Consider the following 115,802-nt stretch of genomic DNA (forward strand, 5'->3'; position numbering starts at 1 on the left):
TGTCAAGCCTCAAGACCATGTGAATTTATAAAGCCAGAGACATGAGATGGGGGAGAACATATAGCAAGTAAAGATTGTATCATAAACACATATACTCTGTTGGAAAGGAGGAAAGTTTTCTTTGGAGAAGGGGGATGTCCTATGATGTTGTATGTGCCTGCATGCTATTGTGATGTAAAAGTGCTTGGCAGAGCAAGGATTAACGTGGCACTGAGACTAGCACCACCACAGTATGATGTATAGACTCACATGGCAATAGACTAAGGGAATAGTCGAGGTATAACACCCTGGAAGCAGCCTACCTGCATGGAACAGCACCATGCATGATAGTAACCTGGGATCTGTAAATAGTTAAAGGTTAACAATAAAGGATTCATGTTTAAATATAGAAGCATCAAGATCTCATCATTGAGACATCTAAAGAACCCAAATTACAAGAGTTTGCAGGGGCTGGGGGAGATTACAGAGATAAGGAGGGTTATAGGGACTGGAGGAAGTTACAGAGATAGGATTATAGTGGCTGGAGGAGGTTAAAGAGATAGGGAGCAGTAAGGCCATTGGGAGATTTGCAAGGATGCGTGTTTTAAAATGGAGACATTGCCAGACTGGGAGCCAGTGTAAGTCAGCAAGCACAGGGAGTCTTGAGTGAACAGGACATGGAGCGACTGAAGACAAGGGGCAGTGGACTTTTGCATAAGTTCAATTTTGCATAAGGTGGGAGGCTATAGCAGGAAGCTTTGGTAAATTTGGTCATTTATGGGCTGTCATCAGAAACATCGACCCTGAGAGCTGTCAGATTATCACAAAAATTCAAGAAATGTCCTTCAGGGAGAAAAAACTTGCCACCTCTACCCAGTGTAGCTTACACACGAGATTCTACTCCACATTATGTGCTCAACTTGAGCCTGTTGAACAAACAGCTACAAAACAATTTGGTCCAGCAACACTCAGGCTGACAAATACTGTTGCTCATACCTCAAGACCAAATTTTTGAACAAAAGGCTAAAAAGACCTGAGGGATTTATTAATAAATCCAACACCAGCACCAAAGTTGGAACAGTACAATATTACTTCAAAAGAGAGCAGGCTATACTAGATCTGGTATTGTGCAATGAGATCGGTGTAATTAATGATCTCACAGTGAAAGCACCCCGAGGTAACAGCGACCATAGTATAATTGCATTTTACCTTCAGTTTGAGGGAGAGAGGAGTGGGTCTGAGGCTACGTTTTTAAACTTAAATAGGGGCAGTTATAAGGACATGAAAGCTGAGCTGGCTAAAGAGAATTGGCAAATTAGGTTAAGGGATAGGTCAATAGAGATGCAGTGGCTAATATTTAAGGGGCTATTTCAGAATGCACAGAATAGATACATTCCAATGAGTAAGAAAAGGTGTAAGGGACCGACACACCATCTGTGGTTAACTAGAAAGGTTAAAGATAGTATCACACTTAAAGAAAGAACATGTAATTGTGCAAAGATAGGTGGAAGGCCAGAAGGTTGGACAGAATATAAGGAACAGTGAAGAATGACTAAAAGATTAACAAGGAGAGTAAAATTAGAGTATGAGAGAAAGCTAGCCAGAAGTATAAAAGCAGATAGTAAGAGTTTTTATAAATATTTTAATAAAAGGGTTAACAAAGTGAGTGTTGATCCTAAAGAGACTGAGTCTGGAGAATTGATAATGGAAATCAAGGAGATGGCAGATGAATTGAACAGGTATTTTGCATCAGGATTCACTATAGAGGATACAAGTAACATCCCAGAAGCAGCAATCAACCCGAAAACAGAGGTGGGAAAGGAAACCAGGAAAACTACAGTCACCAGAGAAGTGGTGCTGAGTAAATTGATTGAGCTGCAGACTGACAAGAGCCCAGGTCCTGATGGACTTCATCTTAGGGTATTAAAAGAAGAGTCAAGTGAGGTAGTTGATGCATTAGTTTTAATTTTCCAAAAATTCCTAGATTCGGGGAAGGTCCCATTAGATTGGAAGATAGAAAATGTTACTCCATTATTCAAAAAGGGAGGGAGACAGAAAGCAGGAAACTACAGGCCAGTTAGTTTAACATCTGTGGTAGGGAAAAGGTTAGAAACTATTATTAAAAAAGTTATAGCAGGACACTTGGATAAGCTCAAGATTATCAAGCAGAGTCACAGAGAAATCGTGTTTAAACAACTTATTGGAGTTTGTTGAGGAAGTAACATGCTGTGGATAAAGGGGAACTGGTGGATGTTTTGTACTTAGATTTCCAGAAGGCGTTTGATATAGTGCCACATCAAAGGTTATTGCGGAAAATAAAAGCTCATGGTAAAGGGGGTAACATATTGGCATGGATAGAAGATTGACTGGCTAACAGGAAGCAGAGAGTAGGCATAAATGGGTCTTTTTCAGGTTGGCAAGATGTAACTAGTGGCATGCCACAGAGATCAGTGCTGGGACCTCAACTGTTTACAATTAATATAAATAACTTGGATGAAGGGACGGTTGCCAAATTTGCTGATGACACAAAGATAGGCAGGAAAATAAGTTGTGAAGAGGACATAAGGAGGCTACAAACTGATAAAGATAGGTTAAGTGAGTTGGCAAAGATCTGGCAGATGGTGTTTAATGTGGGAAAAAGTGCCCATTTTGGCAGGAAGAATAAAAGCAAAGCATATTATCTAAATGGTGAGAGATTGCAGAGCTCTGAGGTGCAGAGGGATCTGCGTGTCCTAGTGCATGAATCATGAAAGTCTAGTATACAAGTACAGCAAGTAATTGGGAAAGCTAATAGAATGTTATCATTTATTGCGAGGGGAATTGAACACAAAAGTAGAGAGCTTATGCTTCAGTTGTACAGGGCATTGGTGAGCCCACATTTGGAGTATTGTGTACAGTATTGGTCGCCTTATTTAAAGAAGAGTGTAAATTCGTTGGAAGCAATTCAGAGAAGGTTTACCAGACTAATACCTGGAATAGGTGGGTTGTCTTATTATGAAAGGTTGGACAGACTAGGCTTGTATCTGCTGGAGTTTAGAACAGTAAGAGGCAACTTGATTGAAACATATAAGATCCTGAGAGGCCTTGACAGGCTGGGTGTGGAGAGGATGTTTCCTCTTATGGGAGAATCTAGAACTAGGAATCACTGTCTAAAAATAAGGGGTCACCCGTTTAAAACAGAGATGAGGTGAAATTTTTTCTCTCAGAATGTTGCGAGTCTTTGGAACTCTCTTCCTGAAAAGGTGGTGGAAGTAGAGTCTTTGAACATTTTTGAGGCAGAGGTGGATAGATTCTTGGTAAGCAAGGGTGTGATAGGGTATCAGCAGTAGGTGGGATGCAGATTTCAGATTACTACCAGATCTTATTAAATGGCAGAGCAGGCTCGAGGGGCTGAATGGCCTACTCTTGCTCCTTGTTTGTATGTCACAAAAGATTAATGATTATTTCTGTTCTGGCAAAGATAAGTTATCCAGTCCTGTTTTATCGGGTGACATTTCTTGATTGAGCACTGCAAAGTTTCCCCCTTTCTCTCCATCACCTCTCAGAGAGGTGATCGCCATTCACTGGAGATAAACCCACCAGCTCTTCTTCATCCAGTGTTTAGGTGTTTGAACTCCAGCCAAGCTTTAATGCCATCTACCATCTCAAACACGGCAAACAATGAACTTCAGTGATCTGACGAACTGTGACAAGGTTCTTTAATCATATTCAAATGATCAGTCCCCTACAGAGATCAATGCACACTCTTGACAGCTGGCTTGAAGCCATTTTGCATTGTCAAAGACTGCATGAGGTTATATACACTGTAGCAATCACCAGCATTCTGAGAAAAGCTATGACATTCCTCACTGTCAGTAGGATAATTTTGTGGAATCAGTCAGGAATAGGTGCAACCTTGGATTAAAATCAACAGCACATAACTTTTACCAAACACAACCTATTACTTTGTATGTTAAGTTTTGTCAAAATTAGACTTCATATTTTTTAAAGATATTTTCTTCTCTTCATTGGGTGATCAGAAAAGAGCATTGATATCGGCCTGGACAATATTTAACCCTCAGCCGACACCTTAAACAGATGACCTGGTCCTTTATTGCATAGCTGTGTGTGGGGAGTTCCCTGTGTGCTAATCGACTGCCATGTTTCCTACATTACCACAGTAACCACACTCCGAAAGTATGTTGTTGGATGCGAAATGCTTTGGTATGTCGTCATCAACTGCCCCTCGATTTGTGGATGGTGGCAAGTATCTGCCAGTCATATGACTGAACAGGTCGATTCTGGACCCACAGATCTTTGGGCACATGGGGCAGGACATCTCAGGGGGTATTGGGATCCAGAGTGCAGGACCTGCTTCCTTTTCTTTCCTTCCCTGCCGCCGCTCTGCCTAAGACGTTGTGACTCAAGGCGTGATGCAGCTTGATGATCAAGTTGCCACCATTCTGAACGATTGGTAGCAAGTTCCCCCTGGTCATTGACGCTGCTGTGCTTCAAGGAGAGCTTCAGAGTGACTTTGAAGTGTTTTCCTTGTTCTCACCTGGAATGCTGCCACTTGAGAATTGAGAAAACAGGACGTGGCGGGGGAAACTGTCCAGATGTCTCTGCAGTGCAGGGGTGTGGTGATGACAACTCTTTGCACTAGGACTTTTGTTGACTTTTGGAGGTCTTTATTGTTAAACACTCGCTGCCGTAGTTTGTAGAGCTGACACAGCTGATCCGGCATTGGTGCTCCTTGTCACCTGGTCAGCCAAATATTCCACCTCCCATATATGTTGAAGGAGAGTCTGGAACATGTTGAACACTTTCCGTACTTTGGTATGTCCTGAGATAGTGAAAGGCACTGTAGAAGAAATACTTTTCTTTTTATTCATGGCATATCACAGAATGCAACTTCAGGTTAAGACCATGAAGGTTCAGATAGGAGCAAGACTGGGTAGGCAGGAAATTCAACAGGGACACATGAGGAGCACTGGCCAGAATATCATCAATAAAATAACACCGGCCAGAAAGCTGTCCTGTCAAAACTGCATGAGTTCTATAAATCAGTTGAGGGGGATCTCACAGAGGGTTTTCCAAATTCTGTAAGATTGGGAGACAGTCCACAGTAAAAGACTGTTCCCACTGGTTGAGGAACCAGTAACAAGGAGGCACAGATTGAGGCTGTTCACTGGAGGGACAAACAGGAATGTTAGAAGACGTGGTGTCACACAGAGGGTATTTAGGACAAGGAATGCTTTACCATGGGGACTGGGGAGCGGGTGTTGGGGAGCTACTTTGGCCAGTGACTGGAATATCATTTAAACTGGAAATTGGATAGTGAATTCAAAAGGGAAGAATATGAGGGATATGGGGAAATGACTGGGAGGTGGGATTGTGCAGACAACTGCAGCTAAAGACCTATCTGATTTTGTGCTGTAAAATACATTGAACTTATGACACATTCAGGTCAGTTGGTCTATACTGGAGGTTGTGCTCCAAATAAGTCTCCTCCCACACTTCTCCATCTCATCCTATCAACTTATCCTTATTCCTTCATTTCTCCCTCATAAGTTTATCCAGCTTTCTTTTGTTTATGCTATCGTGAGTTCTACATGCAGTTGTGACTGATTCTAATTCTGTGCTCTTTGGCAGTGAATGCACCATTCCTGTAGAAAATTAATTTGAGGTTGGCTGAGAATTGTACCTTATGGCTCTGGTTCAGAGTCAGTGCTTTAATTGCTATTGTTGGCCATTAACTGGCTTAGAGGTCACAGGGATGAAGCGTTTGGTGAAGGAAAATATTGGGAAGGTGAGGTCAGGTCTCTACCCTGCATCTATGCTGTATCTGGTCTAGAAACATAGGGCAGAATTTTCTGCCTTTCCGACGGGTGGGCCCGACTCAATCTCCGGCAGGCGGGGAGCCGATCCCTGCCAGCGAAGCGGGCCACAATGCCATTTTATGTGGGCGGGCCAATTAAGTTCCACCCAGCATGACGTCCAGCGGGAAGCGCTATGCACTTCCTGTGCAGGCGGGGGGATTCCCTAAAAGCGAGAGTGCACTCTTTCGCACATGCGCATGAAAGAACGCACATCTCCCTGAGGCTAAGTGCAGCCTCAGGGAGATCGCTTCCACTTTGAAAAATATTAAAAATAGAAAAATAAAATTCCCTAACATGTCCCCCTCATGTGACAATGTCACATGAGATGGGACATGTTCATAATTTACAGAATAGCTTTATTAAAATTTTTAAAACCCTGCATGAAACCTCATAAGTGATATGCTGTTCTAATTTTCACAGGGACTTTCCACAACTTGTAAAACCATTTGGCTTCAAAAACCTCCCGTGAAACCAGCAAAGCTTGTCTATTATTCCAGCGCAGCTAAACTGAAATAATAATACTGGTTATGAAAACAGAACATGTGGGATATACTTGGCAGAGCAGTTGTGATAAAAGGACATCGACATGAAACATTGGGCAGAATCTTGTGCCGTTCCACGTGGTGAGCTTGGTTGGGGCTGGGAGGGGCATCAAGTGGGAGGTGCGGTCCCCGCCACTTTTCTGCCTCCAGCCTGATTAATCGATGTCCACTTAATAGCCTCATCTCACCATTGCTGGCATTAACCCAGCAACAGGAAGGGGGCTCGCCATGTCGGGAGTATGACAAGCAAACACTTGCTGACTCCCAGTGGGGCCTTTGTTCAAAGGCACTCTTTTTTTCATTCATTCATGGGATGTGGGCATTGCTGGCTAGGCCAGCCATTATTGCTCTTTCCTAATTGCCCTTGAGAAGGTGGTGATGAGCCGCCTTCTTGAACCACTGCAGCCTGTGTGGTGTAGGTACATCCACAGTGCTGTTAGGGAGGGAGTTCCAGGATTTTGACCCAGCAACAGTAAAGGAACAGCCGATATATTTCCAAGTCAGGATGGTGTGTGGCTTGGAGGAAAGCTCCCAGGTGGTGGTGTTCCTATCCACCTGCTGCCATTGTCCTTCTATGTGGCAGAAGGCACGTATTTGGAAGGCGCTGTCTAAGGAGTCTTGGTGAATTCCTGCAGTGCATCTTATAGATGGTACACACTGCTACTACTGTGCATTGATGGTAGAGGGAGGGAATGTTTGTGGATGGGGTCCCAATCAAGCGGGTCTGCTTTGTTCTGGATAGTGTCGAGCTTCTTGAGTGTTGTTGGAGCTACCCTCATCCAGGCAAGTGGAGAGTATTTCATCACACTCCTGACTTGTGCCTTGTAAATGGTGGACAGGTTTTGGGGAGTCAGAAGGTGAGTTACTCGCCGCAGGATTCCCAGCCCCTTCCCTGCTCTTGCAGCCACAGTATTTATATGGCTAGCCCATTTCAGCTCATGGTCAATGGTAACCCCCAGGATGTCGATTGTGGGGTATTCAGTGATGGTAATGCCATTGAACATCAAGGGGCGATGGTTAGATTCTCCCTTGTTGGAGATGGTCATTGCCTGGCACTTGTGTTACATGAATGTAACTTGCCACTTGTCAGATCAAGCCTGGATGCTGCATTTGGACATGGACTGCTTCAGTATCTGAGGAGTCGTGAATATTGCTGCACATTGTGCAATCATCAGCAAACATCTCCACTTCTAACCTGGGTGATGGAATTGGTACTTGGAAGGGCCTAGTGCCCGAGATGGGAGAAAAGAAAGGCGGCATGATAACTGGAGAGAGGGATGTAAGAGGAGTAAAGGGAAAAGAAAATGAATGTCTGTAGTTCCCTGTATTCTCTCTTCCTCCTTTCTTGAATAGCAGTGTTACATTTGTTACCTTCCAATCCACTAGGACTGTTCCAGAATCTAGAATGTTAAGGAAGATCACAATCAGTGCATCAATTACCTGCATCCTGCAACCTATAAAGAGTATGGAAGCCCTACAATCTATCGCCTCCGGAACCCATGCTCTGAATAAATACTTTGAACAACCACCTGAAGAGGCAGTATGGGTGCCAGTTTAATATCTCACCCTTCAATTATGCAAAACTCTGTCAATACCATGCTGGCGATTGAGCTGAGATGATGTGGTCAATTCCTGAAGGAGCCCTCAAAATGACAACCTTCTAACTAGGAGACGATCTGACACTTGCAATGATCCTGGATTCATGGCCTGTCTGTTGCTGTGGTGCACTGTCATTATATATATGATAGAGATTTACTCTATATCTAACCCTGTGCTGTACCTGCCCTGGGTATGTTTGATGGGGACAGTGTAGAGGGAGCTTTACTCTGTATCTAACCCCGTGCTGTACCAGTCGTGGGAGTGTTTGATGGGGACACTGTAGAGGGAGCTTTACTTTGTATCTAACCCCATGCTGTACCTGCCCTGGGTGTGTTTGATGGGGACAGTGTAGAGGGAGCCTTACTCTGTATGTAAGACCATTAGATTCTGGAGCAGAAATAGGCCATTTGGCCCATCAAGTCTGCTTTGCCATTCATTGAGATCATGGCTGATCAAATAATCCTCAACTCCACTTTCCTGCCTTTTCCCCATAACCCTTGATCCTCTTACTGATTAAAAATTTGTCTGCCTCAGCCTTGAACATACCTAATGACCCAGCCTCTCCAGCCCTCTACGGTAAAGAATTCCACAGATTCACTACCCTCTGAGAGTAGAAATTCCTCCTCATCTCTGTGTTAAATGGGCGACCTCTTACTCTGAGATTATGCCCTCTGGTCCTAGACTCTCCCACAAGGGGAAACAACCTCTCAGCATCTACCCTGTCAAGCCTCCTAAGAATCTTACATGTTTCAATAAGGACGCCTCTTATCCTTCTATTGAGTACAGGCCCAACCTCTCCTCATATGAAAATCCCTCCATATTCGGGATCAACCTAGTGAACCTCCTTTGGACTGCCTCCAATGCCAGTATATCTTTCCTTAGCTAAGGGGACCAAAACTGTTCACAGTATTCTAGGTGTGGTCTAACTAATGCCTTGTATAGTTTTAGCAAGTCTTCCCTATTTTCATACTCCATTCCCATTGAAATAAAGGCCAACATTCCATTTGCCTTAACAAAAACAGAATTACCTGGAAAAACTCAGCAGGTCTGGCAGCATCGGCGGAGAAGAAAAAAGTTGACGTTTCGAGTCCTCATGACCCTTCAACAGAACTGAGTAATATTAGGAGAGGGGTGAAATATAAGCTGGTTTAAGGTGGGGGGGTGGGGTGAGAGAAGTGGGGGGGGGGGGTGTGGGGGGTGTGGTTGTAGGGACAAGCAAGCAGTGATAGGAGCAGATAATCAAAAGAAGTCACAGACAAAAGAACAATGAGGTGTTGAAGGTGGTGATATTATCTAAACAAATGTGCTAATTAAGAATGGATGGCAGGACACACAAGGTACAGCTCTAGTGGGGGTGGGGTGGAAAGACTAACAGGGCATAAAAGGTATAGATTTAAAAATAATGGAAATAGGTGGGAAAAGAAAAATCTATATAAATTATTGGAAAAAACAAAAGGAAGGAGGAAAGGGATTGGGGATGGAGGAGGGAGTTCAAGATCTAAAGTTGTTGAATTCAATATTCAGTCCAGAAGGCTGTAAAGTGCCTAGTCGGAAGATGAGGTGCTGTTCCTCCAGTTTGCGTTGGGCTTCACTGGAACAATGCAGCAAGCCAAGGACAGACATGTGGGCAAGAGAGCAGGGTGGAGTGTTAAAATGGCAAGCGACAGGGAGGTTTGGGTCTTTCTTGCGGACAGACCTCAGGTGTTCTGCAAAGCGATTGCCTTGCCTATTACCTGCTGAACTTGTATGCTAGCTTTGTGTGATTCATTCACAAGCACCCCCAAATCCCTCTGTGCTGCAGCTTTCTGTAGTCTTTCTCCATTTAAACAATATTCAGCTTCTCTGTTCTTCCTGCCAAAGTGCATAACCTCATATTTTCTCACATTATATTCCATTTACCAAGTTTTTGCCCACTCACTTAAACCTGTCTATATTCCTCTGTAGAATCTTTGAGTCATCGTCACCACTTGCCTTTCCGCCTATTTTTGTGTCATTCGTAAACGTGGCAATGGTACATTCATTTCCCTCATCCAAGTCATTAATATATATTGTAACTAATTATGGCCCCAGCACTGATCCCTGTGGCACCCCACTAGTTACAGGTTGCCATTCTGAAAATGTCCCCCTTATCCCAACTCTCTGTCTTCTATTAATTAGCCAATCCTCTATCCAGCACCATGGGCTCTTATCTTATTAAGTAGCCTTATGTGCGGTACCTTATTGAACACCTTTTAGAAATCCAAATAATATCTACTGTTCTCCTTTATCTGTCCTGCTTGTTACCTCCTCAAAGAATTCTAATAAATTTGTCAGGCATGATTTCCCCTTCATGAAGCCAAGCTGACCCTGCTTGATTACATTATGCATTTCTAAATGCTCTACTACTCCATCCTTTATAATAGACTGTAACATTTTCCCAATGACGGATGTTAAGCTAACTTGCCTATAAGTACCTGATTTTTGTCTCCCTCCCTTTTTGAATAAGGGAGTTACAATGGCAGTTTTCCAATCCTTTGGGACTTTTCCAGAACCCAAGGGCAGAGTTTTTAGATCGGTGGGTGCGCCCTCGACCTGACTGAGCGTGAAATGATGTGCGTTGACATCGGCCAAGCATGCCAACATCAATAAGCAGTCGCGTGATAATTCAATTTGCAAGGCTATTCCTTCATGGCCCATATAAATGTTTCCTGTTTCCAAAAGAAAGAATGATCCCACTTGCAGAGCTGCCAATAGTGCATAGTTCTGGTCATGGCCTTCCTTATCATAATATGCCGTACAATGTAACTCATAGTGCCATCCCTGATGGCCCAGGGGGAGGGAGGGGAGGTGCTCGGGACTGAGGGCAATTACGAGCCCAATGTCCTTGTTGTCCGCATTTGTAACAATTGGGATTATCTCTGTTCTGCCTTACTCTATACCTCCCTCTGCCTCTTTGCTGATGCCCACTATGCGGAGCAGGTTCAACCAGACCTGTGTACATAAGCATCTCGTTCGTCTTTTTAAAGGGTTTCTGCTGCTGATGCTGATTCTGGCGTTGGCAATGTTGCAACACACTCTTTACCTCAACCAGGGGTTTGGCTTCCCGTCCAATACAAGTTGTACAAAACATATTCTTCATACTGGGTTGCAAATCGTTTACAATAACATTAACCATTGCAGGTCCTCCTTCACCCTCCTTTAGACCTGAACATTCTGAAAACACTTTTCGTACTCGTTTAGCACAATCACCCATGTCTTCGCCTGGTTTCTGCTGTGTAGCATTAATTCTAAACCAGTCTACAACTTGGAGGTAACAGTCCCTTATGGCTATTAAGATTCGATCCCAGAGGCTAGTGAGCTCGGCCCCTGGGATAGGTCCTACGGCCATTCACTTTTGTCCTTAACCTGTTTCCATTTGTTTGTTCCTAAATAGGTGTCCATCAGCACCTCAATATCGTTTTTAGTGGGCTGGTGGCATTTTCGCAAAATTTCCATCTTTTCCTTAAATCTTCTAAATACCAATTATAATAGGCATCCCACTGGGGTTGTTTTACCTTGCCTCTTTTTGATTCTAGAGCTCCTCTTAAGTGCACTAATTTATCGAGATCCCAACTGCCTTCCAATGGGAATTGCTTCTTGGGGTCATCTCAGGTGATCCAATTCCATTTTTTTTTAGAAATGTACAACTGGGCAGGCCATAATTCTGATGCATATAATTTGCCGGTGTTCCCTTAGTGGGGACGGGACTATCCCTTTTAGCTGCAGCTGCTCCCATACTGATTCCTACGCTGTACCTGTTTCCTTAGTTCATTTGAGAAGCCCGGCGTTCTCTCTCTTTCTCTTATACCTTCAAACACATTCACAAACAAGCAGCAGATCCATACTGATTCCTACGCTGTACCTGTTTCCTTAGTTACCGTGAGATGCCCGGCTTTCTCTATCTTTCCTTTGTACCTTCAAACACATTCACACACAGGCAGTGGATCACTTCTTAGCGCACTCAACCTTTACCTATCAGCTTACCTCTCTTGCTTACTAAGTACCCTGTCCGTATTGCGGACCCTGTCCGTCACAATCCTAGGGACTCGAACCCTAGGTAGGTAGCCATGGGATCAGATCCCACCTTTTTTTTCACAGGATCAGATCCCACCTTTTTCTTTGCTCTCTAACAGTCAGGCTATGGCAGAGGTGTACTGCTCATGTCGAGCACCTGCATGTGTACCGGCAGCGAACAGACTCTGGTAAGTAAAATCTTACCTTATTTATATACTGGTTGAGTTGTCTGTTGCCAGGGCACTAACGTTCGGTCTCGCTTAGGCAGTTACGCTTGCCATCTCGATGGAACATCCAAGAAAGTACTGTCGAATCGCAACACAAATACGAGAACACTGACTTGTTAGAAGCAAAACTATATGTATTCAAGCATGCTTGGAAGTAGGCTGCTCAGGACACCACACGTGGTTCCTAGTCAGTCTACTACCCTGAACAGAGAATGCAGCATCGTTTATACCGCTCATAACAGGAAATTCATACCATATAATGTCCGTACATCAAGAAATCACAGTTATGTCATGGTTAGCATGTTCAAAGGGTGAATGAAGTAGTACAATTACAGGCAGATGGTACATTTCACAATAAGACAGGGGACAGTTTAATTACAACTATGTAGATAAAGATTACATAAATTACCATATCAGCAGATTTAATCAGGAAACCATTGTTTTGTCTAGCACATAACAGGATGCGGTTGTAACCACAAACTTTTCAAAGACACTCCTCGTGTTTAGTTTACACTGCTTGTTTAGTTTACACTGCTCGATTAGTTTACATTATTCCTTACTGCAATATAATCACTTTTAGACCATTTAACCCATTAGACATTTTAGCTGACTAAAGCTCTATTCCACAACATACCCTCTGGTTCTTTATTCTATCTGGGGTATTAACTAAATAGTTGACTTCACTCAGTCTCTTTTCAATCCAGTAATGCCCACTATTCCTTGCCTTTAATGGCTTGCCTGACACTGGCAACAAGACTAACACCTTCTCTCCAGCAACAAAACTACGAGCTTATGCCCTCTTTTCTGAAATTGTCTACATCACTTGCTGTGATATCTTTAAATGTTCGTTGGCTACCTCACATGCTTTTTTCAATCTTTCTCTAAATTTTGTCACATACTCCAGGAGACTAGTTTCCGAACGTTGGCCCATTAGTTTCTCCTGAATCAACTTAACTCCTTACCTCATGACCATAGACTAATTCAAAAGGACTAAACCCTGTTGATTCATTAGGGGCATCCCTAATAGCAAATAACAAGAATGGAATCCCACAAACCCAGCCCTGTGGGTAGTCTTGACTATATTCCCTCATCTTAGTTTTTGAAGTTTGATGCTATCTCTCTAAAGCACCTTGTGATTCAGGGTGATAAGCTGAGGACTTAAATTGCTTTATTCCCAGGCTGTTCATTACTTCCTTAAACAGCTGTGACATGAACTTCAAACCCATATCTTGTAAAGAATTTGGTCAACTCCTCTACAATCCTCTTTGCTATAATATTTCGTAAAGATATTGCTTCCAGAAATCTAGTGGACACATCCATGATTGTCAGCAAGTACTGATTTCCACTTTTGGTCTTAGGGAGGGGTCCTACACAATCAATGTGGACCCTGGTAAATGGTTCCTCAAATGCTGGAATTGGAATTAAAGATGCAGGTTTAATTAGTGCTTGAGGCTTCCCTGTCACCTGACATGTATGACATGTTCAACAGAATTTGACTACATCTTTATGCAGTCTAGGCCAATAGAAATGTTTTTGTATTTTAGCCTGAGTTTTCCTAATTCCTAAATGTCCAACTATTGGAATGTCATGAGCCAATCTTAATATCACATTTCTGTGTCCACATAGTATTACAATTTGATGTAGTACTGCCCACTTTTCATCTTCCTGAACATGAGGATGCCTCCATTTCCTCATTAACATAATATTTTTAAGGTAATAACACTCTGGAATATATTCTGCCTCTGTTTCAGAATAAGCTGTCTGGTATAACTACTTTATTTGGATTTTCCTGCTGTAACTCTACTAATTTCACTGAGCTAAACAGTTTGGCCTCACTCTCTCCAACCTTCTCTTCCTGAACAATCTTTTCAAAGACAGATCCAGCTAACTGGTCGTCAGCATCCTTCCCCTGTCTTTTAGATTCTTCCTCTTCCTGTTTCAACCTGTGTGTTTGTGACCTCATCAGTACACAATTTGGAAACAATCCAGGATGCTCTTTCTGCAACATCTCTGTTGATTGTATCACAGGCTGCTCAAGTAGACATTACCAACATCTGTGATCCAGCTATATCATTTCCTAGGATAAATTAAACCTCTGCAGTGGGTTTTTCCACTACCCCAACAATCACCTCACCTATTTTCAACCTACTTTTTAAATTTACCTTAGACAATGGAATATGTTTAGTATCTCCATGAATTCCACTTGTTTACGCTCTTTCCTGCAATACACTCTCTGGACAACAAATAGCACTATCCCATAACATTAAGGACTGACTAGCCCTTGTGTCCCTTAAAATTTTGATACCTTTGCCTGCTCCACCCTGTACACATGGATAGACTTTCCCTTCACATATAAAATCTTTAAACATTTCTGTAGCCTGCCCTTCAGAACTCCCTTGGGTAAGCTGTGAACATATTCCTACTTCTTTAGCTATCACTGAATCTTCCTGCTCCACCTGTATGCAAACCACTTTTTTTTGCCTCTGGATCTCAGAGTCCACAGTACTCTTATTTCAAGAACTTTTCTGAGTTCCAACTACTGCAATAGATTTTCCCTGTAACCTCCAAAAGGTTGACTTTGTGTGCCCAGCCTTATTACAATGGAAACATTTAAGTCTTTGAGTGTCACTTCTACCCTCAGCACCTTCCTTCCTGGCCTGAGGAGAAATTTCCTGAGAATTTCCAGCTGTCCCTTCTCTTCCCTGATTACCTGCCTTCCTTTCACCTTCCCACTTTCTATCCTTCTCTGATTTAAAAGTGTGACGAAAAAAAGGTTTAATTCTATGGACCAACTCATAATCATCAGCTATCTCTGCTGCTTGCCAAGCCGCTTTAACCCTTTGTTCCTCCACACGAGTTCAGACTACCTACCGAAGGAAGTGGATCTTTAATTCCTTCCAAAATAATTACTTCTCTAAGAGCTGCATATGTTGTCTCTACCTTTAATGCCCATACCCAATGGTCAAAATTACTTTGTTTCACTCTCTCAAACTCAGTATAGGTCTGTCCAGGCTGTTTCCTCACATTCCAAAACTTCTGCCTGTACACCCCAGGAACCAACTCATATGCACTCAGAATAGTATTTTTTACTGAATCATAATCCACAGAAACTTCTTCTGACAGCGATGCATATACCTCATGAGCTCTACTTACCAACCTACTTTTTTAAAAGCAATGTCCAGGTTTCTTGTGGCCATTTCATTTGCTTAGCTATCTTCTCAAATTAAATAAAGAATATTTCTACGTCCCTTTCCTCAAACTTCAGAAGAGCCTGCACAAATTTAAACATCTCCCCACTAGGTTCTGAAGGTGGTCATTTCACCGTCAGAGCCTTCCTCAGCATCTGAGGTCTCTTATTTAAAGCCTAGCCTTTTAAGCTGGTTTTCTCTTTCTCTCTACTTTTCTCTTTCCTTCATTGCTAACTTTTCCATTTCCAATTCCCTTTCCTGTTTCCTTTCTCCCTCCTGCCTTTCTGCTTGCTCCCTTTGAAATGCTCTTTCTTTTTCCTTTTCTTCTCCTTTTGCCTCTAATTCAATTCTTTTCAGTTCCGTTGCTTGTTAAATTCAAGCTTCTTCATTTGTAACTGAAGTCTCACTATCTCCAGTTGTGGCTCACTAGTTTCAGGTATCCCTTCCAATTTCAAGCTGTGCTATTACTTCAATTATGTATGCTTTCCTCGCCCCTGCAGTTAATTCTAACTGCAATTTATCCACCAATTCTGTTACTGAGCCTTGGTTATCTTTTGTAAACCAGTCAAGGTTACATCTTCCACTCAGAAAAGTCTTAGCAATTGCTAAAGCCATGTTCACAGTCTAACCACTTCAAAATCCCTCAACACCAACTCATGAGTTCAATGTTCTTCCTGCCCTTGTAGCCTTCAGATTCACCAACTCCAAGCCAATCAAGGAATTCTTAAAATCCCGCAAAGAGTCCCCAATTTTGTTATGATATGACAGGTGGTAAATGCTGGAGTAACCAAATCCCAAAGGGAAACTTGGCCAAACTATCACAAGATTTGTAGTTTGTATTTTATTACAAGAATGTATCAAAATCAAAAATAAAGATTCCACTACCATATTTGGAGATTTTAATTATTAAAGCAAAGCATTTATTAACAAAAAAAAAAGAAACCGTAAACACACCAGTTTAGTTACACAGTTAAATTTAGTCTTATAATATTTCCCAAAAGATTCCTGCTTAGCTAGACTCACAAATAAACACCTTTTTCCAGGCAACAGTCCCTATAGATTCGTAATCTATAAAAACATCCAGTAATGTTACTGCATGTCAACAACTGCTGCTATAAGGGAAATATTTCACAAGCTTCTCTCTCCCTCTCACTTAATAATGGAAAACCAAGGCTTGTAACAAAACCTTGCTTTCTGGAACAACCAGACACTTCTCTGGGCTATAAGCTGCTTCCTTCACAAAACTGTGCTCGCACAGCACTCTTCAAGATCACATGGCCACACACCCCTCATACAGCTTTCAATCTTTCCTTATAGACATTTTTCCCCCTTTCATCTCTAAACCTATTGTTTTTAACTTTCCTTTGAAAGTTATCTTTCCCAGAATCTAAAATCTTTCATGTTGTCTTTATGGCCACCAGTTTTTGGAAAAATAAACTTAATAACTTTTCTTTCTTTATTTATGATCTTTGCCAGTTGTAAAACTTCCATTTCTCTCTTTGAAATTCAAATGCCAATTCACTCCTTATTTATCTCCTAATGCAAATTCCTATTCAGGTTGTATCTACTTGTATCCCATCTTAGCGCGTTCATTTCCACTTCAAAATGCCTGCTTTTACACCATCCCTTTTGATGATTTAAACCTTGCAGTCTGACTGTCTTCAGCCTAATTAACTTAGTCACACACACAACATACACACAGTCCCCACAAACCTGCTTCACAGTATCCCACAGCAATATTGGAAAAAATGATATTTTCTTTATAGTACAACTTCCCTCGATCTTCCCCTCCAGTAACTGTCCCAGGTGACCTGGACGACCACATGTTCAGGAAATTCTCTCAGCTGCAGAAACTTGAGCTCTGGGTTTCAGAACTCGCATGGCTGCTGGAGTCCGTGTGGCACATCCCCGAGGCTGACAGCTATGCCAATAGCATGTTCAGAGAGGTGGTCACATTGCAAGTTAGGAGCATGGAGGCAGAAAAGGAATGGGTGACCGCCTGGCTGCCCAGTAGAACCAGGAAGGTAGTGCAGAAGTCCCCTGGGGTCCTGCTCACTAATCAGTTTCCCATTTTGGATACTTGTGAGGGTGTTTGTTCCTCAGAAGAGTGCAGTCAGAGTCAAGTTTGTGGCACCACTGTATAGGAGGGGAGGAAGAAGAAAGGAAGAGCATCAGTGATGGGGGTTTGTTAGTTAAGAGAAGAGGCAGGCATTTCTGCAGCCGTAGACATGACTCCAGGATAGTATGCTGCCTCCCTGATACCACGGTCAAAGATGCCATAGAGCGGCTGCAGGGCATTCTTTTGGGGAAGGATGATCAGCCAGAGGCCATGGTCCATGTCAGTGCCAATGACTTAGGTAGGAAAGGGATGTGGTCCTGCAACCAGAATTTAGGGAGCTAGGTATAAAATTAGCAAGCAGGGCCTCAAAAGTGGTAATCTCCAGATTAATCCTTGTACCACATGCAAGTGAGTACAGAAATAGGAGGATAAGGCATTTGAATGTGTGGCTGGAAGGATGGTGCAGGAGAGAGTGCTTTAGATTCCTGGAACACTGGGACTGGCTCTGGGGGAGATGGCACCTGTACAAGCCAGATAGGTTGCACCTGGATACAGCCAGGACTGAATTGCTTGCTAGTGCTGTGTCGGGGGTGCTTTAAACTAACCCTGCAGGAACCAGGAGGGAATATTAGCGAGTAATACCAAGGTGCACAAAATACTGGGAGAGGCAGATAGCACTAAAACAGAGGATAGTAAGTTAATAGACAGTAAGGGAGAAAGTAATGAAACCTAAAATCAGGGTTATGCTGCTTGTATGTGAATGCGTGGAGTATAGTAAATAAGATGGCGATTTAAAGGCGCAGATTGCCATGTGGAATTAAGATGCTGTGGTGGTAACAGATCTGGCTCAAGGAAGCACAGGACTAGGTATTAAATATTCCTGGGTACAAGATGTTCAGGAAAGATAGGGCAGGAAGGAAAGGAAGAGGGGTGGTGGTATTGGCTAAGAAGAGCGTTGCAGTGCTGGAGAAAGAGGATGTCCCAGAGGGTTCAAGGACAGAGTCAATTTGGCTAGAGCTAAGGAACAAAAAGGGTGCAAATATATTGCTCGGTGTAGTCTGTAGGCCACCAACTTGTGGGAAGGATGCAGAGGAATAAACCTGCAGGGAAATTACGGAAAGATGCAAATATCATAGAGTAGTTGTAATGGGGGACTTTAATTACCCAAATGTAGACTGAGATATTGGTGGTATAAAGGGCGGAGAGGGGCAAGAGTTCCTAGAGTGTGTTCAGGAGAATTTTCTACAGCAGTATCATCCAGTCCAACAAGAAAGAAGGCACTGCTAGACCTGGTTCCTGGAAAGAAGCCAAGTAGATCAAGTGTCAGTGGGGGAACATATAGGGGACAGTGATCATTGTATCATAAGGTTTAGAATGATGGTAGAAAAGGACAATGGGCAATCCAGAGTAAGAATAATTAACCTGGGGGGAAGCCAACTTCACTGGAGCAAGGAGCAGATTCGATGGGCTGATGACCTACTTCTGTTCCTAGGTCTTATGGTCTAAGAATGGAGCTGGGCTGGCACCAATGTTTGGCAGCAAAAATTGTAGCTGAACAATGGGCTACCTTCAAAGAAGAAATGGTTCAGGCACGGTCAAGCTATATTCCCTCAAAAGGGAAAGGTAGGGCAAACAAATCCGGAGCTCCCTGAATGAAAAAAGGAGATAGAAATTAAGATAAAGAAGAAAAAGTGTGCATAGGACAGGTGTCAGGTAGAAAATACACTTGAGAACCAAGCTGAATGCAGAAGGTTCAGAGGAGAGATGATAAGCAGATAAGAGAAGCAAAGAGGGATTATGAGAAAAGACTGGCAGCCAAAATAAAGGGAAATCGCAAAGCCTCCTATAGACATGAAAATAGTAAAAGGGTGGTAAAGGGATGAGTAAGGATGATTATGGGAAAAAAGGGGAGTTTAACATGGAGGCAGGGGGCATGGCTGAGATGTTAAATGAATATTTTGCATCTGCCTTTACTTACGAGGCAGATGTTGCCCAGGCCATGGTGACAGAGGAGGAAACTCAGTCATGAGAAGCGTTTAAAATTGATAAGGAGAAGGTATTGGATAAGCTGTCAGTATTTAAAGTTGATAAGGCACTGGAACCAGATCAGATGCACCCAAGGATATTGAAGAAAGTAAGAGTGGAAATTGCAGGGGTACTGGCCATAATCTTTCAGTCTTCTCTAGACTCAGAGGAGGTGATAGAGGACTGGAGAATTGCAAACTTTACACCCTTGTTCAAAAATGGTGGCAAGGATAAACTCAGCAGTTACAGAATAGTCAGTTTAACTTCAGTGGTGGGGAAACTTCTCAAAACAGTTATTCGGGATAGAATTAATAATCAATGGAAAAATGTGTGTTGATTAGGAAGAGCCTGCATGGATTTCTTAAGGGGAAATCATGTTTAACTAGCTTTCTGGAGTCTTTTTAAGAGGTAACAGAGAGGGTTGATGAGGGTAATGCCGTTGATGTGGTGTACATGGACTTCTAAAAAGCATTTGATACAGTGCCGCACAACAGACTTGTGAGAAAAGTTATAGCCCATGGAATAAAAGGGGCAGAAGCAAAGTGGATACAAAATTGGCTGGGTAATAGGAAACAGTGCATTATTTTTTGGGCTGGAGGAAGGTTTGGAGTGGAGTTCCCCAGGGGTCGGTATTGGGACCCTTGCTTTTCCTAATGTATATTAATGATCGAGATCTTGGTGTGCAGGGGACAATTTCAAAGTTTGTGAACGATACAAAACTTGGAAGCATTGTAACTGTGAGGAGGACAGTGTAGAAATTCAAAATAACATTTTGTCAGGCAAGCTGGTGAAGTGAGCAGATAGGTGACAGATGAAGTTCAATGCAGAGAAGTGTGAGGTGATTCATTTTGGTAGGAAGAACATGGAGAGATGATATAAAATAAAGGGTATAACTCTAAAGGGTGTGCAGGAGCAGAGAGAGCTGGATGTAACTATTTAGCATGGAGGAGTCTCGTTCATTATATTGGAATTAAGCAACCTGGGTGTATATGTGCAAAAGTCATTAAAGTAGCAGGACAGGTGGAGAGAGCAGCTTGTTAGGAACTAGGGGTAGTTTTAAGTAAGTTATATTTGTATTTGTGGGTGTTAGGAATACGCTGTAGCTTTAAGTTTAAATTTTAGCTTAAAGTATAAGTTTAGTATCTATTTCTGTATTTGTGCGTTAAGGGAACTAAAGTTTTAGTTTCACTTTAAACTGATACTTGCAACTCTGGAGGCAGAATTTTCTGCTTATCAGGCAGGCGGGCCCGACCCAACCTCCGGCAGCTGGGGAGCCAATCCCTGTCAGAGAAGCAGGCCCCACTGCCATTTTACGTGGGCAGGCCAATTAAGGCCCACCCAGCGTGACATCCAGTGGGAAGCACTATGCGCTCCCTGTGTGGGCAGGTGGGGGGGGGGTGGGATTCTGCAAAAGCGAGAGTGCGCTATTTCGCGCATGCACACGAAAGAGCGCACATCTCCCTGAGGCTAAGTACTGCCTCAGGGACATCACTTCCACTTTTAAAAAGATTAAAAATACAAAAAAAAAATTCCCTAACATGTCCCCCTCATGTGTCAATGCCACATGAGATGGGACATGTTCATAAATTACTGTAAAACTTTATTAAGCTTTATAGAACACTGCATGAAACCTCATCCGCCAGTGGATGAGGTTTCATGTTTTATCTAGTTCGTGCCGGGACTCCTGGCCTGCCGACCAACCTTAAGGTTGGATAGGCAGGTCCTTTAATTGTTTAAACGATCCTGTCAATGGCCTCACTCAGTCATTGACAAGTCGGTGGGCACACAGCTGATTTTGCTGTGCCCCCGCCTTCCTGAAAATTTAAATGGGGCGGGGTGACCTCGGGAGTTCCGCTTGACATCATCCCACCTCATATTACGCATCGGCAAGCAGGCCCCGCCCCCTGCAAAATTCTGCCCTGGGGGTTTTGTTTGTATATCTGCGTTCCAATGAAGTTTCATGACTCTTGAGGTAGAAAAAAACTATGCTGTTGCCTAGCAACAGCATAGAGATGAAATAAGCAGGTTTGAGTTCAGCTGGAAAAAAGTGCCAGAACAGGCAAGACATGAAAAGGGACAGAAAACTGTCCTGGGAGTGTTTGATGGGGACAGTGCAGTGGGAGCTTTACTCTGTATCTAACCCCGTGCTGTACCTGCCCTGGGAGTGTTTGATGGGGATGGTGTAGAGGGAGCTTTACTCTGTATCTAACCCCGTGCTGTACCTGTCCTGGGAGTGTTTGATGGGGACAGTGTAGAGGGAGCTTTACTCTCTATCTAACCCCATGCTGTACCTGTCTTGGGAGTGTTTGATGGGCACAGTGTAGAGGGTGCCCATCAAACACTCCTTAGGACAGAAATTTAAGCTGATTGACAAAAGAACCAATGGTGACATGAAGAGGGACGTTTTACATGCAACAATTGGTTAGGATCTGGAATCACTGTCTCAGAGTGTGGTGGAGGTAGGTTCAGGCGAAGCATTCAGAGGGGGAATTACAAATAAACACCTGAAGAGAAACAGTTTGCAGGGCTACTGGGAAAAGCCCAGGTGTGGGACTGGGTTAGTTGCTCTTGCAGAAAGCTGGGATGGACACAGCAGGCTGAATAGTCTCTCATACCCTAACCAGTGTGTTCAAGCCTTGTGCCTTTTTTTGAATTACTCAGAAGCTTGGGGAGCCGATAGTTCCCTGTTGCTTTATCCTTGGCAATGTCTTGGCCAATCAGAGTCAACTTGCCAACCAACCAACACGCTTTTTTCCTACAGTATAAATTGTTGTGATCGTTTGAAACTTAGCATTCTTGTGTTTGTCCTGATGCGTGTGAGAAGAAAATCTTCGACAGCACGTCTCCCTTTTCAGCGATATTCAAGAACTGGGTGGAGTTTGAGGGAGGAATGTTGGCCAGGAAATTGGGCGAGCTCCACCACACCACCACCCTCCCCCACACCCCAGCTCTAGTACAAATAGTGTCACGGGCTCCTTACTGTCCACCTCAATCTAACATTGCAGCAATCCTGAGCACTGAATCAGTCTGCCTGCCCAGATTAGTTGTTTAAGTCGTGGTATTTGGATATAATGATAACTCGTCCTGATCTGAGTGTGAGACTGCGACCACTGGACTATCAGCCTGGCTCAGTGATAATTCCCCCTGATCTGAGTGTGAGACTTCGACCACTGGGCTATCAGCCTGGCTCGGTGATAAACCCCCTGACCTGAGTGTGAGACTGCGATTACTGGACTGTCATCCTGGCTCGCCATTGGTCCTGTTGCTGCTGAGTGGCAAAGGTTGTGGGTCTGAGCTCCACCACAGGACCTGAACACAGTTTCTCTTCAGTGCAGTATTTAGGGGGTGCGTTGTCGTCCGCTGGATGAGATGTCAGCATGTTCAGGTGCATGTTAAAGCTGCCATGACACCATCGGAGGAAGAGGAGGGAGTTCTCTCCTGAATCCTGACTAACGTTCCTACCTCGTCCAACTTCAGCAGGAACAGATTATTTAATTAATGTTGAGATATCCCCTTGTGTGACAATCAGTGTAAAAAGACAAGTAGAGAGGTTGAATGAGGTGGTAGAGAGGTAGAGAAGGTGCCACCTCTGTCTTTCACCATTAGTTATCTCATCAGGTATCTGATATTGCCCAAGACACCATAAGCATGATACAATTCAGTTTATTGATGATCTTTAGTAGATTTACACAAGAATTGGACAGTTCCTTTATATTGTCTACAATCTCACAACACACCAGGAACAATTGATGAACTTTGATTAATATTTGACATTACATCTTGTTAAACAGAATAATCCAGAAACATCCTGCTCGTGAAGATGGCTCCTCTCTCTTCTCCCAATGATGTCTAATCTAGAGAAAATATGTTAATTGTATCAAATATCTTGATATCAAGACTGCAGTAAAAGCATTTCAAAGATGATCAGTGTTTGTTGATAGTGTTACCTGTTAGAACCTAAAACTCCCATTAGGTACAAAGTAAAGCTCTCTCTGCACTGTCCCCATCAAGCACTCCCAGGACAGGTACAGCACGGGGTTAGATACAGAATAAAGCTCCCTCTACACCGTCTCCATCAAACACCCCCAGGACAGGTACCGCACAGGGTTAGAGACAAAGTAAAGCTCTCTCTGCACTGTCCCCATCAAACACTCCCAGGACAGGTACAGCACGGGGTTAGATACAGAGTAAAGCTCCCTCTACACTGTCTCCATCAAACACTCCCAGGACAGGTACAGCATGGGGTTAGAGACAAAGTAAAGCTCTCTCTGCACTGTCCCCATCAAACACTCCCAGGACAGGTACAGTAAGGGGATAGATACAGAGTTAAGCTCCCTCTATACCATCAAACACTCCCAGAACAGGTACAGTAAGGGGTTAGATACAGAGTTAAGCTCCCTCTGCACTGTCCCCATCAAACACTCCCAGGACAGGGACAGCACAGGACTAGATACAGAGTAAAGCTCCTTCCACACTGTCCCCATCAAACACTCGCAGGACAGGACAGCATGGGGCTAGATACAGAGTAAAGTTCCCTCTACACTGTCCCCATCAAACACTCCCAGGACAGGACAGCACGGGGTTAGATACAGAGTAAAGCTCCCTCTACACTGTCCCCATCAAACACTCCCAGGACAGGTACAGCACGGGGTTAGATGCAGAGTAAAGCTCCCTCTACACTGTCCCCATCAAACACTCCCAGGACAGGACAGCACGGGGTTAGATACAGAGTAAAGCTCCCTCTACACTGTCCCCATCAAACACTCCCAGGACAGGTACAGCACGGGGTTAGATACAGAGTAAAGCTCCCTCCACACTGTCCCCATCAAACACTCGCAGGACAGGAGAGCACGGGGTTAGATACAAAGCAAAGCTCACTTCATTGCTGCCACAACATTAGTGTAAATTATGATAAATCCAGTTCCTACGCCTGGCTATTTTGTGGCCTCTTTCAGTGGAATTGATAAGTTGTGTTGATGTCTCCGCAATGGATCTGAACTTTTCCTCTTTCTGCTTATGGTGTTAATCTCCATCATTTAAATGTGTGTTTTGTGCCTAGGATATGTCTCGATCAAACTATAAATATCTCACTCCCTTCCACTACTCGAGGAACATGTTTACTGTGTATATTTGACAGTTGTTTCTGACTGACAGTAACATATCAGTTAAAATGAATAGATTATCAGTGGAATTAATTAGACCGACCTTTATCAGTGATATTTCCAAGCTCCACCACAAAGTTATTCTTTGCAGAATGGTCTTGAACAAGGCTTTCCTTGTCTGTAAATGAATTTATAAAACATGTTGAAGCAGTTACTTTTGAAATCCCAATAGAAACCAAAGCATTTAGGGAATGTGGGAATCAGTCACAATAAATAGAGGGTCTCACCGATTGTGTATTTTTGTAACCAGGTACAGACCTATCAGCAACCCGAGAACTCCAGCAATAACACCAACAGCACAGACAATGGTCCCAGAGTGTGGCTGTGCAGGAGGCTGATCTGTTTAAAAAAATATCCAGACAGCAAATTGAATCTTTCTTTGCTTAGCCAGTATTTACCAATCATCAGAATTCTCTCTCTCTCTTTGGTAGTCCCTCAAAGCGGGAAGGATACTTGCCATTGAACACATCTCGTCACAAAAGGGAATGGAGTCTTTTAATGGGCCGAGGATGCAGCATTGCAGCTATTGCAAGGTGATCATCGGAATTAGAAAGATTTACGATTGTACAGTGTCTTAGAATGATCTGAGAGTGTTTAATATAGAGTGAATTATTTAAAGTGAAGCGAGTGTCAAAAGCAGCAGCCATTTTGCACTCAGGAAGCAGGGATGGGATAACAACAATTTATACAGCATGCTGATTGGTTGACAAGTGAATTCTGGTTGGTGGAGGCGTTGCCATGGAGAATGCAGCATGGAACAGTTAACTGCCAAGCTTTGTTCAAATTCAAACTGGGCAGGTGGATTCTGATTGGTCAAGGCATTGCCCTGGTGAATGAACCAGGGAATGCCTTTTGTTTAGATGAACAAGGCACAATGTGTGGACATGCTCATTTTCAAACACATTCTTATTCTTGTCAAATGCAGTCCATAGTGACAACATCTAACATACCTAATAAAACAGTAAGCGGTTTATCGAGACTCATATGATCTACTTGGCAGCTGTAGGTGTCTCCATCCTGTGGATCAATCCTGATGTATTTTAAGATGTTAAATGTCCAGTCCGTCTCAACCATTAATTGTGATGAATTGACCGGCCCAGTGAATGACTTCCCATTGATCAAGAGGGTAATGTCAATTTCGAAAGGGTAAAATTTTTCTGCGTAACAGAACAGGGTGTTTGACTCTCGTGGGGTGTAGTTTTCCTTGGTGTAAATGTGTACAACTGGCTTTTCTGTAACAGAAATAGTGAAAAACTGTAGCAACAACATGCATCCCTACTTTCACATAACATGTATTTTAAAAGACCCTGATATAACAGTGGCATTACTACTCATATTTAATCATTTGTTTGAGAAAGATGTAGTGTCAGATGACAGGCTCATGTCATACCGATATTTAAGAAGGGGAACAACATGTCCAGGGAATTATAGACTAGGCATCGGTGGTGCGAAAAGTAATGGTATCATTCCTAAAGGAGAGAATAGAAAAAGCACCTAGAAATGAGAAATATAAAAATGAATAGCATAGATTTCAAAAGGGAAAATCTTGCTTGAATTTTTTTGAGAAGTTAACAGAGAGAGTAGACGATCGTAATGTAGTAGATGTAATTTATCTGGATTTTCAAAAGGCCTTCGATAAGGTGCCCCATAATAGACTGATGAATGAGGTCAGAGAATGTGGATCGGGGGACAAGTGGCAGAATGGATTGCTAAATGGCTTCAAAAGGCAGAGAATGGGAATAAAGGGTAGTTATTCAGAGTGGCAGAAGGCAGGAAGTGGTGTTCCACAAGGATCAGTGCTGGGATCACTGCTGTTCACAATTTATGTTAATGATTTAAACTTTGGAATCAAAAGCACATTAAATTTGCAGATAGCACCAAATTGGGAAGATAGCCAATACAGAGAGGATTGCAACAAATTACAAGAGGACATTAATAAACTTGCAGAAGGGGCAAAAAACAGAAATAAATGTGAGGAGGTACATTTTGGTAGGAAGAATAGGGATGTCACATTACTTGCAAGGTACAAGTCTAGGTGAGGTAGAGGAACCATAAGACCTTAAGACATAGGAGCAGAAATTAGGCCAATCGGTCCATCGAGTCTGCTCCACCATTCAATCATGGCTGATAAGTTTCTCAACCCCATTCTCCCGCCTTCTCCCCATAACCTTTGATCCCCTTACCAATCAAGAACCTATCTATCTCAGTCTTAAATACACTCAACGACCTGGCCTCCACAGCCTTCTGTGGCAATGAATTCCTTGGTTTCACCACTCTCTGGCTAAAGAAGTTTCTCCTCATCTCTGTTCTAAAAGGTCTTCCCTTTACTCTGAGGCTGTGCCCTCGGGTCCTAGTCTCTCCTACTAATGGAAACATCTTCCCCACGTCCACTCTGTCCAGGCCTTTCAGTATTCTGTAAGTTTCAATCAGGAACAAAGGGACCTCAGAGTATCAATACATCCATCATTAAAAAATACAGCAGAGGTTAGCAACACCATAAAAATAAAGCAAAATCAAGCACTGGGTTTTACTTCTAGAAGGATTGAATTGAAAAGTAGAGAATTTATGCTCAATCCTTATCAAACCTTGGAGTGACCATATTTAAGAGGACTGCGTGCGGTTCTAGTTGCCATGACATAGTGGTATTGTAACTGGATAGTATTCCAGAGGCCCAGGGTAATGCTCTAGGGACCTGGATTTAAATCCCACCATGGCAGATGATGGAATTTGAACTCAATAATAATCTGGAATTAAAAGTCAAATGATGACCATGAAACCATTGCCAATTGTGGTTAAAAACCCATCTGGTTCACTAATGGGAAGGAAATCTGTCACCCTTACCTGGCCTGGCCTACATGTGACTCCAGATCCACAGCAATGGGGCTGACTCTTAAATGCCCTCTGAACAAGGGCAATTAGGGATGGGCAATAAATGCTGGCCCAGGCAGTGATGCCCACATCCCATGAATGGATATGAAATAACAAGAGGCAGAAAACACTGATGGGGGCAGTTTAGAAGCCCCCCTATTATTAGCCAAACTGTTGGGTAAAATATTATTCAAACTTGTAACAAAGGTAATGCGATACTCCTGGGGAACTTTAATCCTCATACAAGCTGGACAAATCAAATGAACTAAAGTAGTAGAGAACAAATTCATGGAATTGAGACAATTTCTGGAAAAAAAAATAGACCATGGACCTAACCAGGGAAGCAGCTTTTTAGGTCTTCTTTTGTGTGAAATCAGGTTAATTAACAACCTCAATCTCTGATCCTGTGGAGCAGAGTGACCATAATATGAATTTCACACTGAGTTTGAGAATGGCGTACCTAAGTCGGAAACTGGAGTATTGAACTTAAATAATGTATGAGGGGTGAGATGGCTAAGGTTGATTTGAATAAAAAATGCTCTCTGTCACTGAATGTGAGTGCACTAACTTTAGTGCTCATGCAACGTCGCTGCAAGTAGTTTTGTTTAAACTGTAAATGAGTGACTTACTGTGGATGATGCTTTTAGCATTTGTCAGCTTTATAATTTCTTCAGTGATGGTTTGCAGTCGAGTGTTGAACCCACGAGCTCTCTCTGTGTAATAAGTCACTTCTTCTTGGCCCAGTTCCTTTATCCCATCTGTCACATTCCCATTTAAAACAAACATTTGTGCTCCATAATCATAGAACAAAAAGGGAATGGAATTTATATTGAAGATGTCTACATTTCTTTTTGAATCCGGCGTATAGCTGTAGTACAACCTTGCAGAAACAGATTCAACTTCTAGACAGAGAAAACAGCAGGCAAATCACAAAATGAAATTAGACATTTGCATTTATATCGCACCTTATCATGTCTCTCCAAAGCATGGCTAAAGCCTTCATGCATATGGCAGTGACTGTTTATTGTATAAATATATATGGCAGCCATTTTGTACCCAGTTCGATCCCACAAACAGCAGTAAATAGAATGGCCAATTCATCCATTTTGTGGTCTTGTTGCATGAAGGAGGAATGTTAGCCAGTACATCAGAGGGCCTCCCTGTTCCATTTCCTCTGGTGCCATGGGATCTTTAGTATTGACCTGAACAAGTGGACAGCACCTGAACTTAACATTTGATCTTGTCAGCTCTGACAATGCGGCAACCCCTCAATGTTTGACTGTCAGCCTAAACTATGAACCCCAGTCAGGGTATGAGTCTTAAATCCACAACCTGTGACTGAGTGAAATCATTGTACAATTTACCCTCTGTAGATCTGAGACATCGCTGAGAGACTGAAGCACTCAACATACAGCAAGTCCGATTGTAAGCAAAGAACTATTGTTAAAATGTTAGATTGGAACACTTTTTTGAAATAAATGTTTTAATAAATTCAAGTAAATTAACTCTAAGGTCACAATCATGAGACTCTCACCTGTGGAGACTGAATTCAGCAGCTCATACTCAGTGAGATATAAACAGACAATGGGATAAGGTTACAAAACTAGAATTTTCATTCCCATTTCTTCATCCACCTGTTCCCTTTCAAATTTAAAACAATTTGGAGGATCTCTGAGTGTAGACTTTCCCATGGATCAGGGCTGGCTTGGAACTCAAACCCCACCCACCCCATACTGTGAAAGCAAACTGCACTGATGTAACTTGGATCTTACTTGGTGTAATTTTACTTGGACTCAAGAGCTCAAGAGGGGAGCAGCTCAGAGACTGGACTAGAAAAGTACAAGACCAATTCTGGGATCCAAACACTCCACAGCAAGGGCTCAGGTTCCAAGCCCCCCCTCCCCAGTGTGTACACACAATACACTCACCAATCTCTGCCCATGTTACTGTTGTCAGTGAAGCGATGATTATTAGGGAGCTACAGAGTTCCATGTTGCTGAATGACCGTTTGTATCTCCAGGAGCTCTCAGGCGATGTGAATGGGGACCGAGTGTAACTCAGCACGTTGATTGATGAAGATTCAACTGCGCTGTGATTCAATGATGTAACTCAATCTTACCACCCAAACACATCATTGGAGTCTTATTTCGCAATCCTGTCATCCTAACAGCTTTAATTACTATCTTTGTTCATCTATCATTTGGACTCAGTTCAGTAGTTGAACTAGTTGTTCAGGAAACAGTTTGAATACATTTACCTGCATAACAAACAGCATTCCTAGAAGCATGTTTAGCATTACAAAATTCCTGTGGGGTTTGGAGTGGGAGGAAGTGCATTCGTGGGGTGGGGTTAGAGTGAGAGATGAGTCGGTTATAGGGGGAGGGTATGGCGGATTGGAGTGTCCATCAAGAGAGCATGGAAAGACATAGGATAATGGAAAACAAGGCAAATGAGCTGGGTTTGGGGAAGCTTCTAAAGAGGAATGAAAGACACCAAGATGGAGAGAATTCCAAAGTGTGGGAGCTCGGTGGGTGAGTGAATGGAGAGGCTAGAGAATGAGGAGAGTGGACAGCCAGCCTCTCCAGATGAACGGGATCCCAGGCTGGAACAGATGGGAGAGGTAGAGGGACTTGCAGCAACTGGAGAAATGATTTTCCTACTTTTTTTTATCTAGTTGACCATTGCAGCTACTCAGTCAGACTCCGATGTTTTGAATGTCATATCTTTTGGCACTTTTCAATCTGGAGTTTGCAGCTAAACTGTGCAGCTTCTCATCACAGAACACTGCTGAATTTCTGTTCCATGTCCCCACCAGTCGGGGTATTGGCTTCTGGGGTTGCCTGGAACACATTGGCAAGAATCCCAGTGCCCAGTGATGGTTCTACCCCTCCAGTCCTCATCAATGAGCCTGACTGGTTGAGCAGTCACCATGGCATCCTGGAATAGATACAATGTAGACTTGCCTGGCTCAGATATCAGATTAATAACTCTGCCCCAGAGGGCTGACTCCAATCTTCCATTATGAGACATAGTATCTTGGGAACCAATTAGATAGCAAAGAGACTGCACTTGTCATTCAGTTAGATTTAGCATCAATAAATGCAAATATCAGGTTTGTTTTAATACTTTTTGCTCCCCACCCCACTGTCTTTCCAGTGGAATCCCCGAATGGGATGCGCATACGTGCTGGCCACCTTAACTTCTTCGACAGCACCTTCCAAACCCGTAATCTCTGCCATCTAGAAGGACAAGGGCAGCAGACACATGGGAACACCGCCACCTGGAAGTTCCCCTCCAAATCACACACCATCCTGATTTGGAACTATGTCACTGTTCCTTCACTGTTGCTGGGTCAAAATCCTGGAACACCTTCCCTAACAGCACTGTGGATGCACCTACACCATGTGGACTGCAGCGGCTCAAGAAGGCGGCTCACCACCACCGTCACCTGAAAATATGTCCCAGGATTGACACACACAGCACAACAAAGGGTATCTGCCAGTCAGTATTTATGATGAGGCCATCCCTTTAAGGGAAACCATCCCTTTAATAGAAGTTTTGTAAGGCTAAGATATTTGTCTGTCAAAGTGACATTGCCAAAAAGCTCACAGGTGTAATCAGTGTGTGTTTCTGTGACCGAGGAGCTTTAGTGGGTGGAGCCAGAAACTACAATGAGTTGTTTGTGTCTGAGGAACTCAAAGCAAGTTTTAATGAACTCCTCTCCTTAATCAGTCTCATCTTTACTCCAGCCTTGCTCAGAAATCATTCGCCTTCCTTTCAAGATGCCAGTTTTCTACAGATGGATCTTTGTGGCTGTTACTGCAGCAGTTGTCTCTATTCTGGATGAGGTGGATGGTTCGAGTGGTAAGTGGGTTTATTGACCCTCCCTCACTTTAACGTTCTACCTGAGAGGTTTTGTCAAAGTACATTGGAGAGAAACTATATATAACAGTCATTGGTTCAGTACTGGGAGAGTTGTCAGGAAAGAGTATGCTCCACCAGAAACAGTGATGGAAGCAGAATGCAAAATAGCTTTGAAAAAAGGAAATGAGTTAAATTTGAAGGAGGAAAGAGAAGCTTACAGGAAAAGAATAGGGGAATGGGACTAAGGAAAGAACTCTTCCAGATGTGCTGAGCTGAATGGCCTCCTTCTGTCCTCCAGAATCTGGCCTGAATTTTTCTGTCGGTGAGTTGGGGGTGGGGCCCGCTCGCCAACGTGAAAGTGACACGGGATGACATCAGGCGGAACCCCCGACATCATCCCGCTCCATTTTAATATTCAGGAAGGCGGGCGAACAGCGAAATCAGCTGTCCGCCTGCCGAACTGTCAATGGCCAATTGAGGCCATTGACCGGATAATTAAGACAATTAAAGGTCCTGCCCGTCCAACCTTAAGGCAGGCAGGCAGGCCAGGAGCCCCAGCGGGCTTCTGAAAAAACATGAAACCTCATCCACTGGCGGGATGAGGTTTCACGTCTGTTTTTAAGAAGTTTAATAAAGTTTTAGTCATATTTATTAACATGTCCCATCTTGTGTGACATTGTCACATGAGGGGGACATGTTAATAATTTTTTAATTTTTCTATTTTTGATGTTTATAAAGCTTTCACCGATCTCCCTGAGACAGCACTTAGATGGGACATGTTAATTAAAAGCACAGAAAATTTATTAAACTTTTTAAAAACAGACATGAAACCTCACCCGCCAGTGGATGAGGTTTCATGCTTTTTCAGAAGCCCGCTGGGGCTCCTGGTCTGTCCGCCAACCTTAAGGGCAAGACCCTTAATTGGGTTAACTACCCTGTCAATGGCTCAATTGGCCATTGACAGGTCGGCAGGCGGACAGCTGATTTCGCTGTCCGCCCGCCTTCCTGAATATTTAAATGAAGCGGGATGACGTCACTCCCGCGTCCCCGACGTCATCCCACGTCGGTGAGCAGGCCCCGCCCCCAACTCGCCGACGGAAAAATTCTGGCCTTAGTCTCAGGGAGGTGTGCTCTTTCATGCGCATGCACGAAAGAGCGCACTTTGAGAGTTGGGGAATCCCTCCCCCCCCACACAGGAAGCGCATAGCGCTTCCCATTGGGCAGCCCGCTGGGCGGGCCTTAATTGGCCACCCTCTCAAAATGGCGACAGGGCCCGTTTCGGTGGCGGTGATTGGCTGCCCACCTGCTGCTGAGCCGGTGGGGCCCGCCAACCCATCAAGGGCAAAATTCTGTCCTCTATATCTGATTATTCTATCAGGGCCCTCCAGGCCACTCTACTGCTAAATTGGTATGCTCCATACCCACTTTATGCCCGAGGACTGTCAGAGTGCCTGTTAATTATTATTAATTAATTTTAAGTAGTGATTGAGTATTTAATTGTGTTCAGATGGAGATTCACTGCTGCTCATACTTTTTTTCATCCATTCTTTGGATGTGGGCATCGCTGGCTAGGCCAGCATTTGTTGCCCATCCCTAATTGCCCTTGAGAAGCTGGTGGTGAGTTACCTTCTTGAACCTCTGCAGTCCATGTGTGTGTACATATATATATACATGTGTGCATGTGTGTGTATGTGTATATATATTATATATATACATATATATACACATACATACACACATATATACATATATGTGTGTATGCATATGTATGTGTGCATGTATATGTGTGTGTATATATTTATGTATATCTCTATAAGTATGTGTATATGTATGTATATGTGTGTATATGTACATACACACACATATATATACACATATATACATATGCATATATATGTATGTATGTCTGTGTGTATATATGTATGTATGTGTGTATATATATATATAAGAGGTGCGTGGTTATAGTGTGCATGTCTGTAAATAAAAGCTTATGTAGCATGTAAGGATTAGCAACCGGCCTATTGTTCACCACCTGGCTTTCTGGAATAGAACAAACCTACCAATTTCTATTGCACTAGGATCCTTCTTCTTAAAAAATATTGAACAACACTATGAATATCTCTCTCGCCCTCAGTAGCAATCCTACTGAGAGACACCCTTTGCGCCCATCCCACCCACTGAACCATCTCCCTTCTCTGGAAGGTGTACCACATGTACGGTGCTGAGTGGATGCTTTCACTGTACAGGACAGAAAGTGGGAATGAAATTACAGTCATGACTGCAGTACATGGCATAATGCTACACTTGTATTATCTGATGAGCAATACGTGGCACAGAAGATCCATGCCTCTGATTTAAAAACTACCGAGATCTGACCCTAATACAAGACCAGGGTAGAAGATAGTCGTTTTTTTATATCCATTTCTGTGATCTGTTGTGTTTTTCAGATCTGCATATTTTCCACGTGCAGTGTGAATGCATCTATCATGATAATAAACCAGCCAATTTTTCTTGGCAAGATGGTTATGATGGCATTACGATTTTGTACTACGATTTCACTAATAAAACATTTGTTGCGGTTCAGTCTATTGCACAAACTGAGGTGGATAGGCGGAATTCAAACACGGATTATGTTGCATCAGTTCCACGCCGTATCCACAGTTTCTGTAACAAGATTAAACAAACAGCTATAACAAGCAACCTCACCATGGAAAAAATGGGTAAGATACTTCATAAAACTAGCAGTTTACATTTAAACAAATGTCTCAAAGCACTATGCCCAGAGAGAGGAGCGGAAGTGAGAGAGAGATAGTGAAGATAGAATAGAAAAGTGCTTAAAGAGGTAGGTTTTGGAGAATGACATGGCAGGCCAGAGGGTTTGGGAAGAAAACGCTAGAAAAGTAAGGACATGACAATGGAATGATGAGCCACTAATGGTGGAACAGATGAAAATGAGGGCAAACAATAGTTCAGGCTCGGAGCTCTCAGCAGGACTGTGGGGATGAACCTGAACAAAATTCCTCCATCCCATCAAACACACCCAGGGCAGGTACAGCACAGGGTTAGATACAGAGTAAAGCTCCCTCTACACCGTCCCCATCAAACACTCCCAGGACAGGTACAGCACGGGGTTAGATACAGAGTAAAGCTCCCTCTACTCCGTCCCCATCAAACACTCCCAGGACAGGTACAGCACAGGGTTAGATACAGAGTAAAGCTCCCTCTACACCGTCCCCATCAAACACTCCCAGGACAGGTACAGCATGGGGTTAGATACAGAGTAAAGCTCCCTCTACACCGTCCCCATCAAACACTCCCAGGATAGGTACAGCATGGGGTTAGATACAGAGTAAAGCTCCCTCTACACCGTCCCCATCAAACACTCCCAGGACAGGTACAGCATGGGGTTAGATACAGAGTAAAGCTCCCTCTACACTGTCCCCATCAAACACTCCCAGGACAGGTACAGCATGCAGTTAGATACAGAGTGAAGCTCCCCCTGGATCCTGCTGGATAGGCCAGCCTTATTTGCCTTGTTCAGAGGGCATTTTAAGAGTCAACCACATTGTTGTGGGTCTGGAGTCACATGTAGGCCAGACAAGGTAAGGGCAGCAGATTTTCTGAGTGAACCAGATGGGTTTTTACAACAATTGACAATGGTTTCATGGTCATTATCAGACTTTTAATTCCAGATTTTTATTGAATTCAAATTTCACCATTTGCCGGGTCCCCAGAGCATTACCCTGGGTCTCTGGAATATTAGCCCAGTGATAATACCACTATGCCACCACATCCCTCCTGTCCACAGTAAGTACACAATCCATGTAAACCTATACCACATTCTGAAACCAAGTGACAGATGCCACATCAACCAGATGATATGGATCTCTCCTCAACTCTCCCCAGATGCTTGTCACACTGAGCCAACCAGTCTCACTGCACTCCGCCTTTCACACGAGGGTTTCCAATCTCCATTCTTCAAGGGCTCGCTTTGGAATCTTCTGCCAAATCCACGCTTTCTCTCAGACGCCTTCCACAAAGGTTCACCTCCAGGGTTTTCGAACTCTCTTTCTGATGTTCCTCTCCTCTGGGTTGCCACATGCATCCAAGTTGTCTTCTACACACTCTCTCTCAATGACTCAGTTGTCAACACTACCACTGCTTAACATGCCCATAGCAAAGAGGTACAGATCTTCAGTTGTCTCTTTAGACATTCTTGCCTCTTGCAAGCTGTTCTAACTTTAAACCTACTTTCTGCAGTTTTTGTCTCTATAAATTTGAAGCTTGGAGCCTTTCTGCCCTTCACTCTTAACTTCATTAACAGGAAATTTTCCAGGTTCCTGTCCTTCCTTTGACTTCTTTGGACTTTCCCCTCTTCCACTCCCCTGGATTCTTTGGGTTTTTCTTTGTCATGGGACTTGCTATCTGTTTCTTCTAGGCTCCTCCTGCCTGGCAGCAATCTTCACAACCTGCTGAACTCCAACAGCTTCCAAATCAAAAATTGCTGTTTCTTTAGTTTTTCTCTCTGTGTCTGTGGGAGGGACCTGCCTCTTTGGGCCCCTGTTGCTAGGCAACTGTCCAATTCTTCTACTTCTGTTTGTTTAACTTCTTAAATCGTAAACTCTCATTAGATATGTAAGCAGCAATTCAAAGTGAAACTAAAACTCCATTTGACCTTTCTTAACACACAGCTACAGAAATGCAAATCAAACTTAAACTTTAAAGCTAAAACTCATTCCTAATATCTACAAATACCAATATAACTTACCTGAACTATCTCTACTTCATAACAGTAAGAAATGTGCTCCTTACTGCATTAGAGAGTTCCATTTCCTACAACTGTCATCCTTGTGGTTTCTCTAAGATAGATCATTCGTATCTTCTGGAAGAAGATCTTTTGAGTCTGGACCTACTGCAGCAAATCTCTCCTAAATCCCATTTACTTTTGAGTAAATTGTTGCAACCAACACAGAGGAGAATATTGTTGCTTCATTCCAGAACTATATTTAAACTAGTGTGGCCCTTGTGAAGCATTTCATTGTCACTTCATGAAGAACCAGAGGCTCTGGGAGATTGTTAACAATGCTGATTCTAACCTGCAGTGCATTCCTGTCTGGTTTCACAGCTCCTACATCCAGCAGAGTCTTCCTTCAGGAAAAAGCTGGCCAGAGGGATTTGGTGTGTTTGGTGAAGAACTTTTTCCCGAGGAACATTAAAGTGAGCTGGCTGAGAAATGGAGTGGCCATTGTCAACGGACAAGAGACAACAAATATTGCACCTCAGGATGACAGCACCTTTCAGGCAAGAAGTATCCTCACACTGAATGAAGGTGTGGGTGGTTCATACTTTTGCCAAGTGGAACATGAGGCCCTCACCAGAAAACTCCTAGTACCACTTGGTAATTATATAAGAAACACCAGTCCCCCAAGCCTGTACTGCCTTCACTAAGATCAATCTTCTATCTCAACTCTACTTTCTCACATTATCTCCATCTCCCTAATTCTCACAGCACCCAAAAATCCATATATTTCTTGAATATTTCATGAGATGTGGGTGTCACTGGTAAGGCCAACATTTAATTGCCCATCCCTGATTTCCCCTTGAACTAAGTGTCTTGCTAGGGCCATTTCAGAGGACAGTTAAGAGTCAACCACATTGCTGTGGGTCTGGAGTCACATGTAGGCCAGACCAGGTAAGGATGGCAGATTTCCTTCCTTAAAGGACATTAATGAACCAGATGGGTTTTTACAATTAATCATAGTTTCATGGTCACTATTACTGAAACTAGCTGTATATTCCAGATTTATTAATTGCACTTAAATTCCACCAGCTGCCGTGGTGTGATTTGAACCGGTGTCCCCAGAGCATTAGCCCGGATCTCTGAATCATTAGTCCAGTGACATTATTACTACAGTACCACCTCCCCTATTAACTGAACTCTTGAATATATTCAATGACTAAGCATTCACAATTTTTGTGGGAGAGAATTCCAAATATTCACAGCCCCCTTAAATGAAGAAATTTCTCCTCATCTCAGTCATGCCATCTCCCAGTCAGTAACAGAGAGTGACCAAGCCTTTGCTTCCTTCACTGTCTCTCTCAACCTTCAACCACCTCTTCCAACTCACTGTCACCATTGTCACAGACTATTCACTGGAGAGTGATGTTCACAGGGAGCTCCAGATGTGGGTGTGGGACATGTGGGGGTTGCGGGCTTGTTAAGATTACAAGCACAAAGTAAACTGTCCGCCAACTGTCCTTTCCTCAGAACATGACAGGATCACAAAAAATGAAGCTTTGATCATTGTTGGAGCCGTGCTGGGAATACTGGGAATCAGCTTTGCTGTGATGACTGGAATTCTGTACTGCACCTTATATCGTAAGCGACTATAAATTCTCATTAATCTCACAGATTAAATTGGGAGACGGTACCTACAATATTCTTTACACAGACTTTAGCAAGGGTTCCAAATATTTGGACTTGCTCTGTACATTTGATGCACTTAAACACGCGGGTTTCAATGTGTAAAGAGAACAGAATATCATAGATCTTTGCAGGACTAGGAATGTACTAAACTAAAGGAAATGCTCAGATTTTGTCATAGCCAGGGTTATACCAGAGTCCCTTAAGCAGCCTGTGTTAACGGGAGCATTGGAGAAAATAACAGGAACTGTTGAAGAGAGAAATTCTGAGTGAGCATTTGACATATGACGGTGGGAAATACTTAACCAGCCTGTACAATCATCCTTGTTCACTGAGTGTGTGTTTGTGTAAGAGAGAGAAGGGGAGGGAGAGAGAGGAGCAGAGAAAGCAATAAAAACCCCAGGTGAAAGAAAACAGAAAGTGGGAGGGTCCATTTAGAAATACATCACTCTGAGAGATTGATGATAAGCTTTTAACCTTCTTGTTTCTCATGCAGGTGCTGACCAGTTCAATGTTCACCTGACAGGTGAGTAGGAATAAGGGTAAAATAAAAGCAAGGGTCCATATTCTATTTAGTTAAGACATGTCTGGGATGTTCAGTCCCATGGTTTGTACATCCTGCGCTATGTGGGAAATCCTTGACGCTCCTGGCAGCCTGGATGACCAATTGTGAGGTAGGTGCCTCTGACTGGAGTAAATCAAACTCTGGGTTTTGGAGCTTGAGTGGCAGCTGGGGACACTGCGGTGCATTCACGAGGCTGAGAGGCTCGTGGATAGCACTTTTCAGGACACGACCGCCTCACAGCTTAAAGAGGTGCAAGCAGAGAGAGAATGGGTGACTATCAGATAGGAGAAGGGTACCAGGCAGGTAGTAAGGGAACCTCCCCCCCCACCTCCCAAAGTGCATCTTGCTCACAAACCGTTTTTTGGCCTTGGAAAATGGTGAGAGTGATGATTTCTCTGTGGGGGCTAACCAGAGCCCAGGCCATGGCACTGTGGATGGCCCAGTTGCTCTGTGGGGGAGGAAGAAATGTGGAAGGGCAATAGTGGTTGGGGATTCGTTAGTGAGGGGAGTAGACAGGCACTTCTGCGGCCATAGACGTCACTCCAGGATGGCGTGTTGCCTCCCGAGTGCCAAGGTAAGGATGTCACGGAACAGCTGCAGGGCATTCTGAAGGGGGAGGGTGAACAACCAAAGATCATGGTCCATGTTGGGACCAATGACATAGGAAGAGAAATGAGGTCCTGCAAGCAGACTTTAGGGAGTTAGGTACGAAATTGAAAAGCAGGACTTCAAAGTAGTAATCTCCTGATTACTCCCGATGCCACGCAGCAGTGAGTATAGGAACAGAAGGATAGAGCAGTTGAATACATGGATGGAGAGATGGTGCAGAAGGGAGGGCTTTAGATTCCTGGGGCATTGGGACTGTTTCTGAGCGAGGTGGGACCTGTACAAGTTGGACGGGTTGCATCTGAACAGGAATGGGACCAACATCCTCGCAGGGAGGTTTGCCAATGCTATTTGGGCGAATTTAAACTAAATTGGCAGGGGGGTGGGCAGAGCAAACAAAGGCTAGATAAAAAAGAAATGAGTTTAGCAAGGCTAAATGGAATATATTTTAATTTAAGGAGCCTGAGGGATAAGACAGATGAGCCGAGGGCACAGATAGGGCATGTGGGAGTATGATATCATAGCTATGACCGAGACTTGGCTAAAAGAAGGGCAAGATTGGCGGCTCAAAGTTCCTGGTTAACTGGTATTCAGATGAGATAGAGAGGGGGATGGGAGGGGGGGCCGCAATATTGATCAAAGGATCATTTATAGCAATGAGGAGGGATGATATCTTGGAAGGATCATCAAATGAGGACAAAAACAAAAATTGCTGGAAATACTCAGCAGATCTGACAGCATCTGTGGAGAGAAAGACAGAGTTAACGTTTCAAGTCCGTATGACTCTTCTTCAGAACTAAAAGGGTTCTGAAGGAGAGTCATACGGACTCGAAATGTTCACTCTGTCTTTCTCTCCACAGATGCCGTCAGACCTGCTGATTTTTCCAGCATTTTTTGTTTTTGTTTCAGATTTCTAGCATCAGCAGTATTATGCCTTTATCAAATGAGGACATATGGATAGAAGTAAAAACACGAAAGGGGCAAACACACTGTTGGGTGTGTACTATAGGCCCCCAAACAATCATGGAGAGATAGAGGATCAAATATGCAATCAAATTTTGGAGAAGTGTAAGAATAATAAGAATAATAATAGGGGATTTTAACTACCCAGGATAACTAGGATAGTTATGGAAAAGGCTGGGCCAGGAATAAAAGTTCTAAACTGCGGAAAGGCTAATTTTACTAAGATGAGATACAATTTGGCATAAGTGGACTGGGAGCAGTTACCTGCAGATAAAACTGTGTCAGAGTAGTGGGAGGCATTCAAGGAGAAAATAGTGAGAGTACAAGGCAAATATGTTCCCGTAAAGATAAAGAGGGGCACCAAGTCCGGAGAACCCTGGATGTCAAGGGACATAAAGGTTAGGATAAGAGAAAAAGAGAAGCTTATGACAGATACTGAAGGATCAGTACGGCAGAGTCCCTAGAAGAGTATAAAATGTGAAAGGGGAACTTAGGAAACTACGAAAGCTAAGAGAGTGCATGAGAAAGCACTGGTGGGTAAAATAAAGGAAAACCCAAAGGGGTTTTTTAAATATATAAAGAGCAATAGAATAACTAGGGGAAGAGTAATTAGGGACCATGGAGGTAATCTGTGGCTGGACCCAGAAGATGCGGGTACAGTCCTCAATGAATTCTTTGCATTGGTCTTCACAATGGAAAAGGACGATGCAGGTATAGACATCAGGGTGGAGGAATGTGAAATATTAGAGGAAATTAACTTAGAGAGAGGAGGTACTTGTGGGTTTAGCGGCCTTAAAAGTGGATATATCCACAGGCCCGGATGAGATGTATCCCAGGCTGCTGAGGGAGGCAAGGGAAGAGATATCAGGGGCCCTGGCAGTAATTTTCAAATACTCTCTGGCCACAGGTGAGGTGCCAGAGGATTGGAGGATTGCTAACGTTGTCCCATTATTGAAAAAGGGAGGAAGGGATAGACCAGGAAATTACAGGCCAGCCAGTCTAACCTCAGTGGTGGAGCAGTTACTAGAAAGGATTCTGAGGGACAGAATATATCTTCACTTGGAGTGAGATGGATTAATCAGGGATAGTCAGCATGGATTTGTTGAGGGAAGGTCATGTTTGCCAAATTTGATCTAATTTTTTGAGGAGATAACCAGGAGTATTGATGAGGGTAATGCATTTGATGTGGTCTACATGGACTTTAGCAAGGCTTTTGATAAGGTCCCTCATGGCACACTGGTCAAGAAAGTAAGAGCCCATGGGATCCAAGGCAAAGTGGCATATTGGATCCAAAATCAGCTGAGAGGCAGGAAGCAGAGGGTGAAGGTAGAGGAATGTTTCTGTTACTGGAAGTCTGTTTCCAGTAGGGTTCTGCAGGGCTCGGTGCTGGGGCCCTTGCTGTTTGTGGTGTACATAAATGATTTGGACTTAAATGTAGGGGCTATGATGAAGAAGTTCATGGATGACATGAAAATTGGTAGGGTGGTAAATAGTGAGGAGGATAGCCATAAACTGCAGGAGGATATCAATGGACGGGTCAGGTGGGCAGAGCAGTGACAAATGCATTTCAACCCGGAAAAGTGTGAGCTAATGCACATGGGGAGGGCTAACAAGGCAAGGGATTACACTATGAATGATAGGACTCTGGAAAGTACCGAAGGTCAGAGGGACCTTGGTGTGCATATCCACGGATTCCTGAAGGTAGCAGGGCAGGTTGATAAGGTGGGTAAGAAGGCATATGGGATACTTGCCTTTATTAGCCAAGGCATAGAATAGGAGAGCCAGGAGGTTATGCTGGAACTGTATAAAATGCTGGTCAGGCCACAACTGGAGTACTACGTGCAGTTCTGGCCACCACATTATAGGAAGGATGTGATTACACTGAAGAGGGTGCAGAGGAGATTTACTAGGATGCCGCCTGGGCTGAAGGGTTTGAGCTATGAGGAAAGATTGTATAGGCTGGGGCTGTTTCCCTTGGAGCAACGCTGTTTGAGAGGGGACCTGATAAAGGTGTATAAGAATATGAGGGGCATAGATAGGGGGGATAAGAAAGCACATTTTCCATTAAGAGAGGGGTCAATAACCAGGGGGCATAGATTTAAGGTAAGAGGTAGAAGAGTAAGAGGCGAGCTGAGGAGAAATTTTTTCACCTAGAAGTTGGTGGAAGTCTGGAACTCACTGCTTGAAAGGGTGGTTGAGTCAGAAATGCTTGTAACATTTAAGAAGTATTTAGATATTCACTTGCGTTGCCATAGCCTGCAGGGTCATGGGCCAAGCGCTGGAAAATGGGATTAGTGAAGTCAGATCTTTGTTGACCGGCATGGACACTGTGGGCCGAATGACCTCCTTCTATGCTGTAAAAGTCTATGAGTTTATGGGGGTGAGAGAAATTGCCATTTACTTGGAACATTTTTGGCCGTATAAGAATATTTTGGGGGTTGTGGATATATTTAACCCAGTCGTACAACTTGGTGTTTTTCTGTTTCCAGCAAAGTTCACTAACCGGGCAGGACCATGTCAGATGAATCCGTGCAATTCCAGTATGCGGTCCAGTAGTTCGAACACCTCTAACTCCTCCAACACGAGCTGCTGTTCAGGTAACTGTGGTTCTATATATCTGTCAACCTGTTTTCAGTGATAGGGCAAGATTTTTCCTATGACGGACGGGCTGGGTGGGGGTGGGCACGGAGCCAATTGCCGCCTGTGATATGCTCAGCGCTGCCATTTTACGCAGGTGGGCCAATTAAGGCCCGCCCAGCGTAACACGCGACCAGTAGTGCTCAGCGCTCGCTGTGCGGGCAAGGGAAGGAGAGAGAGTCAGGGCCAGCGCTCCTTCGGGCATGTGTGCGAAAGAGCGCAGCAATCTCCCCGGGGCACGGAGCTGCCTCACGGAGCTTCAATGGATATTAAAACAATTGAATAAATTATTTAAACATTTATTTAAACATGTCCCCTCATGTGATTGACTCACATGAGTTGGGACATGTTTTAAAATTTATGAATATTTATTTAGTTATTTAATAAAAGCTTCAGGAAACCTTATCCTGCTGGTGGATAAGGTTTCCTGAAGATGCGAAGGCTGCTTGGGCTTTTTGCCTGCCCGCCAACCTTAAGGTTGGATGGGTAGCATTCGCAAGTGCTTTAATTAATTTCTTAATGGCCTTAATAGGCCGTTTACATTACGGCGTGCAGCTGATTCTGGCCACACCCGCCAAACAAAATATTGCGATGGCACGCGATGACTCGGGACACAAGCCCAACATCATTGCATGTCATTTTACGCATTGGCATGTCGGGCCTGCCCCCTCACACTGACCGGAAAATTCTGCCCATAGTTTCCTGGTTTGCAACCCAGGACTGACAGAAGCTTTGGATAAATTAACCTGACATCTTTTCTCTCCTTTACAGATGACGATTTGACTAAATCCCGTGCATAAGGTAAAAGGTTCTGTTGAATGTATTCAATGTTACTGCAGTAACTGGGGGATGTCACTGTGCTGACTGTGAGGGATTCACCTGTCACCTGAACAGATAGGACACTGATCATTTCTGGGCAACAAACATTCATTAAATTAAACCTGGGATTGATTTAGTAGAAAACCCTTCCTGTATGTAACAAAGACCGCCATTGTATTGATGCAATAATTCTGTCTAGAGCTATTTGTCTAGGATTTTCTAAAGGAATGCTAATATGCTGTCAGCTCAACTGGTAACATTTCCATCTCCGATTTAAGAAGTTAATTGTTCAGAACTTAAGAAGGTCAACTGGGCTGATGATTTACTGCAGTGTTGAGCGAGTGCTGCACTGTCACAAGTGCTGTCTTTTGGATATGTTAAGCCGAGGCCCTGTCTGTCTGTTCATTTTGGTGCTAAAGATTCCATGCTATTGTTTAAAAGATCATAGAGCCCCTCTGGTGCCCGAGAAAACATTATTTCCTCAATCATATCTCTTAACAAAACAGCTTTGTCCATTAACATGATGTTAATGACAAATTAATTATATTAATAAGATTAAGGATATAAAGGTGGAGGGTATTGAATGATTAAGTACCTTAAGCATATATAAAGAGAGACTTTTGCAACACTGAGCATTGGTTAAGGATCGAGGATGCAGATATACATATGTAATGCTGCATTCTGTAAATAACTCGAATATTAAGTAAAAAGATTGGTGTCTGGTTTCCTGTTTCACCATCTGGCTTTGGAATCAGTTGCCATCTAACTCTTACTGTGAGATTTTGTTAAATACAAAATGGCTTCCACTTGCTTCCACAAGGCCATATTCAACCAAGTCATTATCAAGTGCTTTGGGCTCTTCCTCAGAAAGGTGATCAAAGTGTTATACAAACTCCAGCTTTTCCTCCTTAATCTCATTCTTTTTTCCTTCCTAGAATGCAAAGTCAGATATGAAAGATCCTGGGAAAATTTGAAGAATTTTAATTCCACGTTTCTATCTGTATTCACTGCAGTTTTCTGATCAAACTTTATGTTGTCATTGTCATTCAGTCTCTCAGTGTCCTGTTTGTGTGTGAGCTTTCATTGGGATTTGGCATCCCTGTGTGTGCTGGAAACTGTCAATAGATTTACTGATCACTCTCACCTTTTCCCCAGAACATGTTCAGTAAATAATGGGGTCTGTTTATTTGATGCATTAAAATACATTGGAATGAAAGCTGTCCCATTGTGTTGTGAATGTCTCATCTTACACTGTATTTGTGCTACAACTGGTTAAAATTAAAGTATTCAGGAACTCTGGCATTTTAGCAATAATAGAGAGGTAAAGGAGTTAGATTGCTCCTGAAGAATATGGGTGCCAGGCGATGTGTACAGAGCTAAAGAGAGGCCGGTACCAGGACTATTAGAAATTGGTCCACTGGCCTCCTTTATGTCGGACCAAAACTGGTGGGTTTTGTCACGGCCCCAGAGGCATCTGACCACCTTTGTTGGAAATAGTGATCATAACTGTGCTTAATCTGTACACAGATTAATGAGCCAATCCTCTGCTATGTTGGGTGCCCCTCAATCCCTCAACTGCTGTCTCTCTGTTGTATCTGCAGCTGAAGGTGGGCAGGAGAGAGGGGCTGTGGTGGTTTATGCCTCCACTGAACGCATGCAACGCCATTGGGTCATCTTCAAGATGGCAGTAGAGGCAGTAGTGGCAGTTTTCAATGGATGAGTGGATTGGAGGACTTTCAGTAAATTGGCCCCTTTTCATGTGGCTCACACTGAAGGAGCCGCTCTTTCTCCAAACAGTTGACAGGTCTTTTGTCATTTCTGGTGCCAACTCTGACCAGGAGTCTGCCACCTGCACCCAAAATGTTCATCAGGGTGACTATGCGCCCCTGCTTTCCAGAGGCAGCCCCTGGCTCATGTGCCATGACCCTCACTACCTTGGCTCGACCTCTCATCCTGAAAGGCAGCCTGCAGCATGTACTCACCTCTTGGACTGGGACTTGAATCCATGGCCATCGGACTCAGAGGTGGGAGCGCTACCGCTGTGGGAAAGAGCAGGAATGGGCCCTTGCAGCTTTAACATGGAATACGTTTCGAAGGCATTTTAGAACAACGGCAACGGGAGAAGAATGAAGAGAATCTTTGCCAAGCCCCGGCAGAAGAATTGAAGAGGAATGACTGAACGTTTCGTTAGAGAAATCGGTTTCAGAAGATCTTGAAAGGTGAGTTTTGAGGGAGGGTCCATAGCACACGGGCTGAAGAGGCTGAAGGCAAGGCTGCTAATAGTGGGGGCGAGGGGAGAGGAGATATACAGAAAGTCAAAGTCGGAGGGGGAGTGGGGGGAGGTAAGATTGGAGGATGCTCAGTCGTTTGTTGGCATCATCTGCCTCTGTCTGTCCTTACACGTTCCACATGTGTCATCTGCATCCAGTCAATCGTTTCCCTCATCCATTCTCTCCTCTGGTCCCCTCTGCTGCGATTTCCCTCGATCTTCCCCTCCAGTAACTGTTTCTGTCTATCATCTGCTCTAGCCATGTGACTGAAGTGTCTTATCTTTCTTGCTCTGATGTTCTGTACTAACTTCCTCTATTCTGCCGCCATTTCCAGCGCTTCCTCATTAGCCTTTCTGTGTCGGGATCATGCCGAACATTCTCCCATAAGTCCACATCTCTTACGCAATCAGCTTATCAATCATCTGTGACTGAAACTATGGGGATGACGATCATAAAATAATTCACTGCGCCGGGCCATGGGAGAGGGAATCTGTTCACAGCGAAGCAGGCTTTACCATGGCTCTTTAATTCAGTATCTCGCTTCGTTCTCAGGATGCAGGATCACCATCTCCATTCACCCCAGTGAATCATCGGAATAGCTCTTAGCCACTCAGCCCCTTGAGTCTGCTCCCCCATTCAATAAGGTTGTGGCTGATCTGATTGTGGCCTCGACTCCACTTTCCTGCCTGTCCCTCATAACCCCCGACTCCCTTGTCGATCAAAAATCTGTCTAACTCGGCCTTGAATATATTCAATGAGCCAGCCTCCACTGCTCGCTGGGGGAGAGAATGCCACAGACTGACAACCCTGAGAGAAGAAATTCCTCCTCATCTCCATCTTCAATGGGAGACACCTTATCCTAAAATTGTGTTTGATGAGGGGAAACATCCTCTCAGCATCCACCCTGTCAATCTCCATTTAAGAATCTGACATGTTTCAATAAGATTGCCTCTCATTCTTCTAAACTCCAATGGATTGAGGCCCGACCCGCTCAACCTTCCTTCATAAGACAAACCCCTTCATCCCAGAATGAGACGGGTGAACTTTCTCTGAACTACTTCTAACGCAATTATATCATTTTACAAATAAGGAGACCAAAACTGTATACAGTATTCCAGATGCGCTCTCACCAAGGCCCTGTACGACTGCAGCAAAACTTCCCGACTTTTCTATATTGCATTCCCCTTGCAATAAACACCAAATTGTCACTTGCCTTCCTAATCACTTGCTGCATCTGCATACTAACTTTTTGTGATTCATGCACCAGGACATCCAGATCCCTCTGTACCTCAGAGTTCCACAGTCTCTTCCCATTTAAATAATATGCTGCTTTTCTAATCTTCCTGCCAAAGTGGACAGGTTCACATTTTCCCACATTATATCCGCCTGCCAAATTTTTGCCCACTCGCTTAACCCACTGCCTTTGTAGAATATACCTCAACTTACCCTCCTACCCATCCATTCATCCCACTTAAATGGCTTCCTGTAGCACGGTGCCATGATCAGTTTGCTCATCCATCTTGCAGCCCCCAGAGAATTGAATAGTTACAGCACAGCCAAAGACCATTCAGCCCATCAAGCCTAGGTCAGTTCTCTGCAAAAACAACTCATCTAATCCCACTTCCCTGTAGCCTTGAAATTTTTACTCTTCAGTTGGTTATGCAATTCCCTTATGATAGCCTCAATTGACCCTGCCTGCGCCACTCTCAGGCAGAGCGTTCCGGATCCTAACCACTCGCTATGTGAAAAAGTTTTTCTCCGTGTCTCCGTTGCTTCGTTTGCCAATTGTCTTAAATCTGCAAACCAAATAACTAGGGCTGTAGAGAGGGCTTTAAACTAAATGGGGGAGGGGGGTGCGTTCTGGAGAGGGGATATGTAGGCTTGCAAAGCAAAAGGATATGGCAGCATTGCAGGGCAGCTATTTAGGTAATGACACCCAGAGTGTGACAGGAAGGGACAGAGTATACAAACAAAAAAAACAGCAGCAAATAGGGTTGTGGGGGGGGGTGGTGAAAAATGGTAAAAAGGCAAAATTAATGGATTTTTATTTAAATGCACATAGTATTCGGAACAAAAATAAATGAATTAATGGCACAAATAGAGGTTAATGGGTATGATCTTATAGCCATGATGGACACATGCTTACAAGGAGATCAAAGCTGGGAACTAAATCTCAGAATCATACAGTGCAGAAGAGGCTCATCGAGTCTGCACCGACACGTGAGAAATACCTGACCTACCTACCTACCTAATCCCATTTACCAGCACTTGGCTCCTAGCCTTGAATGTTATGACGTGCCAAGTGCTGATCCAGGTACTTTTTAAAGGATGTGAGGCAACCTGCCTCCACCACCCTCCCAGGCAGTGCATTCTAGACCATCACCACCTTCTGGGTAAAAAGTTTTTCCTCACAACCCCCCTAAACCTCCTGCCCCTCACCTTGAATTTATGTCCCCTCGTGACTGACCCTTCAACTAAGGAGAACAGCTGCTCCCTATCCAGCCTGTCCATGCCCCTCATAATCTTGTACACCTCGATCAGGTTGCCCTTCTCTGCTCCAATGAAAACAACCCAAGTCTATCCAACCCCTCTTCATAACTTAAATGTTTCACCCCAGGCAACATCCTGGTGAATCTCCTCTGCACCTCCTCCAGTGCAATCACATCCTTCCTATAATGTGGCGACCAGAACTGCACACAGTACTCCAGCTGTGGCCTCACCAAGGTTCTATACAACTCCAACATGACCTCCCTACTTTTGTAATCTATGCCTCGATTGATAAAGGCAAGTGTCCTATATGCCTTTTTCACCACCCCACTAACATGCCCCTCCGCCTTCAGAGATCTATGGACACACACGCCAAGGTCCCTTTGTTCCTCAAAACTTCCTAGTGTCATGTTGTTCATTGAATACTTCCTTGTGAATTACTCCTTCCAAAGTGTATCACACCTTTCAGGGTTAAGTTCCATCTGTCACTTATCTGCCCATTTGACCATCCTGTCTATATCTTCCTGTAGCCCAAGACACTCAACCTCACTGTTAACTACCCGGCCAATCTTTGTGTCATCCGCAAACTTACTAACCCTACCACCCACATAGTCATGTCATTTATGTAAATGACAAATAATAGGGAACCCAGCACAGATCCCTGTGGTATGCCACTGGACACTGGCTTCCAGTCACTAAAGCATCCTTCTGTTATCACCCTCTGTCTCCTACAACTAAGCCAATTTTGGATCCACTTTATCAAATTACCCTGTATCCCATGTGCATTTGCCTTCTTTATAAGTCTCCCATGTGGGACCTTGTCCAAAGACTTTGCTGAAATCCATATAAACTACATCAACTGCACTACCCTCATCTACACACCTGGTCATCTCAAAAAGTTTAATCAAATTTGTTAGGCATGACTTCCCTCTGACAAAGCCATGCTGACTATCCCTGATCAAACTTTGCCGCTCCAAGTGGAGATAGATTCTCTCCTTCAGAATTTTCTCCAATAGTTTCCCTACCACTGACGTGAGACTCACTGGCCTGTAGTTCCCTGGCTTATCTCTACAACCCTTCTTAAATAGCGGAACCACATTAGCTGTTCTCCAGTCCTCTGGCACCTCCCCCGTGGCCAGAGAGGAATTAAAAATTTGGGTCAGAGCCCCTGCGATCTCCTCCCTTGCCTCCCTCAGCAGTCTGGGACACAAATTATCCGGACCTGGAGATTTGTCCACTTTTAAGCCTGTCAACACCTCCAATACCTTGTCACTCTCTATATCAATTTGCTTAAGAACCTCGCAGTCTCTCTGCTCGAGTTCAATACCTTCATCCTCATTCTCTTGGGTGAAGATGGATGTGAAGTATTTGTTCAACACTCTACTGATGTCCTCTGGCTCCACCCATAGATTGCCCCCTTGGTCCCTTATGGGCCCTACTCTTTCCCTGGTTATCCTCTTCCCAGTGATATACTTATAGAATATCTTGGGATTTTCCCTACTTTTACCAGCCAGAACTTTCTCATATCCTCTCTTTGCTCTCCTAATTGCTTTCTTAAGCTCCACCCTGCACCTTCTGTACCCCACTAATGCTTCTGCTAATTTGCTTCCCTTGTACCTGCTAAAAGCCTCTCTTTTCCTTCTCATCGTATCCTGAATATCTCTGGTCATCCATGGTTCTCTGGGCTTGTTACTCCTTCCTATCACCCTAGAGGGAACATATTGAGCCTGTACCCTCCCCATTTCCTTTTTGAATGCCCCCCCACTGCTCCTCTGTAGATTTCCCCACTAGTAGCTGTTCCCAGTTTACCTCGGCCAGATCCTGCCTTATTTTGTTAAATATCCACTCTCCCCCAATCCAAAACATTTTTTTGCAACGTCTATTTCTTTGTCCATAACAAACTTAGACTGTACCATGTTGTGGTCGTTATCACTAAAATGCTCCCCCACCACCATCTCAGCCACCTGTCCAGCTTCATTCCCCAGAATTAGGTCCAGCACTGTGCCATCCCTTGTTGGACCCTCTGCATATTGACCTAAAAAGTTCTCCTGTACACATTTCAAGAAATTCACTCCATCCAAGCCCTTAACACTATGTCTATCCCAATTAATAAATATTCAGGAGCATGTGACTTTTCGAAAGGACAGGCAGGAAGGAAAGGGTGGTGGGGTAGCTTTGCTAGTATGAGGTGGAATAAGCACAGTAGCAAGAAATGATCTTGAATTGGAAGATATGGAATCCATATTGGTGGAGGTAAGAAATAACAAGGGGAAGAAGACACTGCTGGGAGTAGTCTATAGGCCCCCTAACAGTAGCTAATCTGTAGGACAGAGAATAAATCGGGAGATAATGAGGGCATGTAAAAAAGGCAGTATATTAATCACAGGTGACTTTTAATCTTAATGTAGATTGGGAAAATCAAATTGGCAGAGGTAGCCACGAGCAAGAATTCAAAGAGTGTATTCGGGACAGTTTCCTTATTCCTGATTCCCTTATTCAAAAAGGGAGGGAAACAAAAAATAGGTAACTATAGGCCAGTTAGTTTAACATCCATCATTGGGAAAATGTTAGAGTCTATTATAAACAATATGTTATGGATATAACAGGGATCAGGCTATTTTGGATCTGGTAATGTGTAATGAGGTATGTTTAATAAATGTTCTCAGAGTAAACGATCCGCTAGGAAACAGTGACCATAACTTTGTAGAATTTAGCATTCAGTTTGAGAGGGAGAAACTTGGGTCAGAAACAACTGTGCTAAACTTAAATAAGGGTAATTACAAAGAAATGAGGGCAGAGTTGGCTGGAGTGGACTGGGAGAAGTGTTTAACAGAAAAGATGGTTGATGAACAATGGCAGACGTTTAAGAAAATAGTTCATGATTCACAACAAACATATACCCCAGTGAGGAAGAAGGATTGTAGGAAGGGTATAAACCAACCATGGTTAACCAAAGAAGTTAAGGATAATATCAAAGTGAAAGAAAAAACATACAATGTGGCAAAGATTAGTGGTAAGCCGGAGGTTTGGGATACTTTTAAAAACCAAAAGAAGATGAACAAAATATAATAAAGAGGGAGAAAATAAACTTTGAAGGTAAGCTAACAAGTAATATAAAAACGGACGGTAAGAGCTTCTTTAAATATATAAAAAGGAAGACAGAAGCCAAAGTCAATATAAGCCCATTAGAGAATGATAATGGGGAACCAGGAAATGGCAGAGGAGTTGAATAATACCTTGCATCAGTCTTTACAGTAGAAGACACCAATAGCATACCAAAAATACTAAAAAATCATGGGGTAAAAGTGGGGGGGGGGGGAGGAAATAAATACAATAACTATCACTAGAGATAAAGTACTAGGGAAACTAATGGAGCTAAAGGTTGATAAGTCACCTGGACCTGATGGGGTGCATCCTAGGATATTAAAGAAAGTAGCTGCAGAGATATTGGATAATTTTCCAAGAATCCTTAGATTCTGGAAAGGTCTCAGAGGATTGGAAAACTGCCAGTGTAATGCCCTTATTCAAAAAGGGAGGGAAACAAAAAAGCAGGTAACTATAGGCCAGTTAGTTTAACATCCATCATTGGGAAAATATTAGAGTTTATTATAAAGGATGTAATAGTAGAGCATTTATAAATGCATAATCTTAATCAAGCAGAGTCAGCATGACTTCATGAAGGGGAAATCATGCCTGACAAATTTATTAGAATTATTTGAGGAGATAACAAGCAGGGGAGATAAAAGGGAACCAGTAGATGTAATATTTGGATTTCCAGAAGGCGTTCGATGAGGTACCGCACGTAAGGCTACTTAATAAGATAAGAGCCCATGGTGTTGGGGGTAGTATATTAGCATATATAGAGGATTGGCTAACTAATAGAAGACAGAGAGTTGGGATAAGGGGGGTATTTTCAGGATGGCTACCTGTAACTAGTGGAGTGCCACAGGGATCAGTGCTGGGGCCACAATTATTTACAATATATATTAATGACTTGGATGAGGGAAATGAATGTAATTTCGCCAAGTTTGCAGATGACACAAAAATAGGTGGGAAGGCAAGTGGTGAGGATGAAACAAGTAGTCTACAGAGGGATATAGAGAGGTTAAGTGAGTGGGCAAAAGCTTGGCAGATGGAATATGTGGGAAAATGTGAGGTTATGCACTTTGGCAGGAAGAATAGAGGAGCTGAATATTATTTAAATGGGGAAAGACTGCAGAAAGCCGCAGCACAGAGGGATGTGGGGGTCTTCGTGCATGAATCCCAAAAAGCTAGCATACAAGTTCAACAGGTAATAGGAAAGGCAAATGGAATGTTGGCCTTTATTTCAAAAGGAATGGAGCATAAAAATAGGGAAGTCTTGCTAAAACTATACAAGACGCTAGTTAGACCGCACCTAGAATACTGTGAACAGTTTTGGTCCCCTTATCTAAGGAAAGATGTACTGGTATTTCAGGCAGTCTAAAGAAGGTTCACGAAGTTGATCTTGGGTATGGAACAATTTTATGAGGAGAGGTTGAGTAGGTTGGGCCTGTACTCATTGGAGTTTAGAAGAATGAGAGGCGACCTTATCGAAACATATAAGATTCTTAGGGGGCTTGACAGGGTATGCTGAGAGGTTGTTTCCCCTTGTGAGAGAGTCTAGGACCAGAGGGCAAAATCTCAGAGTAAGGGGTCGCCCATTTAAGGCAGAGATGAGGAGAAATTTCTTCTCTCAGAGGGTAGTTAGTCTGTGGAATTCTTTGCCTCAGAGGGCTGTAGAGGCTGGGTCGTTAAGTATATTCAAGGCTGAGATAGACAGATTTTTAATCAGTAAGGGAATCAAGGGTTATGGGGAAAAGGGAGGGAATTGGAGTTGAGGTTTAGCAGATTAACCATGATCTCACTGAATGGCAGAGCAGACTCGATGGGCCGAATGGCCTTCTTCTGCTCCTACATCTTTATGGCCTTATGGCCTGTGTCCCTTTGGTTCTCGATCTTTCCACCAATGGGAATGGATTCTCCCCATCTACTCTGTCTCAGAGCCCTCATGATTTTGAACACCTCTATCAAATTTCTTCTCAACCTCCAAGGAGAACAGCCCCAACTTCTCCAGTCTACCTATGGAACTGAAGCTCCTAATCCCTGGAACCATACTCATGAATCTTACCAGACTCTCTCTCTCTCTGAAGCCTTCACATCCTTCCTAAAGTGCGGTACCCAAAACTGGACACAATAGTTAGGGCTGAACTAATGTTTTATACAAGTTTAACATAATCTCCTTGCTCTTGTACTCTATGCCCCTATTAATAAAGCCTAGGATACTGTATGCTTTATTAACCGCGCTCACAACCTGTCCTGCCACCTTCAATGATTTATGCACATCTACACCCAGGTCCCTCCGCTCCTTTACCCCCACTTGAGTTGTAGCCTTTATTTTATATTGTCTTTCCACGTTCTTCCTACAAAAATGAATCACCTCACACTTCTCCACATTGGACTCCATTTGCCATTGCCCACCCATTCCACCAACCTGGCTTATGTCCTCTTGAAGTTTGTCCCCATCCTCTTCATAATTTTTGCGCCACCTGCGAATTTTGAAATTGTGGCACATATACCCAAATCTAGCTGATTAGTGTAGATGAAGAAGTGGTTGGTGCACCTACTGTCGGGCAAACCCCTACGGTTTGCCTTCCTCCAGTCTGAAAATAGAACAACCTTTCACCGCAACCCAATGTTTCCTGTCGCTCCCACTGCCACTGTCCCTTTTATTCCATGGGATTCATTGGGGGGAGCTCATTGGCTCGTTCGGTGTGGACGCGTCACTCAGTTGTATTCAAGATGATGGCTCACCACCACCTTCTTAAAGAACAATCAAGGTACCCGCACCCCATGAATGATGAATAATGAATGGGTGACATCCTTGCCTCAATTATCGTCAGTGATCCTGACCCTGACGCACCTTTGAAAAAGTATGACATGCTTTGCGATGCTTGTTAAGCATTAGTCAAAAGTGAGGCAGTCTCCCTTTAAGACTACAGCACACTTGTGGGTGGGACATGAAATTCAGGCTAGAAGCAGGAATGTTTGGCTGTATCCTCAGGCATTGAAGTGAGTTGTGTATTTTATATATTTGATTTACCTCAGAGAAAGAGACAACACTAGTTTCTAAGTGTGCAACAGGTTTTAACATATGTTTCCAGTCACAAAATATCTGCACTCATGCTTTCAGCTCAGTTCTGAGTCAGCACCAAACCTAACCAATCAAGCACAGTGAGCATAGATCAGTTGCCAGACTCACATAATCCATTTTAGCAGCTAAAATGGAAAAAAAAGCATATTCGCTAAATGGTGAGAAATTGCAGAGCTCTGAAATTCAGAGGGATCTGGGTGTCCCAATGCATGAATTACAAAAGGCTAGTATGCAGGTACAGCAAGTAATTAGGAAGGCTAATAGAATGTTATCATTTATTGCAAGGGCAATTGAATACAAAAGCAGGGAGGTTATGCTTCAGTTGTACAGGGCACTGGTAAGACCATGTCTGGAATACTGTGTACAGTACTTTCCTTATTTAAGGAAAGATGTAAATGCATCAGAAGCAGTTCAGAGAAGGTTGACTGGGCTAATACCAGGAATGGGCAGGTTGCCTTGCGAGGAAAGGTTGCACAGGTTAGGCTTGTTCCCACTGGAGTTTAGAGGGTGAGAGGTGACTTGATTGAAACCTTTAAGATCCTGAAGGGTCTTGACAGGGTGGGTTTGGAGAGGATGTTTCCTCTTGTGGGAGAACCTAGAACGAGGGCCGCTGTTTAAAAATAAGGGGTCGCTCATTTAAGGCAGAGATGAGGAGAGACTTTTTCTCTCAGAGTGTCGATGAGTCTCTGGAACTCTCTTCCTCAAGAGGTGGTGGAAACAGAGTCTTTGAATATTTTTAAGGCTGAGCTAGATAGATTCTTGATTAACAAGGGGATGAAAGCTTATCGAGGGTAGGAAGGAGGTTACAATCAGATAAGCCATCACTGAATGGTGATGCAGGCTTGAAGGGCCGGGTGGCCTACTCCTGCTCCTAGTTCATATGCTCCATATCAAACACAGAACAATTGAACCATTGAACACTATAAGGTGCACTGGCCGATCTCTGCATGGAAAAATGATTGCTTCAGAAAGCTATCAAAATCTGGCCAATGGCGAATTTAGCATCTCAACTTCAGAGACAGATTTATCATACATGGCAAGTGGCTTGTTCATTTGTAATCTTCTACCCCTTGATATTTATTGCTTATTTAGACGGATTTTCTATCACTTTTTTAAAATTCATAAATGGGATGTGGGCTTCGCTGGCTAGGCCAGCATTTATTGCCCATCCCTAGTTGCCCTTGAGAAGATAGTAATGAGCTGCCTTCTTGAACCACTGCAGTGGAGATGGTCATTGCCTGGCACTTGTGTGGCGCAAATGTTACTTGCCACTTGTCAGCCCAAGTCTGGATATTGTCTAGGTCCTGCTGCATTCAGTATCTGGACTGCTTCAGTATCTGAGCAGTCGCGAATGATGCTGAACATTGTGCAATCATCAGCGAATATCCCCACTTCTGACCTTATGGTGGCAGATCCTCCCTGCTGCCTGAGCCGCCACGCCACTTCAGCGACGTCTGTCTTCTGATTTGGATTGTGGGGGTTATTTTGTGCTTCTCATCTCAGACGATTTAGTTGACCGTTTTAATGTGCGACTGTTCTATATGCACACAATACATCGGCAAAACACTTTGCAAGACTTCACTGGGCAGGAAGGTGGGGAGGGTCCGGAGGAAGGTACTTAAGAGCAGGGAGGGACATGGCGCCGCAAGAGAGAGCGAGGTGGCGATGAGAGAATGGGAACAAAGTGACGGAGTGGGCGAGACCAAAATTTTTAAAATAAATGAGCAAGGGAAATTAGGGATGGGCAATAAATGCTGGCCTAGCCAGCGACCCCCACATCCCGTGAATGCATAAAAAAGTGTATACGTTCATGCGCTATGCGCATTTGTTGCCCATCCCTAATTGCCCCTGGCACTGAGTGGCTTGCAAGGGCCATTTCAGAGGGGCAGTTAAAAGTCAACCACATTGCTATGGGGTATGGAGCCACATGTAGGCCAGACTGGGTAAGGACAGCAGATTTCCTTCCCTAAAGGGACATTAGTGAAGCAGATGGGGTTTGGACAACAATCGATGATAGTTTCGTGGTCACCAGTACTGAGACTGGCTTCCAATTCCAGGTTTGTTAATTGAATTTAAATTCCAGTTGATGTGAACCTGTGTCCCTAGAGCGTTAGCCTGGGCTGCTGGATTACTGGACCAGTGACATTACCACTGCACGACCATCTCACCCAAAAGATAAGACGAGTAAACTTTTGCCCAGAGGAGCAGAGGTTGCATTTGGCACTGTATAGGCTCTGATAAACAGGGCAAGAGATTTCAAGGTGAGGACACAGACTTTGGAATCCATAGACTGTGGGGTCAGGACAGAGAGTGACGGCGGAACAAACCTTGTGTCCAATACCCTGGGAGACAGAGAGGGAGAGAGAGAGGTATAGACCGCCAGCCATCACTGCACAAAGTTATAGCTCAATCCATTCATTTATCATGCTGAACTCGAGGACCTCACGCTGGAATTCATTCGGCTGCGCAAACGGTTGCGGTTCACCAAAATGGGCCAGAGACAAAAGCAGATCCCAGTGGCTGTGCCAAGCAATCCTACAATCAGCCCGAGGACTAGCACGGCAAACTGACTTGAATCCAGGGCGGACTCTTCTGAGGGGTTCGGCAGTTCTGGTTCTGTAAACGAGACGCAAGCTTATTCAGTAACTTCTGAATCAGAAATCAGCCCTGAGCCAGTTCTGACAGGTCCTGACTGTACTGTTAGGTTACATTTCTACCATCATCCGTGTTCTTCCTTCTCTCCTGATGGTAACTGACTGGTATAGGGGTAAGGATTCCAAGGATAGTCGCCACGTGCAAGGTCAGACTGTTAATGGCAACAGTCTCGACATCCCTCCCTATCCCTGTAGCCTCCTCCAGCCCCTACAACCCTCCCTATTGTTGTAACCTCCTCCAGTCCCTACAACCTTCCCTATATCTGTAAACTCCTCCAGCCCCTACAACCCTTCCTATCTCTGTGAACTCCTCCAGCCCCGACAACCCTCCCTATCTCTGTAACCTCCTCCAGCCCCTACAACCCTCCCTATCTCTGTAACCTCCTCCAGCCCCTACAACTCTCCCTATCTCTGTAACCTCCTCCAGCCCCTACAATCCTCCCCATCTCTGTGAACTCCTCCAGCCCCTACAATCCTCCCCATCTCTGTAATCTCCTCCAGCCCCTACAACCCTCCCTATCTCTGTAACCTCCTACAACCCTCAGAGATCTCTGCGCTCCTCCAATTCTGGCCTCTTGACCATCCCCCAATTTCCATCGCTCCACCATTGGCGGTGGTCATGCCTTCAGCTGCCTGGGGGCCCTAAGCTCTGGAATTCCCTCCTTAAACCTATCCGCCTCTCTCTATCTTACTCTCTCTCTCCTCCTTTAAGATGCCCCTTAAATACCAACCTCCGTGACTGGGCTTTGAATTCGGAAAATATTCCAGGCATGCTAGTCACAAAGGTGTGCTATGTCTGGAGAAAGTTATGCTAAAAGTGATCCCAGGCACCCCCTGTCAATGGGCTTGGCAAGACAGTACAACCCAATCATTACAATGCAGTAAGTGCCAAATTGTGACAAGCTCAAGAGTTTACCATAATATTTCTGTGATGTTCTGCATGCACCACACCTACATTGTAAAATCACATAAATTTTCTATTGACTGAGTCCCAAAGCCAACCAGACCCACTGAAGCAGTCCGTGTCCTTATGCAGCAAGACTTGGACAATGACCAGGCTTGGGTTGCCAAGTGGCAAGTAGCATTTGCACCACCCAAGTGCCAGGCAATGACCACCTCCAACAAGAGAGAATCCAAACATGTCTCTTTGATCTTCAACAGCATTACCATCTCTGGATTCCCCAGCTATCACCATTCTGGAGGTTACCATTGACCAGAAACTGAACAGGACCAGCCATATAAATACAAGAGAAAGTCAGAGGCTGGGAATCCTGTGGAGAGTGACTCACCCCCTGACTCCCCAAAGCCTGTCCACCATCTACAAGGCACAAGTCAGGAGTGTGATGGAATACTCCTCACTTGCCTGGATGAGTGCAGCTCCCACAACACTCAAGGAGCTCGACACCACCCAGGACAAAGCAGCCCCGCTGGATTCACACTTCATCAACCATGTTAAACATTCACTCTGTCCACCATCGACGCACAGTAGCAGCAGTGTGTGTACCATCTACAAGATGCACTGCAGCAACTCACCAAGGCTCCTTCGACAGCGCCGCCCAAACTCACGACCTCTACCACCTAGAAAGACAAGGGCAGCAGATGCATGGGAACACCACCACCACCTGCAAGTTCCCCTCCAAGACACACACCATCCTGACTTGGAAATATATTGGCCGTTCCTTCACTGTCTGAAACATATAAGATCCTGAGGGGTCTTGACAGGGTGGATGTTTCCTCTTGAGGGAGAATCTAGAGCCAGGGGTCACTGTTTAATAATAAGGGATCATCCATTTAAGACAGAGATGAGGAGAATCTTTTCTCTTGAAGGTTGAGAATCTTTGGAACTCTCTTCCTCAAAAGGCGGTGGAAGCAGAGTCCTTGAATATTTTTAAGGCAGAGATAGATAGATTCTTGATAAGCAAGTGGGTGAAAAGTTATTGGGGGTAGGTGGTCAGATCAGCCGTGATCTTATTGAATGATGGAGCAGGCTTAAGGGGCCAAGTGGCCTACTCCACATCCTAGTTCGCTTGTACTGTCACTGGGTCAAAATCCTGGAACTCCCTCCCTAACAGCACGTTAGATGTACCTACACCACACGGGCTGCAGAAATTCATGAAGGCAGCTCACCACCTCCTTCTCAAGGGGCAATTAGGGGTGGGCAACAAATGCTGGCCCAGCCAGCGATGCCCGGATCCCGTGAAAGAGTTTTTAAAAAGCACAACTGTGCCTGTTGGAGGCCCGATGCAATTTAACCAACCAACAGCTTTGTTTCTCTTACCCCAGTACACGATCTTCTCCTCACGACTGATGGTGTGAAGCGCTTTGCAGGAATACGTGTCCCCAGCCTCAGGCCGGACCTGTGCATAATGGAGCACTTGGAACCGCCAGTCTTCGCCAAATGAGAGCTTCGAGGAGTTAACATGAGCGTCGAGGGGTGCGCCATTCTTCTGCAGGGTGATGTCAATTGTCGGCGGGAACAAGCCACTCACCAAGCAGATCAAGATGCTTTCCTGGCCGTAGACTACATCCTTTTCTGGATACAGGAAGAGCTGAGCAATTTCTGAAACGAACCAATTAAATGTTTCGCAATGAGCTGAGTGACTAAAGTTTTGGGACCGTGCTGCATGCCCCGGCCCGGAGTTGCCTCACCACACGATCTGATGACATCAAAGGAACAGCTGCCAACATGATGGTACAGATACTTATCCCCAAATGAAACTTGGCTGCTGATGAAGTCCATCGAATTGGCGGGGAGGCAGGGGAAGGGAAGGAGGGGGGGGGGGGGGAAATGGGGAGGCGAGGGGGGAGTGGAGTACGGGAGGGGAGTAGGGGAAGGGGAGTAGGGAGAGGGGGAGGAGGGTGGAGGGGAGGGGGGTGTGGGAGGAGTGGAGGAGGGGGTGGGGAGCAGGGGAGGGGAGGGAAGGGTGGGCGAAGGAGAGGGTATATGGGGAGGTGAGGGAAGGCTGGGCGGAGGGGGAGGGGTGAGGAAGGGGGAGGATAGGGGGAGGGGAGGGGAGTGTGGGGAGGGGGGATGGGGGAGGGGAGGGAGAGAGGGAGGGGAGGGTGACCCAATAATAACCTTTAAATTTAGGAAAGGTTGAATGATGAAGTAGAATGTTCTGGGGACAGGTAAAACTAGACCCCGTCGGTGTAAAGGATGGTTCTTCTTGTGGGAGAATCTAGAACCAGGGGTTGCTGTTTAAAAATTAGGGGTTGCCCATTTAAGACAGAGATGAGGAGAATTTTTTCTCTCAGAGGGTCGAGAGTTTTCTGAACTCTCTTCCTCAAAAGGCAGTGGAAGCAGAGTCTTTGACTATTTTTAAGGCAAAGTCAGAAAGATGCTTGATAAAAAGGGGGTGAAAGGTTATCAGGAGTGGGTGGGAATGTTGGGAGTTGAGGTTATAATCAGACCAGCCATTACCTTATTGACTTCCACCCAGGGTCACTAATTATAAAAAAATGCAAGAGCATTTGCAGTAAATTTCAAAACACTAATCACTGACATGATCAGAAATGAAATTATTCGGATGCCACCCCTTGCCCCCGCTCGGCCCTATCGCAGCCAGACCGACGCTTGCTGCTGACGCACCATCCCTCAATGAAATGCAAACCCTGCCAATCCCATCGCAGTCCACCAAAAGTCCCAGCCAATCAGAGCGCCCCCTGGCTTCACCTTCCCCCCCCACACCTGCCCCGCTTAAGGAGATTTAAATTTGATTGGGTGATGCTGTGCTGTGATGTCACCACGTGGCAACGCCTAGAGATGATGGGAGTTCTTTGCCCTTTGCCACTGATACGGGGCTGGCAGGACATCCTGCGTTAACCGGGCACTGCTCCCTAAGAATGCCGATGCCGTCTTTAACCTAACAGCCAAACAGGGCATCAGCCGAGGGACCCAGACCCTCTGCCAATGCAGCACTCGCACTGGCCCCGTGCAGAGTGTCAGTTGCCCAAGAAAGGACAGTTGTGTAGAATCGGTGTCACAGAGTTCACTGCGGACATTGTCAATGCAGGATCCCGCTACCTGAGCCCCTGTGCCCTCTCCCTCTTCCCTCTCTCTCTTTTAACTCAAACCTCTGGCAAAAGTGTGGCAGCGTGGGTGCCAGGTTCTCACCTCCTACCTTCTGCACCGCGGAATGTCCTGCGCAGTATGTGCTGCGGTACCTGTACAAGGGCTGGGGTTACGGCAGTGGTGGCGCGAGACCAGCACAGCAGCCCTGGGGTGCCATGTGACAGCCCGAGGCCTCGGTGAGGGCGCCGAGTGAGGGGGGGTGGGGAGCTGCGGCCCTCCCTGACCCGGACTCACCGTTTGGGGGGCTTGAGTGGTTGGTCACTGCAGCCGTTAGGGCCATCGTCCTCCGCAATGATATCAGGGCCCTGTCACGATCCTGCACGAGTTCCTCAAAAATGCCACGGTAATCCTCGAAGCCACTCACGAGGAACTGGACACTGGGTGTCGTGCTGTCATAGTAAAGTAAGATTCGGTCGTTGGTTGTGAGCTCACATGCCATCTCCAGCAGGCTGGGATTGTCCGTCACAAAGCAAGCGACTGACACCTTCCATCTGTCTGAAAGGGATAAGAACGTGAAGAAAAATGCCCTTTGGATTCGGCCCCTCGAGCCTGCTTCCCTCATTCAATAAGACCATGGCTGTTCTGACTGTGGCCTCAACTCCACTTTCCTGACCACCCCCATAAACCCTCGACTCCCTTGTCAAACAAAAATCTGTCTAACTTGGCCTTGAATATATTCAGTGATCCAGCCTCCACTGCTCTCTGGGGGAGAGAATTCCACAGACTGACGATCCCCTGAGAGAAGAAATTCTTCCTCATTTCACCTTCAATGGGAGACCCCTTATTGTGAAACTGTGCCCCCCACCTCATTCTAGATTCTCCCACGAAGGGGAAACATCCTCTCAGCATCCACCCTGTCAAGCGCCCCCCTCAGAATCTGATATGTTTCAATAAGATCACCTCTCATTCTTCTAAACTCCAATGGGTACAGGCCCAACGTGCTCAACCTCTTCTCATAAGACAAAGCCCCTTCATCCCAGGAATCAGCCAAGTGAAGCTTCCAATGCAAGAACATGCGAACATACAAATTAGGAGCAGGTGAAGGGCACTCAGCCCCTCGAGCTTGCTCCACCATTCAATAAGATCACGGCTAATCTGAATGTAACTCAAACCCCACATTCCCAGCTACCCCGATAACCTTTCACCCTCTTATTAATCAAGAATCTATACACCTCTGCCTTAAAATATTCAAAGACTCTGCTTCCACCACCTATGGAGGAAGAGAGTTCCAAAGACTCACGACTCTCTGAGAGAAAAAATTTCTCTTCATCTCTGTCTTAAATGGGCAACCCCTTATTTTTAAACAGTGACCCCCCCTACTTCTAAATTTTCCCACAAGAGGAAACATCCTCTCCACATCCACCCTGTCAAGTCCCCTCAGAATCTTAAAGTATACCTCACCTTAAGTAAGGAGATCAAAAATGTACATAGTATTCCAGGTGCAGTCTCACCAACGCCCTGTACGGTTGTAACAAGACTTCACGATTGTTACACTCCATCCCTCTTGCAATAAAGGCCAACATTCCCTTTGCCTTCCTAATGACTTGATGTACCTGCAAACTCAACTCCTACAGCCTGTGTTGGTCCAACCTATACTGCTTACTGGGATGAGAGTGCAGCCCAATGAGGAGATCGGAGATTGAGTAGATTGGAACAATATTTTCTTTAATTCATTTACGGGATGTGAACATTGGTTACCCATCCCTAATTGCCCTTTGAGAAGGTGGTGGTGAGCCGCCTTCTTGAAACGCTGCAGCCCGTGTGGTGCGGGTACACCCACAGTGCTGTTAGGGAGGGAGTTCCAGGATTTTGACCCAGCAACAGTGAAGGAATGGCCGATATATTTCCAAGTCAGGATGGTGAGTGGCTCGGAGGGGAACTTCCAGGTGGTGGTGTTCCCACGTATCTGCTGTCCTTGTCATACTAGATGGTAGCAGTCGTGGGTTTGGGTGGCACTGTCAAAGGAGCCTTGGTGAGTTGCTGCAGTGCATCTTGTAGGTGGTACACACACTGCTGCCACTGTGCGTCAGTGGTGGAGGGAGTGAATGTTTGTGGATGTGGTGTCAATCAAGTGGGGCTGCTTTGTCCTGGAAGGTGTCGAGCTTCTTGAGTGTTGTTGGAGTTGCACTCATCCAGGCAAATGGAGAGTATTCCATCACACTCCTGACTTGTGCCTTGTAGATGGTGGACAGACTTTGGGTGATTAGGAGATGAGTTACTTACCTGGTCTTGTAGCTATGGTATTTATGTGGCTAGCCCAGTTCAGTTTCGGTCAGGATGTTGATAGTGGGGCAATTCAGCAATAATAATGCCATTGATTGTCAAGGGGCAATGGTTAGATTCTCCCTTGTTGGAGATAGCTATTGACTGGCACTTAGGTGGCACGAACATTAGTTGCCACTTATCAGCCCATTCTATGGTGTTTAGGAGAATGAGAAGTGATCTCATTGAAACGTATGAAATTCTGGGAGTGTTTGACAGGGTCGATGCTGAAAGGCTGTTCCCCATCTACTCCCCCCCACCCCGGCTGGAGAGTCTAGAACACACAGGGCAGGGGGGGGGGGGTTCACTCCAAGGTTTGTGAATCTTTGGAATTCTCGACCCCAGAGGATTGTCAGTCACATTCGATACGGAGATCGAGAGATTTCCCGGCATTGAGGGAATTAAGGAATACGGGGAGTGGGCAGAGAGTAGAGATAAATTTTTCATTGGGGGATTAAGGGATACGGGGAGTGGGAGAAGGAGCAGAGGTAGATTTTTGATTGGGGGGGTTAAGGGATACGGGGAGTGGGCGGGAAAGTGGAGATAGATTTTTGATTTGGGGATTGAGGGATACGGGGAGTGGGCCGAGGATGGAGATAGATTTTTGATTGAGGGATACGAGGTGCAGGTGGGAAAGTGGAGATAAATTTTTGATTGGGGGGATTAAGGGATACAGGGAGTGGACGGGAGGGTGAAGATAGATTTTTGATTGGGGGACTCAGGAATATGAGGACTGGGCGGAGGGCGGAGATAAATTTTTGATTGGGGGATTAATGGATATGGGGAGCAGGCGGGAAAGTGGAGATAGGTTTTTGGGAATTAAGACATTTCAGGAAAAGACAAGACTGAGAAGAGGTCAACCACGATCACATTGAAGGTTTGAACAGGCTAGGACGAGGGGGTCGAATGGCCTGATACAGTTTTGAACTCCACATTCTAAGTAAGCTATGCAAGAAACCTGTCTCAAGGCAGATATTTGGGAAAATGGTGAAAGGGACAATTGGAATGAACGGCAGAGAAGGAGGCGGGAGGGATGGGATCTCATCAACCCTGGCCGTGACCCCATCCTGCGTTAACGCCTGGAATCTTGCTGTGCAATGCAGTGGGGAAGCTTCAGAAGTGCTTGGAGATTAAAAACAGAAGCAAACTTATTTTCTCTGGTTAAAATTGGAGACTCTACCCGCACCCCTCGCGACCGCTTCCTCTCCCCTCCCCTCCGCTCCGTGCCCCATCCACCCTCCTCCTCTGTTTACTCACCCAGTCCTGAGTTCCCTGTCCCGGGACATGGACAGAGGAGGAGGAAAAAGAGGAAAAAATCTCTGCTCATCACTCCCTCATGATCAGGGCATTTAAAAATGCTTTCGATAGAAGCCAAATGAAACCGTCAAGACCAGAAGGAGGAAGCACTGAATAAAGTGGGCGGCACTTAAGTGACGACGTCTGAACTCGGTCAAAGAGAATGCAAGTGCATTCTCGGAGCGAGGAACTTCCTTGAAGCCCCTCGAAGTTGCTGGAGCTCCTGCGGGAGAGCAGTGAGACCCCTCGGATCCGGATCTAAACACCACCCCTCCCCCCGCCTTTGCAACCCTCCCCTCATCGGGATGATTGGAGTCTTCGTCCTCCTAGTGTCTGTACTCTTCCAGACCTTGGGTAAGGAGAGAGGAGGGTAAGGGGAGGATAAGGGGGAGGGTAAGAGAGGGCAGGAGGGGACAAAGAGAGGAGTAAAGGGGGTGAGGATAAGGAGGGGGCATGAGGGAGTATGGGGGGGAGGATGCTGGCAATGGTGGTCAGAACAGAGAAATGTTAGTAGAGAGGACGGAAGGGGAGGTGGGAGAGTGAAGGGAGGGGTGAAGGTGGTAAGAGGGGAGAGTAAGATGGAGGGGCAGAGGTGGCAGGGAGGTTAAATGGTAGGGAAGAGGCTGAATTGCAGGCGTGGAGGGGTGGAGAAAGAGGGGTAGCAGGGCAGTGAAGGGGGAGCCCAGGAAGAATGGGGGAGTCCTGGGGGTGGGGATAGGGAGGGGTGAGGAGGGGGTGGGAAATGGGGGCGGTGAGGAGGGGGTGGGGTGTGGGGGCAGTGAGGAAGGGACAGGGCATGATGCCAGTGAGCAGGGGGTGGGGGAGTGGGGGCAGAGAGGATGGGAAAGCATGGGGGGGTGAGGAGGGGACTGGGTGAGGAGGGGACAGGTTGGGGGGCCATGAGGAGAGGATGCGGTAAGGGGAGTGAGGAGAAGACGGAGTGGAGGGGAGGAGTGGGGGTGCATTGAGGAGGGGATGGCGTGGGGGAGTTGCAGAGGGGTCAGGGGTGGTGGAGGGGCAGGGGTGAGGGTCCGTGAGGAAGGGACAGGGTATAGGGGCGGAGCAGAGGGGTGGGTGTTGGGGGTGGGGTGCTGAGTAGGGGTGGGAGCTTGTGAGGAGGGGATGGGGTGGTGGGCTGAGGAGGGGTCAGGTGGGGGTGTTGAGGAGAAGGTTAAGGGGGCAGATTTAATCGAAGCATTCAAAATCATGAGGGGGTTTCGATCGAGTAAATAAGGAGCAACTGTTTCCAGTGGCTGGAGGGTCGGTAACCAGAGGGGGACACAGATTGAAGAAAATTAGTAAAAGAACCAGAGGGGAAGGTGAGGAGAATTTTTTTGGCACAGCGAGTTGCCTGAAAGGGCGGTGGGAGCAGATTCAATGGGAACGCTCAAAATGGGGAATTGGATAAATACTCGAAGGGGAAAGATTTGCAGGACTATGGCAGGGATTAATTGGATAGATCTGCCAAAGAGCCAGCACGGACATGACGGGCTGAATGGCCTTCTATGCTATGTAGTTCTATGGTTCGACCTCCTTAATCTGGGGGCACTAAGGCCAATGGAAGTAGTCATGAAACCTGAATAAAACACTTGTTCAGCTTCAACTGGAGTATTGTGTCCAGTTCTGGGCACCGCAGTTTATGAATGATGTGAAGGCTTGAGAGAGAGAGAGAGAGAGAAAGTGTGGAAAAGATTCACAAGAATGGTTCCAGGGATGAAGGACTTCAGTTCCTCGGATAGATTGGAGAAGTTGGGAGTGTTCTCCTTGGAGAAGAGAAGGTTGAGAGGAGATTTGATCGAGGTGTTCAAAATCATGAGGGGGTCTGGGGCAGAGTGGACAGGGAGAAATTGTTCCCATTGGCGGAAGGGTCGAGAACCAGAGGGACACAGATTTAAGGCGATTGGCAAAAGAAGCGACGGAGACACGAGGGGAAACTTTTTCACACAGCAAGTGGTTGGGATCTGAAATGCACTGCCTGAGAGTGTGGGGGAGGCAGGGTCAATTGAGGCTTTTAAAAGGGAATTGGGTCATTATCTGAAGAGGAAGAATGTGCAGGGTTATGGGGAGAAGACTGGGGGAGTGGGGCTGGATGCATTGCTCATTCGGAGAACTGGTACAGACATGACGGGCAGAATGGCCTTCTGTGTTGTGGCCATTCTGTGGTTCTGAGAACTCATAGGCAGTAGTCAGCCATTTCCTGTGTTGCTGTGGATGAGGGGGTGACACTGAGGGAGAGAAGGATAGGGTGAGTGAGGGATGAGTTATTGAACATAGAGAAGGGAAGGAAATTGGTTGGAGAGGGGTGTGGTGTGGTGGTGGTGTGCGGAGGGAGGGTGGTGGAGTGAGGAGGTGTTTACAGAGGGAAGGGTCAACGTGTTCCAGTTTGTTTCGGAATGGACGGTTGTCGGTCTTACGTTAATGCATTAAGTGTCTGCTTTCTCTTCCTTCCAGGGGCACACATGTTGCAGGCACAGTTCTCCATCGAAAAATCTCATCACGCAGCAGTTAGCCTGAGGTTTGCTTATGACGGAACAGAAGTAATCCAGTTCAACTACACCACCAATCAGTTCATGGCCACCGAGCCGCTGGCAAAGTCTTTCGCTGAGCAACTTAACAGCGACCAGAAGAAGGTCAGAAGGTACATTCGCTATGGCTCCTTCGCAAATCTGGTGTCAGATGTGGTTTTACGGGCCGCTCGCCAACTGATCGGTAAGTGCGGAAAAAAGCGAGTAGGGTGGGTGTGGGAGTGAGAAGTGAGGTTAATTGGTTAGAACTTTCAAAGAGCTAGCACGGGCATGGTGGGCAGAATGGCATCATCCTGGGCTGTGGGGTGCGGTCTGTTACCGCATCAAGCATGTACACACATCAGGAGATCCCAACTGACTGAACTCTATTATGAAGTTATTAATGTATACAATATTTTGGAAAATATTTTTCCTTTTGAAATAGAAGTTTAGTCTGCTGGTGTGTCTTAATTGGATTACAGTCAGCTAGTCTGGGTGCTTGGATATGTACTAGTTTGAGATGTAAACAGAGGGGTAGAGTGTATTTGCATTTTTTGAAAAGAGCATTCAAGAAGTGGGGTGAAACCTTGATGCCTTTCTAGCAGATACCAAGCAATATGTTTTTATTGCTAATAAAATTGGTACAATGAATGGGGTTTTATTGTTAAAAGGTAAAGTTCAAAGAGTCTGGTGAGACAATGAGAATTTGAATTCAATCCGTGGCGGTAGGTATAACTTCAGTAGTTTTCGGGTGTGAAAGCAGAGGCAATGTGAGATCAAAAGGCAGCTGCAAGCCTCCAGCTGGCTCCACAGTGAAAGGAGCCTCATCTTGAATTTGTAAGGTGAAAATGCTTTGCCTGGTGTTTGGTTAAATCTATGGGTTGCTGTTGCCCTAATGGAGATTAGTTTGGGAATTTGTTAAAAGATGTGATAGTAGTAATTTGTCACCATGTGTATATATATAAATATATATTCTAAACCTGTGCAAATTAATAAAATGTTTCAATTAGTTTAATGTAAACCCTGAAGAACTGATGGTCTGGTTCCTGAATTTAGAGTCGCATCTCGAACATAACACTTAAAATTATAGGTTATGACAGTTGTTTAAAGTTTCCCTCTGGGATTTTTAAAATAACTCCACGTGGGGGTGGGGTCAGTAATGTTGCTCACAGCTTGAGCTAATCAAGCAACTTTCTGAACCTCTCTGCGTGTCCTTGCGGAGAGTGTCTTTTGCAGTCCACCTCGCTTGAGGTCCTTCCTGTCGAAACTACAACATTTTAACTGTTTGTATATAATGTCTTTAACACAAGAAAAGCATCCCTGAGGCATGACGTGCTAGGATTATGGAGCAACCTTTGACCCTGAGACACGCTAGGAGATATAAGGGACAGGTGACCAAAAGCTTGCTCATAGAGGTCGATTTTTAAGGAGCATCTTAAAGAAGGAAAGGGAGGGAATTTAGGGCCCCAGGCAGCTGAAGGCATGGCCGTGAATGGTGGAGCGATGAGAATTGGGGGATGCTCGAAAGAACAGGGCTGGAGGGATGCAGAGATCTCGAAGGGTTATAGGAGGTTACAGAGATAGGGAGGGTTTTTAAGGCTGGAGGAGGTTACAGAGATAGGGAGGGGTGTAGGAGCTGGAGGAGGTTACAGAGATAGGGAGGGTTGAAGGGGTTGGAGAATATTCCAGAGGTAGAGAGGGTTGTAGGGACTGGAGGAGGTTACGGAGATAAGGAGGGTTGTATGGGCTGGAGAAGGTCACAGAGTTAAGGAGGGTTGTACAGGCTGGAGGAGGTTACAGAGATATGGAGAGTTGAAGGGGCTGGAGGACGTTCCAGAGGTAGAGAGAGTTGTAGGGGCTGGAGGAGGTTACGGAGATAAGGAGAGTTGTAGGGGCTGGAGGAGGTTACGGAGATAAGGAGGGTTGTAGGGCTGGAGGAGGTTTCAGTGAAAGGGTGGATTGTCGGGGTTTACTGAGATAAGGGGGGTTGTGTGGGCTGGAGAAGGTCACAGAGATAGGGAGGGTTCTAGGGGCTGCAGGAGGCTACCATAAGACCAAAAGATGTCGGAGCACAAGTAGGCCATTCGGCCCATCCAGTCTGCTCCGCCATTCAAGGAGATCATGGCTGATCTGATAAACCTCACCTCCACTTCCCTGCCTTTTCCCCATAACCCTTGATTCCCTTACTGATTAATAGTCTGACTTCTCCCTCCATGCTCTCGGACAGTGCACTAGAATTATAGAATTTTGCAGCACCAAGGGAAGCCATTCAGCCCATTGACTCTGTGCTATAAATTTGCTGAGGCCACTGGAATTTTCACCAATCTGGATTCAGGAAATCTGGGTAATTTTATTTGAAATCTTTACTGCTCTGCCGCATTTACTGAGGAGTTTTAAATCCATTGGCCTTCCCTCTTCTGCAGCCAAGCCTTCTGTCAACATAACCGCCCACCGCTTACACAGCGGAAAAGACCCCTTACATCTGATCTGCAACGTGAATGGATTTTATCCAAGAGGCATAAATGCAACCTGGCTGTGCAATGGTGATGCTTTCGAGCAGGAGGTGTTGAGAAGCAGAATTTTACCAAACACGGACGGGACATTCCAGGTTTTGTTCCAGATCAGCATTGCTCCCCGGAGCAGCGACACCTACACCTGCCAAGTGGAGCACAGTAGCAGCCCCGACAAACTAACAGCAATTTGGGGTAAGTCCTCCCTTGCAAAATTTCAAGGCACACATCACCTGGTGCCATACTGATGCAAATGGGCCAGGAAAATTAGCCTCTTTAGATGCTTGTATTGATTTCTTGCTCAGTATAGTTTTCTTATTTGTAAATAAATCTACCCATTAGTTTTAGCCTGAACAGAATGATTTACTTATGGTATCTACAATGTTTAAGGCCAATGGGAGGATTATTTTGGAACTAAAGGGTGATCGTTAATGTACGAGCTTTCAGGGTGTGAGCAAAGGTGTAGGCTTTGACTCACAGGGCGCTCAAACTTCATTTAAATAAAATGTCATTCTGTCTCACAAGAGGCTGTTCAGTGCCTTTGGTCTACAAAGGGAGGATGGTGATTCCTGCCTATTTCAATTCTGCAATTAACGGGTTTTTGCTTAGCAAGTGTAGGTGTACAGGTCAGCCGTGAGCTAACTGAACGGCAGGTGGAACAGGCTCAAGACACAGAATGGCCTGTTCCTGTGCTCTGATCAACATTCATTTACACAACATTGAGCTTGGCAATGGGCCCTCCGCTGTTGAAAACCTTGCTGATGTTCGCATGAGGAGGAGGAGGGTGCCAGAGGGCAACCAGCACCCATGGAACATGAGCCCTCAGGGAGAGAGGTGAGAAGACTTGGCAGAATCTGTTACATTAGCCAGTGTCCATGTTGATCTGACTTGTTAACACAGATCTGTAATAAAAATGCAGCAAAGTCTTTGTGAAGTTCTGGGGAAGAAACAGAGGAAGCATTCAAAAGCAAAACTGCATGTATTATTAAAACATGGATTCATTTCTTTTCATTTCCTTCTAGACTCAATCTAGTGGTACATGTTTGTATGGTAGCCTTGAGCAGACAAAATGCACATTGCAATTTTCAATACACTGCGGTCATGTATATCCAAAGCCACTGATTAATGAGTGGTGTCTATTAACAGTGCATAGCGCCAGAGAGTGCTGGGGCTTTGGCCTGAATATGCACAAGAGCCTCTTGTGAGACAGAATGACATTTTATTTAATGAAGTTGTTCCTCTCATTGGCAAGCTTAGCTGCATCCCTGGGGCAGCAATGTGCAGGGACGGGTGCAGCAGAAACATCACTTGATTGGTTTCTGGCACTTTGTAGAAGCAAGATGCCAGGGATGTAGATGCCTGCCTGACAGCAGCCATGCCTGCCCGCCTGCCCTCCCGTCTGTGTTGTGGCCCATAATCTCAGGGTGCCCAAGGGCCTGGGGAAGGAAACAAAGTTGTTCATACTAGCCCGGCGCTGTGATATCTTCTGACCCTAATTCTACTTGGTTCCCCAGCTCCTAAGATGAAAAGCTGGCCGACTTACGGATACGTGACCGGGATAGTATTCATGATACTTGGAATCATAGCCCTGGTTGGAGGGATCTGCAGGTGGAGAGGTAGGAATATTGATGCATGTTCTAACCAACTCAGAAACTCCACCCGTTTGGCAATGATGAGAGATGGTAGTGTTGTGGTAATGTCACTGGACTAGTAACCCCAGGCTAATGTTCTGGGGACACGGGTTCAAACCCCACCCCAGCTGCTGGTGGAATTTAAACTCAGTTAATAAAATCCAGAATTGGAAGCCAGTCTCAGTGATGGTGACCGTGAAACTACCATCGATTGTCGTAAAAACCCCACCTGGTTCACTAATGTCCTTTAGGGAGGGAAATCTGCCGTCCTTACCCAGTCTGGCCGACACGTGACTGCAGACCCACAGCAATGCGGTTGACTTTTAACTGTCCCTCTGAAATGGCCCTTAGCTAGACACTCAGTTCAGGGGGCAATTACAGATGGGCAACGATTGCTAGCCACGCCCACGTCCCATGGAAGGATAAAGAAAAATGATGTGCCTCCATGAGAGGGTGGCATGACAGATTTGTGTTTATAAGCCCCTGTGTACACAAAACCAGCCAGCCCATGAGTTCAGCCGTCACTTCCATCTTTCCCCCATTAGGTGTTCCTGGATTGCAGAATGTGTTTCACTGGGGGATGGGTTTCACTGATCTCCGAGAGGATAGGGGCTGGCGGTGGGGAAGAGAGTGTCAGCCAAGGATTCGGAGCTAATGTTGATTATTTCTTTCCCAGGGCTCCATGCCTGTGGCTCACAACCTGAACCGAACCAGAGTCAAGTCAACACGCATTCCGATGCGTATTCCTCTAACACGGATTTAGGTAACAGAGTGACACTCGGTCTCTGCACTGTAGCACGCGTGCACAAGCACTTAATTTTCTTTTGTCCTTTCATGGGGATGTGGGCATTGCTGGCTAGCCCAGTATTTGTTGCCCATCCCCAATTGCCCCTTGAACTGAGTGGCTTGCTAGGGCCTTTCAGAGGGGAAGTTAAGAGTCAACCCCCACTGCTGTGGGTCTGGAGTCATGTATAGGCCAGACCAGGTAAGGACGACAGATTTCCTTCCCTAAAGGACATCAGTGAACCAGATGGGGTTTTTATGACAATTGATGCCTAAAGGACAACAGTTTTTAAAACAAAGAAATCAATGCTATGATTAGCTCTTTTTGTATTCCAGATTTATTAATTAAATTTAAATCCCACCAATTGCTGTGTTGGGATTTGAACCTGTGCCCCCAAAGCATTAGCCTGGTCCTCTTAACTGCAAGTCCAGTGACAATACCACAATTCCACTGTCTCCTCAATGGTGCACTGTGTCTATAACCTTGCAGCTAAGTTCTGGATGGGAACTGCACTGTTGCTGAGGTGTGTGAAACTCATCCCCTACATTAGCATGAGCTCTGCCCAACCTGCTTCAACTCTTGAGGTTCTTCAATGTTCCCAAGGACCCTTTCCCCAACTTCCTTCCCGATCCCAGTCCGGTAACTCCTGACGGAAAGCATGCAGGCAGACACAAGGCAAGGACGTTATCGGACCTGGCCAATGCTCACAGTCTGGCCTCCCACACAACGCACAACTCCTCGGGTGAGAAAAAGGGGTCTGTGGACTCTGTGCCCCTGCAAGAGGCAGCGACTGCAGAGAAAGACAGATTGTAGGTAAACACCGAGAGAGAATATAGTGAAAGAGAGACATGCTGCCAAAGCTTTTCATCTTGGACTCCTCAGGACAAACATAAGAATGCCAACTGTCAGGCGATCACAACAGTTTATACTAGGGAGAAAGGTGCCAATTGGTTGGCAGGTCGACTCTGATTGGCCGAGGCGTTACCACGGAGAAAGCAACAGGGAGCCATTGGCTCCCCGAACTGCTGAGTAATTCAGAAAAGACACAAAGCATGAACATGTTTCTTGCTTGCAGAGGATGGGACCCTGTGTACGAATGTATGTCACTTCGAGCAAGCATAAATGAGTCACGTTACGTGCTTGACTGATTATCTTAAATTGGTTGTTAGTGTCACTTGGCGCACTCAGGATTGTTCAGCAAGTGCTGCACTTTGTACTGACAAAAACATTGTTGGCAACACATCCCCTTTTCCAGCCATATTAAGTTCTGTGCTGCCAATTGACTGATTGTGAAATTACAGCAGCATTATAATTATCTTCTAAACTTAACATGCCAGCAACATTCACGTAGCCCTATACAGCTGCTCGGCAGCAATGGAGAATGTAACAGGAATTGGAGCATTACAAACAATACTGAACTATTGTTACCTGTAGATATGTGTCATCCCCTCTTGCACTTTTCTTCCCAGGAGTGTGGACACAGGGGGAGGCTAATCACCTCTATGTGGAAAGTGAACGGACTCCCAGCCCCATACCCAATTGAAACGGACCATCAAACTCGGAACTCCCAACTCTTCCCAGCCCCCGGATATCTGGAGACTAAGAGACGTCGGCTGAATCTGCCTCCACTCACCTTCCGAAAGAGCGTGTCCTGTGGAACCGAGAGTCGGAATTCAGTCCAATCGATCACTTCAGAGACTGACTCAGAGGAGCTGACTCTGCGATACAATCCACCACTGGTTTAGTCTGTTTATTTAACTCTTACTGCTCCAGGCTTTGTTAACCTGCGAGAAAAAAACTCATGGCTACTGTTCCACCCTTATTGAATTGATATCATTCTCACGTGGCTCCTGCTTGTAGTTACTCCGACCAGGAGATCTGCCACCGTCACTTGTTACTTTCTGGATTGTTAAAATACATGAACGAGAATTATAAATGGAAATGAAATATACAAAAACATAGGAACCAAATAAACTTTAATAGAAAATATGGATCCTCACACACAGAAGAATTAGGCTTTTGCTAATTTAGATATAAACCTGATTGAAATTATTGGCTTTAATGTACAGCTCTCCCAACCATCTCCGATGCCACGTTTGGCATCATTTGTTGATGTGATGGAGTTAGCAAAGTGCAGCAGTCAATTCATCATTAATTGCCCCCTTAACGGCCCCAACTGGGGCAAGGGCCGCCTTGCTGGCCTTGGCTTCTAGGCTTCGCCCATCCCACTGTAAAATTTTGGACAGTCTGGGGCGGGCTGGAGGATGAAAGCTCCCCACCAACTAGTCCGACAGTCCAGGAAAATAAAAGCTAAGCTCGCTCATCTGGATTTCCAATCATGGGTGCTCATTCCTCCTTCAATCTTCGACGCTGAATGCTCTTTTCAAACCAAATATTGGAGAAGCTGGGACTGTTCTCCTTGGAGAAAAGGAGGTTGAGAGGAGATTTGATTGAGGTGTTCAAAATCACGAGGAGTCTGGGACAGAGCAGATAGGGAGAAACTGTTCCCATTGGCGGAAGGAATCGAAAACCAGAGGGACACGGATTTAAGGTGATTGGTAAAAGAAGCAAGGTAGATACGAGAAGGAACTTTTTCATGCATCAAGTGGTTAGGGAATGCGCTGCCTGAGAGTGTGGGGGAGGCAGGGTGAATCAGAGCTTTCAAAAGGCAGTTAGGTCATTATTTGGAAAGGAAGAATGTGTAGGGTTACAGGGAGAGGACGGGGGAGTGGCACTGGGTGAATTGCTCATTTGGAGAGCCGGTGCAGATAGGATGGGCTGAAAGGCCTCCTTCTGCGCTGTTACAATGCTGCAATCCTGCGATAGTCTCCTGGCTCACATTCTGCACAAGGAGTACCAGCTTCTGTCTTCAATCGAGGTCCTAAGGATGATAAGTGAGAAATGGACTTTACACAGGAGGCATCTCTCTTGTTGGGGAACAAGGAGCAGGAATCCTGCTTGATTAGAAAATCACTGGCCCCTGGAGTCTGTGATCATCTCTTCCCCATGACTTTAATCCCAATCTGCTGCTTGCTCCCCCGATCTTGTGCCCTCGTTCTAGATTCCCTCACAAGGGGGGAAACAACCTCTCAGCATCTACCCTGTCAAACCCCCCGCTCAGAATCTGTTTCAATAAGAAATCGTTCTTCATAATTGTTCTTCTAAACTCCAATGGTTATAGGCCCAACCTGCTGAACCTTTCCCCATAAGACAAACCCCTTGATCCCAGGAATCAACCAAGTGGAGCTTCTCTGAACGGCTTCCAATGAACATACCCCTCCTTAAATAAGGAGACCAAAACTGTACACAGTACTCCAGGTGCGGTCTCACCAATGCTCTGTACGGTTGTAGCAAGACTTCCCTACTTTTATGCTCTATCCCCCCTCGCAATAAACGCTAACCTGCCATTCGCCTTCCTAATCACTTGCTGCACTTGCGTACTAACTTTTGATTCATGCATTCATCACAGAACCTGCTGATTCAAGTATCTGTCATTACAGTAAAGGGTGGGGGGCATCATATTCAGTGCTAATATTTGAATGTGTCAATGGGAGACATCTGTACACAGTTTCTCGACCCTCCCTTTGTGCATCACGTCTGTCCTGTGACGTTCTTTCCTGAGAAGGGATACATTTTCTGAAGGAAGGAGGCGGAGAGACAGTATAAAATAAAGGGTACAATTCTAGAGTGGGTTCAGGAGCAGAGGGACCGGGGTGTATATATGCATAAATCATTGAAGGTGACAGGACAGATGGAGAGAGCTGTTTACAAAGTATACAGTATCCTGGGCTTTATTAATAGGGGCATAGAGTATAAGAGCAAGGAGGTTATGCTGAACTTATATAAGACACTCGGTTAGACCTCAGCTGGAGTATTGTGTGCAGTTCTGGACGACACATCATAGGAAGGATGTGAACACATTAGAGTGCAGACGAGATCTACAAGAATGGTTTCAAGGATGAGAAACTTCAGCTAATGAGGATAGATTGGAGAGGTTGGGACTGTTCTCCTTGGAGAGGAGAAGGCTGGGAGGAGATTTGATAGTGATGCTCAAAACCATGAGGAAGCTGGACAGAGTAGATCGGGAGAAGCTGTTCCCACTCTTAAAAGGATCAAGAACAAGAGGGCACGGATTTAAAGTGATTTGTAAAGGAAGCAAGTGTGATGTGAGAAATAAACGAATGGTTTGGGTCTGGAATGCACTGCCTAGAAGTGTGGGGGAGGCAGGCTCAATCGAGGCGTTCAAGAGGGCATTAAATGGTTATTTGAATAGAAATAATGTGCAAGGGTATGGGGAAAAGGCAGGGCAATGGCACTATGTCATAATGCTCATTTGGAGCGCTGGCTCAGACACGATGGGCCGAATGGCCTCCTTTGCTGTTAAGATTATGTGGGTGTAGATGTATATAAGTTATTGAATGTGACAGGACAGGTTGAGAGAATGGTTAATAAAGCATGCAGTGTCCTAGGCTTCATTAATCGGGGCATACAGCACAAAAACAATGAAGTTATGGTAAAAAGATAAAAGCAAAATACTGCAGATGCTGGAAAACTGAAACAAAAACAGAAAATGCTGGAAAAACTCAGCAGGTCTGACAGCATCTGTGGAGAGAGAAAAACAAAGTTAATGTTTCAAGTCCGTATGACCCTTCTTCAGAGCTGAGGTTATGATAAACTTGCATAAAACACTAGTTCAGCCTCAGCTGGAGTATTGTGTCCAGTTCTGGGTGCTGCACTATATGAAGGATGTAAAGGCTTTAGAGAGAGAGAGAGAGAGTGTGAGTGCGGAAAAGATTCAAAAGAATGGGTCCAGGGATGAGGGACTTTGGTTCCGTAGACAGATTGGAGAAGTTGGGACTGTTCTCCTTGGAGTAAAGGAGGTTGAGGTTTTTTGGAGGTGTTCAAAATCATGAGGGGTCTGGGACAGACAGAGTAGATGGGAAGAAACTGTTCCCAGTGACGGAAGGATCAAGAACCAGAGGGACACTGATTTAAGGCGATTGGTAAAAGAAGCAATGGAGATGTGAGGAGAAACTTTTTCACACAGCGAGTGGTTAGGATCTGGAATGCGTTGCCCAAGAGTGTGGGGGAGGCAGGGTCAATTGAGGCTTTCAAAAAGGAATTGGGAAATGGACAGGAGACTGGCACTGGGTGATTTGTTCTTGCGTTGAGCCACCACAGACACAATGGGCCGAATGGCCTCCTTCTGTACTGTTACTATTCAGTGATTACCTGATAATGCAAGACTTCGGTGGAGGGCTGGAATGGAGTTGGGGGAGGGGGATGTCAGGGGCGCTTGGTAGGTGCTGCGAAGAGATTCTGCATGAAATGCTGGTCAGATAGCTCGTAGACAGCCCCCATGCGGCAACCAAAGGGGAGGCCATTCAGCCCCTCGAGGCTGTTCCAATATTCAGTCAGATCATTAACCACATTCCAAATGACACTCTAACTTAACAAAACTCTATCGATCCAAGTCTTAACTATTTCAATTGACCTGCCATCTAATTTGGAAATGGTGCCCACGTGTTTTGGATTCCCCTGCCAAGGGGAACAGTTCCTCTACATCCACCCTCTCCCCAGCTGGTGTTGCCTTCCTTAAGGAGGTCTGTGGGTAACATCCCTGCCTTTGAACCGGAAGTCCCCGGTTCAAGTCCCACTCCAGGACCTGACAGTTCGTAACGCAGCCAAACAGGTTGAGTATCAACTTATAATTCCTTCCAACACACGCACCACTTAGAGTGGGAGAGATTCCTGGTCATTCATGTGGAGGAAGGAAATTAGCGCCTCTGACTGCCACTATCCATAGCTCTGGACTACAACATGCAGGTAACCCAGCCCTTCAGAGGGCTGGACGGCTGCTCTGGATCTGACTGGTGCAAACAGCACAGTGCCAGATCCCTGTCCTGGCAGGGGTGGATTTGTGAGCTGTCCCTATCCACAATGGAGATCGGGGCGCAGTGGGTTGGACAGTGAACTAGAGAAGGTAGCCTTCATGAGGGGGCAGTGCCCCAAGCTGAACAGTTACTTCAGTTGGGGAGTCTGAGCAAGGCCCTTATTGGCCTGAACTACCACATCTGCCCCTTTATAACTTAGCACCCCTGCGATAAAGACTTTCTTTCAGCTTTGCCTGCTGCTTTCTGTACACGTTTACAGCTTGTAGTCTTCTGCTTCACTTGGGTCCTCATGGTCATTCCCAAGCGAAGGCACTGAGGGTCCATTACAGGGGTGGTAGGGATGGGAGACAGACTCTCCTCTCCTTTAATAACTGGCAAATTGCGGACGACATACCGTGCACTCACCTTATACCGTGTCCTTTGTCAAGCCATCTCCTGGAAGACAGAACAAAACTAAAGTCAGCGTGTGGACCGGGGTTTTGAGCTGGTACATTCTCAAACCGCTTACAACATCTACAGCGAGATCTCTGCTAACCAGTGTAATAGAGCTTGGCTAATGTTGGGCAAGCTGCTGGGCACTGGTCCTGCCCCGTACTGTGTGGGCAATCCACTCATAGTGCGATTGTGACATGTACAGAGGCTGAATCTGAATGTTCGCGGACTGCAAGAGATAGGTGTCACTGCAGTCCTACAAGGAGAGGATGCCTTGACTAAGCTCAGCTGTTCTGCAAAACTACCAGTGTCAATTGACAGCAAGTGTAGAGTCCTTGAGAGATTCCACGGAGGCCTGGGGTGGATTAATCCAAAAGCTCTTTCTCACTCCTTCAATCGCAAACCCTTAACTTTCTGACTCGGAAGAAGCAACATTTACTGCCCATCCCTAGTTGCCCCTTGAGAATGTGGTGGTGAGCCACCTTCTTGAACCTCAGCAGTCTGTACGGTGTAGGTACATCAAAGGTGCTGTTCAGGAGGGAGTTCCTGGATTTTGACCAAGTGACAGCGAAGAAATGGCTGATGTATTTCCAAGACAGGATGGTGAGTGACTTGGAGGGGAGCTTCCAGGTGCTGGTGTTCCCATGTGTCTGCTGCCCTCATCCTTCTAGATGGTAGCAGTTGTGGGTTTAGAATATGCTGTTGAAGGAGCCTTGGCGAGTTCCTGCAGTGCATCTTAGAGATGGTACACGCTGCTGCTACTGTGCGTCGGTGGTGGAGGGAGTGAATGTTTGTGGCAGGGTTGCCATTCAAGCGGGGCTGCTTTGTCCTAGATGGTTTCGAGCTTCTTGAGTGTTGTGGGAGCTGCACTCATCCAGGCAAGTGGGGAGTATTCCATCACACCCCTGTCTTGTGCCTTGTAGATGGTGGACAGGCTTTGGGGGGTCAGGAGGTGAGTTACTCAGGAGGATTCTCAGCCTCTGACCTGCTCTTGTAGCCACAGTGTTTATATGGCTAGTCCAGTTCAGTTTCTGGTCAACGGTAACTCCTAGGATGTTATAGTGGGGGATTCAGTGGTGGTAATGCCATTGCTGCATTTGGACATGAACTCTTTTAGCATTTGGGGAGTTGGTAAACAATCATCAGCGAACATCGCCAATCCGACCTTGTGATGGAGGGAAGGTCTTCAGTGAAGCAGCTGAAGACATTTGAGCTGAGAACAGAATAGGACTTGATGGAGTCCATCTTTCTGTGCCTAAGGCCTTCAACCTGCACTGCATCTGGTCTGTATTCTTGAGCATCGCTGGAAAGGTGAGCTATGTTGAGGGTCTGACTGATAATAATGGGTGCCCGTGCGATGCCAGTTATGTAGGTTGTATGTGCCAAGGACTGGCGGATCATTTCAAATAGCACGTCCCTTCAGCTGTTCGCAATAGGCAGAGTACTGACCATCCTCAACCAGCCTGTGCTTGCAAAACTCAAAACATTAATGTCTAACATTAGATGTGATTCCATGATTGGAGTGCACTTACTGAACAAGCCTGAGCGTGCTAACAATTATACTGACAACCATTCTAAGATTACCAGTCAGGCTCACAATGTAGCTCACTTAAACTGCTAAAAGCCACACATATTCGTTCACAGGGTCCTGCAGGCAAAAGGAACATGTCCAGGTATAGCGGCTTTTTTTCAATTGAACAAAGGTATGGCGGACAATAGTTCCCTGGCAACGCCTCAACTTATCACAGATATCTGCCAACCACTCGGCACCCTTTTCTTATGCAGTATAAATTGTTGTTCCCTCTGAAATTTGGCATTCTTGCGTCTGTCATGATGAGTGCATGACAAAAAGCTTCAGTAGCCTCTTTTTTTCAGCAATACTCAAGCTCTGTACTACAAGGTGACTAAGGAGACAAGTAACGGAGCTTGTTTTATAAATGTACATGCCGTTCCCTTTCTGAATGCCTGATAGATGCTGCCCTCACGCAGAGCACAATGCACAGAGGCCACAGCATGAGCCAGGCTTTTGACTATCTTGTTCCCAGGAACCGGGGATGGGGCCATTACCTGAAGTTGCACTGGAGGCTGAGGTGTTCGAATGCATACTGGCCTGACTGCGGTTCGACTTCTGCTGCTGTTGATTTTTCCAGAAAAGCACTGTGGGGAAGCAAGAGTGACCAAGAGCTTTTGTGAATATAAGTGAGGTTCTCGCCAAGTGGATTCCCGCGGTCATTTCTTTTTTTGTGTGTGTTTGTGTGTTTACACTTACCTTTTAGTCCAGGGATTCGGGGTTGGTAGCCTGAAAGGGAAATAAATCAGGGTTGAAATCTTGACAAGTGAATGGAACAGCCAGTTAGAAGTTAGAACCGGGGGCAGGGGTAGGCCATTTGGCTCCTCAAGCCTGCTCCATCATTTAACAGGATCATGACTGATCTTCTACCTCCACTCTACTTCCTTGACCTGTCTCCAAATCCCTTAATTCCCTCAATGTCCAAAAATCCATCGACCTTATTACGAACTCAGGACTCTATGTTTTAAATTGTCGCTTTTAATTCAAGGTGAAATTGATTTTCCTGGAGAGGGGGTTGTTGATCATCCTAAACTCTGCCCGGAGACAGGCCCTTGTGATCCATCACCGAAACCTATGGAAAATGAAGTGGCAATTTTGACACAAAGGAGGGGCAGCTGGTTTTCTGTGCACAGACATAGAGACCGGGAAAGAGAGACAGGAACTGCTGTGAAAAGCAGAGTTAAAGACTGACTTTTATGTTAGTCACCACGATCTGCTGGTAAGAACTGGCTCTCTGTTCAAAGAGAGGGCACATGGCCTTTATTGAAAGAAGGTTGGATTATAAAAGTAGGGAAATCTTGCTACAACTGAATAGGGCATTGGTGAGATCAAATCAGGGATACTGCGTACAGCGTTGGTCTCCTTACTTAAGGAGGGATACACCCGCATTGGAAGCCGTTCAGAGAAAGTTCACTCGGGGCTGATTCCTGGGATGAAGGGGTTTGTCTTATAGGGAAAGGTTGAGCAGGTTGGGCCTCTACCCATTGGAGCTTAGAAGAACGAGAAGTGAAAACACTGACAATTCTGAGGTGAGAAGCTTGACGAGGTGGATGCTAAGATGTTTCCCCCTTGTGGGGGAATCTGGAACTGCTGGTGGGGGTCACAGTTTCAGAATAAGGGGTCTCCCATTGAAGGCAGAGATAAGAAGGAATTTCTTCCCTCAGATGGTCGTTCATCTCTCCCCCAGAGAGGAGTGGAGCCTGGCTCACTGAATATGTTCAAAGCCGAGTTAGACAGATTTTTGATCAACAAGGGAGTCGAGGATTATGGAGAGGGGACAGACAGGAAAGTGGAGTTGAGACCACAATCAGATCAGTCAGGGTTATCCTAGGAACCAGCCGAGAGAACCTTCACTGAACTGCTTCTCATGCAGTGATATCGATTCTTATGTAAGGAGATCACAACTGCTCTCAGTGCTCCAGGTGCATTCTAACTAAGACCCAGGACAGCTCTATAAAGATTTCTCTACTCTGATACTCCATCCCCCTCGTAATAAAGGCCAACATTCCATTTGCCTTCCCAACCACTTGCTGCATCTACGTACCAACAATTTGTGGCCGAATTAGTTTCAGTCAGAGAAGATCCTTCCGGATTTTCTCCCCCCAGTTAGCCTGGGTTTGTAACCTGGCTCCTCACCTCTCCCGGGTGATGAGGTGTCTGTCAGGCGCAGAGGTGACTGCAGATCCTGGGATGCACAAGCATCAGTGGGGCGGGCTGGATGTGACACGCCCATTCCAGGAAAATCCTTTTTTTAGGGTTTTTTGGACATTCTCGAGTCTCAGGTAGTTTGCAATTCACTGTGAACGTCCTTGGACCTCGGACTTGGCACAGGCAGGAACATCAATGTTCCAGTGCCCTTGGAAAAGAGCAGAATGATTTCAGCAGCCATGCGGCCCCGTACCTTGACGTTTCATTCGAAAAACAGCTCCAGTTATGGCAGTCAGGATGCCACCAATTCCGAACAATATTCCAACAATGGCCGCAGCAGACAGTGAGCTCTTAGGTTGGGGGACTTCCAAAGAGACCAAGGACACAAAGGGCAGAAAGATTGAAAAGAGAATGAAAATAAAACAGAAAATGTCATCCACTTCAGCACAAGGAAATTCCACTTTCCAAACACTGTGTTTGCACAACTTTCCGATTGTCCAGTCAGTGCTTTTCCAGGATAGACCATTGCGCAATCCTGACCCCTTCAAGCACTCCCAGGACAGGTACAGCTCGGGGTTAGATACAGAGTAAAGCTCCCTCTACACTGTCCCCATCAAACACTCCCAGGACAGGTACAGCACGGGGTTAGATACAGAGTAAAGCTCCCTCTACACTGTCCCCATCAAACACTCCCATGACAGGTACAGCATGGGGTTAGATACAGCGTAAAGCTGTGTTTACACTTTCACCCAGGGTTGATTGGTCAGTTTATGAGGCATTGTTTGTCTCCCACCCTCTTTTACTGGACACATCGAGCCTATTGCTTAATGCATGTATCGACGGTGATCAGGACCTACCCCAGTTGGTGCGGAGTCCGTCTGGAAAAGTGACATGCTCCACAAAGCACGTGTACGTGTCCTCTGTCTTGGGGTCAATGTTGGTGAATGCAGCCGTCTGGAAGGCCTTCTCACTGTTGGGAAGGATCTGAGTCTGTACCACTTGCTCATCAATGTTCCCATCATTTTTCAGCCAGGTCACATTGAGGGCACTTGGATAGAAGCCGGCGACTGTACACTGAAGTTGGCTGGAATGGTCAAAGTCTTCCAGGTCGTGGAAGGAGATGGTCACTGAAGGGGACACTGAGAATGGACAGGGTTATTTTCAATTCAGCACTCCCTCCCACACCTGCTCCCAATATTTCCTCCAAGCCCGTCTCCCACTCTCACTGGGCTACTGCCTCCAAGGACAGTGACTGTTCTCTGCTACTTACCTTCATTAGGAACACGAACATGAGGAGGTCCATTCAGCCCCTCCTCGAGCTTGTAACACAAGAACAGGAGGAGGCCCATTCAGCCCCTCCTCAAGCCGGTTACACAGGAACCAGAGGGGCCCATTCAGCCCCTCGAGCCTGTTACACAGGAACAGGACGAGGCCCATTCAGCCCGTCCTCAAGCCTGTTACACAGGAACAGGAGGACGCCCATTCAGCCCCGCCTTAAGCCTGTTACACAGGAACCAGAGGAGGCCCATTCAAACCTGTTACATAGGTACAGGAGGAGACCCATTCACCCCCTCCTTAAGCCTGTTACACAGGAACAGGAGGAGGCCATTCAGCCTCCACTTCGAGCCTGTTACACAGGAATAGGAGGAGGCCATTCAGCCTCCTGAAGCCTGTTACGCAGGAACAGGACAAGGCCTATTCACACCCCTCTTGAGCCTCTAACACAGTAAGGAAAAGGAATCCATTCTGCATCCTCATGCCTATTGCACCATTCAATGAGGTCATACCTCTTCTGTGACCTAATTTCACATACCCGCCTTCGCCCCATATCCCTTAACACCTCTGGCTTGAAAAAACTCTCAATCTCTCTTTTAGAATTAAGAATCGGTGCAGCATTAAATCGCCATTTATGAGAGAGTCCCAAGCTCTCTATCACACTTTACATGTGGAATTCCCAGGTCTAGAGACACGTGAGGCAGTCGAAGCACAAGCTTCGGTCGGTTTCCATAGCCAGTTTCTCCTGCAACAGGTTGCAGGAGGCTATAGCTCGAGGACTGCCTCTCCACATCAAGCACTCCTCACCAGGAGACCCTCGTGCCTGCCAAAGGCATAGTGGAAGGATTGACAGGTCTTTAATCAACTAGCCTGGCCTTGTTATTGTTTATTGCAAGGGGAATTGAATACAAAAGGAAGGAGGTTATGCTTCAGTTGTGCAGGGCACTGGTGAGACCACATTTGGAGTACTGTGTACAGTATTGGTCACCTTATTTAAGGAAGGATGTAAATACATCAGAAGTGGTTCAGAGAAGGGTTACCAGACTAATACCAGGAATGGGCGGATTGTCTTATGAGGAAAGGTTGGCTAGGCTTGTATCCGCTGGAGTTTAGAAGAGGAAGAGGTGCCTTGATTGAATCCTTTAAGATCCTGAGGGGTCTTGACAGGCTGGATGTGGAGAGAACGTTTCCTCTTGTGGGAGAATCTAGAGGCGGGGAGGTCACTGTTTAAAAATAAGGGGTCACCCATTTAAGAAAGAGATAAGGAGAAATTTATTCTCTCAGAGGGTTGTGAGTCTTTGGAACTCTCTTCCTCCATAGGTGGTGGAAGCAGAGTCTTTGAATATTTTTAAGGCAGAGGTGTATAGATTCTTGATAAGCAAGGGGGTGAAAGGTTATTGGGGGGGGTTGGTGGGAATGTGGGGTTGAGGCTACAATCGGATCAGCCATGATCTTATTGAATGGCAGAGCAGGTTTGAGGGGCTGAGTGGCCTACACCTGCCATGAATTTGTACGTTCATTACCGGCGTACCTTCGTTGGCCATCAAGCCCTGTGGTGAGACAGGAACCGGTAGCTGTCAGCTCAGTATGGACGCTACCCACTCCACCACTGGACCTGCTCTTTGTGTATAGGAGTCTTTACTCATTTCACTCCTGAAAGGTCTGCCACTCACTTTTTAGACTCTGCCCCGTCATCCCAGACTCCCCCAACCAGCGGCAAACAGTTTCTCTCTAGCGACCCTACTAGTTCCCCTGAATATCGCGAAAACTTCGATCAAATCACCCCCCGAACCTTGTAGCATTGGAGGCGGTACAGTGAAGGTTCTCTAGATTGGACCCTGGGATGAGGGGGGTTGTCCTAGGAGAGGCTGAGTAAATTGGGCCGATGTTCTCTGAAGTTTAGCAGAATGAGAGGCGATCTCATTGAGACATACAAGATTCTGAAGGGGTTTGACAGGGTGGACACAGAGAGATCGTTTCTGCTGCTCGGGGGAATCTAAAACACGGGGGCACAGTCTCAGGATAAGGGGCTGATCGTTTCGGACTGAGATGAGGAGAAGTTTCTTCACTCAAACAGTTGTGAATCTTTGGAACTCTCTCCCCCAGAGGGTTGTGAATGCTCCATTGTTGAAGACATTTAAGGCTGGGATGGACAGATGTTTGGTTCTCTCAGGGAATTGAGGGAAATGGGGAGCAGGTGGGATAGTGGAGTTGAAGCCCAAGATCAGCCATGATCATATTGAATGGGGGGCCAGGCTTAATGGGTCAAATGGTTCACTCCTGCTCCCATTTTTTGTGTTTTTGTGAATAATATTCTAGAGCAGGAACCGTCATTGAATGCCCAGCCTCCCACAGGCCATGAATGCTGAAAGGAGTTCCAGTAATAGTTCACACCAACCCAATTTGGGGTCCGCTAACACAGTGCAGTCCTGGGATCAGGGACGTTTCACAGCAATGCTTTTAACTGCAGGTACTTTAAGAGAATTAAATAGCGCTAAATAAGTGCAAAGACCTTATTGCATTGACAAGCTCTTCACATCCATATATCCCTACTGTGGCTACAAGCGCAGGTCAGAGGCTGGGAATCCTGCGGTGACTAACTCACTTCCTAACTCCCCAAAGCCTGTCCACCATCTACAAGTCAGCAGTGTGATGGAATACTCCCCATTTGCCTGGATGAGTCTAGCTCCAACAACACTCAAGAAGCTCGACACCGTCCAGGGCAAAGCAGCCCCACTTGATCAGCACTCTATCCACCAACATTCACTCCCTCCACCACTGACACACAGTATCATCTCTTGCTCCAACTGGACAGGGCGTTAGTGAGGCTGCATCTGGAGTACTGTGTACAGTTCTGGTCACCTTACTTAAGGAGGGATAGACTCACATTGGAGGCCCTTCAGAGAAGGTTCACTCAGCTGATTCCTGGGATGAAGGGGGTTTGTCTTATGGGGAAAGGTTCAGCAGGTTGGGCCTGTACCCATTGGAGTTTAGAAGAATGAGAGGTGATCTTATTGAAACATAACAGATTCTGAAGTGGGGGGGGTTTGACAGGGTGGATGCTGAGAGGATGTTTCCCCCTTGTGAGGGAATCTAGAATGAGGGCACAAGATCGGGGGAGCAAGCAGCAGATTGGGATTAAAGTCATGGGGAAGAGATTATCACAGACTCCAGGGGCCAGTGATTTTCTAATCAAGCAGGATTCCTGCTCCTTGTTCCCCAACAAGAGAGATGCCTCCTGTGTAAAGTCCACTTCTCACTTATCATCCTTTGGACTTCGATTGAAGGCTGAGGCTGGTACTCCTTGTGCAGAATGTGAGCCAGGAGACTATCGCAGGATTGCAGCATTGTAACAGCGCAGAAGGAGGCCTTTCAGCCCATCCTATCTGCACCAGCTCTCCAAATGAGCAATTCACCCAGTGCCACTCCCCCGTCCTCTCCCTGTAACCCTGCACATTCTTCCTTTCCAAATAATGACCCAACTGCCTTTTGAAAGCTTTGATTCACCCTGCTGCCCCACACTCTCAGGCAGCGCATTCCAGACTAAGCTCTTGCTGCGTGAAAAAGTTCCTTCTCGTGTCTGTCTTGCTTCTTTTACCATTTTGCCGAATGGCCCCTCCTGCTCCTGTTTCTGATCATCTTATATTTATATTGATATATAGAGCATGCACTACAGCAACTTGCTGCGACTCTTTTGACTGCACCTCGCAAATGCACGAGCTCTGTCGCTTAAAACAAGACTCTAGCACACTGAAATATGAACAATACTTTGGATCAACAAAATCGAGGAGCCCCAATGTGAGGGCCGCCGATAACCTTACCTTCCCGATCGAGAGTGTCAGCTCCGGCCTCCAGAAGCAGGCTGAGAAAATTGACAGAGTCCTGGATCCCATCCTGGATAATCTTCAGGGCTCTCGGATCCTTGTTCAGGCTGTCCACCTCGTTTTTCACCGTCAAGCTCTCCACTGTCAGCCGGCCCGCCTTCGTGTCGAAGCGGGTCAGTATGTTCTTGTTGTAAGCCACAATGCAGAAGCAACCAGTTACGTCCTTCTGAGACACAGCGGCTCGGTCGCAGTCTAGTACTTCCTGTACCACACCTGGCGGTGGGGGGAAGAGACAACAGAAGATAGTTAGTTGCGTCTGATGAGGGAACTGACAGAATGCAGCCAGGCAAACAGGCACAAAACCATGCTTCAGGCACCAACTACATGAAATTAGCTCACCAAGGCTCTTTTGACAGCATCTTCCAAACCCGCGATCACTACAACCTAGAAGGACAAAGGCAGCAGACGCATGGGAACACAACCACCTGCAAGTCCCCCTCCCAGCCGCTCGCCATCTCGAATTGGAAATATATCGGCCATTCGTTCACTGTCGCTGGGTCAAAATCCTGGAAACCCCCCTCCCTAACAGCACAGTGGGTGTACCTACACCACACAGACTGCAGCGGCTCAAGAAGGCAGCTCCCCACCACCTTTTCAAGGGGCAGTTAGGGATGGGCAACAAATGCTGCGCTTGGCCAGCGATGCCCACATCCCGTGAATGAGTGAAAATAAAGACATTAAATGACCTGCATTTTACAAGCTGCCTAATCTGACCTCTCAAAAAAAATATACCCCGGCACACTACAAAACTGTTCTTGGCTTGCAATTGTTAAACTTCCCACAGCCAGTGGAACAGAAGTCAGTCTTAGATTTCTTCACAAAGTGAGACATTATAAATGTACAGCTTCAGGTTCGACTATCCAGTGTCTCTTTTGAGCACAATAAACAACTGATTAAACAAATTAACTAATTAACAGCCCCTGAAAGGGGCACTGTAACAGAAAAATCCCCAAAAATTTAGGTTAACACTCCTGGGGCTGATGACACACTCCAGCCCCTGTGGCTGTTGAATCTCAATCTCCTGGCTGAGACACGGGGAAGCTACCCACCCGCTTCTCAAGATTGCCAAGTGCCACTTTGCACTCTTTTAAGTAACCATTAAAAATTAAACCAATTAACAAGTAAACTAAAAGACAGGTTAATTGGGCACTGTCACAAAAAGACAAAACTTTAATGAAAAGTTAGCAACTTAAATTAAAATGTCATTTCCTTGGCTGATGAGGCACTCCAGACCCCGCGGTGCCCACTGGCTACAGAAGGCCTCAAGCGCAATGGGCAGAAAGTGCCTCTTTGTACGTGCTCAAGTAATCATTCAACCAACGCCCTCTGCTTCTATATACTTAAGCTTAATTTACATAATTAACAACAACTAGAGCAGTGCATTCAATCCTGGTTGCCACACTTGAGGAAGGATGTGAAGGTCTGTGAGCGGGTGCGGAGGGGGATTTACCAGAAAAGCTCCAGGGATGAGGGATCTGTAGCTCCAGGGTTAGGTTGGAGAAGCTGGGGTTGTTCTCCTTGGAGCAAAGGAGAGATTTGATAGAGGTGCACGAGGCTAGGACAGGTTTGGATAAGATAGACAAGGAAAAGCCATTCCCATTAGCCGACGGTACAGGAATTGGGGAGGGACACAGTTTGAAGGTCCTGGGCGAAGAGGGGATGCGAGGAGGAGCTTTATCGCGCAGCAAGCAGTAACAGCCTGGAACTCGCTGCCCAGAAGGGTAGTGGAAGGGGAGATGAATGGTTTCGAATGGAAATTGGACAGTTCTCTTGAGGGAAATAAACTCGCAAGGGCTCGGGGGAGAGCGCGGGTGGAATGGGACTGATGGGATTGCTTTACAGAGAGATAGCATGGAGTAGATAGACTGAGAGGACTCCTTCTGTGCTTTAATGATTATATAGCTTCACTTTCAGTGTGTTAATTTGAGGAGCAGTGGCTACTGCAGGGGCAGTCAAAGCACTGGGTAAAGTCCCCATACAGAAGCCAGGCCACTGACCGATTGACCAGTCTTCGTTGGGTCAAATCGTGACCTGGCCTCAAAGAAAATGACACTTAACTATTTTCATAAGGGAACTGCGGGAATTTTTAAGTCAACCTGAACAAGCGGCTAGGGCCTTGGTTAAACAGGGGTCCCCGGGGGAATGTGTCAGTAGTTACAGAGGGGTCCCCAAGGGACTGTGTCAGTATTTACAGGGGGTTCCCCGAGGAATGTGTCAGTGTGTACAGGGGGTCCCCGGGGAGTGTGTCAGCATTTACAGCGGTCCCCAGGGGTGTGTGTCAGTATTTACAGGGGATCCCCGAGGAATGTGTCAGTAGTTCCGGGGGTCCCAAGGAAGTGTGACAGTATTTACAGGGGGTCCCCGGGGAGTATGTCAGTATTTACTGGGGGTCCCCGGGGAGTATGTCTGTATTTACAGGGGGGTCTCCGGGGGAGTGTGTTAGTATTTACAGGGGTCCCCGGGGAGTGTGTCAGTATTTACAGGGGGTCCCCGGGATTGTGTCATTATTTACAGGGGGATCCCCGGGATTGTGTCAGTATTTACAGGGGGGTACCCGAGAGTGTGTCAGTATTTACAGGGAGGTACCCGAGAGTGCGTCAGTATTTACAGGGGATCCACGGGGGGGTGTGTCAGTATTTACAGGGGGCTCCCCGGATTTGTGTCAGTATTTACAGGGGGTCCCCAGGGAGTATGTCAGTATTTGCAGGGGGTCCCCGGAAGTGCATTAGTATTTATAGGTGGGTCCCCGGGGAGTATGTCAGTATTTACAGGGGGTCTCCGAGAGTGTGTCAGTACACAGGATCCCCTGTGCAAAACATTTTGAAAGCTTGTCTTATTAGTAAACTCACACCTCCACCACCTTAAACATCCACTGACCGACGCACAGTGGCAGCAGTGTGTGTACCATCTACAAGCTGCACTGCAGCAACTCGCCAAGGCTCCTTTGACAGCACCGCCCAAACGCTCGACCTTTGCTACCTAGAAGGACAAGGGCAGCAGACGCCAGGGAGCTCCACCGCCTGCAAGCTCCCCTCCGAGCCCCACACATATCGTCCATCCCTTCGCGGTCACTGGGTCAAAATCCTGGAACTCCATCCCAAGGGGAAGCACTCTGCCTGAAATGCAAACAGGGGAAGAGCAAATTTCAAATACACACAAAAGAGTTTGAATCTTACCCAGCGCTGAAATGAGACTCACACAGCACCAGAAGTAGAGAGCTGCTGCACTGATTGCCATGTGGGGAATAACATTACGGAGAGGAGGCATGTTCGAGCACCCACTCCAACTGGGGAACGCCAAAGTGCATAAATCACAGAGGTGTCACGCGAGTCGGGCAAATCCTCCACCAGATCCAAAGGTTTCTCAAGAGTCCTTAAGAAAACAGCCTTTGAGTTCAGGATCACTGCTTCTGGCACTGAAAGTACAGGCCTGCTAGTATCGGATGAATCTCAGCACAGTTAATTACTTGAGGAATGTCACCACCTTAGTTTCAGTGACAGTGGATTTGATTTGTGTTTTCAGCCTTGCTCGGTCGCAAAGAGTTCCTGGTTAGGCTCATTTGATATTAATCACACCTCTTATGTTATGACACATATGTAATTCTCTCCAGCAGCATGATACGATGCTGTGCAATTCTAAGAATAGTTGCCAAGTTCCCCATATCTAATCCTGCACATCTGGGTAGTCTACCTGCGGGATGCATCAGTTGGTGCACCAGTTTGCAGTTCAGAACATGGTTGTGGAGTTTAGTCGTGTTAACCTGTCTTGTTCCTGTAAGCTATGGGAACTGCCTGTGGGGAAGTGGTCCAGATAGGCACAGAATGAGGTTAAAGAGGAACAGGAAGAGGCCATTCAGCCCTTCGAGCCTGTTACATAGGAACAGGAGGAGGCCATTCAGCCCCTCTCGGGCCTATTGCACAAGAATAGGAGCAGGCCATTCAGCACCAACCTGCTCCCCCCCCCCCCCACCGCCCCACACCAGCCTGTGAAACAGAAACAGGAGGAGGCCATCCAGCCCCTCTCGAGCCTATTATGCCTGGGGGAGGAATCTGTCTCTTGGCCTCGCGCAGCTGCTTGTGGGACCTTGCTGTGCACAAACAGGCTGAGGCGGTAACAGCAGTGACTGCAGTCCAGAAATCGTCCATGGGCTGTGAAATGCGTTGGGACGTCCTGAGGGGGGAGTGGGAGGTAAAAGTGTCAGTTGAGGAAGGCTCCCGACTCCTCTACCCCCGCTTAAACCAACGTTTCAAATCCTGACACTCCCCCTAACCCCCTCCCGCCTCGCATCAGTGAACTGACAGCTTTCTCATCCATGGCATAAACGGAGTAATCTGATCCGTCACAAACACAATGCAGTTCCTGTAAGGAAGTGGATCTGAAAGAAAAGAGGTGTGAGGAGACCCCTGCCTGAGACGGGGCGGTGGGAGTTAAAAATAAAATAAAAAATAAAATAGTACCCAACTTCATCAGAACTGTGAGCTGCTTTGCGGTCAACTTCCTGTTTTGAGAAAAGCGGAACCGATTTTGCAGGGATCAGCACAGACAGCTGAGCTCACAGCGCTGACACACGCTTCCTCTCTGTCAATTTATTTACCCAGCCATAAACAGAGATGCTGGGGATCTGCTGAGTAAATGCAGGAGCAGCAGAAGGCGTTCTCTTGCACATTCTTAAGGTCACTGAGCTGTTTTATGGCTTTTGCCAGTAGTAGTTGCATCTGAGGAAGGAATGATTTGTTGAGATTGAGAGAGGGAGAGAGAGGTAGAGAGAGATAAGTCGTGAGCAGGAAAGAGAGACTTTAACTTGCTGGAACACATGGGCTGTCCAAGGCAAAACAATAAAGTTGTTTTTTTCTGTGCATTGCCGTTAGCATGGCTTCTGGGCTCCGCGATAGAATGTGGTAAGGTAATGATTTTAATCGATTCTTTAACTCTTTTTAACCCAATGTTAGGTTGGGGCGATGTCAGAGGAAAAATGTGAAATATTTACATCGAACATCCCCAGGGCACATACAGTATGACGTTAGATAAAGCTCCCTCTACACTGTCCCCATTAAACACTCCCAGGACAGGTACAGCACAGGGTTAGATACAGAGTAAAATTCCCTCTACACTGTTCCCATCAAACGCTCCTAGGGCAGATAGAGCATGACGTTAGATACAGCGTAAAGCTCCCTCAACACTGTTCCCATTAAACACTCCCAGGACAGGTACAGCACAGGGTTAGATACAGAGTAAAGCTCCCTCTACACTGTTCCCATCAAACACTCCTAGGGCAGATACAGCATAGGGTTAGATACAGCATAAAGCTCCCTCTACACTGACCCCATCAAACACTCCCAGGGCAGGCACAGCACGGGGTTAGATATGGAATATAGCTCTTTCTACACTGTTCCCATCAAACACTCCCAGGAGAGGGACAGCACAGGGTTGGATACAGAGTAAAGCTCCCTCTACTCTGTCCCCATCAAACACTCCCAGGGCAGGCACAGCACCAGGTTAGATATGGAATATAGCTCCTTCTACAGTGTCCCCATCAAACACTCCCAGGACAGGTACAGCACAGGGTTAGATACAGAGTAACGCTCCCTCTACACTGTCCCCATCAAACACTCCCAGGACAGGTACAGCACGGGGTTAGATACAGCGGCAAACTCCCTCTATACTGTCCCCATCAAACACTCCCAGGACAGGTACAACACAGGGTTAGATACAGTGTAAAGCCATCCCAACTGGCACATCCTGGAGTTAATGGCTGTTGGTGAGTGGAGACTGACAGGTCCTTGTGAATTCTCAGCTCAGGCGGGAGAAAGATTAGCATAGGTCTTGGGAACAGGAGATAGCTGAAGTTGTATTTGTATTTGTGGGTGTTAGGAATAAGCTATAGCTTTAAGTTTAAGTTTAATTTCTATTTCTGTATTTGTTTGTTAAAGGAACCTGAGTTTTAATTTTACTTTAAACTGATGCCTGCAATTCTGGAGGTTTTGTTTGTATACCTGAATTCTACTGAGGTTTTATGGCTCTTGAAGTAGGAAAAGCTATGCTGTTGCCTAGCAACAGGGGGGTCCACAGAGACAGAATAGAAGTTTTAGTTTTCTTGGAAGCAGGTGCCAGGAGAAGCTGGACACAAGAGAGGGGACTGCAGGAAGCAGGTTCGAAAGGATGAGAAGTTCCCAAACCAGGGAGTGGAACAGGAGAGAAGTCCCAGGAAGACAGTGAAGTCAAGGGAGAAGGACAAGAATTTGAACAAGGTCCTGCCTAGTGAAGTTAAACTTAGGAGCAGAGGACAATGCTCCAAATTAAAGAGAGAAAGCTGCAGAGAACAGACTTAAAGCAAAATAGGCTTGTTGGAAGGCAAAAGATCCAAGGAGACAGCTGAGGGTCTATAACTCTACTATGAGCATGTGAAGCAGGCACGGCTGAGTATCGGAGAGAGAGTACAAGGAAGGCAAAGTTTGAATGCACGTGGTGATCCAGAGGAGAGGAACATCAGAAGGAAAGATCGAAAGCCTGGAAGTGGACCCTTGTGGAAGGCGTCAGGGAGAAGGCATCATTTGGGAGAAGATTCTAAAGCAAATTCTTCACAAGTGGAGATTGGAAACCTTCGTATAAAAGATGGAGTTCAGTGAGCCCGGTTGGCTCACAGTGTGACAAGTGTCTGGGGGGAGCTGATGAGAGATCCTTTGCATCCATTTGGGGTGGCACTGTCACTTGGTTACAGAGTGAGGTGTGTCTGACCACAGGTCGATTATTGGTTTACATGGACTATGTACTTACAGTGAAGCTTAGAGTATAGGATAGCTTTTAAACTTGTGTTACCTTTATGAACCTATATATATCTATGAAGGTGTAGTTGTGGGTAATGGAGTATTGTAATATAGTTCATCTTTTCTTGCTTAATAAATGTTTTATTGTTTTGTTAAAAATTCATCAGCTGTCTCCTGTGACTGTTCAGTAGCTGCCCTCCACATTTCTAAATAAAAAAATAAAAGTTAGGTTCTATCCAGCTGAGTTCCAACTTGGGATCTGAATTGTCCAGTAGTAACATCAGCTGGGATTGTAACTGACACTTAGTCCGTTTTTAGGTGACAGTGGCCGTCACCCTCTAAATATCACACACCAGATGTCATGCTGCACACATCTTAACCATTCTTGCAAATGATTATTTCAAAGCAGAAAGAGGGAGAGAGAGAGAGAGGAATTCTAGTCAAGCGTAGGAATCAGATGGAACAGTCAGAGAATGGCTGTGGCACAGAAGGAGGCATTCAGCCCATCGTACCCTCTGCAAGAGCATCTCACCCAGTCCCACTCCCAACCTTTTCCCCGTAACCCTGTACATTCTTCCTTTTCATATAACAATCCAATTCCCCTTTTGAAAGCCTCAATTGATCCTGCCTCCATCACACTCTCAGGCAGCACATTCCAGATCCTAACCACTCGCTGTGTGAAAAAGTTTCTCCTCATGACTCCGTTGCTTAGAACCATAGAAAAGTTACAGTGCAGAAAGAGGCCATTCAGCCCATCGTGTCTGTACCGGCCATAAAGAGAAAAGAAGTTAACCTCTTTTTTAATCCCACTTTCCAGCACCTGGTCCATAGCCTTGCAGGTTACAGTACCTCAGGTGCAGATCCAGGTACCTCCTAAATGTGTTGAGTGTTTCAGCCTCAACCACTAATTTCAGGCAGTGAATTCCAGATGCCCACCACACTCTGGGTGAAGAAGTTTTTCCTCATGTCCTCTCCAATCGTTCTATCAATCACCTGAAATCTGTGCCCCTTGGTAATTGACCCCTCAGCTAGGGGGAAACGGGTCTTTCCTGTCTATCCTATCTAGGCTTCTCATAATTTTGTACACCTCAATTAGGTCACCCCTCAGCCTCCTCTGTTCTAAGGAAAACAACTCCAGCCAATCCAGTCTTTCCCCATAGCTGCAATTTTCCAGCTCTGGCAACATTCTTGTAAATTTCCTCTGTGCTCTCTCCAAAGCGATTATGACCTTCTTATACACAAAATTCCAGCTGTGACCTAACCAGCATTTTATACAGTTCCATCATTTCATTCCTGCTTTTGTATTCAATACTTCATCCAATAAAGGAAAGCATTCCATATGCTTTCTTGATCACTTTGTCCACCTGTCCTGCCACCTTCAGGGACCTGCTGACATGCACTCCAAGGCCTCTCATTTCCTCAACCCCTCTCAATATCCTCCCGTTTATTGAGTAGTCCCTTGTTTTTTTTGACCCCCCCCAAATGCATTACCTCACACTAGGTACCTCACCAGTCCTACTCCGGCCCCCTTCCACAACTCTTTCTCCGGTACATCGATGATTACTTCGGTGCTGCTTCTTGCTCTCGTCGGGACTTGGAAAAATTTATTAATTTTGCTTCCAATCTCCACCCCTCCATCATTTTCACGTGGTCCATCTCTGACACTTCCCTTCCCTTCCTTGACCTCTCTGTCTCAATCTCTGGTGATAGACTGTCCACCAATATCCATTACAAACCTACCGACTCCCACAGCTACCTCGACTACAGCTCCTCACACCCCGCTTCCTGTAAGGACTCCATCCCATTCTCTCAGTTCCTTCGCCTCCGTCGCATCTGTTCCAATGATGCTACCTTCAAAAACAGTTCCTCTGACATGTCTTCCTTCTTCCTTAACCGAGGTTTTCCCCCCACGGTCGTTGACAGGGCCCTCAACCGTGTCCGGCCCATCCGCCCTCATGCCTTCTCTTCCCTCCCAGAAACATGATAGGGTCCCCCTTGTCCTCATTTATCACCCCACCAGCCTCCGTATTCAAAGGATCATCCTTCGCCATTTTCGCCAACTCCAGCATGATGCCACCACCAAACACATCTTCCCTTCACCCCCCCCTGTCGGCATTCCGTAGGGATCGTTCCCTCCGGGACACCCTGGTCCGCTCCTCCATCACCCCCTACTCCTCAACCCCCTCAAATGGCACCACTCCATGCAAAAGATGCAACACCTGCCCCTTCACCTCCTCTCTCCTCACCATCCAAGGGCCCAAACACTCCTTTCAAGTGAAGCAGCATTTCACCTGCATTTCCCCCAACTTAGTCTACTGCATTCATTGCTCCCAACGTGGTCTCCTCTACATTGGAGAGACCAAACGTAAACTGGGCGACCGCTTTGCAGAACACCTGTGGTCTGTCCGCAAGAATGACCCAAACCTCCCTGTCGCTTGCTATTTTAACACTCCACCCTGCTCTCTTGCCCACATGTCTGTCCTTGGCTTGCTGCATTGTTCCAGTGAAGCCCAACGCAAACTGGAGGAACAACACCTCATCTTCCGACTAGGCACTTTACAGCCTTCCGGACTGAATATTGAGTTTAACAACTTTAGGTCTTGAGCACCCTCCTCCATCCCCAGCCCCTTTCTGTTTCTTCCCCCTTCCTTTTGTTTCTTCCAATAAATTATATAGATTTTTCTTTTCCCACCTATTTCCATTATTTTTAAATATTTTTAAATCTTTTATGCTCCCCCCACCCCCACTAGAGCTATACCTTGAGCGCCCTACCATCCATTCTTAATTAGCACACTCATTTAGATAATATCACCAACTTCAACAGCTATGTGTTCTTTTGTTCTGTTGTCTGTGACATCTTTTGATCTTCTATCACTGCTTGTTTGTCCTTACAACCACACCACTCCCCTCCACTTCTCTCCCCCCCACCCAACCACCACCCCCCCCCACCACACACACACACACCTTAAACCAACTTATATTTCACCCCTTCCTTGGATTCACCTAGTTCTGTTGAAGGGTCATGAGGACTCGAAATGTCAACTCTTTTCTTATCCGCCGATGCTGCCAGACCTGCTGAGTTTTTCCATGTAATTCTGTTTTTGTTTTGGATTTCCAGCATCCGCAGTTTTTTTGTTTTTACCTCACACTTCTCTGGTTTAAATTCCATTTGCCACTTCTCCGCCCACTAAACCAAACTTTCTTTTGCCAATCGCTTTAAATCTGTCTCCTCTGGTTCTTGATCCTTCCACCAAGTTTCTCCCTATCTACTCTGTCCCAGGCCCCTCATGATTTTCAAAGTGGAATTGTTATATTTTATTATAAGATATTCCAAACCATCTTTGATTAATAAGCTAAAGCATGAATGTCTGAATATGACTGATTGCACCTATGCTATTTACTTTATTAACTACAATAGCTGAGGGAACACAATATTTCGCTTAATATCCAAAGAACATATTCTGCTTGGGCTTGCCAGTGTGCAAATAAATCATCGCAATTGAATTCCTTGGTGCAACGTTTCTTGTATATGATGGTAACCCAATGGACCTGCACCAGCTGTCTTCCTTTATTCTGCATTATTTTTGGGATAATAGGGGTGTCCTTTACCTAGCATTCACAGCAGCAGGGAAACCAGCCAATCCCCCTCCCTTTTCTTTTCTGTTCCAATCTCACTCAGCCACCCACCCCCTCACTTCTTCTTCCAGTACATTGATGACAGCCGCTTCCTGTGCTGGCCCGGAACCGGAACATTTCAATCAGCTTTGCTTCCAATCTCCATCCTTATGTTCAGTCCACGAGCATCACCCTGAGATTCTGGTCGCCTGTCTCTTTAATTTTCCACCTCACTCTGACTCTGACCTCCCTGCCCTAGGTCTGTGGCGCTGTTCTGACTCTGACTTCCCTGTCCTTGGTCTGCGGCGCCGTTCTGATTCTGACCTCCCTGCCCTCGGACTGTGGCGCCATTCCAATGAAGCTCAAGGAGTAACACCTCATCTTGATTAGTTGCTTCACAGCCTTCTGGACTCAACATTGAGTTCAACAATTTTAGATCATAATCTCTATTCTCATTCTTTGGGCGGCAGCTGTTGGTGATGATTCTATGTTTCCCATTTACACCTCCTCTAGACCTATCATCCGTTTCTATCTCTTGTCTCATTACCATCTTTTTTGCCCTTGCGCCCTCGGCATTTGTCATTTAATCTCTCCCGTCCCCTCTACCCTATCCCAGATCTTCACTTTTATTCTTCCTACCCCTCCCCACCCCTCTGTATTTCTTTGAAACCTGTCACCTCTCTTTCCCCAGCTCCAATGTAAGGTCTTCGAGCTTGAATGTTAACCTTGTTTCCCTCGCCAGCATTGCTGCCTTGGCTCTGGACCATTCCTGGCATTTTCAGAGTCCCTTACTTATGCTTGTGTGTTTATTTTCTATTCCTTCTTGGGATGTAAGTGTCGCTGGCAAACCGGCATTTGCTGCCCACCCCAAATTGCTTCTTGAACTGAGTGTCTCACTAGGGCCACTTCAGAGAGGCCAATTAAGAGTCAGCCACATTGCTGTGGCCTGGAGTCACATGTAGGCCAGACTGGGTAAGGATGGCAGATTTCCTTACCTGAAGGGACAGTGAACCAGATGGGGTTTTTACACCAATCCAGTAATCTCATGATTATATCAGCTTTTTAAATTCTGGGTTTATTAATGAATTTCATTTACATCTCCCCAGCTGCCATGGTGGGATTTGAATTCATGGGCAGGATTTTTTGAATGGGTCCCGCGCCATCACCCACAGAGTCAATGGGGACAGTACCTCGCTGATCCTGGCAGCCGTTGAACACTCCATGAGGCTTTCTTGTCTAAGTTTGAGGCCATTGCCCCACCACCACCATCACCACCCCACCACCACCACCCCAAACCTGGGGAGGGGGAGCCATCGTAAGAGAACTGCTGGTTAACCTGATTGACTGACAGAACTATAGTCCCAGCAGCGCCACGTTTGAGCGGTGCCCACTGCTAAGGCTACAGCCAGTCCTCGAAGAGGAGGTTATGAAGGCCGGTGTTTTTCTTATTCTTTCATGGGATGTGGGCATCGCTGGCTAGACCAGCAACTATTGCCACCCCCTATTGACCTTGAGAAGGTGGTGGTGAGTCACCTTCTTGAACTACTGCAATCCCTGTGCTGTAGGTACACCCACAGCACTGCTAGGGAGGGAGTTCCAGGATTTTGACCCAGCGACAATGGAGGAACGGCTGATGTATTTCCAAGTCAGATGGTGAGTGTCTCGGAGGGGAGCTCACAGGTGGTAGTGTTCCCATGCGTCTGCTGCCTTTGTCCTTCTAAGTGGTAGTGGTCGCGTGTTTGGGCGGTACTGTCACAGGAGCCTTGGTGAGTTGCTGCAGTGCATCTTGTCGATGGTACACACACTGCTGCCACTGTGTGTCGGAGGGAGTGAATGTTAAAGGTGGTGGATGGGGTGTCGAACAAGTAGGGCTGCTTTGTCTTGGATGATGCCCATGGAGTGACCAGGTCAAGAGCCTCAACAGGTCCAGGGGGCCCCACACCTCCACTGCCCCCACCCACCACCACCCCACCCCCCACCCCTCCATAAGATAAGAGACAGCTCGGAGTGGGTGGGTACGTGGCAGACAGGTCACGTGCTGCATATCACCAGCAGTGCCACCGGGTTCGCAAGTGGGGGGGAGCCATAAAACCATGGCTCTGGATTATGAGCCCAGTGACATCCACAGTAAGTTACCATCTCCTGAAGCTGATCCCAATTATTTTTCACTTCTAGCAGAGCAAAGAGTGCGGGGGATGATTTTCAGCGTCTCTGACAGCCGGACCTCCATTGTCACCTCGACCACTGATGACATGACCCTCGCCTACCATAACAGCACCGAGTCCAACTTGTGTTCCTTATTGAGGCGCTGAACGCGCTCCATGCTGAGTCAAACAATCTCATCCAGAAATATCAGAGCTATCTGACATTTAATGAAATCCTTCTCAACGAAATGGCGAACCGCATCCCGGAGAAACAAAACGGTAATTTGAATAGTCACTTGGTGGTACAGAATATGAGCATTGGTGAAAAAGAGACATGATGTTGAAACTTTTTGTCTCACAATCATCAGGATAGATGGAAGAATGCCAAATTTCAAAGGGGAGAGAGAACAAAGAATGACACTAAGAACTACACCAATGACCATTTTTAAATTATCAGTGGGATTCGCACATACACATGCTAGAAGCTACATATATTCATATGCAGGGACCTGCCCTCTGCAGACAGAAGGAACATGTCCAGCCATGGCACCTTTTTTGAATTAAATAAAAGTGTGAGGGACAAAAGCTCCCTGGTGCATTCTCCATGGCAACACCTTGACCAATAAAAGTTGACTTTCCAGCCAATCAGCACCCTATTCTCATGCAGTATAAATTGTTGCTCCCTCAGAAATTTGGCATTCTTGCTTCTGTCCTGGTGAGTCCAAGAGAAAAAGCTTTGACAGCATGTTTCTTTTCTCAGCAATCCTCAAATGCTGTACTGTCAGGTGACCAGTCTTTAATTCTATGATTCCTTTCTCAATTACCTCATGCTCTCCCTCATAGAGTTATACAGCACAGAAACAGGCCTTTCAGCCCGTATTTGTCTCAGTTTGAGATATCCCATCCACCCCATCGCCTGCTTTATGCTCAGTTCTCAATCCTCCTCCCTTACTTATTGGAACATCCCGGGAGCTCCAAGATGGTGAGGCACTAGGCTCGGGACACGAGTCAAGGAACAGGGGAGGCCATTCAGCCCCTTGAGCCTGCATCACCATTCAATCCAATCATGGCTGATCTACAACCTAACTCCATTTTAGGCCACACCTGGAGTCACTATGAGCAGTTCTGGGCATCACACCTTCGGAAAGATATGCTGACCTCGGAGAGGGTTCTGTGTTGATTGACCAGAATGATCCCTGGATTCCAAGGGTTAAATTCTGAGGAGAGGTATCAGAAACTATGCTCATATTCCCTGGAATTGAGAAGGTTAAGGGGGTTATCTGAACAAAGTTTTCGAGATATTCATGGGAACTGATAGCTCCGATTGAGAGGGACTGTTTCCCGCTGGTTGGTGGGGGGGCGGTGGGGGGGGTGGTGCGGGGGGGTGGGTAGTCTGGGACAAGGGGGCAGAGTCTGAAAATGAGAGGTAGACCCTTCAGGAGTGAAGTGAGGAAAGACTCCTACACACAAAGGGTGGTTGGAGTTTGAAACTCTCTTCCCCAAATGGCCATTGATGCCGGGTCAATTGTTAATTTTAAATCTGTGTGATTGAGATTTTTGCTAACCAAAGGTTTTAAGGGATACTGGGCGAAGGCAGGTAGGTGGAGGTAGGTGACAGATCTGACATGATCTCGCTGAATGGTCAAAGTCTTCCTGTTCTGTCTATTTGGGGGGCGATCTGCTTAATTTTGAAGATGCGAGCTCTGCTGCTAACACTCCCTTTCAAGTTTTTAACCTTGTGCCTTCCAGACGACCCCACAGTGTTGCTTTATCCGGGTGAACCCTTCACCTTAGGGGGGAAGAACACCCTGAATTGTTTTGTGAGTCATCTGTTTCCGCCAGTGGCCCATGTGTCCTTCCTGAAGAACGATCAGCCCCTATCGGGGCAAGTGAGGTCCTCGCAGTTCACCTTCGACAACAGCTGGATGTTTCAAATCTTGAAATATGTGCAAATTGAGCCTGCTGTTGGGGACAAGTATTCGTGTGTGGTGGAGCTAGTCACGAAGGAGCAGTTCCGAGCCTACTGGGGTATAGTCCATCATTAAAACTGGGGTACACTGATCATTAACACTGCGGTACACTGATCATTAACACTGGGGTACAGACCATCATTAACACTGGGGTACCCTGATCATTAACACTGGGGTACAGACCATCATTAAAACTGGGGTACACTGATCATTAACACTGGAGTATGCTGATCATTAACACTGGGGTACAGTCCATCATTAACACTGGGGTACACTGATCATTAACACTGGGGTACACTTATCATTAACACTGGGGTACAGTCCATCATTAACACTGGGGTACAGTCCATCATTAGCACTGGGATACACTTATCATTAACACTGGGGTACAGATCATCATTAACACTGGGGTACAGTCCATCATTAACACTGGGATATACTGATCATTAACACTGGGGTTCACTTATCATTAACACTGGGATACACTGATCATTAACACTGGGGTTCATTTATCATTAACACTGGGATACACTGATCGTTAACACTGGGGTTCACTGATCATTAACACTGGGATAAACTGATCATTAACACTGGGATACAGTCCTCCATTTAACACTGGCATACAGTCCGTCATTAACACTGGGATATACTGATCATTAACACTGGGATATACTGATCATTAACTCTGGGATACAACGATCATTAACACCGGGGTATGCTGATCATTAACACTGGGGTATGCTGATCATTAATACTGGGGTACAGTCCATCATTAACACTGGGGTGCACTGATTATTAACACTGGGGTACAGTCCGTCATTAACACTGGCGTACAGTCCGTCATTAACACTGGGATATACTGATCATTAACACTGGGATATACTGATCATTAACACTGGGGTACACTGATCAATAACACTGGGATATACTGATCATTAACACTGGGATATACTGATCATTAACTCTGGGATACATTTATCATTAACACTGGGATACACTGATCATTACCACTGCGCTATGCTCATCATTAACACTGGGGTACGGTCCATCATTAACACTGGGGTACACTGATCATTAGCACTGGGGTACGGTCCGTCATTAACACTGGGATATACTGATCATTAACACTGGGATATACTGATCATTAACACTGGGTACACTGATCATTAACTCTGGGGTGCACCGATCATTAACACTGGGGTACAGTCCGTCATTAACACTGGCGTATAGCCGTCATTAACACTGGGATATACTGATCATTAACACTGGGATATACTGATCATTAACTCTGGGATACATTTATCATTAACACTGGGATACACTGATCATTAGCACCGGGGTACACTGATCATTAACACTGGGGTATGCTGATCATTAACACTGCGGTATGCTCATCATTAACTCTGGGGTACAGTCCGTCATTAACACTGGCGTATAGCCATCATTAACACTGGGTTATACTGATCATTAACACTGGGATAAAGTGATCATTAACACTGGGATACACTGACCATTAACACTGGGATACACTGATCATTAACACTGGGCTACACTGAACCTTAGCACTGGGATACACTGATCATTAGCACTGGGGTACACTGATCATTAACTCTGGGGTGCACCGATCATTAACACTGGGGTACAATCCATCATTAACACTGGGATATACTGATCATTTACACTGGGGTACAATGCATCATTAACACTGGGGTACACTGATCATTAACATTTGGGTAAAGTCCATCATTCACAGTGGGATACAGTATGTCATTAACAGTGCGACACAGTAACTGACAGACAAAGCACAAACTGACAGACAGACATTTACAGATTGACAGACAGGCAGAGACGAATGGACAGACATAGACTGCGAGGCAGACAGGTGCAGACTGAGACAGATAGACACAGACTGATGGAAAGATACACAGGCAGACATTGACAGCCGGTAAAAACACACTGAAAGACAGATACACACAGGGCAGACAGGGGTTTCAGACCTATTCACAACAGCAGAGGTGAAGGTAGACACGGTCAGAGACAGACACACACACACACCACACACACAGTCAAACACACACACACAATCACAGACACACAGTCATAAACGCACACTGTCAAAACACAGCCACAGAGATACACACTGTCACATATATGCACACTCATAAACGCACACACAATCACAGACACACACACTCATAACATGCAGTCACAGGCACACACATAGTCACAAACTCACGCCGTCACAAACACACATATAGTCACAAACTCACACAGTCACAAACACACACAGTCAAAGACATACACCGTCACAGACACACACAGTCATAAACACACACAGTCACAAACACAAACACAGTCAAAGACACACACAGTCATAAACACACACAATCACAAACACACACAGTCACAAACACACACAGTCACAAACACACACACAGTCAAAGACATACACACAGGGCAGAATTTTACATCTTGCAGACGAGTCCCCGCCCGACGTGATTGGGTGTAAAATAGTGCGCGATGACATCAGGTGAGCGTCCCGACGTCATCCTGCGCTCACACGATATTTTGTTCAGTGAGCGCACATGGGAGTCGGAGCCGTGCCCATCATCAATTAGAAGGCCACTTCAGGCCATTAAAAAGGCAATTGACCAAGGTTTCAAGTTGCCTGCAATTTCGCGCTCGTTGCACGGGTAGGTGGGCAGCCAACATTTTTGCAAAACCTCATCCAAGGACGGGATAAAAAGGGTTAGCAGCATTGCCAGTGTGAGGACTTTGGTAGGTAGTTTGCTGCCAGTTCCTTATTGGTACTTGGCAACTTCATCTCTGTCCAGGGCTTCATTGGTAGCATTTCCAGGCTGCATTTGAGGACTCCTTGATGTTTTCAAGGCTCCTGGAGGATTTTGACCATATAGACCCCTCCAGGTGTGACCCTGGCAATGGGGATTGTGCTCCCCGCTGGAGGCACCTCCTCTGAAGAGGAAGAGAGGGGCAGAAGGGAGAGGAGGCCTGCTAGCCCAATGCAGCTTCTTTGGGGGAGCGACCTGTGGGAGGAAAGGTGCGGGCACAGCGGGCACAGAGCCAGCAGGTATCCCACAGCGGAAGGGGCCTCAGTGGATGCCACTATCCTGCTGCCAGGGTTTACAGGTGGCAGTGCAGCTACATCAATATGTCCGGCTGACCCACTGGTGCCTTGATGGCCACGTGTGTGCAGTCGATGGTACCCTGGACGCAGGGGAACCTAGCAATCATTGCAAAGCCTCTGGCTCACTCAACCTGGCTGGCCTCGTTCGTACGGAAATGAATAACTGTCAGTGCCCACCTGATCAGAGCTTCTCTCACCAGCTTCACGCAACTGTGAACAGCTGATTGGGAGACTCCACACAGATTCCCCACTGACCCCTGGAAAGAGCCAGAGGCATAGAAGTTGAGGACCACTGTGACCTTCAGAGCCACTGGCTTGGGGTGTCCACCCACACAACCGGAGATGATCTCAGATCCAGTCATCTGGCAAATGGAGGTCACGGTTTCCCTTGAGAGGCGGAGCCTCCTTCAGCATTGCACCTCTGACATAGAGAGGTAGCTGCATCGCCGCCTGTAAACCCTAGCAGCAGGATAGTGGCATCTTCTGCAGCCCCTTCTGCCTTGGACTACCAGCTGGCCCTGCGCCCCCCCCCCCCCCCCCCCCCCCCTGCCCCGTGCCTGCACCTCTCATCCCACAGGTCGCTCCCCTGGAGGCTGAATATCGACACCTGGCCTCCTCCCCCTTCTGCCCCTCTCTTCCTCCTCAGAGAAGGTGCCTCCAGCGGAGACCACAATATCCATTACCAAGGTAACAAGAGGCTGCCTGAGACCTGGAAGGGTCCACATGATCTGAATTCTCCAGGGTCCTTAGAGACACCAAGGAGTCCTCAATTGAAGCCTGGAAATGCTAACAATGAAGCCCCGAACAGAGATGAAGCTGCTATATACCAATAAGTCACCAGCAGCAAACTATCTACCAAACTCCTCACTTCTCACGCTGGCAATGCTGCTTACCCTTTTTATCCCGTCCGTGGATGAGGTTTTCGAAAAAAGACACAGTCACAAACAAACACACACACAGTCACAAACACAGTCGCACACACACACACACACACACAGAGTCACAGACACACTCAGTCACAAACAAAGTCACACACACACACACATAGTCACAAACATGCTTAGTCACAAACACAGTCACAAACAAACATACACAGTCTCAAACACAGTCACACACGCACACACACAGTCACAAACACGCTTAGTCACAAAGAAAGTCACGCACGCACACACACAGCCACAAACACGATTAGTCACAAACACAGTCACAAACAAACACACACACAGTCTCAAACACAGTCGCGCACGCGCACACACACGGTCACAAACACGCTCAGTGACACACAGTCACAAGCACGCTCAGTCACAAACAAAATCACGCACGCACACACACAGTCACAAACACGCTTAGTCACAAACACAGTCGCGCACGCACGCGCACACACAGTCACAAACACGCTCAGTCACAAACAGTCACAAACAAACACACACAGGCACAAACACGCTTAGTTACAAACACAGTCACAAACAAACATATACACGCAGTCACAAACAAGCTCAGTCACAAACACAGTCACACAGAAACATACATGCACATGCACACACACACACAGTTAAAAACATGCTTAGTCACAAAAACAGTCATGCATGCACACACACACACACACACACAGTCACAAATACGCTTAGTTACAAACACAGTCACAAACAAACACACACACTGTCTCAAACACAGTCGTGCATGCGCACACACACGGTCACAAACACGCTCAGTGACACACAGTCACAAGCACGCTCAGTCACAAACAAAATCACGCACGCACACACACACAGTCACAAACACAGTCCCGCACGCACACACACACGGTCACAAACACGCTTAGTCACACAGTCACAAAGACGCTCAGTCACAAACAAAGTCACGCACGCGCACACACACAGTCACAAACACACTTAGTCACAAACACAGTCACAAACAAACACACACAGAGTCACAAACACAGTCTCGCACGCACGCGCACACACAGTCACAAACACGCTCAGACACAAACACAGTCACAAACAAACACACATAGGCACAAACACGCTTAGTTACAAACACAGTCACAAACAAACATACACACACACAGTCACAAACACGCTCAGTCACAGTCACGCACAAACACACATGCACACGCACACACACACAGTCAAAAATATGCTCAGTCACAAAAACAGTCACGCATGCACACACACACACACACACGCACACACAGTCACAAACACGCTTAGTTACAAACACAGTCACAAACAAACACACACACAGTCACAAACATGCTCAGTCACAAAAACAGTCACGCATGCACACACACAAACACAAACACAGTCACGCACAAATACACATACACATACACACACACACACATACACAGTCAAAATCAGGCTCAGTCACAAACACAGTCACGGACAAACACGCACATACAGACAAAATCATGCTCAGTCACAAACACAGTCGCGCATGCACACAGACACACACACAGTCACAAACACAGTCACGCACAAGCCCACATACACACAGTCACAAACATGCTCAGTCACAAACACAGTCACGCATTCACACAGTCACAAACATGCTCAGTCACAAACAGTTACACATACAGTCACACAGTCATACACACACAGTCACAAACACACAATCACAGTCACAGACATACACACAAAGTCACAAATCTGCTCAAACACAGTCACGCATACACACACATACACAAACAATGCACACACACAAACGTGTACACACAGACTCATACAAACGCACACATATTACATACACATACAGAATTAAACTAACTAATACCCTTCGATTTACAGAGGCAACAACGTCAGGCAATCATAAAAACCCAGTACAGATTGCAATCTGCGCAGTTGGCTTTGTGATTGGTGGCCTGGGGATGATGACTGGCCTCTGCCTGATTTTCTACAAGTGGGGAAATGAGGTAAATCGATTTCATTGTCTCTGGGGGCGGATATCTCTGACCTTCCAGCCAATAACCATTGCTGAGAAATGGGTTTCTCTCCAAACTCTTTCTCTTTGTTAATGAACTATGCTCAGCACCGGCAACAATCAGCACAGGAGAAATTAAACTGTTCACGGTTGAATGAGTTTGAGGCAGTTTGTATTGATTGCTCAAATCTCACACCAAACTGCATGGGGTAGGGTAAAACTTGAATGAGAGCAGTAAAGAACTCTGTTCTCAGTTGAAAATTTGTTGGGGATGGTGTAGAGGGAGCTTTACTCTGTACCTAGCCCCATGCTGTACCTGTCCTGGGAGTGTTTGTTGAGGACAGCATAGAGGGAGTTTTACTCTGTATCTAACCCCATGCTGTACCTGTCCTGGGAGTGTTTGATGGGAACAGTGTAGAGGGAGCTTTACTCTGTATCTAATCCTGTGCTGTACCTGCCCTGGGAGTGTTTGATGGGGACAGTGTAGAGGGAGCTTTACTCTGTATTTAACCCCGTGCTGTACCTGTCCTGGGAGTGTTTGATGGGGACAGTGTAGAGGCAGCTTTACTCTGTATCTAACCCCATGCTGTACCTGTCCTGGGAGTGTTTGATGGACACGGTGTAGAGGGAGCTTTAAACTTTATCAAAACCCGTGCTGTACCTGCCCTGGGAGTGCTTGATGGGGACAGTGTAGAGGGAGCTTTACTCTGTATCTAACTCCATGCTGTACCTGTCCTGGGAGTGTTTGATGGACACGGTGTAGAGGGAGCTTTAAACTTTATCAAAACCCGTGCTGTACCTATCCTGGGAGTGTTTGATGGGGACAGTGTAGAGGGAGCTTTATACCGTATCTAACCCTGTGCTGTACCTGTCCTGGGAATGTTTCATGGGGATGGTGTAGAGAGAGCTTTACACTGTATCTGACCGTGTGCTTCAATAACCCTGGACTAAGGAGGCTTCAGACATCCTGGTTCCCTGATCTCTTTGCCAGTAAGCCCTATCCATTTGGGACAGGTTCGGTTTGGCTACAGTGCTCCTCCAAGGTCGATTAGCCTACCGAGATGTACCACATGCATGAAGAACAGCTGCCAGGGTGTGCTATCTGAGGCCCATGGAAACTACAGCCCTTAAAGCAGCAGGGGAGAATGGTGGGTGGGCAGAATATTGAATCTGATGGCTGGGTGCTCGGTTTGGAAGACACCCAGCACTACAAATATCTTTTGTCACAAACAAGGTGGGGTCCAGGGATCAGCAAACCATACCTGCGGAGGAGCCACAGGACTCAATGCTGAATGGAGAAGGGGCACAAGATGAAGGGACCCGTGTGGATCGGAGTGATCCAAACCAACCAGCAGAATGTTGAGCCAATCTGTGTCCTAATCTGATCTCACACACACACTCTTGTTCCTCAAAACTGTGTTCCCTTCAAAAAAAATTACATAATTTCTGCAAACGTGATACTGTTTTATTGTTAATTTTAGACTTTGTAAGTAGTGTGTGTATTTGTGTATGTGTGTGTGTGTGGTTTAACATTCTGCCCTTCTCTCTCTCCCTGCCACTTTGAGGTTTGGAAGCACTTCCTCATTCCAGGGATGAGGAACTTGAGTAACATAGAATCGTTGGCTGGCACAGCACAGAAGGAGGTCATTCAGCTCATCGTGCCTGTGCTCTCTGTTTGAAAGAGCGGTCCAATTGGTCCCCTATTCTCCAAGGCTAAAATTTTTCCCCTTCAAGTATTTCTCCAATTCCCCCTTTTTGAGCGTGAATCTGCTTCCACTGCCATTTCAGGCAGCGGCTTCCAGGTCACAACTCGCTGCAACAAAAAAATTCTCCTCATTTTTCCCTCTGGTTCTTCAACCGATTCTCTTCAATCTGTTTGCACCCCCCCCCCCCCCCACCCCCCGCCACCCCCCCCTCTGGTTACCGCCCCACCTGCCACTGGAAACAGTTTCTCCTTATTTACTCAATTGAAACCTTTCATGATTTTGGATGCCTCGATTCAATCTCCCCTTTAACCTTCTTTGCACCAAGGAGAACAATCCCAGCTTCTCCAGTCCCTCCACATGAACTGAAGTCCCCTCATCCCCGGGAAACATTCTGGTAAATCTCCTGTGCCTTCCCTGGTACAGGAGACGGTACTGAGGGAGTTCCGTGGATGGAGTGGAGAAGTTGGGAGTGTTCTCCTTGGGAAGAGAAAGTTGAGAGGAGATTTGAAAGAGGTGTTCAAAATCTCAAGGGGCTCTGAGACAGAGTAGATAGGGAGAAACTGTTCCCATTGGCGGAAGGATTGAAAACCAAAGGGACACAGATTTAAGGCGGTTGTTAAAAGAAGCAATGGGGACACGAGGAGAAACTTTTTCATGCAGTGAGTGGTTAGGATCTGGAATGTGCTGCCTGAAAATGTGGTGGAGGCAGGGTCAATCAAAGCTTTCCGAAGGGGAATTGATTCATTATCTGAAAAGGAAGAATGTGCAGGGTTACGGGAAGAAGTCATGGGATGGCACCAGTTGAATTGCTCATGCAGAGAGCCAGTGCAGACACGATGAGCCAAATGGCTTGCTCCCCGTGACGTAGCAATTCGGTGATTCTGATTAACTGCCCAGAGATGCTCACATCTGTGGACGGCAGCTGAAGACTATGGTTGATTCTGCTGCCTTCACATGTGTTTTGAGCGCAGAGTCGAAGACCGAGAACATAGGAGGCCATTCAGCCCCTCAGGTGTATTCCCCCATTCAACTAGATCACGGCTGATCTGTGACCTATATCCAGATACCCACCTTTGCCCCAAATCCCTTAATACCTTTGGCTAACAAAAATCTCTCAATCTCAGTTTAAAATTAACTGACCCGGCATTAATTGCCATTTGGGGAAGAGAGTTCCAAACTCCGACCACCCTTTGTGTGTAGAAGTCTTTCCTCATTTCACTCTCATTTTTGGACTCTGCCCTCTCATCCCAGGCTTCCCCAACCAGCGGGAAACAGTTTCCCTCTGTCAACACTCTCAGTTCCCCTTAATGTCCTGAAAACTTTGATTAAATCACTCCCTGAATCTTCTAAATTCTGGGGAATACAACTCTTGTTTGTATAAATGGATCACCTGGGAGAGTTTCTATTGGACCCAGTATCGCAATGGAATTCAACGCCTTCGAGACAGCTGGGGCAGGGTATGCTACATGGATAAAACTGGAAGAAAGCATTTATAAACAATGAGTAAAATATACTGCGGGTGGCTTTGAACAATAAATTGGGAATATCTTGCACATATGAACGTACGAACTAGGAACAGGAGTAGGCCACTCAGCCCCTCGAGCCTGCTCCGCCATTCAATATCATGGCTGATCTGATTGTAACCTCAACCCCACATTCCTGCCAACTCCCTGATAACCTTTCATCCCCTTGTTAATTCAGAAGCTATCCACCTCTGCCTTAAAAATATTCAAAGACTTTGCTTCCACTGTCATTTGAGGAAGAAAGTTCCAAAGCCACTCGAACCTCTGAGAGACAAGATTTCTCCTCATCTCCATCCTAAATGGGCAAACCGTTACATTTAAACAGTGACTCCACGTTCTAGATTCTCCCACAAGAGGAAACGTCCTCTCTACTTCCACCCTGTCAAGACCATTCAGGACCTTAAAGGTTTCAATCAAGTAGCGTCTTACTCTTCTAAACTCTAGCGGATACAAGCCTAGCCTGACCAATCTTTCCTCATAAGACAATCCACCCATTCCAGGTATTACTCTGGTAAACCTTCTTTGAGCTGCTTCTAACGCATTTCATCCTTCCTTAAATAAGGTGACCAATACTGTACACGATACTCCAAATGTGGTCTCACCAGTGCCCTGTACAACTGAAGCAAAACCTCCCTACTTTTGTATTCAATTCAGATCACAATAAATGCCAACATTCTATTAGCTTTCCTAATGACTTGCTGTGCCTGCATATGAGCCTTCTGTGATTCATGCAGTAGGACACCCAGATCCCTCTGCACCTCAGAGCTCTGGGCCCATTGAATGTATGGAAAATATCCGATTGTGCCAGCTGGCCTCATCCTATGCAATAAATCCAGAATCTATTCATCCCTCACCATGCGATGTGTGTTTTGCGAGTTGGCGAAGGCTGGTGAAGGTGTCACCGCCATGCCCCTCACTGCCTGCGAGGAAGTAATGAGATGTCAGTTCTGAGCGCAACAGTTCAGAGACCCTCCATAAACAACGTGCGGAGACACGTGCCCAACTAAAAGTCCCCAAGCCTCCCACCACCCGCTGATCAGGTCCAATGTGCCTCTTGCTTGCACGCAGCTTGATTCCTTCGGCGACGAACACTGCAACCCCCAACTGAGGCAAGATCCCACCTGCAATCATTAAAAACTCACAGCGCTGGTCCCACCTTCCTCTATTGTCCGTAACCCTGGAAGCTCCTCATCCTCGAGAAACTGTTCAACTCCCTTTTGAAAGTATTGATTCAGCTTAGGGCGTTTTGTAAGGGACATATCTTTTTATTTCTGTCGGGCTGTTGTAAGGAACATATCCTTTTAGTTTCTGTTGGACTGTCGATTAGAATTACAACAGCTGCAGGTTGAAAGGCATGCCCACTGGGACAGGATGAGAGGTAAATACAATGTTGCAGTTCTGGGACAGAGTGTGTCACGAAAGACAGGATGGTGCCAGAAAGAAGTCCAGGACCAAGGGAGCAGACTGACAATAGCAACATACGGTGGTATAGTGGTATTGTCACTAGATTGGTATTCTAGAGATCCAGGAAAATGCTCTGGATACCTATGTTTGAATCTCACCATGGCAGAAAGTGAAATTTGAATTCAATAAAAATCTCCAATTAAAAGCCTGATGTTGACCATGTTGTAAAAACCCATCTGGTTCACTAATGTCCTTTAGGAAAAGAAATCTGCTGTCCTTACATGTGTACATCCAAACCCACAGCACATGGTGGACTCTTAAAATGCCCCCTGAACAAGGAGCAATTAGGGATGGGCAATAAATGCTGGCCTAGCCAGCAAAGACGGCATGCCACGAACAAATAACAAAACAAATCTACCACCTTAAACATTCACTCCCTCCACCACTGATGCACAGTGACAGCAGTGTGTACCATCTACAAGATGCACTGCAAGAACTCACCAAGGCTCCTTTGACAGTGCTGCCCAAACCATGACTTTTACCATCTAGAAGGACAAGGGTGGCAGAAACATAGGAACACCACCCCTCTGAGCCACTCACCATCCTGACTTGGAAATATATTGGCTGTTCCTTCTCTGTCGCTGGGCCAAAATCCTGGAACTCCCTCCCTAACAGAACTATGGGTGTACCTCCACCGCAAGGATCGCAGTGGTTCAAGAAGGTGGCTCACCACCACCTTCTCCAAGGGCAATAAATGCTGGGCCCAGCCAGCAATGCTTGTTGTGATGCCTTGCAGGCCCACTCAACCCGTCCGCTTGGCAGTGACAGCAGGCTGAGGGCTGTTCCGGGCCATGGTGTTTACTGATTGAGGTGGAGTGATGCTTCTGCTGAAGGCCCAGGGCAGCCTCACTGTTGCCCAGTGGCTTGCTTAAGAACCCAATCTGAGATGCCAATTAGGGGGTTCTGTACAGTGTCATCTGGGCCGAGAGGGCCTGGGGTTGGGGGGCTGACGGGTTGGAAGCAAGAAGGAGGGGACTGATTCCTGACTTTGGGGGCTGGGTTTGTGAGGCTCTGTCATATAAAACATCGGCGACTTTATGTATAACACTTAGACCTTGTTATTCTTTCATGCAATGTAAGCGTCGCTGGTGAGGCCAGCATTTATTGCCCATCCCTAATTGCCCTCGAACTGAGTGTCTTGCAAGGGCCATTTCAGAGGGCAATCAGAGCTCAACCACATTGCTGTGGACCTGGAGTCACATGTAGGTCAGACGGGGTAAGTACGGCAGATTTCCCTCCCTATAGGACATTTAGTGAACCAAGTGGGTTTTTACAACAATCGATGATAATTTTCATGGGCACCGTCACAGATTCTGGCTTCTAATTACAGATTTATTGATCACGGGATGTGGACGTTGCTGGCTAAGCCAGTATTTAATGCCCATCCTTAATGGCCCTTTGGGAAGTTGCTGGTGAGCTGCCTTCTTGAGCCACAGGAGTCCGTGAACTGTAGGTACACCCACAGCGCTGTGAGGGAGGGAGTTCCAAGATTCTGACCCAGCAACAGTGAAGGAATGGCCGATATATTTCCAAGTCAGGATGGTGAGTGGCTCGGAGGGGAATTTCGAGGTGGTGGTGTTCCCATGTACCTGCTGCCCTTGTCCTTCTAGATGGTAGAGGTCTTGGGTTTGGAAGGTGCTCTCTATGGAGGTGAGTTCCTGCTGTGCATCTCGAAGATGTTACACAGAAATTCACCAAGTGTCCTTAGACAGCACTGTGCAAACCCAAGACCTTCCAAATGCCCCATTACTACTTCCTTAATAATGGATTCCAACAATTTCCCAACGACAGGCGTTAAACTAACTGGCCTATTGTTTCCTACTTCCTGCCTCCCCCACTTTTTGAAGAAGGGCGTTATATTAGCATTTTTCCAATCCACTGGAACCTTTCCAGAACCCAGGGAATTTTGGAATATTATAGCCAATGCATCCACTATCTCCACTGCCACTTCCTTTAAGACACTGGGATGTAGGCCATCAGGTCCTGGGGACTTGTTACCCTTTAATCCCAATAGTTTGCTCAGTACTTTTTCTCTAGTGATGGTGATTGTTCTAAGTTTCTCCTTCTCGATACCCTCTGCACTACCTGTTACTATTGGGGTGGTACTAGTGTCCTGCACCGTGAAAACTGAGGCAAAATGTTGATTGAGCGTCTCTGCCATTTCTGGTCCTCCAAGGGACCAACATTCACTTTAGCTACTCTCTTTCCTTTTATATACTTGTGGAAGCTTTTGCTATCAGTGTTTACATCTTGCGCTAGTTTTCTTTCATAATTTACCTTTGCTCTTTTTATTATTTTTTTAGTAACCCTTTGTTGATCATTAAAACTTTCCCAATCTTCCAGCCTGCCACTGATCTTTGCAATTTGCTCTGCCTTAGTTTTTGCCTTTATGTTATCTTTAACCTCCTTGCTTAGCCATGGATGTTTTTTCCCCTCTTAGCAGCTTTCTTCCTCTTTAGAATATATTTTACTTGGGAGGAATTGAATATCTCCTTAAATATCTGCCACTGTTCATCAACTGTCCTACCTTGTAGTCTTTCTGCCCAGTCCACTAGGGCCAAATCTGCCCTCGTGCCTATGTAGTTACCTTTGTTTAACTCCAGAACACTAGGAACAGGCAGGAAAGTGGAGCTGAGGTTACAGTCAGATCAGCCATGATCTTACTGAGTGACAGAGCAGGCTCGATGGGCTGAATGGCCTACTCCAGCTCTGAATTCCTGTGTCCTTATGGTTCGACTGATTCTTTTTATTAAACAACATAATTCATGGTGGGATGTGGATGTTGCTGCCAAGGCTGCTGATTATTGTCCATCCCCTACAGTTGCCCTATCCTGTGCACACACCCAACACCCCCCTCCCCCCATTGCAAAAAGTGCCAGCCTGGATGATGGGCCAAAGCGGGAGCGTCTTAACACCGAGGTGAGGCTGCCCTGTGCGCACGAGCGGAATTGAGGTCGCTTCGAAAAATGCCTCGGCGAACCCGACCAACTGCATTTAGGTCGTGGCCCCAATTCGAGGCACCGGAAGTTTCTACGAGGAAAGACTTTGAGCCTTTTCACCTTTTCTAACCAGCGGGCGGAGCAAAGCTACCAGCTAAGGTTTCCTGTCACCCCAATGGCATCATTCACACTGCAAACTGTTCTCATTTCTTTCAATCCAGTTTACGCATCACTTTTTCTTAAGCTTTGACTTACAGTCTCTCCAATTTCACCAGTAATTTGGAAGAAGGTCATTATATTTTTTTGATGTTCCTGCTCCGCCTTTTTTTTCTGGCAATGTGTTGGGATCTA

At 46.0% G+C, this 115,802-nt stretch overlaps 5 protein-coding genes across 17 annotated transcripts; 3 read left to right on the forward strand and 2 right to left on the reverse strand.

Annotated features, from left to right (window-relative positions):
- Positions 1–23,156: 23,156 nt before the first annotated feature.
- Positions 23,157–64,764, reverse strand: LOC121272822 (rano class II histocompatibility antigen, A beta chain-like). Of its 5 annotated transcripts, none has more exons than XM_041179620.1 (8): positions 64,592–64,764; positions 61,307–61,567; positions 59,279–59,560; positions 28,169–28,297; positions 25,622–25,903; positions 24,899–25,010; positions 24,715–24,789; positions 23,157–23,363 (listed from the first exon to the last, which is right to left on the reverse strand). In XM_041179620.1, the coding sequence occupies exons 1-7, from the start codon at positions 64,659–64,661 to the stop codon at positions 24,750–24,752; spliced, it is 1,176 nt and encodes a 391-aa protein (XP_041035554.1). In that variant the 5' UTR covers positions 64,662–64,764; the 3' UTR covers positions 23,157–23,363; positions 24,715–24,749. The 5 variants fall into 5 exon arrangements, with proteins under 5 accessions (XP_041035554.1, XP_041035552.1, XP_041035551.1 ...); XM_041179618.1 differs by having other exon boundaries at positions 23,157–23,358; positions 28,169–28,441; XM_041179617.1 differs by having other exon boundaries at positions 28,169–28,441.
- LOC121272824 (class II histocompatibility antigen, B-L beta chain-like) lies at positions 31,141–44,633 on the forward strand. Its single transcript, XM_041179630.1, has 8 exons — positions 31,141–31,403; positions 33,851–34,123; positions 36,529–36,801; positions 37,672–37,782; positions 38,324–38,353; positions 42,451–42,558; positions 43,370–43,399; positions 44,353–44,633. Exons 1-7 carry the CDS (start codon positions 31,322–31,324, stop codon positions 43,396–43,398), a joined length of 906 nt encoding a protein of 301 aa, XP_041035564.1. The 5' UTR covers positions 31,141–31,321; the 3' UTR covers position 43,399; positions 44,353–44,633.
- A 30-nt stretch (positions 64,765–64,794) lies between the features above and the next one.
- Positions 64,795–74,046, forward strand: LOC121272825 (HLA class II histocompatibility antigen, DR beta 4 chain-like). 2 transcript variants are annotated; one of them, XM_041179631.1, is made up of 6 exons: positions 64,795–64,984; positions 67,082–67,339; positions 69,558–69,839; positions 71,159–71,260; positions 71,952–72,038; positions 73,529–74,046. In XM_041179631.1, the coding sequence occupies exons 1-6, from the start codon at positions 64,936–64,938 to the stop codon at positions 73,600–73,602; spliced, it is 852 nt and encodes a 283-aa protein (XP_041035565.1). In that variant the 5' UTR covers positions 64,795–64,935; the 3' UTR covers positions 73,603–74,046. The 2 variants fall into 2 exon arrangements, with proteins under 2 accessions (XP_041035565.1, XP_041035566.1); XM_041179632.1 differs by lacking the exon at positions 71,952–72,038.
- On the reverse strand, positions 74,019–91,770 carry LOC121272823 (SLA class II histocompatibility antigen, DQ haplotype D beta chain-like). 8 transcript variants are annotated; one of them, XM_041179625.1, is made up of 9 exons: positions 91,724–91,770; positions 90,242–90,378; positions 87,200–87,475; positions 82,961–83,242; positions 82,357–82,467; positions 80,655–80,684; positions 80,453–80,569; positions 78,359–78,388; positions 76,294–76,661 (listed from the first exon to the last, which is right to left on the reverse strand). In XM_041179625.1, exons 2-8 carry the CDS (start codon positions 90,318–90,320, stop codon positions 78,360–78,362), a joined length of 924 nt encoding a protein of 307 aa, XP_041035559.1. In that variant the 5' UTR covers positions 90,321–90,378; positions 91,724–91,770; the 3' UTR covers positions 76,294–76,661; position 78,359. The 8 variants fall into 8 exon arrangements, with proteins under 8 accessions (XP_041035557.1, XP_041035561.1, XP_041035559.1 ...); XM_041179624.1 differs by lacking the exon at positions 91,724–91,770 and adding an exon at positions 90,953–91,126; XM_041179623.1 differs by lacking the exons at positions 76,294–76,661; positions 90,242–90,378; positions 91,724–91,770 and adding exons at positions 74,019–74,940; positions 90,439–90,917.
- A 184-nt stretch (positions 91,771–91,954) lies between these two features.
- Positions 91,955–109,277, forward strand: LOC121272836 (RLA class II histocompatibility antigen, DP alpha-1 chain-like). The gene is made up of 5 exons (XM_041179649.1): positions 91,955–92,160; positions 99,817–100,064; positions 101,535–101,813; positions 107,687–107,811; positions 109,054–109,277. The coding sequence occupies exons 2-5, from the start codon at positions 100,034–100,036 to the stop codon at positions 109,180–109,182; spliced, it is 564 nt and encodes a 187-aa protein (XP_041035583.1). The 5' UTR covers positions 91,955–92,160; positions 99,817–100,033; the 3' UTR covers positions 109,183–109,277.
- Positions 109,278–115,802: the final 6,525 nt, after the last annotated feature.

The sequence above is a fragment of the Carcharodon carcharias genome, chromosome 35, assembly GCF_017639515.1.
Source record: "Carcharodon carcharias isolate sCarCar2 chromosome 35, sCarCar2.pri, whole genome shotgun sequence".
NCBI classification, from domain to species: Eukaryota; Metazoa; Chordata; class Chondrichthyes; order Lamniformes; family Lamnidae; genus Carcharodon; species Carcharodon carcharias.

What these genes read in the sequence shown, in the direction of transcription:
- LOC121272822 (XM_041179618.1), bottom strand. Translation starts at nt 64,661, where the DNA reads ATGAGCAGAGATTTTTTCCTCTTTTTCCTCCTCCTCTGTCCATGTCCC. An exon ending in GACAGGGAACTCAGGACTGG is followed by an intron (nt 61,568 to 64,591) that starts GTGAGTAAACAG and finishes TATCCCTTTCAG; the next exon opens with ACAGATGGAAGGTGTCAGTC. An exon ending in ACCGCTTACTGTTTTATTAG is followed by an intron (nt 25,011 to 25,621) that starts GTATGTTAGATG and finishes TTTTTTAAACAG; the next exon opens with ATCAGCCTCCTGCACAGCCA.
- LOC121272823 (XM_041179623.1), bottom strand. Translation starts at nt 90,529, where the DNA reads ATGCCTCCTCTCCGTAATGTTATTCCCCACATGGCAATCAGTGCAGCA. An exon ending in TGACACTCTCGATCGGGAAG is followed by an intron (nt 83,243 to 87,199) that starts GTAAGGTTATCG and finishes GTCCATTCTCAG; the next exon opens with TGTCCCCTTCAGTGACCATC. An exon ending in AGCCTCCAGTGCAACTTCAG is followed by an intron (nt 78,389 to 80,452) that starts GTAATGGCCCCA and finishes TCTGTCTTCCAG; the next exon opens with GAGATGGCTTGACAAAGGAC.
- LOC121272824 (XM_041179630.1), top strand. Translation starts at nt 31,322, where the DNA reads ATGCCAGTTTTCTACAGATGGATCTTTGTGGCTGTTACTGCAGCAGTT. An exon ending in AAAACTCCTAGTACCACTTG is followed by an intron (nt 36,802 to 37,671) that starts GTAATTATATAA and finishes TCCTTTCCTCAG; the next exon opens with AACATGACAGGATCACAAAA. An exon ending in TCTGTACTGCACCTTATATC is followed by an intron (nt 37,783 to 38,323) that starts GTAAGCGACTAT and finishes TTTCTCATGCAG; the next exon opens with GTGCTGACCAGTTCAATGTT.
- LOC121272836 (XM_041179649.1), top strand. Translation starts at nt 100,034, where the DNA reads ATGGCGAACCGCATCCCGGAGAAACAAAACG. An exon ending in GCAGTTCCGAGCCTACTGGG is followed by an intron (nt 101,814 to 107,686) that starts GTATAGTCCATC and finishes TTCGATTTACAG; the next exon opens with AGGCAACAACGTCAGGCAAT. An exon ending in TCTACAAGTGGGGAAATGAG is followed by an intron (nt 107,812 to 109,053) that starts GTAAATCGATTT and finishes GTCACAAACAAG; the next exon opens with GTGGGGTCCAGGGATCAGCA.
- LOC121272825 (XM_041179631.1), top strand. Translation starts at nt 64,936, where the DNA reads ATGATTGGAGTCTTCGTCCTCCTAGTGTCTGTACTCTTCCAGACCTTG. An exon ending in CAAACTAACAGCAATTTGGG is followed by an intron (nt 69,840 to 71,158) that starts GTAAGTCCTCCC and finishes TTGGTTCCCCAG; the next exon opens with CTCCTAAGATGAAAAGCTGG. An exon ending in TTCCTCTAACACGGATTTAG is followed by an intron (nt 72,039 to 73,528) that starts GTAACAGAGTGA and finishes TTTTCTTCCCAG; the next exon opens with GAGTGTGGACACAGGGGGAG.